This window comes from Xiphophorus maculatus, chromosome 5, assembly GCF_002775205.1.
Source record: "Xiphophorus maculatus strain JP 163 A chromosome 5, X_maculatus-5.0-male, whole genome shotgun sequence".
NCBI lineage: Eukaryota > Metazoa > Chordata > Actinopteri > Cyprinodontiformes > Poeciliidae > Xiphophorus > Xiphophorus maculatus.
Genome location: NC_036447.1, coordinates 23,921,568 through 24,063,137, shown reverse-complemented (window position 1 = coordinate 24,063,137; position 141,570 = coordinate 23,921,568). Strand labels below are relative to the sequence as shown.

The following is a 141,570-nucleotide window of genomic DNA, read 5'->3' as shown; positions in this document are numbered from 1 at the left end:
GGCACAGTAAACAAACACTAAAAATATAAAACCTCAGACTTTTCTCCTGTCACGTTATTACGCTTTTATGCTCTTTTATTTCAGACCCCAGCACTTTACTTCTTTAAGACACTAATTTAGGTTTTTTGCCGTCGGTGCGTTTGTTGTTTTGTCGGTGTCTTTTTTCCCGATTTTACTACATTTCATTGTGTAACCACATTATATCACTGCGATACGACAACATTCGCAAAAAAAAAAAAAAAAAACAATAGCAAAATGCATGTAAATGTATTGCATTTACATGCAAAATGTAAATATTGCATGAAAATTTCAAAACTTCCACGTTTGTTTGTTTGTTTGTTTTCTGGATGCTGCGAAATAAGACAAATTCCTACAGAAAACCGCGGGAGGTTTGAAGCTGCGGGCGTCAATGAAGAACGGAGCAAATGATTTAGCCTGGAAAGTTTATGATTTACACATCGCTTATGAGCAAAACCTGCAGCACGTAACCCCAGCGACTTCCTAGGAGAATGGTCCACGCACAAGCACAACTGGTGCATTTATTTATTTATTTTTTTTTAATATAGGCCATCATTTTTTAAATATTACATGTGCGAGCTTGTTTGTTTATTTATTTTGGTCGTCAAAATCAAAGCGAAAGTGAACCTCATGGTCACATCGGTCATGTTCAGGTGTGCAGAAAAAGACAAAAATGCAACACTTGGTTTTCCCGGTGTAGCGTTGATACAAAACACACGTTTACAACAAAAAGTGACGTTTAACAGCCACTAGGCCTGCGTTTGAGGTGAAACAAGTTAAAGTTAATGAACGGCTTAAAGGATGTAAGACGCCACCTGTGGAAGGCTGATCTTGCAGGATCTGTCCGTCCCTCACTACTTTAGGAGATCTGCTTGAGTTCAAACTTAATAAAATCAGATTTCAGGCTAATAACACACGAGAACACGTTTGAGTCCAACATATAAAAAGGGAATGCAAAAGTCAACAAAACCTCTAAATTATTCATGTGACTGTGGTCAAAACTTCTTAAAGTGCAACATTATTGAAATACAGAGGCAGAGAAGGATAGAACCAGAACATTTTTCGACTTTCTAGATGTGTGATTCAGAGCCTTTTTTGGGCAGCAAACTCTTTATTTCTGAACTGATATATATATAAAAAAAAAAGGCATGAGAAAAGTCTGCCTCTGACATTTCTGCCCTTCTGGTGACAGAAGGGAGCTGCGTCTCCCTTCTGCAGCTTTTCTCCTCCTGTCCCGGCACTTGATGTCCAGATGCCTTGCCCTCATGTGTCAGTAGCGGCTAAATAATCCTCCAGGTTAATTCTTCCCAATCCCATTAGAGCCACTAATAATAGCCAGACGCTCCCTCGGGGAGAAGGAATCATCAGAACCACAGAGAGAAAATGTCGGCCTGCTGCTTCTGTCCACCTCCAGGCAGCAGAGTGTGCGTTTCACCTTTCAGGCCTCGGCTGATGCCCGATGGGAGTTTACGGATGTCAGCTGGGTTTGTTGCTCAAGAAGCAAATGGGAGAGATCTGCGGGTTTGCTCTCTGACGGCGGTAGAGTCAGCAATCCTCTCTGATCCCCTGATCAAGCGCTTACCGGCCGTGACGACAGCAGTCAGTCACCGTCCGCGGACGGCGAGTCGTCCGAGAAAACATCAAATATGAGTTTCAGCTGGAGGTGCCGAGTTGTCTTTGGACGAACCCAGTTTGGGTTTCAATCAGAGTTGTTGCATTTGCTCAAATACATTTACCTGAGTAACAATTTTCTTTTAAATGTACTTTCAGGGGTATTTTTTTTTTTTTTTTTAACTACGCTGGAGTTTGATTACTGCTCTTGGTTGAGTGAAATTTCTGGATTTGCTACCAACTGAGTGAAACACGGACATGTTTCAACCAAACATTCACCACATGCAGACACACACACCTGCAGTTCTTGTTCATGGTTCATAAGCTTTATCATTTTATATTATTTTATTTTATTTTTGTTGAAAAAAACTGATCTGGGAAATTTTTTATCTTTTGCCTGATTTTGTTATTTTTTTTGTTACTTATATGAATTATTGTAATTTTCGTCCCTGAAGCACCAAAACTTCCACTTAACCTTATATTTTAATCCGACGGATTATGTAATTTTTAAACATCAAATGATTGATCCTTCTGATCAGTTACTCAGTACTTCAGCAAACTTGTCTGCAAATACTTTTTTTTACTCTTACATGAGTCATTTCTTGGACGGCTGTTGTTTGCTTGAGTAAAAATATGTCGAAGTAGTGCTGCTCTTATTTATTGGGAACTCTACCAAACCTCTGGGTTTAGTACTTGTAGCTAATGCCACTGACTTAAGGTGGGGGGGGGGGGGGGGATTTTTTTTTTTTTTACTGTAAATACTTAAAAATATATGAATTGGCGGCGGATGAAGGTAAGTTTGTGGTTGGTGGTTACTGATGGAGTTCGCACGCAGGCTCGAAAATCAGCAATCTATAAGTGGTGATCCCCGCGGATTAATCCTGGATAAGTCGCACAGCTCGACAGTCAGGTGGACGGCGAAGAAGAGACACAGAAAGAGAGAGAGAGAGAGAAAGTAGATCTGATGGCGCCTCGGCGGCATGACGGCGATCAGGATGAGGGGGCGTGAATCTGCTGACCCGCGGTCGGCGCTTCTCGCCTCGGTCGGTGGGTTTGCGGAGAGACCGCCAGGCTCCAGAGGCGGTCCGGTGGGGGGGGAGGAAAGGAGACAGGAGTTGGGTGTTTGTTTATTCTTGTTCTACGAAAACGTGGATGCTGTTGTAAATGATTTGACGAATTATGACTACATTGAGATTTCAGTGAATGTAACGTTTGATCAAAGTTCTTTTTTTTTTTTTTTTTGTCTTATTAATTATTAATTATCCGTACCACGAGCATGTGAGGGTTAAATTCAGATTTCTTTTTTGTTGTTTAGAACATTTTTCTCGTATTTATTTCCCTCGAATGCTGGAATCTTAAGGTTGCATTTTAATATATATATATTTTTTTTATACATAATTTAATCTCAGTGCGTGGAGTTTATTGAATTGTTGCAAAGATAAGTTAAAAGACAGAAGGACGTTTAACAAGACATGTCAAACATGTTCTTTGATTACATTCATAAATAAAACATAAACAAAGGCAAACCAAATTTCCAATTGCAGCAAAGATTTGTAATAGAAATCAAACTGTGAATCCAACTGAAGAAGTAAAAGAGGAAACTTCACTGCAACTCATCCTCCGTTGTATGTCCCGGCAAAAATGTCATTTTTATGATGACATTTTAAAAACTCTTATATTTTGTCTTTGCTTCCATCCACCAACCAAACTAATCCATAGATCCGCCCCACAACTGGAAACACACAAACTCTTTTTAGTTAAACAAACAAGCTTGAAAATCTTCTGAATAATTTTTAGATATTGCCTGGAAGTAAATTATTTCTTGCCTTAAACATAATTATAGCCTTCATGAATTTGATCCAGTTGACCGGTATTCATGTTCAATGATGGATTGTTATTTTATGTGAAGGACCAACACAAAGCCCCACATCATGCTGAAGTTGAAAGGAAATGATAAATGGAGTTGAAATTTTTTTTTTTACTTCTTAAATGCTGGATAGTGAACCACGCATTTCTATTAAGCCCCTTTACTCTCGTACCCTAATGAAATTTATCATAATCAATTTTTAAAAAAGAATCCCCTAAATTGGTCCACTGGTGTTAAATCTGAGTATAAATGGAGCTGCTCGGTCTTCAGGTTTAATCTGCTGACAGGGCCGCTGTTGTTTGCTCTGCGCGTTATAGAAAATGTCTTGATGGGAGATAAAAGGATATAAATGTAGATTAACCTGGAAGAAAACCTGTTAAAGGCTGCAAAATACTTGAAACTGATCCAAGGTTCGCCTACCAGCTGGAAAAAAACAAGCTGTCAGAGCCTTTAATAACGCTAAAATAAAAATATTCATGAGTTTACACGGCTCAGATTAAGACCAGTTTCTAAATGACAATATGTGGAAAGACTTTAAAGGTGAGATTCACAGACAGTGGTGACTCTTTTAAACTAGGCATTAAAAACAGCAGATGAAAACACAGAAACAGATGAGTGTCTGATCTCTCAGTTGGGCTCTGAACAGGTTTTCTATTGCTTTGTTGCTTGTCCAGTCGGCGGGGAGCAGCCGTCCCAGTTACGATACGTCATCCCCGCCCAGAATCTGAGATCATTTCCAGCATTTTTATTGCTGGGAGGGGAACCGACGTGATTATCTGAACAGAATCACATCTGTTCAGAGTTGAGCTGATTTGTCAAGAAGGATGTTGGCATTTTACTTTGGTTTGCGAAGACAAATGGGAAAGAATCCGGTGCTTTAATGCAGAGAAATGTGGCCTTTAACAAAAAAAAAAAAAAAAAAAAAACCTACATGTCAAAAAATCCTGCACATTGCTCTTTTAAATTTTAGCTCCTATCTTATTCTTGTGAATTTCTGGCTCCACAGTGTATTTGGAAAAGACAGACATGAATAAACTATTATTATTATTTATCATCCTGTTGTTTGAGCAACTGGACAGACATAACATTAAATTGTTTCACAAGCTCTAAGGCCTGTTAAGGACTTCAGGATGGTTCTCACTAAACTTACCTCCTTTCTGCTAGTGGATTTGGATTTTATTTATTTTTTATTAATTAGAATCACATGTTAGCAGCTATGGTAGATCTTTGGAGAACCAGTCAGCACATTTTTATGACGCTGACTCTTTGTAAATCTGGCTAGACTTATTTTACTTCTGATGGTATCTGATTTTATTTATCATTCTACCTTTAAGTATCCAAACTAAGGTTTCAGCTAACATTCAGGATGACGTCATGCCCAGCTCAACGGGGCTGCAAGCAGAAAAGTTGTGGAATTTGTAAATGTGACCTCCTCAGTTATCAGGATGGCAATACAAGCCAGTTTGTAATTTAGCATTTGCAAGAAGAAACAAAACTTTATCCCCGTTTTTACTGTATGATGTTTGACTGATTTAAAGACACAAAACAGCCAGAAGCAGCTCGGTGGAGCAGCTACACACAGCAATTTACAGCAGTTGTCTCTTTTTTTTTTAATGTGCATGGCAGCCATATTGGATTTTGATGTTTGGTTTCATGGGAGAAAATCTTAAGGGGTTTAACTTGAGGGATCACAGCATGGGGACTTTCTGAGTGAGTCTGGGGTGACAAGCTAACAGCAGCGACTCTGGAGTCTAACATTAAATGTTGAAATCTTCATTGTTAAAAGAGTTTGCTGAATTCATTTTTCCTGAACTGACATTTGTTGCTAGTTTTGTAAATCATGTAAAAGTGAATACCAAGAGACGATTTAATAACGCGATGGGGCAGGATAATTATTCTGTCATATTCAAACAAGAACATCACATATAAATTAAACAAACCATTGACTTATATCGAGTTGTCGAATAAGTACATGTGGAAATAGTCAAAATGTTATTTTCAAAAGAGTTTGAGGTTTTTTTCTCAGGTTAAATAAATAATATTTTTTCAACATTAGTGCAGTTAACGTAAACCTTTCATTAAACGTGTGTATTCTGTCTCGGTGACAGGGCCTGGTTGCAGGCTAATGCATCCTATTTTTTTCACATTATACTTCCATAATTTTAGAAACATGGAATTTTGTATTGTTTTTGTTGCACATATTTCCCAGGAATGGATTCGATGTTAAATGTAGCACATATTTCTTAAAAATGTAAACATTTTGTTCACTTTAAGTTAAAAACACAGGAATCAAATTTCTTGATTACACCTATTACACAGTACCAATTTATGATCATATTTAGAATCAGTGAAGCCCTTCAAAACATTGACCCTCATGCTTTGCAGGGCCAACCCAAACTTGTGCAGGGCCCTGGGCATTGTTTGATCTACGGGCCCCTTCAAGCCTTTTGGCTACAACTCACCACCACAGTGTCTTTGATTTGTTTGTTTTTGTTTAATTTGGTGTTTTTTGATTAGCTGTGACATTTGTGTTACTATTGTTTTGAAATCAAATAGTGAGTCAACAATAAAGAGGTACCTCAAATATTTTTAAAATGTGGTTCTACAAGGAGTTAATATGTTGTCTGCTGTACAAATAACATTTAAAAATTTGCATTTTTTAATTTAAGTTTTCCAGGAGGCTAAAGTTAGTTAGAGTTGAATTTATATTCTACCATCTTAAACTAACTACACTCCCAAAGTTTTATGCGCTTTTAATCTTTAATAACAAACATATTTTCAACCTCTCTTTTAAATTTTATGCCAAGTGGCAATTCTTTAGCTTTACTGGCATGTATCTTCTGACTGGATGTAATATTGATGCCTTGGACTGACCCGGCCAGATTCTTGATTTGAATCTGATAGATAATCTGTGGAGGAAGATAAAGATTAGGGTGATGGTAAGGAGACCTTCCTACCTCAACACCTACAGCCCATTTCCAAAGACAAATATCCAAAATCCAGAAACAGGCAAAAAGATGGCCAGCAATTATAAAAGGAGGTTTGATTGTTGTGATGACTTTGTAAGATTTTTTTTGTGAACTATTGAAAAGATAAAATGTAAAAAAGATGCAATTTTGTTTTCCTTAAACTGACACTTTTTTTTTTTTTACATTGTTTTATCTTTTGAAAGATTTCTGTAAAGCTGGTAATATGATTCAGTTTGTCTTTAACATCCTTCATCTGAAGTTTATTTAGGGTATGAAATTCATAAACAAAGTATCTACAGGGTCTACGATATCTGCAATGAAATAAATGAAATATGATGATGTTACATTGGTATTTTCATTTTGTTTTTATGGTCATCGACAGCTTCCATTTTTATCTAGAGTTGTGAAGAGGGGATGAAGTCTTGGTTTATTTTATTCCAAGCAAACATTGGTGCTTTGTTAAAGTCTTTTCTGCTGCAAATGTTGGACTCCTTGTTGCTTCCTGGTCATTGCTTTCTTTTCACTTTGTGTTTTTAAGGTATAACTTTGTTACAACAAAAGAAAACAAACAAATAAATGGAAAAACTGTGTTGAAAGCCTACAGTTTTATGCAGCTCAATCCATAACCTGCTATTTAACATTTCATCCCTACAATTATCAAATTGATTTTAAATGTTGTACAAATAGTTTCAGGTAATTTTTTTGCCACCTAAGTTCACTTATGGCATAAAAAAGATGATAATCTATAATCTGATATTTTAGCATTCATGTCTCATGTATTACGTAAATTATCTATAGTTTACTTATTTAGTTCCTCAGTGCACAACAAGACGACCTCAGCTTATAAAACATACAGAAGTGAAGTCTTCAAACTGAAGATAGTCTGTGTTTTTTATAATCCTCTGTAAACTTAATGAGTTAGATTTATGAATTATTTAAATGTATTCATCCATTGCTTTCCCCTTTTACTCTGCAGGCAAATTCATCAGGAGACGATGAGAACAAGTTGACGGTGAGTTGGTCTGAAGTGTTTTAAAGAAAAACTATTTATTCACATCAAAGTTACATACTGGTAGGTGTTTTTTTTTTGTTCATATGTACATTAATGATATCCTGCATCTTGTGGATTCATTTTGATCTCACAGGCCAAACCCCGGCTGCAGAGGGAAGGCAGCTGTGCATCTCTGCACAACTCCCTGATGAGGAACAGCATCTTCCAGCTCATGATACACACACTCGACCCCCTCAGTAATGAAGGTGCGACTCGGAGAGAAGATGCAAACTTTTTGCCTAACTCGGAGCATGCTGCTCCTGTCCTGTGTCCAAACGTTCACGGACCTGTGGTTTCTTGCAGGACGGTTTAAAGAGAAGGCTTCCATCCTCCACAAAATGGCCAAACAGAAGTGTAAAGAAGAAGCAGCCACGGCCAACGGTGTTGGTGAGGAACGGCAACAAAACCATACACCAGCTAATTCATTACTTTGTCCAGACTTAAGCTGCTAGCAAAAATGATTCAAGATGACGTAGCGGTCTCTCTTTTCTCTGCATTTTGAACAAACTCTCACTATTTCTCATGTTTTGCTTTGTTCTCGCCCTGAAAGTTGACAAAAAGCTCACAAACAGCTCAAAGGTCGCCGTTGAGGTCACGCCGCCCATGAACGGAGTCGCAGGAGGAGATCAGGTAAAACTTTCTGCCCACAACCTTCAGTTCACGACATTCTTGACTCAAAAATAAACGAAACCCCTGCAAAAAAATCAAATTAAACAAAAAAATCAACATATTCCTGCTAATAAACTACATCTTAAGATAGTTTGCGGTTGCAGGTTCGACGGTAATGAAATGCTGTAGTTCGGCGATATTAATGTGTCGAATATTTAACTTCTCTTCAGGAGGGTGAGGAAGAGGAAGATGAGGACCAGCCTCTGAGCCTGGCCTGGCCTGACACCCCGAGGAAACAGATCACCTACCTGCTCATCCTGCCCATCGTCTTCCCCCTTTGGCTCACACTGCCCGATGTCAGGAGAGAGGTGAGGGAAACAAGGTTTTGGTTGTTGTGTTTTGTTTTTTTTACACGACGTGCAATTATAACATGCTGTACGGAAATGATCCTCAACGCAAATTAAGCTTGCTGGCAAAATTCTTATTTGTTCAGGTATTTGTGATAAATAAATTACAGGAGAACAATTAACAAAAGTAAAATATTATATCCAGACTCCACATTTACGAATCAGGTGTGGCTTCGGTGGCTCCTTCTGCCGGGTGTCAGATGGAGTGTCGTATCTGACTGGACCGGGTCAGGAGAATTGTCCAAAAACACCAGAGAAGAAAAGATCGTTGCACAAAACAAGGAAGAAGAAAAAAAACACAATAAAAACCAAAAATCCTAAATGTATCTAAAGACACAGCTAGAAACTATCGTAATCCATTTTTTTGTGCTTTTGGCTGTAACTGTTGTTTATTTCCACTTTATTTATTGTTTTTGGTTGTTGTGTTTTGTTTGGGATATTTGAAATATCTTCCAGTTCCAGTGCTAGGTATTCCTTGCAAAACTGAGGTTTATTGGTCTTTGAAAAGGTAAACTTGCATTATTAAACGGTTATCAATACATTACTTGAAAATGGTCTCAAAACAACGTCATTGTTTATCTCAACAGTGAATGTTATGGTGACAGGCCTCGTGCTAACTTGTGCTTCTGCAATAAATGACACAGTTTTCTTAAGGATTATGCAAGCGTCTTGTCATTATGCCAATAAAAGTGAACTTTGTTGTAACCGGAAACACGCAACAGTGGAATATTGCAATTTCCAATTTCCAGCGTTGTGTGACCAAGCTCTGATTTTGAACAGTTCAAGTCTTCGAAGTGACAACTGTGACGTTTTGAACAACGTGGCTCCATAATAAAAAAAAAAGATTAGCAATAATGATGTTCAGGTGGTTTGACCAAATGTTTACTGTTGTAGCGATTTAAATTCATCCATTCATCTATTCATAAAATAAGCACATGATAGTTATGGGACATATATGTCAACATTTGCATCATTTGTATTCGGTTATTGGTTAAAGAATGCTTCGTTTTAGCTTTTATTTTTCTTAACTCTATAAATTATCATCAATCATTCAAAGTGTCTCAAGTGAGGCTGTTACCTTGTCTGAAGCTTAAAAATTTGACGAAGAGCTTTAGTTGATGTTTTTTTTTTTTCCAGACGTCTGAAAGGTTCTTTCCAGTCACGTTCATCGGCTCCATCTGTTGGATCGCGTTCTTCTCCTACCTGATGGTGTGGTGGGCTCACCAGGTACCTGACAAACATCCGCATCAGACTTCATTAACCTCACATTAGTTCCCTACTCTGACTTCTTACAATCTGGATAAGTGCAACTATCAGGACTGTGACAACTAATCCTAATCAATAACCCCTCTAGATCAGACAGAACTGAATATTGGGTCTGCTGAAAGTATTTACTATAGAAAATGTTGCAAAGGTTTGGCATTTATGATATTAGAAGTACAGTACTTATGTATTGTATCGGTTTGTTACACTTGCATGAAGCTGAGGAGTCTGAATGAAGGAAAACATTCTGCAAAAATGTCTCGGTTATTGGTTTAAAATGTTAAAACAGCTTCGAAACCAGAAATGAAGATGTTCATAAAATTAATTCTCTCTTTTCAGGAACTGTCAGTCATCTGAGCATCTGTTTGTTTTTATTGAGAGTTTGTTTAAATCATCTGGTGGGAGCCAAAAATATCAATATAGATACCAAGTCGGTATCGGTATCGGACTGATACTGCCATGTTGCGATACTTGATGCTTAAGTTTCAGATTAACTCTTGAAATTGGATTTCATTTCAGGTTTATAGTTTCTCAACTTTACCTCAAAAAGATTTTGTTTTGATTTGCTCTCAAGTTACAAATGTTTGCCATTTGTTTTTGATTTCTCTTGTCAATGTTTGCCATATCAATATGATGTTAAGGTATTTAGCAGACAAATTCTTTCTTCAGCAGTAATTGGTTTTGAACAAATAACTCAAAGGAAAAACAAATAAATTGAAGTTTGACAATATGTCAAACTTAAATAAAAAGTATTGGTATTGATATTGGTGATCTGGACCCTGTATTTACTTATCTGATCAATAGCAAAATATGCTGCACACATCTACTGGTTGAGTCCTCTAAACTTTTTAAAATACTACCAGTATAATTATACCATTACCCAAAAAAAGAAAAGCTGTCTAAGACAGAAACCTTGAGGAACACCTTTGAAGTAATTAAACTCTTAAATCGTTGCTTTATTTAAGGTTGGAGAGACTTTCTGGATCACAGAGGAAATCATGGGTTTGACCATTCTAGCAGCGGGAACATCCATCCCCGACCTGATCACCAGTGTGATTGTGGCGCGAAAAGGCCTGGGCGACATGGCCGTGTCCAGCTCTGTGGGCTCCAACATCTTCGACATCACCGTCGGGTAAAGTCCCCCCTCTTTATGTTAACCAATAACATCTCCAGAAGACACCTGTGAAAACCTGACCACCTCTCCTCTTCTTCTTCTTCTTCTTCTTCTTCTCTCCTCTGCCAGCCTGCCGTTCCCGTGGCTCCTCTACAACATCATCAACGACTTCAAGCCCGTGGAGGTGAGCAGCAACGGCCTGTTCTGTGCCATCGTCCTCCTCTTCCTCATGCTCCTCTTCGTCATCATTTCCATCGCGGCTTGCAAGTGGAAAATGAGCAAGTTTCTGGGCTTCCTCATGTTCCTGCTCTACTTTGTCTTCCTGGTCGTCAGCGTCATGTTGGAGGACAAAGTCATCATGTGCCCAGTCACCATCTAAAGAAATAACGATTGCAAAAAAGAACATAAAGTTGGAATTTGCTCTTTAACAGTGCAATAACAAACTGCCTGTTTTATGTCTCACACTGTACTGTACTGTACACACACACACACACGAATAAATACACACACTTACAAGATGTTGATGCGGATCAAGCAGGAGTTTAAGGCCCGTTGCTTAGGCCGCCCAATCAGGAGACTCTCTTTGCGCCATGTGACTAGACGTCACAGTGAGGACTGTCTGAGAAATGTTGAAGCAAAAAAAAAACTAGAGAGGAAACGGAAACTGGAAGACGGGAGGAACTTTTCTTTTTGAACAAAGGACAAAGACTGAACGTCTCAGTGGGGAGATTCAGAATATAAACTTGACGTGGACACACAAAGAGACATGATGTTGTTGTTGTTGTTGTTGTTGAGAAGCTTTGGCTTCCAGATCAAGGGAGCCGTCGTGGGAAGAACGGAACAAAAGAAAAGCCAAGGTAAACTTTTAATTTTGATAGCAGCTTGTAGGCTTTGAGATGTTAACAATATGCAACGCTTCAGATTTTACTTTGCAATATGATAGAAAGAAGGATATTGTCAATAATTTGACAGGATTTTCAGACAGCTCTACATGTCCATCTCCTTCATAAAATGTAAAACGTTTAATCATAACTGGGTTCTCACGTGTGCTAAAAAGTATGAACGTAATTTTCTATTCTGGCTGCCTTTATGTGCACTGCTTTAGAAAGGGGAACATGTTGATTTGCTGATTTTACTGTTTGGAAAGCACTTGGTGGCAAGGATGTCTGGTTTTTTTTATGTGCTGACTGCCCAGGGCGGCATTATCTTAGGGGGCAACTTGACCACAAAACTGATTGCACACTGCTGGAGGGTAAAGACACTGGAGTTGGTATTGGGAGTCATAGTTCTCTAATTTGAGCTAAATTAAAGGGACCTTTCATTCTTTTTGTTTTTTCTTAAGTAATTTGGACATCTCTTGTTCAACATATAAAACATGTATCAAACCTGAGCTATGAAACATGTCATCTATTTGTAAAGAAAAAAAAAAAACTACCAAAATTATGTTTTGTTTTTTGGCTTCAGACTGAAATAAGCATGAAAACCTCGGAACTTGGACTGGAACGTTTTACTGTGGCTCCAGTCAAATTCTTTAAATTACGGTTTTAATCTCTAAACAAACGGTGCAGAACGAGGGGCAAAAACTGTCACCGAGTGATGGACAAAAAGATTAGCCCCCTCTGTTGTGTCGTTCTTGTTTAACTTTTTAATACCTTTCTTCAGATTAGGGATTAATAAAAAAAAAAAAAAAGATGTTTCTTACCAGCAGGTAACGCTGATTTTCACCGCTGATTTTCTGATGTACAACAGATTGCACGTACTGTAATTTCACTCAATTTTCTGTAAGACCACGACTCTTATTGCCATCTAAAAGAGGAAGTAGTGTTCTCGTGTGCGCTTCGAGTCGGGAACGTCTCCACAGTCGGTCGGCTTAAAGTCTGGAATCTGGGTTCATGTGTGCATGTAGAAAATCTCAGTCTTTTTCATCCTTTTTTTTCTTTTCTTTAACAATGTATGCAGACGTTTAAAAGCTTTTAAAAATATTATTATCAGCAACTACTGCAAATACGTTAACCATGTAATGACGTTCTATAAATGGAAACATTGTTGATGTTCTACAATAAAATAATCCCTTTCTGTACTTGCATTACCTCTCATTTATTGAGATTCGTGGATGTGTTTAGCGGATTCGTGAGGTTTTCTGAAGTGCCAACAAAAGCATGAGAAACTGAACATGGCATCACGATAACGACACAAAACCACTTGATTCAGAGAATTAAGCAGCGTTTCCACGTAAGGCCTTGAAAAGCAAGAGAAGTTGTTTCCTGCTGTTTCTGATAGAAATCATTACCAAATCTCCGCAAGGCCTGTCACAATAACTAATGTTTCTGGATGATTAATCTTCCCAGAAGTTATCGCGATGAACGATAATATTGTTGTTTTGACACAATTTGCTTGTAATATATTGATAATAATCCAAGAACACATTCTCAAATAATTTAATTGACTTGAAATTCTAATGAACATTTCGCACTGGAACTGGAAGACATTTTAAATATCCGCAATAAATCAACAGAACAACAGAAACTACTAATGACGTGAGTTATGCAGTCTCAGGAAACAAAATTATCCTTCAAAACGATAAATCGTGAAATTGGAAATTATTGAGTTTGTTTTAACTTATCATGTGATTAATTGATATATTGATTATTGTGACAGGCCTCCTCTCCACTAACTTTTTTTTTGATAAGTAATAGGCCAAAAAAAACCAAAAAAAAAAAACAAATTGAGTCTAGGAAATTCTGGTCAGTGACCAAATAAGAGTGTTTCTAAAAGCAGATATTTACTTTTTTTTGTTTATTTTTTGCAGCATCTCAAACCGATTTATTTTACCCACGTTAAAATGTTCTTTATGTTTTTAAGAGACCGTGCTCAGAAACTTTTTCAGTAACGTACGTCTTGGGTTTTCATTTCTCCGTGCTGGAACAAGGGAAGGACTTTTGGTATGCGCTTGCATTTGTCTTGCTTTGTCATTATTGAATATTTCACTATTAACACCAGAATTGTATTTTTCTTTTAAGGTATAAACAATAACACATTTTATATTTATATTTTACCCAAACATTATTTATATTTTCTCACACTTTGAAAAAGAAGCATTTTTTGATTTTAGGTCAATATTAGTAAAGTTGTGTTTAATATGTAAACTGAGGTACATGAGTTTAATTTAATAAATGTAGTTGTACCTATGACATCAGGTTCTCATGTAGCTTGCATGTGCAATATAATTTGTTTTTTTCCCTGCTTTTATTATATTTGGTTTAGATTTTGGAAACTACACATTGAACAAGTGCATTAAAAATATCCCCAAAATCTGCATTTTTAGCACATTAATGGACTAAGGGACCATTTGTTTGAAAGTTTAGGATCTTAATTATGTACTACTTGAATCCTGCTGTAAAAATGTATGTATTATTTACATCTGTAAAAGATGTCATAAATAAAAAATAATAAAAACCTGAGACAACAATTATTTATTTTGTTTATTGTGTGAAATTGTCTAAAATTCACAGCTGGAACCAGTGAAACCATTAAGACTGTATTGGTAGCATAATTATTACAACAGATAATGCAGGGGCACAAATTAAGCTTCCTCATGTCTCCAGTCAGATCTGCAGAGTCATCTATCAGTTTTGTGCAGAGCTTTACTTTGACACAAGCTCCTTACAGAGTTATATGTGGCTTGCCGCCATAATCAGCGCGGTGGGACAGATTAACTGGACCTCTGAGGACGGCCAGAGCGCTCACCTGTGCACCTTTTTGTCCACATGCCTGTTCAGTGACATCTAAGGACATGTGCCGTCCTTGTCTTCCCATGGACACAGAGTCTGTGCTACTGTGCGAGTTATTTGGATGTCAGACTTTATATTGGGCTTTTATGGAAAACTAGCAGTGAGATCAGGTCAGAAGAGGTCAGAGGTTTGCCTTCCAAGAAGAAAACGACCCCTAAGAGCAACAATGCAGTGGTTTCAGTTATAATCAACCAGCCGGGTGAAAGTTTGGACCTAAAGCCAAACGAGAAACAAGGCAAGACATTGATGTTCATAGAGACTTTGTCGTGACTGAGACTCAGAATTGGCAAAAATTTTAGTTGTACATAGCTGGTAGAGACGTCCCCTACCTCAACATATTTTACTCAAGTATGAGTAAAAGAGCATTACACAAAAAGGACAGATAAATCAGGGTTTTTTGTATAGCACATTTCAGCAACAAGGCACTTAAAAGTGACATAATATTTGACAAAAATTTTAATTTAAAAATCAAAAATTGTATACAAATAACACAGCTACAATTACAAAAAAAACCTAAACTCAAACTAATACAGTAATTGATAAAAAAAAAAAAAACTGCAGTGCTAAATAGCACATCAGGCTAAGCACGTAGAAAACAGCGACAAACGAACAAGAACTTTCACTTTAATTTAAACTGCACCCATTTCTGCATCTCCTGCAATTTTTTGTGAAATTTTTTTTTCGTCATTCAGGAAAGTTACTCAGTGAGTAGAGTATCCAGAAATTTTACTCAAATAAGAGTAGCAAATAAAAATATTACTCAAGTTCAGTAAAACTACTCGTAAAAAGATATCCCCCCCCCCCCCCCCCCCCCTAAAAAAACTTATTCAAGTCAATGTAGCTGAATAAATGCAGCCATTTACTTACATACATTGGTTTGTGTCGTGAGTAACGCCATTAAAAGAAATGTTTCGTTTCCCCTCCTTTTGGCTCTTCTCACTCCAGTTCGACAGGTGGCAGCATTGCGCCAATTACTAAAACGACGAGGAAAAAACAACGGAAGCCTTCAGCTGTCAGTTTCATAACAACAGTCCGATGCAGCGCTGAAACAAAGCCGAGCCCTCTCTATGAGACCATGATGGACCGGTCCGAGTCAGAGGGAGCTGATGCTGCCGCTCCCCCGCCAGACCAGAGCCCCAAACCGGAGCTTTCTGCCGCCATGCGGGCTAAGATAGAGAGAAACCGTCAGCGGGCGTTGATGCTCCGCCAAGCGCGGCTTGCGAGCCGCCCGCTGTCCGCCGTGGAGGGGGCGACCTCGGCCAAAGTGTCCAAGACGATCGACTCTGGTGCAGGTTTCTTTATCGAGGAGGAGGAGGGCGGCGAGGAAGAGCGGAAAGCTAAGAAGGTGGTGCATCAGCCAGGTGTGTTTTAGTGGAGACTGTGACTGTATAGTGTGTGTTCAAGCGCGTTTCCCTGACATCGCGATCTCTTGCGGGTCTGTCCTCAGCTCCGGTGATTGAACCAGACTATCTGCTGTGTGATGACTGTCAGAAACCCTTCATGGACTCTTTCCTCAGCAACAGCTTCGACTTGTCTGTGTGCGACAAATGCAGGTATTCAACCTAATGATCTCTGCAGCTCCTACAAAGTTACCATGAACTTCTGGGCTGCTTCTTTGATTAATGCTCAGTTCAGCTGAATGACCATGTCTGTGTAGGTTTGCAATTGTGCCTTACTCTACGTTTCCAGGTGATGTATTGGACAAGAAGTAAGCTTAGTTTGGGATACTATTTTATAATCAATCTGCTTTTAAACTTCTCAACATCTTCCTGCTGCGTTCCTCGATCTTCGTGATGCTATATTTTTCATTAATGTTCTCAAACATCTGGATTTATAATTAAATTAAATTGAAATCTGATCTGTAAAGATTTTAGCGTGCATCCTTTAAAAAAATCTGTAGTCTTGTGTCTGAAATGAAAGTCTTAAAATGTCTTAAATTAAATTTTATAAAGTAACTTAGCCTTCAATACATGATAGGTCTTATATTTTGTCTTTGATAGGACTACTTTATTGTATATATTGTATGTATAATTTTTTTCAAGGGAATTTTCTGTCAGGCAAATGTTTGAGTTGCTCTCATACATCTTCATTGCGTTATGACTCGAGACTGAGGCTACTGCTAACTCAATGCTAACATACCCCTGCTAGCTAGCTTTTTGGGTTTTTTTGCGTCTTCCATTGGTAAATACAAATTTATGGCCAGTTGGCTGGACAAAGTTGTGGAAATACAAGTCTTAAATTGAATTCCTAATGGTTTTAAAAAGTCTTACACTTGGTGTTGGGAGAGCATGCAGAAACCGTGTACTGAACTGATAGCCAAGTGCCTCAAAATCTCTCCAACTGCTCTGAAGAGTTGATGGTTTCAAAATGACTGGAAGTCTTTCTTCTCTTCAGAGACAACGAGGAGAAGCACAAGCTGATCTCCAGAACTGAGGCCAAGCAGCGCTACCTGCTGAAGGACGTCGACCTCGACAAGAGAGAGCCCCCTCTTCGGTTCATACTGAAGAAAAACCCTCATAACCCACACTGGGGAGACATGAAGCTTTACCTTCTGCTGCAGGTGAGATGCATGTATTGTATTGTTCTTCCCGTCATTCTGCTTTGCCTACAAGCAGCCAAACTTTCTTGAAATCTTCTGAGGCTGTTTTGATCAGCAATTCCAACTCTAGTCATCACACTGGTATATTTAAGACATTTAGCTAACACCACTCCCAGACATTTTGCAAATTTGAAGCTTTTACCTTCATGCCTAAGAGTCTAAAACTACAGTATATAATTATGAGAAAACTGAAAGCCACACAGCTGTGAAAATGCCCTCCTGTGGATTCAATGTTTAGGAGTCAAAAACAGTCAACTGTGGATGTTTGGACATGAAAGATGTGTTGGAATGTAGAGATAAATGTCTGAAATAATTGTGTACCTCAGGTAGAAAAAAGATGTATGGAGGTTTGGGGCTCAGAGGAGGCGCTGGAAGAGGCCCGAGAAACGAGGGAGGAGAACAAAGAGGTCCAAAAACAAAAGCGCTTTAACAAGAAAGTCAGAGGTTGGTTTCCTGTTTGACGCACAAGTCCTTCGCCGGCAGAGCCGACTCTTGATGTTAAATGTGTTTGTGTGTCAGAGCTGCGCAGGGCAGTGAGGAGCAGCACGTGGACCAAAAACACCAGCGCCCACCAGCACGAGTACGGACCAGAGGAGGTGGTGGACCCAGAGGAGGACCTCTACAAGAAAACCTGCACCACCTGCGGACATGAACTCACCTATGAGAAGATGTAAACGCACAGAGAAAATGTTGCAAACTCAAATGGACCAAGATAAATGGGGCTTCTTTAGGGAACAGTGAAGCTTCTTTCAATGAGATCTTAAGTGGAAATATGACAAGTTTGTATAAGCTGGATATGTACATCAATTGGAAGAAGTTTTTGAAACAAAGCTTGCATGTGCATCAGAAAATTCAGTATTTTTAAGCCTTGAGACATTTAGAAGCTTCCAGCGTGGGTTTGCTGGTAGTTTTAGAAAATGTCACTGACCTCTGAAGTGCCTTGAAAATGCATTCATAACCCTAAAATTTTAACCAAACTGTCAGGCAGAGAACCTTGCATGCAGTAAACTGCTGTGGGTTGGGAATCAAACATGCTTCAGCTCCTTACAGCAGGCTGCAGCCCTCAACCACCGAGCCAAGTGGTGCTTCAGAAACCACATTAAATGTTAAATCATGCATCATTTTACATCCACTTAATGCACTATGAAAAATCTGGTTGTATATTTTAAGATTCATTAGCAAGTCCTTGTGACGTCCACATACATTGGACAATGTCCAAGTTTGTTGGAAAGAAAACCTTGTAATCATTTTTTGCAATAAAATAGTTTATAAAAAGTGAAGTATGTTTTAAAATTGTTCTAATTGTAAGGATTTGTCAAGTGAAGGCATAAAAGGTTTGTTACACAGATCCACTATGACTTATTCCTACAGTTTTGAAATTAGTGGCAGAATGAGTTGATTACAGTTAAAGACAAAGTTTGAACATCCTCTGTAATTTACTCATTCCTAGATTCAGAACAAACATCTGTATAAAGGTTAACCTTTTGAGTGCACTACTTGGACAACTGAACTGGCCCAGCTTGTGATCCAGTGGAACTTTGTGCCCGTATAACTTCTGGTTTGTAGTTTAGACTGTTTTCTTTCCAAGATTTTTTGCAGTAAGGGGAAAAAAAAAAAATCCAATCAGATTGCTTCTACTTTGCAGGGGTGTCGTTTGTGCTCAATTTTAAAAGTGTGCTTTTGAAGTTATGTGTTTTAGCCATTTTTCTAAGTCTCAGCATCCAGTGACTACACAAAACGTGAGCACAGCCAGTCATTAAGTAAAGCAAGTTTTTGGAAGTGGACTACAAATTTCTACATGTAACACGTTATGAAATTCTAAATTTCTCAAGAAAAACATGCAAGTTTCAAGTCAATTTGAATGCACCTCTGCCGATTAGCTTTATGGAAATTTGCATTTAATTTTTAGCAGGTCTTGCACCTGGCCACAATAGCAAAAGTATGAAAGATTCAATGACCATTTGCATCATTACAGAAAATGGTCCAGACTAACAAAACCATGATCAGAAAACTTCTCATTTTGCCAGTTTCTCTATTGAAATGCATTTCAGTTTTAAGCTGCAGCTGTACCCTGGTTTTCCTGAACCACTTTAGTTCACAGTACATTTACTGTAGCCGATACAATTCACACCCATGTTTAAGTAGTCTAGTCGTAGCAGGTCATGCTTGGGGGCATTTACAGAATCAGAACCACCATCCATATTGTACACAAGTTTATTTATGATTAGCAAAAAGTTTAAACTTAAAATTCAAAGGTTTTCTGGACATCAGGAGGCTTAAACTCAAATTCAGTCTGGGTTGTATCAACCTGGACTTCCTCAATGTCGCCCTAAAACACAAAAATATATTTTTTAATCATTAAAGACTAGCAGAATTTCCCAGTTTAATGTGCAGAGACTTACATCATTGAAGTACTTCTCAATGAGGTCATGTGCAGTTTGGTACACCATCTCATTTTCATGGTTCTGCAGCATCTCGATCTGTTCCAGTCCTCCCAGCTCTTCAATTAACAGACTAAGCTTTTCGGTTTCTCCAAGTTTCTCTGCAGCCTGAAGTTACAGTACAATTAGGAAGATAAGATTTGTTTCCAGTAAAAGAAATTTTAAAAATATATAAATAAAAGTTACTTCTGTAATGTAGGCGTTTCTACTTACGATGAACATGTTGTTGACTGCTTCCAGTATAATCAGGATGAATTTGGCATCCTTGACCTGCAGCAGGTTGATTATTGCTTCCAGAGCTCCACTTTGCACCAGACTCACCACCTGCTCTACAGTGCCCCCATTGGTGAAGTTTGTCACTGCCCAAACTGCTTCCTTCTGAGTCTTGAAGTCTCCCTTCAGTTCAATTTTAGAGAAATTACAGAAGCAGTCACTCATTTGTAAGCAGTACTGTTTAGTAAAAGGGTTGGGATAAACAATGTCTTTGAAACGCTAGTCGATTTAAACAATGGTTCAATTCTACACAGCTTTATTATGGAGTTCTGCTTAAAAATATGAGGTACTGTTCACGACCTGCCATTGTTTACCAAGTATCAGTAATTTGCCAGCATTGCTACACAAAAACAAATCTTTAAGATCTGGAAGTATAAAACTAAAGTTTTTTCCAGTTGCTATTTTAAGTGTAAAAAATCTGAAAATTAATATTTATGACCATTACAGCAATAGTTGTGTTGACTTGCATTTCTGAGCACTTCTACGAGAGGCAGAAGCAATCCGCACGTGATGAGCTGCTGGATTTGCTGGCAAGGTCCTGCAGCGATGTTTGACAGAGCCCACGCTGCCTCTTTCTGCACTGTAGGTTTTGGGAGCCTCAACAACTTTGGTAGAACATTGAGAACGCCAGCATCAATTGCCATCTGGGTATGCAGGTCAGAGCCACTCACTATGTTCCCGATGGAGCGCAGAGCTGGAGTCTACAAGTCAATCGAATACCACAGATTGCAGTCGAGCACATTTCCAAAGTTAAGAGTCTGGGGTTAAAGCAGAATTATGTCTTGCAAGTACAAACATTTGTATAAAAAAAAAAAGTTTCAGTTTACCACAATAAAGAGCTCCTTGTTGTTCATGAGCTCCACCAACCGTGGGACAATGCCAGTCTTCACAACTAGATCAATGCGATCATTACTGCCATCTGTGAGGTAAGAGATTGCCCAGCATGCATCAGACAAGATGTTCTTGTCACTGAGATGAAGCAACCGGACCAGAGGAGGAAGCATCTGCAGAAAATGCAGGTTGTTAATTCCCCATGTAGAGAGACTTCACAATTCCAATCCAGACTGGTTTTTAAACACACCTGCTGAACTGCAAACGAAGGGGGACATGGCTTCTTGTTTCGGCACAAGTTGGACAAGGTCCAAGTTAGGTTCCGCAAGTAGCCAACCTGCAGATATGGAGAGTTTAGACCTTTAGGGTTCTCTCACCTAGTATTACAAACCTATGTAATCAATTGTGATTTACGCCACAAGTCCAAGCAGGTTAAACAACAAAAAAGTTCCTGTAACCATCCTGCTTAAGAGTGGCTCACTGGTGTGTCTGGGGAAATGCGAGCCAGCAAGGCAGGGATGACATTGCACCCAATGAGGATGTCACGATAAGCTGGACCATCACCTGTAAAATGTCAAAGTAAAAATAGTTGGACATGTTTTCTGAATTCCTTCAGGAGTCAATGAAGTAAGGCAAAAGATTCTGACCTGCAATGTTTCCTAAAGCCCACACAGCCTGCTCGCTGATGTGCAACATTGGTGAGGCCAGCAAGTTGATGAAAGCTGGTACAGCACCTTGTTGCACCACCTGCAGAACAACATTTTTTGAAACCGTTTCATAGGCCCATCATAACCAGTGGTTAGCATCTTATTAGTCTTGTGTTGCCTCATGTGCTGGCGTAGACACCTGCTGGGTATGCCAAGAATTTCCAGAGGCGATGTTGGTGAGAGCCCACGCTGATTCGAATTGCAGAGTCGGCTCGTCATCCATAGACAAGAAGGACACAAACCGTGACAGCAAACCAGCGTCAACGATCTCCTTGAACGGAGGATCACAGCCCTTAGAGAGCAGCTTCCTGAGGGAAGAGCAAACAAAGTTCTTTTAACTGTATGAAGTTTGACTACTTAGTCCAACGATTTTCAGATTGAAGCCAGGGGTAGTTTGGTGTATATGATCAATACTGCTCAAGCATGGGATACATGCAACAGTCACGTGGCTTTAAGACCCAAAGTTTAACAGCAGAATAGCGCAACACATTGACTTCCCCAGAGTCTATCATGGATCCATGTGTCTGCAAAGGAAAGTGACTCGTACATCATGCCAACCACATGTTGAAAATGTGATTCAGCAGACCACACCACTTTCCATTTCTTCATGGTCTAATCCAGGGGTGGGCACTCCTGGTCTAATCGTTGGCACCATCAATAGCAAGTCATCAGCACAGGCACTCTTTATGATCCGTAGTTATCCAATTCCAGACAAATTTAGATGCAGTGTGCGTCCAACACCTGCCAGAACCACAGTTCTCTTTCAAAGCAAGTTGAAAGCTTTAGCTGCCCGTGTGATCTTTGGTTCACAATTGTTGAGATGTTCGTCTTACAGCTCTGACATGCAACAAATAAACTAGAGCAGGGGTCCTTCAAATTCAGGCCTCAAGGGTCAGTGTCCTGCAACTTTTATGAGTCTATGCTTGAGCACAAAAAAAGCAAATAATGCCAAGAGGATTTTAGAGCACTAGACCACATACTGAAGAGGCAAGTCAGATATTTGACTCCAGTGCATTGGACCAGGAACACATCTATAATCTGCAGCTCTCACGGTCTGAATTTGAAGACCCATCGAGTTCAAATCTTCACAATTACATTATTTAACCACAGACTAGAGAACCATGCATGCAATCTTAAGCACAGAACTGCTTGGACTTTATACTTGGTAGGCCATTATATTTCAAGTGCCATGCATCAAAGATGATTTGGCCATGTGCTACAAACTCAAATCCTGATACTGTAAGGATGGGGAGGTAACAAGGATAACACACGCAGCCTATAGTCACAGGAATAATCGTATCATAACTGCACTTTAAAAAAAATAATCTAGCCGCCTCAATATATTACATCTGCCCAGTCTTTCTGCTTTAACACAACTATAAGAGACAAATGCAAACTTTCAGCTTAAGATGTCCCTTCGACCAGCAGGTGCGGCGATCATTTTACCTGTCACCATGTTTATGTTTGGCCAATGAGTGGGAACCCAATCCACCCACCTGGCTGCCTGACATCCTCTGGTCTGGGCCTCCCGATCCTCGCTGTTGACGTCTCTGATTATATCCTCGATTCTGAAGCTCAGCTATAGAAACAACGCTGTTAGAAACCCTACTACTGGTTCAAGTTGTAGTTCAAGACTCCGTGCAGCCAGCTGACCGTGTCATTGTGTTCAGGTGAGACGGCCTCCTCGTCGGGGAGAGAAGACAGTATAATGTTCCTCCTCTTGAGGATACTCTCGTTCTTCTGAGCTTTGCGCAGCTCCACGCACTCAGACACCCGTTTCTCTCGGAGTTTCTACAACAGGTTACAGGTTTGTTTGTTTATGTAAGTTGCCCCAAAACCCAGCACTTTGAGAAACCACTAATAACTTACTGCCAGATCTTTCCCCATGTTTTTAAACTTGGAGACTCGCTTGTTCACGACGCTCTCGGTGGACATGTCGGCGGCTGCGTCCAGCGGTGTTGGACCTCGGTCGGTCTACGAACTTCAACCTTTGGAGGCCAGAGGTTATAGCTGGCAGCACCGCCGCAGGTGAGTCCAATTAAGACTAGCTAATTATCGCTCACGCGTATCTGTAGGATATGGTGGCCCACATGTACCACAATTCAGCGAATACGTCATTAAAATCGAAGTATTAATATAAATAAAACTTAAGTTATGTGCGCTAAATAAACACATAAATTTAAAGCCATTTAAAATTTATATTAAATACAAATCACAAAAAAATTGATTTTTTCAACATAAGAAAAAGGTATATGTAGGTACCAAGTACTTCAATATGTATTTAACTTAATTGCTTCATAGTAGTGTGTTGAAAATCATCAAATGATTTTATCTGCCAATCATAGTCAGCAGGTGGCGCTAACGCTGCTCTAAAGAAGGTGATTTGATGTGTAGGTTTACTTATCAAACGTTTTCTTTTTGACAAACCATGTGATTTTTTTCAGAGTTTAAACAATTAAAAAAAAAAGAAATAGCTGTGTGTATTTTAACAAACTTCGAATTTGGGTTGAGGACCTAAATGTACTATTTACTTAATGTATTTATTACAGTTGTAATAATATTATTACATGCAGCAACATTTATCCAAATATATATTCAGGCTAATCAGTCTAAACATGATGCAATTATTTATTACATTCAGTTCACAATATGTAAACGAATGAAAAAATGCTTTAGACATTGAAATTACTCCACTATATATATATATATATATATATATATATATATATATATATATATATATATATATATATATATATATATATAAAAGTATTCCTGTGTTATTCCCCGCTTGTATTATCTGTCGAATTGTAGCATTTTAATATCTTAATTTATATCAGTGGTTCAAACTGGATCGTTCAATCATACGAGATTCATGAAGTTAACTGGACAGCCTCAGCCCGGAAATGCGTTGGTCCATCCTGACCAACAGATGGCAGCAGAGCATCAGCTTGTGTCTGAAGCTGCACCTGTCAGCAGATCCACATTTTTGACACCAGAATAAAAGATTTAAATCGATCTTGTCAATAAAACTTATCTTCTGTTCCACTTAAATCAATGGAAATGCGTTCAAATATACAAGTGAGTTTAATTCATTCATATCTATTAAAGAAACAGGTAAGAAAAAAACCCAAACAATTCGCAGTAAGGCAAGCAAAACAGCTAAAATTGTCAAATAAAAAATTTAAAAGTATTTATGCTGTATGAGTTTTTGTTTTAATTTTGTTATGCTTCACCCACAGATGTTTGTAAGATAACATTAGTGAACAAACACCATCATGAAGATCAACGACCATGAAAACTGTACAAAAGTACGCTCTGCAATTTGCTACAAGAGCGTCAAATCAAACATGTAAAGGAAAGCCGGTGCAAAATAAAGTAATACATGGGTTAGAATACTAACACTGCACATGATCCTGAAAACACCGTCCGGTCCTCACATGATGGTGGCAGCATCATGCTGCGGGGATGCTGTTCTCCAGCAGGGAAGCAGGAAAAAGACAGGAATGGCACCTTCCAGCTAGCCTAAACAAGCTGCAAGAGCTTCTGTTTAATAGTTTAGATTCAAGCATGACCATGTATTAAAGCGGCCCAGTCAAAGCCCAGATCTAAATTTAACTGGGAATGTGTGGCAAGACCTGAAAATTTATGTTCAGGTGGCCTCTGTCAAATCTGACTGACTTTCAGCGATATTGGGAAAAGCCCTGGCCAAAGAAATCAGTCTCAAGATCATTTGCTTCCTTCAAGAGATATAAAACCATGACGAATAATTTGATCAAAATGACTGAATCAAAGTCAAGATTTAATGCAAATATGCAAGTTTTACTACATTTCTTGTGATTTGCCTTGAGGAGACTTTTGTCATGTCAGTGGTAATTTATTTATTTAATTTTTTATTGCCAAACTGTGTGAATTTTATGAAACGGAAACGAGCCACTTAAGGCTGCAGGTTGATCACATGTTCAAATTCATTTTCCCGCTCTGTGGGTTTGCTGTGTGCTGACTCTTTAAGCGCTCACGGTTCCTCTGGCACACACCGAAGGGTGTGAACTGCTTCTCCCGATTGGCTAAAGTGAACAATGTGGATCTGACAGATCCACTGTGTAGATTAACGGCTTCTCAAAAGTCCCCCACCGACGTGTAAAAGCAACACACAGGGGTTAAAAAGTCACATGAGATCAGGGTTTCCCCCAGAAAACTTGCTAAGCCCAGTGGTCGGGCGCCGAGGCGGACCACCGCCGGTCCACTGGGTTTTTATATTAAAAGATGTCAAGTAGACAGGAAGTGTAAAAATATTACTGGGTAATTACATGTTACGGGAAAATATCGCCAGTGAAACGCTACTTAAACCCACAACTACAGAATCTTAAAAACAACAAATAAAAAATAAAAAATACAGTTAAAATGAATGTCAGTTATTTGCACTTCTGTTTAATCCAAATTAAGTCAGCAGCTCCATAAGGTCCTCCAGGGCTTCAGGGCCCCATAAATGCTAATATTTTAACACAGACCACAGATATATAAAAGCAACATTTGTTTATTGAGATTATCAATGGTGCTACATTTGATTTAATGGTTTTAGCAAAGAATTTAAATTCTTTGCTGAATTTACTATTTAAATTCAGAGGCTTCCGCTGTGTGATTGGTCCGTTCTGATGGCTTTAAATGCATAAAGTATAAACATATCTTCTATAAACCTACTGTATATTTTATGAATAAATCTGCTCTGCCTGTGAAAAGCGCAGAGCAACAGAGAAGCTTGCAATCCAGCTTGATTTTTTAAAAAAAGAAGTGTTTTTAAAAATTATTATTATTATTTTCCTAAAAACAAGACAAGCAACACTTAGTCTGGCGGGGGAGTGGAGGGGGGTTAGTAAAGCATGGTGGGCCGCCAGACTTATAATACACTGAGGGAAACCCTGATAAAGTGTCTTAATCTGTACATCACTGCCCACTTAATTATGATATCTTTTTAAATAAGCTTTGTAAGAGTATATATATACAGTATATGTACATTTGTTTATTGAGATTATCAATGGTGCTACATTTGATTTAATGGTGTTAAATCAATGCACAAACCAGTTTGTGCTGGTTTGTGGATCAAAAATTGTCGTTTGTGCTGCTTTGGCTTTGAAACTATTAATGAAAGGTTAAAGGTCAAAAGGTCAACCCCCCCCCCTCACTTTTATGAAATCAGACAAAATTGGTGTCCAATGTTTTGCACAAACGTAGTCGAGTTAATTGACACCCATTTCGTCTGATTTGAGGAAGGTGGGGGTGCTGGTTTACCTTTGATGACCTCTAGAAACATTTCTTTACATCTATAAAATGATAGCAGCACAAACGAAAATTTGTGCTGCACAAACGTTTGACACCAATTTTGTCTGATTTGAAGAGGGTGGGGGGGGGCAACTTCACTTAGGTGAGTATGGTGTATGTAGGATTAAATAGTTTGGTGCCCCAGTAGATTATATAGCAGGCTGCCCCAGTCATTGTTGACTCACAGTTGCTAAAACCTTTACAAGACCGACTGATTTTAGTGACATAGTGGGTGTAAAATATTGAATAAAATGTTGTGTTACATGACTGGCTTTATTTATATTTAAACTTTATGACATACAAAATTACAAGTGGATCGTCCATATTGTCTCCAAGTGTATTCTGGGTAAAGCTTGTCACCAGCCGTCTACCAACATCATCGTCAGTCACTTGGCAACAGATGGCAAACTAGATAGAGCATTTCTACGGAGTAAGTTAACATGAGTGGAAAACCATGGAGCGGCAAAGTGGAAAGGATGGAAAAAAGAGAGCAAGGAAAAGCCAAAAACTGGACGCATATTTTTGTTTCTCGTCTTGGAGATGAACCGGACTTTTTTGTTGGCAGCGATTCAGACCCGCCAAAACTGCCAGCAAGGAGCCGGACTAGTTACAGGTAGCAACTCTGACATTATTCACAAAGTGTGAGTTAACTGTAGACTTAGTGTAAACTGTATCAGCCCAGCCGCCGAGCTTACATCCCCTTTTCTCTCTGTCGGTGGTACAGCGGCGATGTCAGGGACTGAAGGCTGAGTTATAGTCGCTTTTGACAGTTTGAGTTGAGCGTTTTTGAGCCGAGACAGCAGTATGGCGTTTATAGTTACGGTTTACATTGGAGCCGCCTGGAAGAGCAACTTCCAGATCGTCCAGTTTGTGTGAACGGGGGCGACATAATTCATCACAGGGAGTTGATGTAAATATCCATGCATGTCAGTCTGTCTCCAGTTTGAGTGAAAGGAGGAGCGACCGATCCCTGCTGAGGTAAACTTCAAAAATAAAGCAGCGGCAGCGCGCGAGGTAACGCGCAGAGGCTGCAGCTGTGTGATTGGTCCGTTCTGTCGGCTTTAAATGCATAAAGTATAAACCTATATTTTAGGAATAAATCTGCTCAGCCAGTGAAAAGCTCAGAGCTGCAGAGAGCCTTGCAATCCGGCTTGATTTAAAAATTAAAAAAAAGGTGTTTTTTTAAGCCTGGCGAGGGGGCTAGTAAGGCATGGTGGGCCGCCAGGATTACAAAACACCGGAGGAAACCCTGGAGACGTTTCAACTTTTTTTTTATTCCACTCAAAAAAATCAGTAAATTAAAATGTTGCCTTAAGAGTAAAAATATTATGTTCCTTTTGTTGTATATACTAGGACTTAATAAGAAATCGTTGAGATACAAAAAAAGCACCACCAAATATCTTGTGATATGATGAAACTAACAGCAAAAATTGAGGTGTGTGGATATTTTTTTTACATCTGGAGAAAAAGGGAGAAGACTGCCAGCCTGAGAGCGTCATGAGAGTGGCAGCATCATGTGGTGGGAGGTGTTTGGCAGCAAGAGGGACTGGTGCACTCGACAAAATAAACGGCATCATGACGAAGGAACGTTACGAAACATTGATCCAAAATTCCAGCTAACAATTGTCAGAAGCCCGCAGGAAGAAAATCCAAAATGTTAAAACCCAAAATCATACACGGAAATGCTGTTAAATGCTAACAATTACGTGTGCATGTAAAGAACGTTCAATACATCTTTTATTATTCTGGCATTTAGCAAATAAGCTAGATCATTTTAACTGAGCTAGGAGAGGAAAGACAGAGCAAGACAACTGAGAAAATTGTTTTGAATCTTTTCGTGCACTCTGCTTCCAGCTGCATGCTCTGAGGAGACACAGAGTTGTGCATTCGTAATTTAAAGTTCCCACTATCTGATTTATTAACAACAAAAAACTAACATTAAACATGGACCAGCTGCAGAATTCCTTTAGTATTTGAAACAAATATTGATAAAAAACACAATAATCCCATAATATGAAATTGTCTTTTTCTTTTCAAAATACGTACCTTTGTACTGAGTTACGTTTATATCTTGAATTTAGAGTCTCTACAATTGATTCACTTAAACATAGATTTTTCATTAAGGTATTAATAAGTGATTTATAGACAATAAATTATGCACACACCTCTCTCTCTTTGATCTTTTCCCTCACCACCACCTCCTCCCCCTTTGTGGTTTTCAGACCAACTTGAGGTGTCCATGGGAAATCATTAGTATAGATTATCCTGCAGCACTGCGTCAATACACCCACACACACACCCATACAGCGATTCCTTGCCAAGAATTTGTCCTCAGTAATGCACTTTAAACAAATGGGATATTTGAAACATCCCTCTGCTTAGATGAGATGCAGAGAAGTACACTCTGTGTGTGTGTGGACTGAGGAACACGGACAGACAAACTCGCTCTGATTTTACAAGAAGAAAAGAAGAAGGACGATGCAGTGTGCGGCAAAGACAAAGGTGGGCCTTGTCTGTCTGCAGGAGTCAGCAGCTCTCAGGTATCAAAGGAGAGAAGCAGAACCACAACAGGATGTGGGCCGGAGTGACAAAAGGAGAACGAGTGAGAGCTTTTAATTTGCGTTTGACTTTTTACGTATCAAAGATGGTGGGAATTTCCACTTGGAATAATAATTTTTGAAGAAAGAAAAATGACATTAATACGAGACATTTTTGGGGATTCTGAGAGCAGACTGTGATTCCTCTCATCCTGACCTCATACATTTCCAACATCTCTCTCTCTGACCTTCTGGCTACTTGTTACAGCACCGTTTAGCTCCAGCTGGTTAATATTTCATGATGCCGCTCCAATACCTGCCCATCGATGAGCGGGACGAGACTCACCGCGGGTCCAATCCATCACGCTCAGCGCCGACGAGGCTTCACAGTTGGGTTACGTCTGTGTGTGCTGACAGATCGTTTGTTTGTGCTGACAAAGCCACAGTGGCTTCAGACAAATGGTCTCAACAGCTGGGAGGTCGAAACGAGCCATTCATCATCTGCTCGCACAGTCGGATGGTCAAGAGCAGAAAATGCACAAAAAGTAATTTACAATTATGTGGGAAAGTGAAAAAAATGTTCAGCTCCTCATGAGGAAATGTTACTTTTTGTTACTAATTGTTGGAAAAGAAGATTATGTAATTACAGCAACCCCCCACCCCAAAAAACAACTTTGCTTTATTAAACGAAAATACATTTTGTTTTATTCATTGGACAAAATCTATGAGCAAAAGATGATGGAAAGATGGAAAAAGTTAGGCGCTAATTGTTTTCATAGGTAACTGAAATAAAGAAAGGCATGATAACGTGAGCTTGTTTGTAATTAATAATTACTGAGATAAATTAACTTTTCAACAATATTCTAATTTCATAAATAGGTCTGCAGCACACACACACACACACGCCCACACCCCTACAAGCAGGTGGGATTTGTTAATGGTTGTTTATCCCAGCTAAAAATAAGAATAAATTGTTGACTCTGTTAATCTGCAACCTCAAATTGGCAGTGAGAGATTGTTACTATTTAGTACTAAAACACAATATTTGGGTTTAGGACTTTTAGACACATGGAAGTTTAGGCAACTGAACCAAAAATCCCCCAACATGCTAAACGTTAGGAGAGCGCATTAGCAGGAAGGAAATATCTGATTGTTAAAGAATCAAGACACGTGCCGGTATTAAACTGTGGGCCAAGAGCAAACAAAATCTCCTATTAAATACGTTTCGCAGACTCTGATAACTCCTGACAGCAACGGCGCCGATGTGCGGTTGTGACCTGGAGCCAAGCTGCAGCTGTGAATGCTATAAAAGGGAACGGGAAGTTTTCCGTGCATTGTCCTTGAGCTTGTCCGGTCGGACGCTCATCAGCATGCAAACGTGAAGCCTCTTTTAATCCACCTGTGTCCCTGCAAAGCGGCGGTGCTACTTCCGCACGTGGGTGACGCGCAGTAAAAAGTGAGAGCAGTTTAAAGACAAACCGTGGCTCTAGAGCAGGGGTCTGAAACTCCGGGCCTCGAGGGCCGCAGTCCTGCAGTTTTTAGATGTGCCACAGGTACAAAACACTGGAATGAAATGACTTATTTACCTCCTTCCTTGTGTAGATCAGTTCTCCAGAGCCTTAATGACCTAATTATTCTATTCAGGTGTGGTGGAGCAGAGGCACATCTAAACGTTGCAGGACTGTGGCCCTCGAGGACTGGAGTTTGAGACCCCTGCTCTAGAGTGAGCAAACTCAAGTTTTTTTACTCTCGCATGTCTGGCTTTGGTAGCATTTTTAACACGTGTTGCAAAAGTATTAATGTTCATTCGACCTTTTTCACATTTTGTCAAATACCAGAGGTTTTGGGGTTTTTACGTTAGAGATTGTCAAGCGTACTTTATTCTAAACAAGGGGTGTGTGAAATGCAGCTTGAGAGCCATTTGTGGCTCTGAATTGTGGTTTTCACAAAAAAAATTCTTAATATACTTCTTTTTTTAAGTCCATAAAGTATTTCCCTTTTATTAACCATGTTTTTGCTTTAATTTAAATCATGCAGTAAGTAAACCCCCAATTCCATATTATTGTTCAAAAGCTTCTTTCAGCCCGAAAATGAAATTAATCAACATTGTTATGTTTTGAGTCAAAAGTGATTTACAGATCGCTTTTTAAACACCATTAGTCTATGTTAGTAATTTTATTAAAATCTTATTTAAGCAGATAAAAATGTAAAAAAAAAAAAAAAAAGTCACACAAAAAAAAATTATATGTTCTGGCTTGACAGAGCCAGCGCAGTATGATACGTCATCTACCCAGAATGCATTGCAGCATAAACTATATGGTGTGTGACAACATCTTATTTCCATTCATGAAAACTAGAAAAACTTACAGTATTTTTACTTGTTTTTACAACAGAAATAAATCTTTTTAACAAACCTCTAAGGACTTCAGGTCAGCTCTATTTACACTGACGTTATATTACAGATCAACTCTATTGTAACAATTAGGAGATTTCTGAATCAAGAAGTCACCTGTGGGTTGCTACATGACACAATGTTAGAAAGTTTAAGGGTTATGAATACTTTTGCAAGACATCAGAATGCACAGAATTCAACTTTAAAAAGCCAAAATGAATTCCTGCTCTGCTTGGTTGACATCTGAACCTTCATCAACATTTAGGCCTCGAAGCGGCTGAGCGTCATTATCTGACCGTGAATCAGCCGAAACAAGAAAGGGAGTCAAAGTGGTGGGAGATCTGAGTGAGGGGCTGCAAAGATGCAAGGCTGGGAATTTCAAAGGTGTTCAGACAAATATGAAGCCAAGACAACAACCAAGAGTCCACATGGACTCTACAAAAGAGACGGAGAGAGGGTCGAGCGGAGGACATAGTCGACAAAAACATCCTTCATTCTTGACCGTGCGCAGCAAAAAAAAAAAAGAAAGCGCCAGCTGGCAGGCAGACAAGCAGAGCGGGGGGTTTTCGGGGGTCCAGACAGAACACTAGAGGGCGAGTGGATGCTGGTGTGGGGGAGCGTGAGGCAGGTATCAGGTGTATCTGAGCAGAGAGGCCCCCGACACGGGCTTCTTCAGTTCAGCCAGCTCCCCGGCCTGGACAAAGGCTGGACCTCTGGAGCTTCGCCGGCCCGCAGACAGACCAGGTAATATTAGAAGGACTTAATGGCTCCAAGACAAAGGGAAGCTGGTTAAAAGAAGTTTGCAACATGGGAAAATGTTGGGTTAAAAACTGTTTTCTAACGTCCTGAGCTGTTGTTGTTGTCAACTGGGACATTTTTCCCACCATGAGTCCTTATTCCCAAAAAAACACACGAGCCGGCAGGAATGTAGATACATTTAGTTTACTAATTCTATCAATAACCAAGTAGCCAGTGTAATAAAACTGATAATTCCCCAATATACTAATATAGAAAAGTGACTATAAGCCCCAAGCATGTCACATTTTTAACACTTTTATTTCTTCCAGTTATTTTTTTATGCAAAATATTGCAATGATTTTTGTACAAAAATGCTTAAGTTGGCAACAAACCATTGCCCCAAAATTAATCTTTGGCTTAATACACCTATGGTGTTGAGAGTTATCCCATTTAATGTGATGTCAGCCCAGCCTTTCCAGGCTTGTACAGGTTTACCCCAAACTTTTATAATTCAAAGAGAGAGCCTTTATCGACAGAGGAAACACAGAGCAGCGATGAACCACACAAAGACGGGAGACTCTGCCAAAGTTACTCTTGGAGAGCATCAACGGCTCATCGAGGAGGAGAACTAAATGTGTTCAGGATTAAAGAATAAGAAACCCACTGGACATATAAACTATGGAGGAGGATCTGTTCTGACAGAACACAAAGTTCAGTCTCAAAAAAGGAAAAAAAAAGCATCTTAATGACCCACAAAAATTTTGTGAAAAATTTCTGAACATTTACGAGACAGAAGTAGGACTTTTTGGTAAATGTGTGATTATTAGTGATATCTGATATAATGTTCTTTTACCAAACAGCATTTGGTAAAAAAAAAAAAACAACAACAATATGTCAAGATTAGATTACATCAAAAATAATAGTGGTAGCATGATGGTTTTTTGGCTGCTTTAATGCTTCAAGACCTGAATAAATTAACTGAATTTAACCATGAATTTTGCTCCGTATAATCCAAATTACACCTGCAAGTCAATCTCTGAATGGCTGAAAGAACAACAACAACATAAATAACAGTAATGTAAAAGTTAAGGTTTTTGTTTTGGCACTAAAAAATAAAATGCTCGTCCACAAACTCCACTTTTTCAAATTTCCTCAGGTTATCTTTGTCTGATATTGTTTGTGAAAGATTTAAATGTGACCAAAAAGCAAAAACAGATTAAATGTGTGTGGAGTCAAATATATTTTCTAAATTTGGTAAAAAAAGAAAAAAAGAAAAAAAAGAAATTGTGCTTATACAAGCTGTGCCAAATTGAAAAAAGTTAATTCTGTAAAAATCTGTTTTTATTATTAATGATTATTATTAGTCAAACAATCAGCCTGCAGTACAATTACACAATTGATAATATCAAAAAGCATCTGCTACATTTTAAAATACATTTCAAACGCGTTAGATGTCCAGAGAAATTTCAAGTGCTACAGTAAAAAAAAAAAAGAAAAGAAAAGAAAGAATATGCGGATGAGGGTTTTAGTCAGCCTAGCTGGCATATTTAACTCCACCTCTGCTTTGTGCAAATACTTTAAATACTCACTGATCTTAAAATGTTGGGAGGGGGGGGAGAGAAAGGTTGGACACAGTTCAGTCAGCTACTTTTCTGAGCGCGTGTTCCTGACAGAGACGGGAGTTTGTTCATGAAACCGATCCGTGCTGCAGAGCCGCCGCGTCTGTGTGCGACAACACAACAACATCATTAACATCTGTGGAAGAAAAGACAATTTGAGGTGATGCAGACACAGAAACATGGAGCCGAATCCAAACAACAATTATCATACTTAAGTGACACGAGGATATGTTTGTGACGGCGTGTGCTTGCAAGCTGCTGCTATTTGCTTTACATTGTACATTTGGTATTTTACCAAAGATGGAACATTCTAAAGATGAACAGCAAAACCTTTTCGAAACCTTTTTATGGAAAACAAATGTCCAGGTTTATTTAAGTTTGGAGTTGGACTGGGCCATTCTTCCACGTGAATGTTTAGAGTTGTCCACAACCATCTCTTGCAGCTTCTAACATGTTTTTTTTTTTCTAGAACTGTTTTGCTTTCAACTTCATCCACCTTTCCATCAGCTTTTTAGTACTTTGTTTATTTAGAAAAAATGAACACAAAGGTGTTTTGCTTTTGTTTGTCATGTTAATAAAGGCCCAAACAAGGACTGAGTTTGCAAATTAGCATGTGGCTAACAAACCTTCGTACAAAACAACTGCTGCTTTTTTATCATGTAACATTCTTCACTGTGCTGTCCTTGATTAAATACACTTAAACTGAAAATGTAAAAATATGTTGTCAAAGTATTTTGGACAGACCTAGAAACTTTGTCCAAATCCTGTCCTAAGTTTTAAGAAGGCCAGAGGATTCATGACATATCAAAAGTATCGGTATCGGTATTGCAGATACTGATACTCTCTATTAATCTTTATACCGGTCTGATGCTGAAATATGAAATGTCTCACACCAAATACAAATGCACACCACACTGTTTATATTTTTGTTAATAAGGAATCTGTAAACCAAATATTTATTATCATCTTCCCATTTTGCAGTGATATACTACTTCATTTTGGTGGGGTCACATGAAATCCCGATATAAACCATGGAAGGCCAACAGTTGCAGAGTCAGTCAACATGTTAGCAATGTGCTGCAGTCTACACCACTGAAGTCTGGTTTTGCATCGCCGCCTTTCCCAGGATTTCAGAATTTCATCTACTTTGGCAGAGAAGAGCTTTAACACTCACATGTGTTACAGTTATGTGATGCATAAAGGCATTTGCAGTAAAATTCTTCCAAGATTTCAGGCTTTAGAAAAATCTTGCAGTGGTGGCTGGTCAGCAAAATGAGCGGCAAATCAGCTGTTATTTCAGATGCAATGTATATATTATATTTGGGAACGGGGATGTAAGGAGCTACAGCAACAGGTGAGGACTCGGAGCGACTCAAAAAGTCGAGACATCAAAGCGCGGTGGAAGAGAGAAACAGCTGGTCAGTGTGTGTGTACATGAACACACCTTCAAAGGGGACCCTGGATGTCCTGGACCGTCTGACTTCAAGCACCAATATGGGACACACACACACACACACTCTGTCTCTCTCCCTCTCTCTCTCTTGCACAAGCCCACCTGTCATTGAGTCTCGACGTGTGCCTGCATGAGTTCCTTCTGAGTGATTAAAACGTACAAAGTCGCTCAGAGATAAATCACGAACGCGCTGTGGATGCTCAGAGGGCCGAGCGTGTGCTGACTCGTCCAGGGCTCGATGCGCCAGATCAGCCGGGATTCCTGTCGTTCTGCAGGAGAAATGGGACCTTAAAAGAGGAAACCAATTAATGCCTTTCAGATACATGTTTACGCCAACTTCTCATCTGTGTACAGACGGGGTCATTTAAAGGCTTGTTGTAACTCCCATAGTTCGTCACATTGTTGCGGAAAAAGTCGTTCAAATTCTTCTCTACAGCTACTGCTATAGCTTGTTGAGGTCTGTTGGCCTTCACCTGAACCAGGTTGAGGGCTGCAGTTTGATTACACCAAGGCACCACCTTTTCTTTTCATCTTCAGCCATTCGGTTGAGGAGTTTCAAATAATGTTTCTATCGATCATCCCATTTACAGCCGTTCCATGGCCTCACATTTGACTCCTGAACACCTCAGTTTACAGAGGAGTGTCCACGTCAAGTGACTGACTACAAAATGAGCCCAGATCATCAGCCCTCCACCACAAACCCTAACAGCTGATATTTGGTATTTGTGTCGATGTGCTTTGTTTGGTCTTAGGCCAAACATCTCTATCGTGGTCTCACTTGCCCAAAGGACTTTGTTCCATAATTCTGGTGGCTAATTTTGACACAATGTTGCAAACTTAAGGCGTGCTGCCACTTTTTTCCAGAGAGAACAGACTTTCTCCTGACAATGCTTCCAAACTATGCTTGATTTGTCTCTACAACCTTTGGTGTCATGAACGTCAAGGGTTAGCATGCCTTCTAAAGAGTGTAAGATTTCTAATTTCTTCTTTTCCTTGCAGGTATTTTGGGCGTGGCACCTTTAGGTACTATTCTCTGGGTAGACTGACAACTGTCTTAAGCGTTTTCAAATAGTGGACGGTCTTTCTCCTTGTACAATGATGGGCTTGTTTGGAAATAGCCTCATGACCGTCTCCAGACTGACTGGCAGCAACAGTTTTCCACCTTGACTCTCACCTTTAGGCTCCAGAAGGATGATCAAACTCCAGCTTTTACAGAGAAACTCTGACTTGCTCATTGGTCAATCAATATGTTTGGTTGCTAAGTTCCCTATTAAACCCCAACATATATACACTGGCAACATTTTTGTTTAATAAATCATATTTGCTTTTTTGGCACTAATATTTTGATTTAAAACTTGTAGAATTCATTCTAGTAACCACATTTATGTCTGAATTTAACTGCATTGATGCCTAATCCAGACATTTTTCCTAATCTTGTGTTGACAAATGTTGCGAAAGTGGTCCCCTATAGTATTTACAAGCAGGGGCGCCGTATAGGGGGGAATAATTATGACAATGCCAAGGGCTCCTTCACAATTTTTATTTATTTTTTGTTAATAGAAAAAAAGGGGCTCTGTCAACTACAAAGTTAATTATATTGCAGTAAAAATTAAATGTTACCCCTCCCTGTCCCAGACCAAGAAGTACACATTTGCCCTGAACCCCCACCGGATCTGCATGAAATGGTTCGTTCCTGCTTGGAGCTTGACGGTGTTCAGCAGCAGTCAGTGGAAAACAAGAACGACTGCAATAACTATGCTGCCTACAAAAATAATAAAGTTAGATTTTCAAAATACTACTGAGCATAAAAACTGATCAACACAGAGAGAACAGAACTAAACATAAAATAATCCAGAAAATGGCTGCCCTGTTTGAATGTTGCCTAGCAACAGGTTTAAGGGATTCATCCTGCTCATAAACACCAGATGGCAAAAATAAAAAAAAAACAACCAAATAAACAAAAAAAAAAAAACAACTAAAACCTGATGTTTTTGTTTAAAATAATATGACAACTCTTGTATGAGAAATTAAGCATTAAGCAATACAAACACATTCCAAAGTTCTCTTCAAACGACTTCTCAGTTTGAAGCTGTATGGACATTTTAGCCCTTTTGAAATGAAAACTTTGATTTCTTTTCAGATGTACAATTTCTAAAACAGGCCATCGCGAATAGATGATCAGACTGGACTTCGTTAGGAAGCTAAAATACTTCCGGGTTTGCAGCAAGATGCTGCAGGTCTTCTATAAGTCTGTTGGTGAGAGCGTCATCTCTTCAGCCGTCATCTGTTGGGGCAGCAGCATCAGAGCCAGGAACCTAAAAAGGCTCAACAACCTGATTCAAAAGTTCTGGTTCTGTTCTGGGGACGACTGTGGAGCCTCTGGAGATGATGATGCCAAGAAGGATTCTCCATTAAGCCAAGAAGATTATGGACAACCCTGACTATCCTGTTCATGAAACTGTCTTTGGAAAATAGAGCTGCAGTCAGAGGCTGATGTCACACCGTCACAGCAGTGTAGTGTGAGCTTGTCATACCGATCAAACTTTATCACAAGCAGCCGTTCGTGATACTTTTCACCTGAAAATTCGCTTCATAGTTCAAAATAAGTTTCTCAACTTTGAAGACCGATTTGTCTCAGAATCTGAAAGAATACAGTCAAACCAGCCAATCACTGAAATGGAAACATCCAATAAACATTTAAAAAAGCCATCAGTCCATCACGTCTGCGCCAGTATAAAGACAGGAGAGAAAACCACCCACAGCAGACTACAACGTGGGTCTCTGATATCTTAGATTTTTTCAGAGAGTTGGGGGCTAGGTGAGGGAAGTCTAGTTAGTTTTGAGTGTTTCAGCATTGTCTAGTTTTATTTAGTTGTGACTTTTTGTTTGTCTAATTTGGGTAGTTTTTAAGAGTGTGTTTGCTAATTTTTATTAGTTATTATTAGTTAAATATTGCTCAGTTTTAATAGTAGTAGTTTTATGCTTCCATCTAAAAAAGCACGGGCTGCATGGTGGCACAGTGTCTCTCTGTATGAATGGGTACTCTGGCTTCCCCCATTCAGTCCAACATCTGTACTTATCCATTGCATTCCATTTATCCTGATTCTAAAAGTTGTCACCAAAAAATGGGGAGTTCAAGGGTCCATTAAATGTTAAATATACAACAAATCATGGATGGACGAGTGATGACTATAAATGGAATTAAGTACGAGACATTTCAGAGAAATTGTGACGATTTTCCACTTACTGCTAATGAAAACACGACTTGCTGAATGAATTCTTGTCAGTGCTGCAGTTTGTTATGCTACACCACCAAACATGACAGGGATATTTCCAATAAATAAACATAATATTAACCAGCAATAATGGGATGAAACATATCTAAAAAAAAATCAAGGGCTGCATGGTAGCAGTTTTCCCCGTGTATGCACGGGTTCTCTCTGGGTTCCCCCATTCAGTCCAACATCCGTATTCATCCATTACAATCTTTATCTCTGATTCTAAACCTGCAACCAATTTTATACACACACACACACACACACACACACACAAACCCACGCCTTCAAGCACACTGACACTTTTACACATACTGTGTGTCATCTCCCCTGTGCCGTAACTCCTCAGGTATGTATACTGTCATCGCTAGAAACACCTCGGGTTCCTCCTTCAAATCTCTCTCTATTTAAACAGAAACACTTGGTGACACAATAATCTAGCTACCTCACAGGAAAAACATAAAATACACACACACACACGTGTCACATGTTTGATGGTGTCTTATTATTATCTACTAATTAATAGGCTAAATATATGGGTTATGTGTTTTGTTGATGCCACTGAGTGAACATGTACATATGTTTACGTTTTCACTGGCATTTTTGATGATTTGTGCTTGCAGATTAACTCCACGGCCTCCTTGGCATCATTGTAATCTGGAGTTTCTTCCACAGACTCCATCAGATTTAAGTTGGAGCTCAAAAATATTAATATTACTTCCAGTCCAAAAAAAAAATATTGTAGAAGAGGTTTGCTTTAAACCATAAATGTGCTGGTTTGAATTATGTAGCACTTAATTAGATACACTGCATTGATTTTACCAACTCAAATGTACACACAGAATCTGCTAAATCCTAAATAGCTCACATTAGTATCAGGGGGGAAGAACAGTTGTGAATAATAGGAATAAATATTAAAAAACATAAAGTGAACAACTGAAACACTGCATTTCTATGTTGTTACCTCTGTTATTGTGGTTGTGCAATCCTGGTTTTTAGTAAATGTACCTCAAATTAGTCAAACCAATTCATGATATAAGCTGCGTTCACAGCATGAAGTGACACTATTACGATTTTGTTTTTTTGACGTAATGCAACCTGTATCTAATCTTTTCATGACAGTTTGAACACAACAGGCCCGATGGTTTTCGAATGCGACCCAGGCCACTTGGGTATCCGATACGTGTCCGATTCAAATGTGACCTAAGGTCAAAGTCGCATTTGAATCAGATACGTATCAGATACATGAGGGACACTTTCAGGTCGTTTGCCCGTTCACACTGGAGAACAAATACAGGTCGTATTTATTCGGAAGTGTGAACGACCACTGCAAACAAACAAAAAAAAAAAAAAAATCAGAATTGGGTCAGTTCGAGCTGCAGTGTGAACGTACCCTTAAGACATAATTTTTGGATTAATCACACAAATGATTACATTGTTTATGTGCAGCATTGTGTTTATGTCCATGTTGTGCCAGCCCCTCGCCTAGAGACCACTGGAGATAGGCACCAGCCTATAAGACAACACACACTGTCTGAACTCCTATTATTGTGTAAAAGCGTGTGAGAAGCATTCGTTTTTCTGTTAGCACAGAGCAGCAGGCTGATGTCCCGAGGACACCCGGGTCGCTGTTGTTGTGAAGTCATGTTTTGCTTTTAGAAACCTGGCAGGTTCTCAGCCTGACCGCTGTCTACACCTCTCTGAAAAGAACAGTCACACACACATCCTCATAAACACCGCCACACACATGCACATGCATTCCCACAGTTGCTTTGAGGTGAGGTTTGGTAAAAAAAAAAAAAAAAAACTTCCCTGCCTGTCTTTCATGTGTGAAGCTTAAGAGCTGTCACACTAACAGCAGGAAACCGCGTTGCTTTGATAGGCCCTCTGCAGAGGGCAGAAGCCTGTCAGCGGCAGGCCTGGGCCTGTGAGTGCGAGCGTTTGTTGATGCATCTGGGTACGGGTCAGGTGCTGCTTTTAAAGACAGATGGATATTTGGAAGATGTAGAACATGGTGATCAAACGACGACTGAAATGTGAGTGTGAAGTTAAAGTAAAGTAAATAGCACTTGTTAGCTAATTATGCTGATAGCCACAGGTGGGTTTTAGCGTGACAGCAGCTACTGAAGTGGTCGAAGTGTTGGTATAACCCAAATAGATACAACACTCCCTCACCTGCCTTCACAAGCTGCGTTTCCATTAACCACAGAGTTACGCAAATTGAAATTATGAAAAAAAGATTCACATAATGGAACCTGATTTTTTTAAAAATAAAATGTTGAGCTTTTTCATCCATATTGAAATAGATGTATTTCACAGAACTGTAACCATTTTTGTTGCCTGGCCATTGCCGTTCTGTGCTATTCCCATCGGAAAAATTCTCAGTCACCACACATCCTGGGCTTTCTCCCCTTCACGAGGACTGTCTCCAGCAGAATTTCTCCTGGCCAAATCAGCAGACAGAAGGAGAAATTGTGAACGTTGACATCGATTTCCTGCGTTGTTTTAGTATTGCACTCTGCCTGCAGCTGTAGCAGTGTCAGTGGAGGAAGTGAACGAAGCCGTTCAGTCCATGTTGGCCACGCTAACAAACAATGAATTAGCATTAACAGCTGCCTCGTTCGGTTCAGCACTTCTCTCTTCGCAGTGGAGGTTGGTTGGCAATTTCCGGTAAGCTTCATAGCGAACTGGAACATTACATACGTCGCAGCCAAGTGTTAGCATTTGGGTAAAATTTTAAACTTCAACAGAGTCCATGAATCCAGAACGCAATCGTTTGTCAACACCCGAGAGTCCAGACAATCTGCACGAAGCGTCTAGCGTAGGACAAGAATATATTAAACATACACACAACGGTGCGTAGGAGTTAATATTTGGCAGGGTTAAAGTTGTGCGTCATTTGAAAACTTTGAAATCCCCTCATAAAGTACTAGAAGGCTGAAATGTGAGCGTGCAAGCAGCTTCACAGCACACTCACACAGTTGCAGGCAAACACGTCGACCCACTTAGTATTGATTACGCGTTTGAGATAATCAATTAATCTTCAACTGAATTCACATCAAGCAGTTGGGACTGAAGACACAGGGGAAATGCATTTCAAAGGAGCGGCAGAGGCATTCTTCTCCTCCGCCATCAATGATGCGTTTGACACACATTTGTCATGTCAAGACCCTGAGGAAAATCCACACCAATTATTCAGTGCGGAAAGAAAAAGAAAATCCATGACTTTCTACTCCCCTTTGCCATTTGGAGAAAATCTTTGCTGTCACTTTTTCCTCCTGTCCCTGTAGGAACACCTGTGTTATTAGGTTTTTATGATGACTGTACACTCTGAACATGTGGAAGCATCTCTCCTTCAGTGAGCACACAAATGCAGTTACATTGATCTGCTAATCTAGTGGGGCGGAGAAGTGCAAGACTTTCATTTGGCAAAAATCATTATCCACCGCGGCAAGAAGGAGAGAAGATAAAGGGATTTGGAAACGACGAGCTGGTAGCAAAACGTGAAAAATCAGGTAACAGAAAGAAGGAAATCATGAAATTAACAAAAAATAAATAAAAATAAGTGATTTAGTAGCTTAAAACATCTTGTGTATCTCTCAAGCCCGTCCTAGCATCTGACAGAGAGCACAGAGGGCTTTGCAGCAGGAGGCAGTCAATAGTGCTTGGCGAGTGATCTATCGACAGAGCGGGAAGCGCGTGAGAGATGAGTTCAATATACTTCAATTTAGCTCCACTTGCTTTAATTACTTCCACCATGTGTGTGTTTATATGTGTGTTTCCCCAGAGACCGGTTGGCTTAACACCGATAAGGAAAGTGCTGCTCTGGCTGTTTTTAAGGGGACTGCAGACTATTTCTGGAAGGACGAGAATTGGTATTTCATAATCACGTGAAGTTTTTTGACATCCTCTGGGGAGTTAAAAATGAAAAAAAAAAAGAGAGTCAATTAATTACAAGTTACAAAGAATAATTAGATCACCCAATTAAAAATTCTGTTGTAGAAATGCTTAAAAATATTGCTGTCTAATGTTGCTTTCTTTAACCTCTGGCTAAATAAGGGATTCATTTGCACTTAACAAAAACATTAAGCTTGTTCTACTCATTTAACAGAGCAAAACAACCAAACTAAGCAAAAAAAGTAAGGACACCCTCAGTGTCTGACATCATTCCGTACAGTTTACCCCTCTTCTCACAGTTGGTCATGTCACAGGGTCCAATTCTTCTTTAACTTTATTTCATTAATGATGTCCAATTCTTCTGAAAAAAGTCCACCTTGACGGTTTTTAAAAAAATAAATTTCTCCTTCTCTGCCAGACATTGTGGACATAAAATTCAAAAAAAATTATTAAGTATTAATCTGCACGAGGACGGGCTTTGCTAGCAACATTTGCAGGTCCTAGCTTGGCTCTGACCATCCAATCAGAGGCCAGAAAACCTATGACGACATTGTGGACGTTCTAACTGGCCCAGTGGGGCAAATTTGAAACCTGATTGGTTTAAAAAAAAGCGCTGCTTTATTGCTGGGTTTCAGATGATGGAGGGCAGGAAGTAAATGCGGCCCATTTATTTCTGTTGATCCAACATCAAAATGCCTAAAGTCTCTGTTCTGTACGGTTGTTCCAACCGTTCTAATAGAAAAGAAAGATAAACGTTATTTTCGTGTTTCGAAGATAGTTGGTCACAAGGGAGTTAATTTTAAAAGACTTACCGAAAAAAGAGGAGGAAGGGGATCAACAATCTACAGCTAAAAACAGGAGGTGCGGAAACTAACAACACCAGACTTTGCAGCGCCACCTTCTAACAGGTTCTGATTGCGTCCTTTAATTATATTTTTTCAGATATTTTATTGGACAGTTACTTAGAAGGACAAACATTCATATGTAAGGTAAGATATATTATTTTTATGCCCTAGCGTGGTTGTCCTCTGAGTGCTAATGTTGTTGCAGTTAGCTCATTGCCGAGTCACGGACAGAAAATACGTATAATATTTATTCAGTGGGACTTTAATCCCAAAAAAAAAAAAAAAAAAAAAAGCAAAATAAATTAAATAAAACCTACCCAACCATACAGTCACAGTAAGCTGTGATTATTCCCCCACATGCTTCGTGTCTGGACACGAACTATATTCTGACACGCACATGGGGTTTCTGTAGATCGCTGTGAATGGTTGACCTACTTTGGACCTGAATCCAGAGTCCTACAACGACTCAACATTAACGTACAACTCCAGCCTGAATTTGGGTTTACAGAAGCTAAATAAATGATTTACCGGCAGATCCAAGCTTATACAAATAACATGGGTTTAGTTTGTTGTTAGCTATAGCATCGTTATCATAGACTAATTACTTAAAATAGCACAACTCACTACTCACCCCACAGAAACAAGTCCACAGCCATTTAATGCTTCTTTTGATCCTGAATTTGACCCAACTTGAAACTAAATGATTGTATTCTCCAGGCTTTTGAAAGTTTTCTTCTGGCTCGTGGTATAATATGAGGTCTGCAGCTCCAGTTATGTGGATCACCTTGACACCGGGTAAATCCTCAAGACTATAAGAGAAGTCTTTTTTACAGAGATAATACGGATCATATCCTAAATATATGCACATTTTTTCGAGATGCCTTGTCTGTTCCAGCCTATTTAGGGCATTAGCTACTGATTGTGATCCATTTTGCTTTGTTTTGTACAGAAGAAATCCACTTCCGGACCTCCATTTGAATGTCATCCGGGTCACGCGTCTGCAACCCAGCAATAGTTTTATTAAAGTATGACCACACTAATGATTTTGACGGATTTAGGCAGATTAGCTTGTCCCTGGTACCACGTGGAGACTGAAACCTGATTGGATGAAACATCCATAGTCCCTGCAGACACGTACGGAAAGCAGCGCAGCCAAGAGAAACGTTATAAAAAGGAAATTAATTATTAAATTACAACAGAAGAAGGAGAGCGAATGAGAACTGTAGAGCGACCGCTAGCACAATTCTGTCATATGAGTTAATTAAAGTGTAAACTGTTTCCGATCGTAAACAAGCTTTGATTTTAAGATTCCGTACACGTTGCAAATTACAGTGCTTCGGATGTGTTCAGAAAGTGATTATTTCTAATGCACCGAGCTCATTTTGCAATTTGGGAGCAAGTAAAGTGTTTCTTAAACTAAGAATAATGTTCATGACGATGAGAGATGGGACTTTTGATGTAAACATTTTAATGTGGCTTGTGTGGATCGTCCTCCTTTATGCCCAAACCGTCTTGTTTTATGTTGTTTGTGGTCTGAGTTGAAGGTGGTGGTTAGAGTATCTGACCTGGGATGTGCCTTCTGCTCAGCCTCATGTCCCCATAGGTGCTGAGCTGTTGGTGATCGCAGGGCTGAAAATATGCGCAGCAGTGGGAATCTTCCATCTGCAGCATGTCAGAAATGTCAAGTAACACTCTTTCATTGAAGCGTAGAGAAAAGAACAGCAGGGCGTGGAGCTACAAGTCACAGACATTTGGTTTATTTATTCGTTTGTGATGTGGTTTGACTCAGTTGTTTGCTCCGAAACAATCTGACAGGTACTTTCGTCACGTTATTTTCCTAGCAATAGCAGAATTAAAGCACACCCTCTTTTAAAAGCTTTAGCAAAAATGTCTGATCTTCGTCAACTCTTTTCTTCCACTTCTGGAGCGATCTCCGGTCCGCTTGGCATTCGCGTCAAGCGTTCACTTCAATCAAACGGAGACCTGTGATTTCAGGCGGGCCAGAGTTCGCCTTTTTGATCCGCATCAGAGTTTGATTGCACATTCAAAAAGCAGATGCATAGTTTGTGTGTTAAATTAGTCTGGTCTAAATCTGGGCCTAAGCTGAAGCGAGAATCTTTGTCAGAATTCGAGAACTGATCTTCACAGACACTTTCCATCCAATCTGACCGACCTCCAGCTATTTTACAAAGAAGAATGTGATTTTTTTTTTTTTTTGTCTTTTGGTGTGTAAAGCTAGTGCTCATGTAACCCTCCAGTCTTGCACCAGTAGTTGCATCAAAAGTTGTCTCTAAAAAGTATTGATTCAGGGGGCAGGATGAATCCAAATGCAGGAAAGCAGACAAAAAGTCACTCCCACAAAAATACAAAATTCAAATCACATCATGCCATTCATGATTCTGTTTCCCTATAATGTCACAGAAATCTGTGGAATAATCACAGCGTTTGAAAGAATTTGCTACAATTTATTTGTAATATTTAGAAAATGTTTGACAATCTGACAGGACCCTAGCAGAGATGTGATTGGTCAGTTGATTAAATCTGTTTTGGAAACCAAATTTATGACCGAATTACTTATGAGTTTGCAAGGAAACAACAAAAGCTTTTCTAAAAGACCATCTTCAAGTGTGATTGATCATTACGGGTGAATGCTTCAATGTGTTGCCCTGAAACTGCTGGACTTTGAATAATGAAAAGCTAATAAGTAAGTCTTCCAAGCCAAAAATAGTTAAAACATGTTGATATTGGGTTCCCTGTTTCTTTTTTTTTTGTCTGACTCACTGAAGCATTTTTTCCTGTTGCACAATGGAGGTTTATAGTGATGTAACTGCAGGTGGGCAGGTCATAGTTAGGGGGATTAGGTCATTCATTCAGGTGCGATGCGTCAGTGCTGGCTCATATGTCTAAGAATTTTAGGAAGAACCCATCATGTATTTCCTTCTCTCTTTCTTTTTTTTTGTGTCTGATATCTGCTGAGTCATTCATTGGTGCATTAATCTCACGCAAAGGGAAGTACTAGTATACAAGAAAATAGCAATAGGTATTTTGTTCCATATAACACAGTAGGAGTGTAACAGGTAAACCTTCTATGGATGCAAACTCGACTAAAAACCCACCTGTTTAGGATTGTATTTGAAAAGTAATCAATTACAAAGTTATTGATGGAACCTGACTTAATATTGTGTTTTTACCTTTGATTCTATGTTGCATTGTGTTTCTGTGTTTGATATGATGTAAAGCACTTTGAAATGCCTTGCTGCTGAAATGTGCTATACAAATAAAATTTGATTGATTTGATTGAACACTTGTGTGGACTGTGCCATACACTCACTGTGTGGGGCATAGATTGAAAAGGGGGAGGTGATTAATATCACCTTCAAACAAAAAGAAAAACAACAAAAAACATGACACCCAAGAGTCTTGGGTGTCAAACTCCAGTCCTCAAGGGCCTCTGTCCTGCAGTTTTTAGATGTGCCACAGGTACAAAACACTGGAATGAAATGGCTTAATTACCTCCTCCTTGTGTAGATCAGTTCTCCAGAGCCTTAATGACCTAATTATTCTATTCAGGTGGTGCAGCAGAGGCACATCTAAAAGTTGCAGGACTGCGGCCCTCGAGGACTGGAGTTTGACACCCCTGCGCCAAGACTCTTCAGAAAATATTCTGTGGATTGAGTTAAATGGTTAAGTAGAAGCTTTACAGTGTGTGAGGAGTGAGTGGGTGGGCCTCACACACAAAGTATTACAGAACCATAACTGCTATGTAGTTGACTTAACATGGTAGTTTGACTGGCAGACATGGTAGTCCAAACTACCAGTCGAACCTGGCTGTGATAGTCAAGTGATGGAGATCCTGCTCCACAACTTCTGCTCCAAAAGTAATCAGAAGGACAACCTTTGACCTCTGGATGAAAAGGTTATGACTTTCATAACAATTAATGCTCAAACACCCTCTAATGTGCTTTAAATAAAATAATTCTGCACAAGAAAGTGGGGTCGAGCTCGTCCACAGTGATGGACTGGTCCCACAGCCAGTGGCAGCAATAGCTCAAGGGGAGGTATTATGTATTTTCCAGGCACATAGTGGCATTTTATAGCTCTATGTTTCCTTCAATTGTTATAAAAGTCCTGAATTTATCAAATAAAAGAAATTTGACTTCGTAATTTGACGCCTTCAAATTGGGCCTCCGTCTCTTTAAGAAGCTCCTGCTTTTTTGGACAATCTGCCTTCAGGAAGTCATCACAGCATTGTTTCTCTACTAAATCATGCTGAGCTCAGCTGATGTACAGTTCCACCATGTGTTTGCTAATTTCTGCAGCTGCTAGTCTGAAGGAGCTGAGAGTGAAAAGCATGTGAGGGGGAAGAGGGCTGCACTGGAGACAGATCTCCAAGGAGGAGCTTTGTGAGAGCAATTTATTTAGGCACCCCCAAATGGTTGCTATGGAGATTAAAGTATTTCTCAAACATGCATGAAAGAATCAAAAATAACACTAATAACACAGGTATGTTTTGATGAGGGAATAACATTATAACATTATATAAAGCTCAAAAAAGTTGATTTTGCATAATACTCCAACATTAATAGACTTGGAGAACAATTATTTTCCTATATAGGGTCTGGTTAGCTTTTATCCCCTAATAAATAGTAACTTTTAAACTGAATTTTGTATTTACTCATATTTTTCTAAAATTTGTGAGGGTGCAAATACTTTTTAACAGCGTTGTCACGCCAACTGGGGGGAAAAGAAGGTTTTTCTTTTTGACGAAGCATTTCCAACGTCTAAGGAATTTTCACAACTTTTGCGTAGTTCTCTTGTTTTTTATGCTGTGGTGTTTCCTCCGCAGAACATTACCTGCAGGATCACACAGTTGAGATCTAACCAGTCGGTGGAAAACCCCACAGATGAGAGAAAGAGTGGAGCGGGGGCCGACGTTCGGCACTACACGCACGCACACACGCAGTCGGGCCTTCACACATCAGTCAGACAGCCCTCTAGTCAGGAGAACCCCTGGCTCACCTTCACACAGATTTATAGATCACACACACACACACGCACACACAAGTTGTGCTGACATGAATTTATGCAGTCACTTTGACTCACATAAACATGCCTCCACCTCCGTGCAAATGCACTTACGTTCATGCACACACACACACACACTCCCTCACTTCAAAAGAAGGTTGTAACCTGATGGGCTGCCAATAGCCCACATGAACTTTTTAAAAAATATTTCTCTTCTTTTTGGAAACCCACCTGTTCCTTGCAAAACTTTCAACTCATATCTTTCTCTTCCCCCCCCTGTAATCCCAGCTTTAAGATCAGTGTCCGACACACGCTCCACATGCTGGTACTCAGGCACTGCTTGTCTGCACATCCCTCTTCTTCTGCGCTGTCCGCCCCTATCAGAGTGGTATACACACACCGACTGAGCCAAGCCCCAACTAGACACAATGTAGCCATCTTCGTCCTCCTCCTGCTGCTGCAGAGCTCTGTAATCTTATCTGCAACACGTTGCCGAGCTGATGAGCCTGTATGCTGGCTCCGACCTGCAAATGACGAAGTCTCCTTGATGTAAAATGCAGCTGTGCAGACGAACCTCACAGGGATGTTGTTTCCGCAGCATCTGGGCAACACGAGCCAGATGTTGGAGGTTGATGAGGCTTTGTTTTCTCCTGTCTGAGAGCACAGGTGTCACAAGAAAGGGCCGCTCCGATAATACGTTTTAACACCGAGCAATCAGTTCGATTGGGTGACGTGGATTGGTAGTCATACACAATCCCACTGCAGAGTTTTTAACAGCTTCCTGACTTGTCTTAGGCAATGACGTTCCACCCTTCCATTTAAGGGTGTTTTCACGCCCGATAGTCTGGTAGACGCGGTTGGATTGGGGACCAAAGTGGGAACATTTGGTCATTTTTAGCTGGTGTGGTTTGCTTTCACACTGCACTGTGTCAAACGATGCAAACCCTTTGAAAAAAAACTGTTCACTTCCTCACCTGTGGGGGCGCTTGACCAAGAATCATTGAAAGAACTGACACGAAAACCTCTGAACGCAACTTCCTGATTGACAAAATGCAAACAAAACTGGAGTAGCGTCAGAGTTACGCCGTCTTGAAGTTAGCGGTGGCTACATGTATTGGTAGCTCTGTTAAATGTGTGCAGAAAGCCTTAAAACTAATTTTTCTTTTACTGCCCAGTCATAATCTCTACCTGCAAATGTCTACGATTAACAAAATCATTGGCACAATTCGTGATATGTCTTGCTTACCTTTAATTTATTACTTTTTAAAGCTGATCAGAGTTTATAGTAACGTCTCATCATTTATCCACGACTGTTTCTCTGAGGTATAAATATGACGTTTTATACTCACAATCTGCTCCTTGTTCTGCTGTTAATTTGTGTCAGAAGGAAATGTGTTTCTCTAAGGTCTGCATGTGGAGGACACACAGACTTCGGTGATTCAAATGTTAAAGTGATGAGGATTCAAACTGGATGTGGCTGAGAGGTTCAATTAAACCGTCTCTGCTGCCCGAATCAAGAACGAACAGAAGCAAGATGATTATTGTTCCAGGTTTCGGATGCAATTATCACAAAATAAGTGACGCTTATTTTATTTGGGTTACTGTGGCTTCTGATGAAGGATGTTGGTCTCGAGAGGCCACCACATCGTGACGTCAGCACACTTTCTCACCTTTGCTGCCTTGATGTTTTACCACACGGTTCAGGTTTGTTATTCTCTTAAAGCCTTCTGTATTGCTCACCGTTATCCAGACTTAACAGGTGAGTCACACAAGAAGTTAACATGAGATGGAGGTGGATGACTAAGAAAGGATGAAAGAGAGCAGCAGATCTCTGGTCCCACTGCTAATTGCGTTGTCTGTCAGAGGGAGCGTGGCTCCTCTCACAAATGATTTAATGTTATTTATTACCCATCTTTCTGTCTAGTGCTTAACCAACATTTCTAACTGTTAAAGACCGTGGTGATCCTTTGTTACTCATAAATGTATTAAAATGGCACTTTGATAAGGTTACGGAACTGAAATAATCAAAATAGCAAGGTGACATAATGTTATTGGGTATATAAAACAAGTGATGCAATAGAAGAAGACTTTAGACAGCATTGAAGAAAATATTGTTTTCCTTCGAAGTTTACTCATCATTGAAACAACTTTTATGTACATTTTCAGCTTCTGATGACAAAATCGAACTCTTCCTTAACTGATGATAAAACGTGCAGCTTCCATAATTTTCAAAATTAAAACCTGGCTGCGCAAATTTGAAGTTGTTGAGGATTTTCGTTTGCTCGTACAAGCTTGGGAGGAAGCATACAAGTTCTGCAAGTTTCACCAACACAGATTTAAGACTCTTTATGATGACAGAAATTTACGGAAGAAAATCACACATGTTGTCAATTGCCGATAAATTTCCACATATCCATAAGATACCTAAAAAAAACTCATCTGTGTAGCTAACAAAATGTATATTAGCAGCTAGGTAGCGGTAGCCTCAACCACCACGAGTCGCAGGACAACATCTGCACGCGACTCAAACCTTTGCCTGACAGGAAAGTCACACAAGAAAGATTGAAAAGTCTTGCTGTGACAAAATTTAAGACGTGATTTGAATATTTAAATGCTAATTTACATTTGTTTATGCTAATTTACATTTTTTTTCTATGAATTTAAGAAATGTAAAGGCTTTAATTGTAGATACACAAATTTAAGACTTTAAGAGTTGTGCGTACACAACGTATAAATCCACCCTATATCAGAACCAGCTTTGATCTGTGCTTAAAAGATCATTGTTCTGTTAGAACAATGATCTTTGCTACCAAAAGCTACTTTACCATGTAGCTTTTGGTTTGAGGTGAAGTTTAAGAATTTGGAAGAAGTCCTTACTTTTCATGGATTTAATTTTTTTTTTTTTGGTTTGGGTAATGCAACAGCACCACTGACAGTAAAACAGCCCCATAGCATGATCATACCACCACTGTGCTTCACTGCATTATTAGGTTTGAAAGCCTCGCCCTGACTTCTCCAAACTTTCTTGTAGTTATTGTGACCAAATACATCTGTCTTTGACCATGAGTCGTTTCTACAGACAGACAAGCTGGGAAGATTTTGGGAAAAGGTGCCTCTGTTTTGATCAGTGCCCTGTCAGTTCTTATTGAACTACACTTGGGTCCCTGGTGGTGTTCCAGTATCTTCCAGTTTATTTGATTGGTTTTGGTGGTTGAAGTGTGCTGCTTCTGAAAATCCTAACCAGTTCTTTTTTTTTCTTCTGAGTGGAATAGCGCAGGCTGGTCTGTTGAAATTTTGATTCATTTGGACCTTCCAGTAACATAACGATCCCAAATGCACATTTTTACACACATATTAGAGTTGTAAATCAGTTTATCAGTATTGCAGCAAAAAGCATAAAAACGTCATGTAAAACAAAAATGTTAATAGGTAAATGTAAAAAATGCAACAAAAAAATTCCGTTTTTCAGGGTATTTTTGTTTTATTTCACCTCATACCTGTAAAAATATATTCTTGAAATAAATAAATATATGAAATAAATATAATGTGTGCCCTAAGGGCAAAAAACAACAACATATAAATAATAAAATCCATCTAAATGTTTGCCTTTTATCAGCCAGACGCTCGCTGTCGTGACTGCGGACAGTCAGGTGTACAACAGCTAAATTCCTTCACTGAACGAGTCCCTCGTGTTTCAACCAAAAAGACCCGTCTCTCGTTTCGTCATCCTCTCAAACTTTGCAGAGCAGTGGTAGTTTCTGAGCAGCAGCTGATTTCCAGAACAAGCATGGCTGCTTTCCAGTGCATGAAACTATTGCTTGTTTGTTTTTTAACACAAACAAGCCATAGCAGCCTCGGTAAAGTTAGACAGAAAAAAACAACTAAAACATCTACTGATAGTAGTGGAGCAGTGAAGTCCCAGCAGACATGGCTGTGAGAGGCTACCAGCAGCTGGTGGTTAATCACACAACTATCAGATCCTGTCCATTTGAGCATGTATTTGGACTTTATCAAATGAAAACTAATAAAAATCCAAAAAATAAAAGAATTTATCCTCTTGGCCACCAGGGTCTTTCCATAGGCCAATGAGGAACATTTGAGGAACCTGCTCTGTGTCCCTTTGTTAGAGTCCACTTGCGTTTTTCTTCTCATATCCCAGACTTTTTTCCTTCCCTCTCCAACCCAACAGCGTGGACCAGACTCAGTGCTTTCTTCGCGACCCTGTTCCATCCAGATCCACAAGATCCTCCGTCTCCAAAAAAAAAAGGAAAGGGATGACTTTTGGCGCACTCAGTTGGCCTATTTCGACCAGTTTTAGCTGCATGAGGGCACAGGCGGCGTTTAACCCTCAGCTCTGGCCCAGTATGTCTCTGTACAGGTCTGGGACTCTCTCTGGATCGACGGGCCTCGGTAGGAAGTGCGTGAACCTCTGATGCCGTCGCGACCTCGTTCCGTCCCGCGACGTGCCATCTTTGTTCAGCCCAACGAAGTAGAAGGCCCCTTTCTCCCCATGCCGGTAGATGTTTGAGGAATAAGTGTTGTACCAGTTTTCCTCAAACTGTTCCCTGAAAACGCACTCTGCTGACAGCTTTTCCTGTGAGAGAAAATAAGGGACGTTAGCTTTGTGATGCAGAAAAAACCCCCCACTTTCACATTCTAATATGCTTGAACTCGTCAAAATCGAACTGAATTACTGTCCACTGCACAGAGATTTGCTAAAAAGACAATTTGAGATTAATACACTTTTATAAAAAAAAATGCACAAGCAAAAAAGCATTTCTACGTTTCTTTTTGTTAATTTTTAGCAATAGAACCACATTAGATTATTGATCTGTGTAGATGAAGAGAATCATTCAGCAAAAATCAGCACTGAGTGTATATTTACTAAATGTGTGATCCTTACCGATCCATACAGCTCCCCCTTGCTGTTCATGGCGAGGTAAAGGCCGCTGTCCACCCCTCTGATGCTGACCAGACCCACCGCAAGACTGATGAACTCCAGAATACCTGCGAAGGCAAAAGAGAATGAGAAAATTTACATCGAGGTTAACAAAAACATGGAAGAGCAGTGTCCATATGTATAAAAAACAACAATAAGACCATAATGACCTCTGACACAGATCTGTCCCAAAATTTAGCAAACTAAGAAGCTGTTTGGCACTCCCATACCAACAGGGGGCCCCAAAGAGCACCTGAACTGTTACTCAAGTCACACATAGACGTATATGATTCTTTGCACAACTGATACATTAGAAGTAGTCAAGCTAAACAAATTTGTGATGATTTTTAAAGCACCATGTGTACATGAGAACAGTCAGTGTGTAAAAACGTTTTTCTGACCAACATGGTAAAACGCTTTCGGACACTGGTGGCTCTAGACCAGATTGAACACGGGGGGCAGGGAGCGGTCCTTGTTTTTTAAGTTGAGGCACAAAACAAAGACAATGAAATAATATATATATATAATTTAAAGTAAAAGTGTGAAGGCAAAACGTGGTCCCAACAACCAATCAGTTGCAGTTTCTGTTCCAATGAAAATCAGAAGAAAGAAAGTGACTCTACAGGGTAACAGGGGCACTGGCCCCTGTTGGTCCCCCGTCTAGAACCGCCCGTGTTTTAGAATGAGGTTGAATGTTTTCTGCTCCATGTTGCTTTAATATCTACACAAGTAAACTGCTGAGTTAGGAGAAAACGTATATATACGTATGTATATAAACATCCCAGTTCTCTCTACAGTTATATATGTGTGTGTGGTTGCATGTATAGATATTACTCATATATTCGCGCGGTAGAATAGCGCCCTGAGCAGTGAGCCATATCGCCCATCTCAAAAGTTGCCACTGAGCCTGAGACGCGCTGTGCTCTTGCATCAAACTGCGTCAAGAGGTGGAAGTGCCTGACTCGAGAACAAGAAGTTCCGCATCCCGGGAAGCACTAAGCGATCCCCCCCCCCCCCCCCCGCCCCCCCGCAGAAGTCCACTGTGATGAAACGCTGACAAACTCCAGCATCTTTCTTGTCACAGGAAGAGGGAAGGTTTCTCTCTGGGAACAAATAACTAGAACATGTACGAGTGAGAGCAGCATCAGTCTTCATCAGAGGGATTAATGACGAACAAATGATCCTGCTTGACTTGAGTGTCGGAGTGTTGCGTGCTGTGATGTAAATGGCGCAGTCCTGCACTATTCCTAAAATGTCCTGACTAGTTTAAATATATATTTATTTATTTTTTAAAGTGAGCCCAGTTTATTAAATATTGTCATGGCACTGCACAGATTTGGTCATTCTTATTTGTGTATTTATTGCGCTCTCCTTTACTATTACTATTACTACTGCTGCTGCTGCTGCTACCACTCTAGTGCCAACCGTACAGTCCCTACCGAATCTGCTGTGGTCTTTCCTGGTACCCGCCACTGTCCCGTCCGGATGGATTTCCAGGTGGAAGCCGGTCCTGCAGTAAAGCTGCCGCCGCCTCAGGATCCCTTTCAGATGGCTCAGGTCCGCCAGGCTCCGGGATAGCCTCTCCGCGGACACCAGGTTCTCCTGCTGCTGCTGCTGGTGGTGGTGCTGGTGCTGCTGCTGCTGGTGCTGCTGGTGCTGCTGCTGGTGGTGATGATGGGGCTGCTGCAGCAGCGCCTGTCCTCCCAGCATCAGTCCCGTTGCAGAGTTGTAGTCCACGGCCCCCGCTGGGGTGAGAACGAAATGCGAACCGACCGAAGCCGAAGCGGCTCCAAAGCTATCCAAAAACCCGTTGGCGAAGCTCCCGACCTCAGCCACTGCCCCCATCACAAGATTCAGACGCCCCCCTCCACCCCCCAAAGACCCCCGATGGTTGCTTGCGAGCGCAGGAGATCCGAGGTCCGAGTGATGAGCGATGATCCACTGGTTTTCTTTTCTTTTTAATATTTACCGGTGAGGATCGACCCGGTAAAGTGACTGGAGGAGGAGAAAAAGTTGTGCGTAATTTTTTTTTTTTTTTTGGCGCACCGCTAATTAGATTGTCATTGTGGACGGTGCGGATGGGAAGGGAGGAATTAAACTCCTGCGTTATGTTGACTCGAATGAGCTGCAGCAATCCGCTTCCCTTCCTCTCCTCTTCTTTTTATCCGCTCCCTCTTCCTTCCTCACCTATGGATACTCCCCCTTTTTTTCAAACCAGGGTTCCTTCTCCCTCTCTCTCTCTCTCTCTCTGTCTCTCTCTCTCTCTCCCTCTTTCTCTCTCTTGCTGAATTCACTTAGCGATTTAAAAAAAAAAATCTTCTCCTGCAGCAGAGCACAGACACAACTGCACCTCGCTCCTCAGCGCATTGGCTCGTATTCACGCACCGAGTTGCCTCTTTATGCAAAGAGCGCCCCGGATCCCCTCCTCCGTGCAGTGTGGCTCATTTGCGCCGCTCTCCTCCATTCCTCTGCTTCTCCCGGCTCTGCTGTCTCATCTTTGATGTCCCGTGTTTAGCGCGCTAGGACTCCTAAACCATGCAGGGCGCGACGACGGCGTGCAGGTGCTGCGACATAAATTTGGATGTTTCAAAATTGTATTTGTTTCCGTTATATGCAAACACTACGATCCAAGGCCGGATTTACAAGTACGTGGGTCCCTGGGCTGGGAAGACGTTTTGGTGCCTTTTTCACTAGAGAAAAGATATTTTGCTAATTCAATTTATAGTACTAGTCTTAAAAATACTGGTGATATCAATATATGATGGTAAGTTTAGTAAGTCCCAATTGCTTCATGTTGTTTCCACACACACACAAAAGAAATACTATAATTTCATGATTTTCTAATACTTAAGTATTGTGTATATTTGCAATATATATATATATATATATATATATATATATATATATATATACACTCACTTGATATGGACCTATGGCTCTTCCATAAAGTACAATGTTTGCAAAACACACGTTCATTAGGAAAAAAGTGGAAATTAATAATAATAGTGATACAAAACATGTCTATAGGTCGCCCCCAAACATTGGAGCCCTGGGCTACTACCCCTGTACGCCCTTTCTAATGTCCGGCCCAGCTTATGTTCATTTACATCACTATTATGGCTGACAGCTGATGGAATCCCACAACTAAACATCTCAGAATATTACGACCGATGAAAAGTTAACATCCGATTTTAATATCAATGTTTCACTAAAGTGAGGACTGCAGGGGTTTTTAACAGTTGTCCAGCAGATGGACATCGACGTCTTCCACATGGAAGGTAAACCACAAAATATACGTTCCCCCCCCCCCCCCCCCCCCCCCCCCCCCCCCCCCCCCCCCCCGAAGAATAAGAGCAGAGCACAAGGTTTAGTGGAAGGAAAAAGTGCAAAGGCAGAAAAGGTGCAGAAGCAAGTAGTTGCTGCCGAATCACTCTGCCAGAACTCCCAATGGGGTCTGTGGTATCGATTTGTTTGATTAGCTGGCAAACTGCCCCGACCTTAAACAAGAAGCAGCGTTTATGAGTTCAAATGGAAGATAAGACCAAATGATCTGTTGGTCAATTCCAAAAGCAACTTGGGCTTTATTTACACACCAGCAGAGCTGCAGCCTTATCACCACTGCACCGATGCAGCAATTTGCGCAAAAAGAGCTCCGATCAACTCGCACCCGAACATTAGCGCACTTTGCATTTTTAGCTGTTTTGTCATAATATTTAATAATAATCATATTTGATGAGTTTCACTCTTTAGCTAAATTACTGGCGAACTTTTCAACGAGACTCTAGTTTACTGAGACGAACCTACAGATTACGTCACCAGCGGAAAGAGATGAATTATGCGCAAATTTCAGGGCCACAATAGGGAGAAGTGCGCCACTCCACAACACCTTGGGAGTAGAATAAACGGATGGTGCGATGAGGTGTGCGTGTATTTCTAAACGTGACATCGCCCCCATCCTAATCGTTTTGCAGCCCCGATTTCCAAATGACTCAGGTGCAGCGGGAGACGGGAGGAAAGCCCCCGTTTGCGTAATTTTCGCACTCGGCTGCTGATTTACTGCTTCTGTTTCATGTAACACAGCCGCACTTTTACAACATACGCACACACAAACACCTGTGCAAACGACTACACATGACTGTCAATCCCTCATTGATCTTTCCATTATGCTTTGAACTGGGGAGAAGCCCATATATACACCTATCTTTAATTGTGGTCTTAAAAAAGAAAAATCAAAGACGCAGCTTCAAAGCTTGTAAGAGGATCAACAACTCGACTATAGCTGCGTGTTTGAACTCCAAACTTGCAAAATACCCAGACACTTGACACTTGAAGGACTTGAGGGTAAAAAAAAGGGGGAGTACCTGTGATTCTGATTCCTTAGTAAATAAATGGATTTTTATAGGCTTATGAATACTGGACTCTGTCATTGAACGCTAAGCAGATGGATTATACCGACCTTAGATTTACCTAATTGTGGAATCAATTACCAGATGCGTGTTTTATGGGCCTACCAGATTGTTTTAAACATGCTTATGAAAAAGTACGATGCTTCTAACAGACACGTGTTGTACACAAATAGAGGAGTTACAGCATTTGTTTATTTTGAAGTATGTTTTTTTTATGCAAGTGCATTAATCTAACAAATCTAAGGTCATCCAATGTAAATATGGACAATAAAACTTTACATTCATCTGATAGATGTAAAGGCAAATATCGTGGCCACTATATTATTTTCTATGTCTGTATAGACAAATTCTACACGTGTCTATACATTTAGAGAAATATAGTGTAGTACATACTGTAGTATTGCAAAAGTATTCATAATCCTTAAGTCTTTTTGCGTATTGTTACATTACAGCAAAGTATTTCATTTAGATTTTATGTGATCGAACAACATCAAGTAGCATGCAACTGTGAAAACGAAAGAAAACACAGCAGCAGAGTTGTAGCAACCTCAGTTATATTTGCGTATTATTTTCTTTTTATTCACATTAATGCATTACTTTGTGTTGGTGTGTCAAATATAACTCCAATAAAATACACCAAGGTGTGTATTAGCAATGCGACATGTGAAAATGTTCCAGGGTCATGAAAACTTCAGGATTAAAGAATATTATTCAATTAATTTTTTTTTTTGGCTAGATCACATAGTTTGTTTTGTAAAACAGAGAATGCAGCTCCCACTAAAAAAAATGTGTAACTTGGACATAAGTAATTAAATTAAGTTTATCAAACGCCATACACTGCATAAATTAACTCAGATACATTTAATTTGATTCCTTGTCACATTTTTAAGTTGAAAACACGTTCTTTTTCTTCAGTGTATATATCGAGGGTGGGCGTTTCTCGTATTGTCCATACTCCCTGCCGTCCCCCCCTCCCACACATATCATAACCTCGCAGTCACACATACATATCCCCCACCCCCACACAGCCATATTGTTCTGCACTTTGCACTGTCACATTATCTGTACTTTCCCATAATTGGACCTGCTGCTACTTCTTTGGTGTGGTTGAGTGCCTTTAGTTAATTTAGTTGTATATATTGTTATTATTATTATTGTGTGTTTGCTTATTTATACTGTATATATTTGACCTTTTGCACGGGAGCTGCAATGGAAATTTCGTTGAATTCTGTTCAATGACAATAAATGCTATCTATTTATCGTGATAAATTTCTTATGATAGGATTTTGATTTATCGTCGTCATGATAACGTCCAATTAATGATGTTTTAAACCCCCTCAAACTGTGTGTATTGTTGGGATTGTTATTTCTACTATTTTTCTCCACTGTTTGTCTAATAAAGACATATCAATAAATTAGACAACATGATTGAAAGCAGTTACTGCGTTCTTCTTAGTCACATAAATCACACTTCCTTATGTTGCTAAGTGTCCTAAAGAAGCATGTTATAAATAGGAATGTTTTTCAAGAGCAGTATCTGTTTGTGGGGCTATAATTGATGTGACACACACATATGTATGAAATCCTTGTTTGTTGTGTTATATTTACAGTTTAACATGAAGTTATTCAACTTTTTGTCCATGCAGGTTACAGAATCCTATATGTGGAATTGATTTTGGCAGCAACACAGACTTGTACTCCCACAGCCTCTGCTGCCGCCCCGCCTTTTCTCCAGCGTCAAATTGATAAATGGGGTTCAGACGCGGAGGTGTGTACAGCGTGGTCACTTCATGTTCCCACACCTCGGGTTATGCAGCTTGACCAAAAGATATAGTAGCTCATGTGTTTAACACAGCCCTACGACTGTGCACACTTTTATGTGTATTTGTGTGATGCACAATCCTCTCCCTCTTTCCCTTAGTTCATTAGTATTTATGACCAACACAAAAGATTTTTTTTTTCTTTTTTTTTCTTAAAAGAGGCTGGATCAATCGGAATCGCCTGAGGCTGATCAGACGTATTGGATATCGACCTTGCCTCAATGAAGACGTCAACTTCACGTCCCCACGCTCACTCACAGCAGAGCAATTCCCAGGGTCACATGATTTGTTTTAAATTATAGCAATGAAGTTGTTTTTTTTCCTCCACTATTGCTGTGGCCACGGAGAGAAATGAAGCATGAAGCGACTGCAGTATGAGGATGAGGAGGAGCAGGAGGAGGATGAAGAGGTGGGTTAAAGACATACCCCCCACCCCCGACTCCCCTGCTCCCTCCCAATACACATAAACACACAAAGAGATCGCTGCTTTTAATGGAAAAGCTGGGTAATGGAATAACTGAAGGAAGTAGCCTGGAGGTTATTAATGCAAGTGATCTCCAAACTGATGTCTGGGGAAATCCTGGGGTTCACAGAGGCACAAATTAAAAGGTCAAATTAGAGGCACTCTGTACTGTTGTTGTTGTTTTATGTAAAAATAAAAAATATAAACACTTTTATTTCATAGCTTTCACATTTGTACATATTTTACATATATGTTACCTTGTTACAACCACAAACATAAAGCTGTTTTTTTTTTTTTTTTTGTAATAGCTGTTGAATCAACGTTAGGTAGCGGCTAACTGTGAGCTGAAATATAACGCTTTTAGTGAAAAGGAAACTCTGAAAAGTGTGCCATCCATCCATCAGAAACACGTTCCACCTGTGAATGATTTAGTCCCAGTATAAATCCAGCTGTTCTGTGAAGGCTTCAGATCTTCGTGAAAGAACATTAGTGAACAAACAGCATGCTAAGACCAATGAACACACCTGGACGGCCTACGTTCAATTTGTGGAGTTTAAAGGTCGCAAAGCAATAACTCAAACTCAGAAATCTGACAGGCGGCCTTTCGATCCATCATTTGAAAATGGGACATGCAAAACCAACCGTCTACCTGAGCTGGCAGAAAAAAGTATTCGTCAGCATCCAAGATATCCATGGTGACGCCAGAGGAGGTGCAGACTTGAAAATCTACATCCAAAGTCAGTTTACATACAGTGACTGGACTTGATTACAGATTACAGAAATTATTGACATGAGGGGCTGAAAATAAATGCACGCCACACTATTCAGATTTTTATTTATACATTTTTTCTAAGAACATTTTAGCATTTTTCTTCCACTTTGCGTTTATGGAACCATTTTCTGTCTATGTATCACATTATCCATCCAGCTGTGCCACTGTGCCGAACCCCTAGGACATATTTCAGTAAAATACATAAGAGTTTGTGCTTAATGTTGCAAAATGTGGCAAAGTTCAAGGGGTAAGAATACTTTTGTAAGACACAGAATCGTTCTTTTCCTAGACGTTTTCACAAACGTCACCCGACCATTTATTTTTTCATTTGTTTATTAGACGTCTTATTTCTGATCTGTAAATAATCCGTGAGCAAACAAATTTGCAAAAGCAATTTTAAACTGACTATTTGGCACAAAATGCAGAATTTGTTCTTATGACTCTAGTTGAAAGTATAAAACTGTGAGCATGTCACCACCAAGTTGATCTCCAAAGGATTAGCAAACAACAGATGCATTGCTCAGGTGTTGTACGAGGTTATCGCTGGATTTTTACTGTTTCTCAGTCAACAATTTGTTGTAAGAAAAGGAGCGGAACAACAACAAAAAAAAGCCAGAGTGAAATTTTTTTGAAAGACCTTCACAAAACTAACTATTGATTAAGACCATACAATGAGCTATGAGTGAAGAAGAATCATGTAACAGATTAAGGACTTTTAACAACCAACCGTCATTTTTATTTCAGCCAAGACATTTTGATATTCGTTGTTTGATCTGTTTTTAGCTAAGTACCGGAGTGATCCACTGAGCTTCATGTGTGAACAGGTGACAGGCCCCTCCATTAGACTTCCACTCTTTATTCTCACAGCATCAAAGCCTGAAGAAAAGCCCCATCAGGTAAACATCAGTCCTGCATGCGGAGACTTAAAATGAAGACTCCATCTTTGATATCTGTTTGATATCTGTTTCCCACAGGCTGCTTTGATTCTCCACTTACCCTTGAAAACTTGACACCGCGCTGACCCTCAGTGAGAGGCGATGACTGACACAAGTTGATGTGATCGGTCATTCCTAATTTTCCCACTATGTAAAGTGAGACGCCTTTTATGCTGGCTCCAGAAAGTGTTCGTACGCCACTGTTTTAAGGGTTGGAGGCGTGGTGAAAGAAGCCTCGTGCTGCGGAGATGGGAAGATTAAAGAAATAATTTATGTATTGAACTGTGTTATGTTAAAGAAAAGACGAACATATGTATTTATTTTAAAACATGGGAGCAATGAGGCAAGGAACAGCAAAGTGTTAAACCCACTCTTTTAAATTTAAAAAGCTTAGATGAAAACATTTTAAAGCATGTTTGTAATTTTTATATTCACAAAGAGATTAGCCATTTTATGTATTTCCTATAGAGCTGCATAGTTCGGCCATTTTACTTATGCGTTACACATTAGTCTTTTATTTCATTTTATGTGTTTTCATTCTTTCACATAGTTCAAACCAGAACTTTACACACCAAGTAAAAAGAAGGATACATCTTTTTTTTCCCTCACTGTCTGAAGTTAAATCAAACCAAACGTTTCCTGTATTAGGTCAGTTAAATTTACCAAAATTATGTCTATTTGTAAAATGCCACAATAATGAGAGATAGAATATATCGGAGAGTAAGTCAGAAGTTCGCAAAAAGTTCCTCAGTATTTGGTAGCATTGCTTTTGAACTGTAAATTGTGTCTATCAGCAGTTTCCGAGTCCCTGACATCATTATTATTCTGTATGTAAACTTCTGATTTTGAAGACATTTATAAATATATTTCTGATGTCCTTATTCTCTCGTTGTTGTGTTATTCATCAAATAAAAAAAAAATAGATTTTTTTAACTGAACTAAAATAACAGAAGGCTGGTCTGATGATTTAATTTCACACAGTGTAAAAAAGGTGTGTCTCTTGTTATTCGGTTTATGTAAACTTGTTCCAGTTGCATTATATTGTACTTTCACTGATTTCAGTTTTAAGGCAGTTTTGTGCTCTTCTTTAAAAGCCCCAGACAAACCAAAAATAGTCACTTGATCTCGCATATGCGTTAACAATTTACAGTGGATTAGATTAATCCCTCTCACTCAGTCAAGCATCAAATCCCTGCTAGGAGATCTTCGCTCTCGGCCTCGCCATCATCTCGCGATGAGACCGGTCGACTCGCGACAGTCTCGAGCTCCACTTAAACTTACAGTCACAGCAGCAACACTGACGGCAACAATGGCCGCTTTCCGCAGAGCGGCAGCGCTGGCCGGCAAACTGAACCCTTGGGCTGCGACTAAAAGCGAGATTCTTGGGGCTCCCAGCCTGAACGGACGACGGACTCGGAGGTGTCTGACAGCCGGGCTGTGTGCCGCAGCGGGAGGTGTCCTGGCTCTGTACTTTTATAATAAAACGTGGAGCGACAGGAAGAGGATGATGAGACGCAGCATCAGTGGTCTCTCACTGCCGTACATCCCGACCGTTGAAGCTAAAGAGAAGGTACGTGGCTACAAAAACAAGGCAGCTAGCGAGCCGGTTAGCTGTTGTGACACGTAGCGACGTAAAAATGGGTTTCTGTTGACACAAGGGCCCCACTAAGGGCGAAAAACAGAGAGAGAGACCCCATTAAGAAAACGAGTCAAGTGTTATGTATTCTAGGCATGCTTCCTTCCGCGCGCAGCTCCCGCTTTGGTTTTCCTAGCAGTTACCATGGTTTTTCCTCTCTCCCTCAGCTTTTTTTTTTTTTTTTTTTTGGGTGGGTAAAGTGTGTCATTTATTTCCAACACGCACGGTGGAAACAGTTCTCTCACTGTTTGGCTGCAGAGGAAGGAGTGGCGCTCTCCCTCTCGCGCTGGTGCTGAAATGACAACACGCGCTCCCTCCAACGGTCGTCACACTGCGCAGACTCTGCGCTCGTGACAGGGTTGACACTTTGACGGATAAAAACAACCCAACACATCCTAGTAAACACAATAATGTTCAAAATGGAAACGCCACACTTTTGAAAAAGTAATAGATAAAATAAAAACATTTATTTAATCAGTGGCACAAACTATATGCCACGCAAAGGGGCGCTGCACCAGATGGGGCGCCAAACCTATGACGTAAAAATGATTTTTAGTCAGCATTTTTTGCATTTAACAGCGGTTTGTGCAAGTGTAAATGATGCAATCTGCTATAATGTGTCCATATTCACCCCAGAAAGTGCAAAGTTGCGTCCCTGCACTACTCACACTATAACCTGACTTAGACTTGTGACCTAAGACTCAACTTTTATGAACAACTCCTTCATATATTCAGGAGTAAAACCAACCTGCTACTTAAGCTACGGATTGCAGCTGATGCACTGCATATCAGATCAGTTCATTTTCACAAAACATTTACTTCAACAAAAATGTCAACTATTTAATTGATTGAGTTAAATAAATCTTTTCATCGTCAGGTAATTCTAATGCTTTATCCTATAAAACTGCAATAGCAAGCTATGGCTGTGTTGGAAAGAGTAACAAAAAAGAAGTATTCAGTGGTATCCTGGGAATGTCATAATTCACAAAATGTCAATAGCAACTGAAATGCTGTTTTTGAGGGATGCAGTGTCGAACCAACAATCAGCTGCAGCTGCAGACCTGTTGACGGTAGTCTGGGCAACTGATCTTTCAAAAGCAGTTTCCCTGTCAGTTGTGAGGGTTGTGGAGCTGGACGACAAGTCGATTTTATTGATTAATTGAATTTGCTGTTTATGAAAATCCTCTACCCGACCCTGGATAAAGCGGAAGAAAATGGATGGATGAAAATTTTATTTTTAGAAAATCTGATTTTTTTTCCTCCAGTTCAGTCATTGGGCTTTTGTAGTTCAGAGTGATGTTGGCGTGGTCAGGGCCGCCTTTTGCCCATCAAGCATGTTGTGGACTTGGACCTCAGGTCAACTCCCAGAAGGAATAACTGAAATAAAAGAAAGTGTATTTAAAATATTTTCTGTCATTTGTAATTTCTTTTTATGAAAACAAGTATAGCACTAAGCATGCAGCCAGAGCTAAAATTAAAGTTTAACTGCTATTTGAACTTGCAGCTGTAATTTCAGTGAAAGTATTGACTATATAAACAACACACCACACGTTTCAGTTTTTATCAACACCCTACGATTATCCACTGTGGTTTGTTGGTCTTACACATAAAACCACAATACAGTAAGACGAAGTTAACTGCTGTAGTGTACAAAACATCAATACTTTTCCATTGCAGTGTAGAAATAAATTTGAGGTGACTCCGTTTTGTAATCGCACTGACACAACTGGGTTTACACGGGGTAGTTTATAGAAAATACTTGGAACACAGGCTGGTTCATAAACAATATTGAGAACGGCATAGGGAGAAAGTAAAATGCTGCAGCTGTGAAAGGGAGACACCCAGATGCCAAAGAGGAAAACACCTGGAGCATATGCTGTGCAGTCATGAGAAGCAGGCAACACATCAGCTGCAGTTTTAGTGGTGGATACATAATAACTAGACAAGAACAAAGCGTACCATGTGAAGTCCAGTCGATGCTGCCTACCAATGAATAATTCTCTCTTTTCAGTGGAGTCTGCATACTTCTATATCATGTTGAGGGGCATGGGATGTAAAGCCTTGTTGCCTTTGGAAAACTTTAAAAGCTCCATTCATTAGTGAAAGTCAAACCCATGGGTGCAGAGTCTCCTAATCTCCATTACAGTTACTTCCCTACAACCAACTATTCGTCTCGTACTCATGCCTTCTAGAGCTCGTTTGGTAAAGGAAGCATCATAGCTTTATGAATGAACTAGCATGCTCATTAGCATGATCGCTGCGCTGAGCATAAACTCAAGCAGGTTTAAATATGGAAACCTCTCTGCTAATTGCACAGCTACAGTCTCTTGGTGAAGCTCTGCAGCTAATCCAGCTGAAGTCACTGGTCTGTACTGAAAGAGAGAGATGGAGAGACCAATCAAGTAGGATGTAGTACCGGCTTGTGTGTGTTTGTGTGGGCCTGTATTCTCTTGTTTAGTTGTAGCAGAAGAGCCGATGCTATTCATGATCTCAGAGAGCTAAATCAAGACTTGGTGCCAAGAATAGATGGATATGCTCATTATTAAAGTGCAGCATTAAGGAAGAGGCTTGGATGCTGAAGTCCATTAGACTTAGGAGGTGGGTTGACAAAACTGAACAGGAGTTTTTAGTTTGTAAAGCTGACCTATTAGTATTCACCTGAGCTTTTCCTGGACTGCTGAAAATGCTATGATCTGTAGAAAAAGCTCTGAACATTTTTATCTGAGGATGTTTTCACACCTGATAGTCTGGGAATCAAAATTGCAACATTTGTTACATTTTCAGCTGGTGTGGTTCACTTTGACACTGCACTGTTTTCAAATAAACTAAACCTTTTGAAAAACCTATTTCCCCCCTCGTCTGTGGAGGCGCTGCACCAAGAGCCACTAAAGTAAACGACACAAAAACCACTGAAGAAGACACTGAGGGCAACCTTCTTCTTCATGTAATGTGAACAAAAACTGAGTGGCATTAGATTTTAGTGTTTATAGAATTTCTCTTTTATCTTTGGTAAAAGAAAACAAAACATTTCTCGCGCTAGCACATTTGTGTTTGTTGGATTTACCCAGAATGCCTTGTGCTATAGTTCACTTCCTGCTTCTGGAGCGGTCTCCAGCCCGCTTAGCATTCACATAAGCATCCGAATTGTGCCAGAGTTCACTTCAACCAAACTGAGATTGAGGATTTTGACTTTGATTACGCATTCAGTGTATTGTAGACTATTTTTATGCTTTTCATATTAGGAGTTCGCAGTATGTTCAGATCCAGATCGGATGATACTCACATTCAAAAACTTATCTCCTTGCATATTGATCAAGCTGCTGATGTAAATCTGCGCGATCTCCGTAAAAATGTTGGTTTTACGTTTTGCAGACTCGTCCATTTGACTTTGAAGATGGAGATGTCTACATGTCGTCCCACGAGCATCGTTTCCGGATGTTCAGCTCTGTAGAGTACGAAGGACAGCTGTACATGACTCCACAGAACTTCATCGAGTCTGTTACCATGAGCGAACCGAGAAGTAAGTATCAGACATTCACGTTTCACATTTTTGTTTCCAAAAAATATGACCGCTGTGCACATGTATAAGATCTTACCAACTTATGTTTTGTGTGGCACATATTTTGGTTTAAGATCAAAAAACAATATTTCTGAGGCAAGTATTGATGAGCTGTTGGTGGCTCAGTGTCTTGGGACGCCTTGCTGACTCATCACCACTGTCACATAATATCCTTTCCCATTACTTCAAATTAACTAGATAAAATTTTTAAAGACTTTTACCTCATTTTTAAATCAAGTGACAATTATAATTGTGTAAAAAAATTAGTTAAATCCACTTAATTTATTCAATTCAAGTCAACTCTGAACAAAGGTACTGTACACTGGACTTACTTAGTGTTAGCAAAACCTTGACCAAAATTCAATCTTCAAAAACCAAAAATACGATGAATTGGTTCAAATTGATTTATTACCCAGCCCTTTCTTCATCCAATAGTGGGGTGTAAATATGTACTATGTACCTGAGATTGTTTGAATCTGAGAAAAAACACAATCAATCCATACTTGTTCACATGCTTCTTTTTCATAAGTCATGGAAGCTGTACTTCCTATCCTTTATTTGAACTTGATTGTAGTTTAGTTTTCAATTAGCTCAAATTCACTGACTTGTCAGAGAATTTTATAGTCCTCGCATTACTAATTTTTGTTTTGTTTCCGTCAGGGTCTGGAATTTATTTAACATGTTTATTTTGCCACGTTCTAAGGCCGTCAAAAATCCTCGGTTTATGAGCACATCTTTGCCGATTCTGTCAGCCTGCTGCTAGTTGTAACAGATTAGGTCTGAGCTGCTGGCCTCAAAGCAGATGGCTTTACAGCTTTTGTTTAGTCTGAGGTTAATGTTAGTCAGACGCACACAGACACACATTCCATTTGCTCTCATGTACTCTCCTTCTCTTAACTTGTAAATATATAAATTGGTGGGCTAAGCTTGAGTGTTCCAGGTTTGGAAATGTGATTGCACACTGATGCAATCAGAAACAATTTTTTTTTTCTTTTTTTGCAGCAGTCGTATGATTGAATAGCGTGCAAACTCGTGCACCTGTATGCGTGTGTTTACATCTTGGCTGTCATGCGATACAGCCGCTCGTAGCCTGTCAGCAGCCGCCATCCTCTGCCCCCTTTGAAGTTGAATTAGATGAACTTTGTTGTATAAAACAGAACAAAAGTAGTATGTGCTTTTACAGGGACATTCCACATACTACAAAGGCAGGCAAGGACCACTTCAGACAGTACAAATGGGATCTGCTATGATGAGTGTATACACAGTGTGTGCGTGTAGATGTGTGTGTTGTGACTGTACCCTGCACATTAGGACCCTTTTCTAGATCATACAGATGCTATCTGACCAAGCCCACCCAAACTCTTCTCGTCTTTCTCCTCCTTTGTGTTGTTCTCTGGCAGACAAGAGGCCATGGAGGTCCCTGACCAAACAGGTGGGAAACACACTTTACATCTCTCCTTTTTCCTGCTTCTCCTCACAGTCAGACATCTTTTGCATGTTATATCTGCTGTTGTTTTCTTCGCACTGCGTAGTTTTTTCAGCTAAACAAGCTTGACTTGCTGCGCCAGTACATGTATTGAACAAACAAGCTCCAAAGATGTGCAGGTCCTTTCTATTTTCCACAAATTATTTTGTTCTTTCCCGTTTTCTGGCTCTATCTTTTATCTTTCTTGCTTTGTTGTCATGGCTCTTTTCAATCTTTAACAACATTTCAAGATACAAATAAAAATCCTTATCTCCTTACAGCTCCACACATTTCTTGAATTAACTTCTGATATTCTACACTAGAATGCACTGAAGTCATCATTTTTGTTGCAGTGGCAGACTAAATTACCTGCCATATGGATATGTTTTCCATTGCATGGGACTTTTAACTTTTCAACTCTTTGCATGATTTCTTCATAAAGTTAAAGTTAGAGCATGGCACCCTGTGTATTTACAAAGCCTAGCCATTTTGATCATGTTTTTTGTGTGTTTATGTCAGGAACTGGAGAAAATCTTGTCAGATACTCCTCCCGTATGGAGAGGGTCCTCCAAACTATTCCGTAACCTGAGAGAAAGAGGTCAGCAGACACATGCATGTGGATACAAACCGTTCATCACTTCTCTGAATTTATAGCTCAAATCTTCATCTCATCTATTTTTTGTTGTACAAAGTGTGCAAATTCCCACCCAGCTGACCATGCCATTAATGCTTTTTACTTTGTAAATCAGACGCAACATTTTACAAATCTCTTCTCCATTTTGAAAAAATATATACATAAGTCTAGGTGTTTTTCTATTTCTCATTCTTAATGTAATTTGTAGTGCTTAATGTAGTGTGTTTAATGACTGAATTGTTTGTATTTCCAATTGGCTACTCACTGATCAAGATGAAAAGTCATCACTTCCCTTCACCAGACATTTATTTTCTTGGTGCCTCTTTAGTTCGTTTGTTCCAAAAAAAACAAACAAAAAAAAGACAATTTTTTAATACGGCTAGTGGAATATTTTACACAGCACACGAGGTTGCATATTTTCATTCATTATTTGTTGAAATCCACGCTGCCGGAACAAAAAAAATGAAATGACCATAGGACAAGATCTTTAAAATAATCTCAGAAACCTTCAGTTTTTTTCCTTCTTTTTTTGCTGCATTTTAACACAGCACAGGGCTTCATTTTCAATCTCTGATTAAGTGATGCGTGTGAGTTTTTGTTGCACTGTAGGTGTCACTAATCCAGGTTGTCGTCATGCTGTTCCTCTCAGCAAAACAGCCTGCCGAGAAAAAGGAAAAAAAAAAAATCAACCCCCTTTTCTTTCCTCTCCTCTGGTGAAAGATGAGAAATAAGCTTGCCCTAATTAAGCATTTGCTAGAGGAGCACATAACAGAGAAAGCACAGTCAGGGACCGACTCCCCATAGTGATAATTACACTGAAACACACACATTCAGGGAGATGCTAAAAATAACATGCCATGTGTGATTCACTTCCTCTCTAATGATACTAAAATTATGCTCAGGTTGTATCTTATACAAGGGTTTGGTTTGGCCTACAGGGACACATGTAGGAGGACTAGTTTCATTTGAAAGTGTAGAAAACAATGAAATGAGGGTAAGAAGTAAAAAAAAAAAAAACATCACAATGATATGGGAATATAGAGAAGCTGAGGAATGTGAAAAGCTAAAAATATAATAATTTTAATAATAATACATATTTTACTTTAATTACTTCGAAACATTTATTTTGGTAATTTACCTTGATGTAATTCCGCTTTATTTCAGAACTTTCTGTTGTGTAAGCTAAATATGTGTGCTTATCTGTGTTTGTAATTGGCAGAAGAAAAAATTACAAACCAATTACAATTGTATTCATCACGCAGAATACAAAGACTGTTATAATTGAATTCTGAAAATACATTAGGATTTCTATGGATCTCACTAATTCAGAAAAGTAGTACTGCACAGTGTTGCCTAGACTCAGCTCCACAGCTCATTATTTCAGTGCCTTTCTGTATTTATACTACACCAGGCTGCACATTTACATACAAGTCTGAGTTAATGCAAATTCCTCTTGTGAGTAGTCTGGGGTCCCATTTCTTCTAACCTCAACCTTACACAAAAGGACATTTTGCAAAAGGGGAAATACTGTATGTTGGGGCTAATGTGAAATTGGGGTATGTTTACTTTTACAGTGAACTTCGGCATAAAGGATGCAGATGGCTAAATGTAAATAGTTGGAGAACTGTTAGTATCTATGGCTGTAGTTCACAATTTTGCAATTTTCTGCAGCCTCGTCTTTTGAGGTCATTCTAAGATGCTACAGAGCACTTACAGAATTTCTTTTATCTAGAACACGCAAAAAAGCTTGAAACTGTCTCCGTTAACCATTATTTTGCTGGAAAATTTGGGGAAAGTTTCATCACATGTAGGTATACTCAATGAGCTTTATTCCAACCATTAAGGTGCTTGAACCTACACTTGATTCTGTTTTTAGATTCCAGGTTTGTTTCTGTCTTTTTAACAATTATTAAGATTTACTGTGCTAAAGGAAGAGTTTGGTATTTGCAGGAGCTGTACTGTCTGCACTAGTTATAGCGATGTACAGTATGGCCTGTGTTCAGTGAGTTGTGGCAGATGGCAGCTCACACTGAGCCAGATTCTGTTGGAGGTTTTTTTTTCCTGTTAAAGGAGCGTTTATGTTTCTGTTGTCGCTGCTAAGGTTGTCATGATATTAACATTTCCAATTCACTATCAGTGCAAAGTAAAATTGTCAGCATGTGGCACCACTACTGTGGCATTTTTTCAAAGAACAGTGTTCTTTCTTGTCAAGAGCCAGAAATACGATTTATGTAAACTTTAAACCAAACTAGGTGAGCAATTGTTTAGTTACGCTTAGGTGTATGTAAGTTTAATTTTTAGTCCTATGCCTTTCATCGTTATTTCATTATGAGTCGCTGAATTCTTTATTCGTGTGTGTCACAGTATATACATTCAGACTGTATGCAGAAACCCGAGCAGCATTCTGGTCTTTCCAGGTCCGGATCTGCACCGGTTTAAGTGAGTCCGGTTCCAAACCAGTTGCTCCGCACAAAGCAGTCTGGATTCAGCTAAACACAAGGCTCACACTCCGACTCCCAACCGGTGTCGTGTTCGCCGTCACACGCACTCGTCACGCACACCGGTGGGAGAGCGAGTCACCCCGATCTGTCTGAGCGATCAGACACAAAAAAGTGAGAGGAAGAGATTGTAAATGTGCCTGAAGCAGAAAAATCTAACTCCTTAAGCTATGTTCCACCTGCTTATCCAAACACACACATTCACAGAGAAACAAGCATGTCTTCCGCTGGATATGTTTGTGAACGCTGTGTGGGGCCAAATGGCTGCTGGTGGCTCGGTTGGGAGAAGACACATTTTGAGATTCTATCTCTCTAGCCGGGAGGATTAAGGTTGCGTCAGTGTGTACGGCTGTGTGTGAGGCCCTGAGATCCAGGAGCTTTAAACTTCTGTAAACATAGTGCAGAAAATGCCTTGTGATGTGACCTTCCTAACTCTCCTGTCTTGATCTCATCACTAGGAATCATCTCGTACACGGAGTATCTGTTTCTGCTCTGCATCCTGACAAGTGAGTCTGTTCAGGCCTTACGCCTTCTTCTTCCACTACATTCTTCATGGGTTCTTTTTTATCAGATATGGCACTTGTTTTTTACCCACAGTTATGATCTTGCAGCGAGATTGACTTTTGGTATTTGAAAGGGAAATTATATACATCCAAAACTTGCAGTTTCTGCATTTTATGTTGTTGAAGTCTTTTATCAGAATGAGGCTTGTAGTTGCAGCAAATATTTTATAATTTCATTTTCAAAATGCCGTCTGACCATGTTTTTTTTAAATGTTTTTTCTTGGTTTTTGCTCAAATCTTGTATTTGTGTTTCTTAAAAAAGGCATGACAGAGTCCGTAAATCACCAATCTCCGAATATCAGATGAAGAAAAACAATCTGTTTTGTTTACTGGCAAATGAAGAATCCAGTTGAATTAAATTTTTTGGTCAGATGTGAATAAGGTGTTTTTTTTGTGAGTGACAGCTGTGAAAATATATTTGCTGCTTTGAGTTAGTATTTTTTATGTCTTTGCTATGAAATAAACCCCACATTGCTAGAGTGCTTACTTGAAAAGATTCACTTTCAGTGGCGCCCTCAAGAAGTGGGTTACGGGGGCCATGGATCCCTCTGGAAAAATGTTGGCCACCACACTGGTCCCCACAAAGAATTATGTTCAAGTCATGCTTGAATGTATTTTTTTGTTTTATGAGTTTATTTTTAATGTCAACAAGTTAAGTAAGAGTGTAACGATACAATCCACCTCATGAGACAAGACCGAACAATCCAAGATGAGATTTTAGCAATTCTTTTGGGAAAGCAAAACTTTTTTTTTCAAATGAATAAAGATTTTGCAAATCACAAACTGTTTCTAAAAATTTTTTTTTTTTTGTAGTTACTCCGTCCAGTTTTGACAAGTCAGTGTACTAAATTTCTTAATTTTAATATATTGAATATAGTATGAATATACAGTGGTTCTAATGTCAGAACATGCATCAAAATATATATTTTTTTCCATGTAGAATTAAGGTTTCAGTCTTATAAAACTGTATTGTAGCACGAAATTTTCCTGCTCAGGTTTTGTTCCCTCCAAACATTTTAGATCTTGAATTAGAGCACATCAAATGCAGCCCCAACCTGATAAAAGCTGTGAATAGCCCTTTAGTTTAGTTTTAAGCCTTTAAGCAGATGAAAGCATGCACCATTAGTTGTCAGAGATTGTCTGCAAGATTAAACAAGCATCCAGAGTTTTCCTAAAAGAACAAGGTATATCTCTGAGAAACTTCATTTACTGAAATTAAACCATTATTTCCTTTTGTGCAGCCTGTCTGCTATGTCTTCCCTCTCTATTTCTGGCTTTAAAATTACCTTCAGTAAACGCATGCATGCACTCACACCGTGTGTGTTTCCCTATCTGTTCTCCAGAACCACATGCTGGCTTTAAGATTGCTTTCAATATGTTTGATGCAGACGGCAACCAGATGGTGGACAAGAGGGAGTTCTTGGTGGTGAGTTTCTAGCACAGAACCGTCAAAGAATACATATCTGTGCTATTTTGGTAATTAAATGTACTGAGCCAATGTTATAAGATTACGTTTGAATGAAATGTGAAAAAAAGGTCAAACTGTGTTTTTTTTATATTGTACAGTTGAACATTTAAAATTTACAATCCCATTTCTTTATTGTGAGAATTTATCCCGAGTGGCAGCAGAATGTGAATGAAATTATGAAAATATTAAGAAAAATATTGTGTACATGATCAAATCTTATGAATGTGAAACGCTCTAATGTTTCTGTATGTTTACTTCTTTCTTGTAATTAATGAATAGTTTGGAGATGTGATGTTTTTATGTTGTAATCCACATTTTTGTAATGTTTAAGGCACCTGAAAAGGCCTGATTATGAGAGCACCTTATTAAACAGCTTAGCAGAGTTATTGTCACTTTTTTGGAGGGCTTCACGCGTGTTACATACACAGCAGGATGCGAGGTTTTTAACTGAAAACGCTGCAGGCGGGAAGGGATTGGAGTGAGTGTGGAGGTGGGTGGGAGTGGGGTGGTAGTACAGCAGCAGGGGGTGGTAATGGTTTAAAATCCTGTGGGAGCAGCCAGGTGCTACTCAGGGTATATTTCCCACATTGGATGTTGTAGAAATAGATGAGGATTTCCGTGCTATTTAAACGTTAATAGCTGCAGAAAGAAAACCTTTAAGTCTTTTTTTTTAATAGGACAGGATGATGTGACAACTGGCAATTGAGCATTCTTTCTGGCTCTATCTCTATCACAGTAAATAGTTTTTAGGGTGTCCAAACTTTGTTAGTTAAGGTTGGTTTTGATGAAGCACAACATTACATAATACAAGACCGCCCATGTTAATAATAATAATAGAAGTGGACGTTTATCATTTAATTGTTATGATAGTAACTGTAAAAGTTTTTGCTAGGATCTGAAACGTTTTCCCTCTTTCCAGCTCCAAGAAATCTTCCGGAAGAAGAACGAGAAGAAGGGGAGGAAAGGAGATGCGGAAAAGTCAGCTCAGTTGGTAAGAGCGCTGTAAGAAGGCGACATTGTTAGTCATGTTTGTGGAGTGACGTTTACAGTTATTTCTTTACAGACATTGACTATAATGATACTCCTCTAAACTACAGGACAAATTAGAGGTGCAAAAATCGACAAATATTTAAATGTTGCTTCAAGCAACTTCTGCCACTTTTCAACACTGTTGAAAGTTAAATTTGTCAAAGTTAATAAACAGATGTGCAGAATTTGACACATCACCATTCAAGATCACGATCATCTGTAGAAAATCAGAAATGAAAACGAATGAAGTCTTTCCTGTGACTAGTGTGGACTGCATGCTGCCTTGTGAAAGCTGACCATGTGGCAACCGTGTTGTTACCGTGACGATTATCCCTAATGTCTACTTGTTATATCTGATATATTTTCAAGCTTTGTCGTCCTCACCTCTGCTATGGTGGAAGCTCAGGAATAACAAGCAGCCTTGCATTACAACACGGCCTGCATCATTCATAAGCATATCCACGTTAAATCCTGATGACATTTAAGCTATTTAATACTTAAGCTACTTCATATCACAAAATAAGCACAGCCTCCTTCAGTTCTCATGTTTACATTCACTTGATGCTTTTTGAATGTCACAAAATTAGCTCAATGCATTGAAAAATAAACTGCTTCCAATGACAAAATGCTTTGCTTTTGTCACTGGAAAACAAAATGAGTCTTAAATTTGTACTGAAAAACCATTTAAACTACACTTATAAATGCAATTACCTTTCAAATACCAAGTTCCTCTTAATAAAATAATTCTGTTTAAGCACATCAGTTGATACAATTGCAACTCGAGTACATTAAAGCTACACTTAGTAACTTTTATAACGCCATGTTTTTTCATATTTGTTAAAGCTGTCACTATGTCCTGACAGTATAAAAGGAGACAGATAACCTATAAATGAATGGAACTCCTCTGCCTCCTCCCAGTGGTCCTACTGCCATCTGCAGAAATGCACCGCTCCCCATCAGAAACAGCCAACCAGAGACAGGAGGAGGGTCTTAACGCTGTCAATCATTCCCATGTACGAGCTCCTCAATGTGCTAATGGGGGAGAAATCACCTAATGTCACAGGAAAACTGTTTACCCGCCGTCATGGGTGTATCCACAGCAGAAAGGGGGAGGTATTTTCAGCGTATACACAAACTTGATTGACAGCGCTAAGACCCACTTCTTAGCTCTGATTGGTTGTTTCAGAGTGGGAGCGGTGCATTTCTGCAGATGAAAGTGTGACCACAGGGAGAAGACAGAGGAGCTTGATTTTTTCACAAATGATCCGTGTCATACCATACGGTGAGGACATAGTGACATTTTTAACAAATATGTAAAAAAAATAATAATTTTGAAACGTTTTTTTAAAGGAAGCATCTGCGCTTCCTGTAGGATGGACTACAGTTGATATTGAAATAATTAATTAAGCTGCATCTTCATTCCTATTAATTTAGCCTTAGCCTGTTGTAGATAATTTAAGTAGTGTTATGTAATATATTGTACCTGACAATGTGTCTAGCTCGTCTTTTAGAACTCATCTTTACAACAATGTTTGTTTCTCAAATCCTGTTAGACATTAAATTATTTATGCTTATTTCTCTCAATGGTTATATTTGTATGTACCATATTTACCATAGCATATATGGATTTGTACAGTTCGGCATTATGTTAAACACAACATATATTTCTTTATATGAAAAGCAAAATGAGTGCTTAATACTGAAGCTTTATGCATTTCATGGCATTAATAAAAAGCACTGAACCCTGCATTTAGATTTTAACCATCGTTACATGTACAGTTCAATCCTGCTGAAGCATATAACTCACGAAAAACACTTTTAATAATTATTGTTCAGCCTTAAAACCATCAAAAGAAAAACATTCACTTTGCCTCACATGCATCAAGCTGCTCTGAGTCATGCAGTGCTTGCTGTTGTAATATCAGGTATGAATTCAAAAATTGTAATCTCAGATGTGTAGTAAATGACACATCCTCCTTCCTTGCATGTACTAACATGTATTTTACCTTTTCTCCTCCTCCTCTCTTCTGACTGCATGCTCTGTCCTCTTCTGTCTCTCCCTCATGTCTCTCTCTGTGCGTTAGAGTATGCAGCTGTATGGATATCAGGTTGCCCCCCTGAGCAGCGTATGTATCCCCAGTCATAATTTATTAGTCTCCTTTCGTTCTCTTTTGACACAGAAAAAAACAGATATGATTATGATGAGGAAGGAGAGAACCATCGGTGTTTGTGTTCACGATTTCAACATGATAATCAGAACACAAACAGAAACTTAAGTATTCCTAAAAAGTCTTAAATTCTTCTCTTTTTTGTTTTGTTTTTTTGGTTTGTCAGGTCAACAGGTAAGTTAGGGCTTTGGTTAACTTGCTTGGACAGGTTATCGTCTGAGTAAAGACGGTCATATCACAATTTAATAGATGAATGATTCCATGTTTTTCATCTAAGTCTACAGTCGGGGAGAAGGTTTTTGTTAGTCTCTGATTCCAACGACATTACTAGCTTAAAGTCTGTGGCTGAAAACAAATCGAGATCTAGTTTATCTGCACGTGTTTGTAGAAAAATAATGATGCTCTGGCTCAATTCCAAAAACTGAACAACTCCTTCTCTCCTCAAGATTTCCTCTTTTAATTTCTAGCCATTCTTCTACTCTAATTTAGAAGACAGGGAAAAGTCTTGGTTCTACTGTCTCCCAGTTTGGTTCTTTAATTCTCATAAGTGACATTTTCCTCTCATAAAAATAGGTCCAAATGGTCAGGCCATACATCAAACAAGATGATTACGCACCTTTCTTTTAAAGAAAATTGTAGAAATCAAGAAAATATGTTGTAATTAATTTGGGGTGAACTTCACTCTAGAACATTTTGATTATATGACGACTGGGCTTGCCGTTACTTCACTGCTTGCTCTCCAATTTCCTCTATAAACCCAATCTGGAAATCATTCTGTGCTCTGCTGATTAAAAAATAGTGTTGCATTTCTTCGGTGTGGAGTGCTTTAGTAGCATTTTCATTCACCTATTTACAGGCAACAAAATTACCTGTGAGATTTTTCAAATCACTGGGTGAAGCAGGTGCTTTGATAGTGATTGTAATAATTTGGCACAGAAATTGTTTCACATCTTTGCAAAACAAGTATTTATAAGGTTTATAGTCTAGTATCGGTCAGTTCAATTAAAGAAATTGGCCTTATTTCTATAAGTGACGGGTATTTTTGAATCACTCTTTTAACATCTCTGTAGATGTAAACTTGTGGCCTAAAGAAGTCTTCAATCACTCCAGTCCACATGATCCTATGTCTCCAGTAAAATCATCTGTGTTTGAATTCTTTGATGCCTCGGTGAAAGATGCAAATTGAAGCTGTGTGTCCATCTGTCATGCCAGCTGACCGATTTGCCCTCTAATCGGGGAGGCAGTGGGGTGAATGGACATAAGAATAGCAGCAATAGAGTAATACGTTTAAGAGGTCAGCTGAAATGAACTCTTAATACAAGTGGGATGTGACTTTGATGGTCTGAAGCTCCAAAACACAATCAGTGTTTTTCCATTTGAGCCCATGTTTAGGTACGATCTGTTCTGTGTGTGTTAGTGTTTGGGGGAAGTTCTCCTTATTACAAAGAGAATGGGTGATTTCATTATTGGCGCAGGCCTCTCAGACTGCTGTTAGTGTTGTCTGAGCACATAAACAACATTTCAAACAGAAACGACAAAACACTGACAAGACACATTTTTCTATTTTCATCTTAAAGTAATTTTTTAAATGATTTTTGCCAGTAAATCTATATATATTGTTTTAATAGTGGACTAAAAATAACTGTTAAATCTGACATTTAGACAATTTAGTGCAAAATAGCTTTATTATTAACTAATATCGCTCATGAAAACATGACTGCTGGTAATTTTCAGTTTCTTTATGAACCGTTTTCTTCAGTCTTGTTCCACCCTCTATTCTATACGTAGCTCTCTGTTTTCCACAAACACACACTGCTTGTTCTGTCAGTCCTGTGATGGATAGCTCCATTGTCACTATGAAGTTGAGAGTGGCGCAGGGTCATGTTAAAATGGCCGCAGTGGCTTTCTCCCCAGAGAGAAAAGCCAAGGTGGGTGGCCAGAAGCTTCACACGGCGGCTCTTTCTGTTTAACTACAAATATACTCAGCTGTTACAAGTAAACAATGCTGCAATATTGTAGTTTTACTGGAGTGGGTTTATTGTACTATCTTAAAAAGAAAAGCAGTAAACGTATAGGGTACAACTTTAAAAAACAATCCTTTTATAAGTGACCGTTTTAGAGAGAAATAGATGAAAAGTATATTTGTAACCACTAAACATATGTGTATTTAAAGATGGACATAGAAGTATTATGATGTGTTTATTAATGGCATTAGTAAATTCAGCTGTAATGTTTAATGATTTTTTTCAAAAATGTTAATCTCTTAAATGATAGTCTTTGCAATAGTGTTTTTTTTCCCAGTATTTCAAAAGGTTTATATTTTTAAACCCAACATATAAAAAAAAATGGTGCCAACACTGATTGTGATGGATGTTTTTATGTGATTTTGTTTTTAATAACTCATCCAAAAGCTAATGTTTTCCCACATTCAGTATGTGCAAATTGATTCACAGCACATGAAAACTCACTTTCAGTGATCAATAATACAAATACGTCACTTTCTGAAGAGTGTTCAGTGTCAAACAAATAGAAATAAAATTGCAATGGTTTTGTATTAATAAGAGTAGTATGTATATATTTTTATTTATTTATGTTTTAGTCATAAATTTTTAGTGTTTTACTTCATATTTTGTGTAGTATCATTTTGGTATGTTTTTACAAAGAATATATGAAAACTTATATATTTTTCATATATATAAGGCAATTCACATCATAGATATTTTTGTTTTAACTGAATTCGAAGTGAACTGATCCTGGACCTGCTTGACCACTCCTACAGGTGTTAAAAAAAGACAGCCAAGAGTTTGTGGCGCGGAGTTACTGGGACGTTTTGAGGCGAAGCGCCAGTCAAGTCCTCTTTTCTGACCTGGCGGAGGTACACAGACCCCGTTGTCCCTTTATCCCTCCATTTGTCATTCCTTCATTTTATGTCTTTATGCCGTAGTCTTAATATACACCCTCTTTTAATATCTCTGTTGATTGAAAGAAATTTTGCCATGCCTGATTTGACGAGAATAACCTCTGAAACATTCACCTTCAGAATAAAAGCCTCCTATTGTTTCCTTATCAATTCCTTTTTATTGAGTCGTAACGTTTCCCTCCTGTCCCTCCATATTGCTTTTCATGTGTTTCTGTGCCGTGTTTGGTGTCAAATCAGTTTAAAGCAATAACAGAATTATGATCAAGTAGACTGCAGAACACATTTATTTGCATTCATATGTACAGTACAGACAGACAGTACAGTACAGTTTGGACACACAACTTTTGGTCTGTACTGTATGTCCATTTTTAATTACGTGCTGGATTCACATAGGTAATATGTGTCATTTTAAATTACAAATGTATTCATTTTCAGAAATATTAAGCAATATTTACAGCATTTCAGTTTTTTAAACTGAATTATGATCCAAATAACACAAGCGGTTGCCTATAAGTGCCTATTAGGGATCCATAAAAGTTAATAGTAGAATTAAGAAGTATAAATATTCAGTAAATAAAGTATATAACTTCATGCAGTGAACAGGTATAGTGCTATATTCTGAGGTGAATCCTAATATTAGCAGGTTAGCATGTTAGCAACATCCTTAAAGATGCTCACTCAAATTTTGCTACAAAAAAACTGCTAGGCTGCAGATACTCTACTGCACAGTACAAATGAAAATGCTTAATTTATTATTTATATGAATTGTAATGAGGTGTCGCAAACTTTTATAAAACATAAAGATAAATTCTAATTTATTTTTGAAAGGTTTTGACCAAAGATGGAGGGCATTTTTTGTATAATTACAGTATGCATACGCTTAATTAACTACATCAGATATCAATGTTGTGAAGATCTCCTTGAAGTGTTCACTATCTAGTTCACAAGACAGATGAAAATAATTGTTTATATACCACAGAAACAAACTATAGTTTTTGCTAGTGGAAAGTAATTGTAGAGCTGCAACTTTTAGACAAAAAAGAAAAAAAAGTAGTTATATTTGACCTTAATCTTTTAGTTTCAACTTTGACTTTGGTTTCCGAGAACAACAGGATAAGACAAGGATGTGTAATGATTAATAAGAGCTAGCACAGTGCTAACAGGTTAGCTGACTAATGACAGACCGGTGGCTGTGGTTAGCAGCAGAAGCTGCTGTTGAGGTAATAACAGTGCTGCTCCTCGGGGCCGACCTTGTATTTATACCGAGCAGTCTTTCATCTGTCGGGATGTAAAGTGGCCAGGACAGACGAATCAGACGGAGGCCGAGGAGCTGTAGGCAAAACAAAGACATGTCAAGTTTCTGAATTATTAAAATCAACTTTTAATGCTCATTGTCAGACCAATGGCTCAACTGTTTTCAAGGAGGGATTTCTTTTTTATTTGCTTGCTATGCCACTTAACTCTAACATTGTCAAATATTTTGTAAGCAGTCATGTATGGTTTTTAGGTCTGACTTACATGGTTTTCTATTTGTGCAGTTTGAACTGCTATATATTGGTTAATATTTTAAAGGATACAGCAGCTTGCGTACAATAAAGAAGGAATTAAAGGCCAGTTTACAACTTTTGCACAACACGGTATAGAGTCACGGTAAAACATAAGTACAGTCTATCAATTCTGTGTTTTTATAGATCCTTATTTTAATCTAACCAAAACCTTATACGGAAAACCGTACAAACCTTTATGTGCACAAAATAAAAATGCTGTATTTATTGTTTGTTTTTTTTCCGCCAACAAATTTGAAATGCATAACAAAAAAAGGGCCAGAGTCACAACAAAAAGCGTAAAATGAAAGGGCTGCTTCAAATCCAGAGGAATCTGATCTGATAAGTGGAAAACCTGAGGGTAAGGAAAGACAGAAAGAGATCTAATCAGAGAGTCAACAAAACGGCCGAAAGCAGATGACACAGGTCAGCAGACTGAACAAATGTCAAGGAACAAAGCTGAGGTGAGAAGAAAAGCATTTCGGGAAGTACATTTAAGGGAAAAGAAAGAAACTAGGTTGTATTTTGAGAAAGATGTGTTTACTCAACGCTTTAGTCCCTATTGTAACCTTGAGGAGAGTGTGGGGGGGTTGGCACTGAGTGACAGGCAGAGAAGGAGGGAGGTTAAGAAAAGTGCCTTAGTGTTTGTTAGATGAAGAAGACACTGAGAGGTAGGATGGAGAGAAAGGAGTTCAGAGTTATCAGAGCAGCAGCGGAAACAGGAAAATACGACACCTAAAAGAAGGAAAGACACAGTAACAGCATGGGGTAATAAAAAAAAGAAGTAATTGAGCATTAGAAGAGAGGAGGCGGTGCCTATAAAAATATTAAACGTTTTTTATTTTTACATTTTGTCATGCCAAAAAATGTAAACTTTTTCCACAAGTCAAACTTTAACGTATTTTTTTTATGTGATAAAAAGGTTTTCAACTTTTATTTTCTACCAATGAAAGCGTGGAAACTGTGCATTCACCTTCTGTTAAGTTCAGTCAGCTTATTAGAAAATATATTTTCACCGTTGGAGATACAGCGGCTCTATGTAAATGTTCAGAAGTTAGCGAAAGAACATTAGTCAACTAAAAATGCAACTTTTTTCTCTTCATGCAAGCACGACATACCCAACACGACAAGGCGTCACTATTTCCAGGTTTTTATTTGTAAAATAATAACAGATATTATTGCATATTCTTTTTCACTTTGCAATTATGACGTAAAATCCCTTGAAAATACATCATAGCTTGTGGTTGTAGCATGACAAAATGCAAAAATTGAATACGTCCGTAGCCCAAAGGTGTGGGCTGACTGATGTGAATAAAGACCGACAACGAGCCTTTCCTCACGAGCGTTACTCACAGGTCGGGAGGGTGAGAAAGAACGTTTAGCGTTTACATCTGTAATTACTGTTTTTAGTCCCGGCGCCCCCGATCAAAGACAGGCGAGCTCGCAAACACACACACAGGTGGACAAAACAGGCACATGCATTCGCCAGGTGTTGGCTCGTGCCTTATAGGCGTGGTAACCATTACGATGTCAGGAGGATGATGAGCTCATGCTGCTCCCGACACTCTTCCAGGAAAGATAAGCTTGTTGTGATCAGAAAACTCTTCTAAATCTGTGCAGTAAAAATAAATGTTTTTGTGATAAATTATCACTTAATTCCATCTGGAAATCTTTTCCTGCATAATTTATTGAACTGGTGGCCCCATTTGCTGTCACTTTTCTGTCTTTGAATTTGAGCAAAAAAAAAAAAAAAATACAAACAAAACAAACACTAATAAAAAAAAAGAAAAAGCGCAGCCATTGTGGGCAGAAATCCATTTATCAAGCTAAATTCCTTGTTTGGATTTTACTTCTGACAACGGCTTAGTCGTTTTAAGAGAAAAACAACACGACTGTGAGGAAGAGGGGATTACAATTAACGGGGAAGAGAGGCAGAGACACACACCATCTGGATGCTGTCTAGTTGTCTGCACAGCTTGTGTGTCATAAAGACTTTGGTAATGTGTCAGTTTAAAGATAAAAGAGCAAAAGTATTGTTATGCTGTTTGTCAGTAATAAAAGGCTTAGTGACAAGAACATCCAGTAAAGTGACACAAGAAAGGCAAGACAATGAAATCATCTTAAGCTTAGCTCATGTTTACATGAAGGCGGTCCTCCCAAAGAGACAAAAGTGAAAGAGGACGTTCAGTAAAGTCATCCAGTTCTCTCTTCTCAGCGGCGATCGGCATGTCACAGGAGGTTGGTTAGTGTGGCAGCGTCTCTGGAGTTTGAATTATTTAGTGATAACCTGTAAAATTTAACTGAAAAACAAACTGAAATATTTTCCTTGGAGAGGCGGGAGGCATCTTTAAGCAGCACCATATGGCATCAGTCTGTAGAAGGGCACGAAATAATTTCCAAGCTATCATATTTACCATGAATCATGGTGAAGATAGTCATTGTTAAGAAAAGAAAAGATGGTGCGACGGTGACATTACCAAGAACTGGACGTCCGTTCAAAACTGATGAACAAACAAGAAGAAAATTGGTCTTTGCTGTGAAATGTCAAGATGGAAGCCTTTTCTAATGAAGGAGAACGTACAAGTCCTGCTAAATTTAGCAAAAGCACATTTGAAGTTTCTTCAGAGCATGTAGGAAAATGTGTTACGGTAGGGTGAAACGTAGGATGGACTGAAAGCATACTTCCAAATCAATAAGGAATAGCTTCACCACAGGAAGATTTCAATTTCCGAATAGCGAGAAGCTGAATCTGGTTTCAAATCTAAAGAGAGATGTGCTCAGGAGATGCTCTAACAATCTGACAAAAGCTGATTTGAAGAGTTTTGGCTGAAACACATTCACAGACAAAGGTGTTTTTTTTTATCTTAAATGTAAAATGTATATACTTTTGTTCAGTTTTAGCTTAATTACGGCTCTGAATATGTTGGGGGTTTTTCCGCAAACTGACATGTTTTTTTAAAATATGCGTGCTCCAGTTAACGATTAATCGATTACTAAATTAGTTGATGATTATTTCATCTAATTAATGATATCAGCCCAACATAATTCAACTTCCTAAAGAGGCAAGTAAATCTATGTGAATAATTCTGACCACATCTTAACTTAGTCACTGATATTTTCTTGCTCCAGAGCAAAAAAGCAAACAGCAACAACATTTAAAAGTTAAACACAACTAAAACTGTTTACTTCCTGTCTCATGTAAACCTTGTCGTCTTGTTTGACTTGTCCTTCTTGTCCCATGTTGGACTTTAGGATTTTACCCTTGAGGTAGAACCACGAATGGCATCGTGGTGATGATATTTATGATGATGATGATGATGATGATGGAAATGGCATAAGCGCTCCTCTTAATTCGAATGAAACGAGATTTTCATTCAATCTGACGTGTGCGTTCTTCTCAGCATGGCTGTGGGTTTGACACACGGGTTGGCTGGGTGTGGGCATGGTGGGCAGTGAGATAGAAGATGGGCTCTCTTTTTTCCCCTGATGCTTAAAATCGTCACCTTTTACTAAGAGCTATTCATTACATTCTTCGCTTTCAAAAGGATTAGGAATTGTGCCTCGTTAAAGTTAAAGTTAAAGTTAAAAGGGATTAAAGCTTCAAGGGTTCATCAACAGATAACAGTGAAAACACACAGAAGTTACGCCTTAAAATCCCATTGAATGGGTTTCAAATGACCAGGATCACTTAGGGAACATTCACTTCAAACACTCTAGGGAGGAAGGAAGGCCAAACACAAAAAACAAGGTAGTAACACCATCTGAGTTTGAAAGGTGACAGACCGGACGTCCATCAGTTAAGGGAAAAAGGTGGAATCTGCTGAAATGTTTTATGCATCTGTGCTTCCGTTGGGTTTGTGTGGCGCTTCTGTTTGGGATGTGATGTCCTGTTCACATGTTCCTGTGTGACATTCGTTGAGAAATGCATGAAATGTGGTGTCCTCCATGTGTTCTGTGTGTGCTCCATGATGTGTTTTTGGGTTATTTTGGAGTTGTTTGTTCAGAGGTGTGTTCAACATGATCTACCTGTTCAATGTGGTGACGGCCAGTCCATCCCTACTCTTCTTCTGACCCTTGGCATGACTCATTTTGTCATTGTGTTTTGTGCTAGCTGTGTGGGCTTGTTTTATGTTCATCGTTATTAGTTTGTATTTGAAGCTACCACAGCAAACCTTCTGACCAGCCTGGACTGCACAAATCTGGATATGATGACCCTGTTTTCTTTAAAAAAAAAAAAAAGAAATTATACACACAATGAGGATTATTTTAACTTATAAGAAAAACAGATGGAACATTTTCCTGGCTTTACAACCGGGATTGGAGTACCCTATCTGCTTTTTTTATAAATATAAAGTTCAAAATTATTCACACTTTTACTTAAGACAGACTTCAATACATTTCATTTGGATTTCATGTGATAGACCAACACAAGGTAATGGCACAACCGCAAAACCTAACTTGACATAACCGTCAACCTAAACTCACACAGATTGAGAGCCTTTATCAGAAAAGCAGCCAAGAGGTCCTTTGTAGGAATGAACTGATAAATCGGTCATGAGTTCCTTAATAATTTTGGGTCACTGGTGGTCAGCCGACATGTACACATGTATTATCTGGCTCCATAAATGTATGAAAATCAGCCACTGTCCCCTTTTGCTTGGTTATGTGAGAGGGTTTATTGCCCTTCAGATGACATTGCTAGCATAGTGACATGAGACTAGGACGGAGGTTCACCTACCAGCAGGACAACAGTCTGAAGCAGCCAGTGCTACGGTGGTAGCTGTAGGTTAAAGTATATTCATGTGTTACAATGGTCCAGTCAAATTCCAAACCTAAATCCATCTGAGATTCTGAGAAAAGACTTGACATTGACGTTCACAGTCTCCTTGCTGCGAACTGGAGACTGTGTATTTGCAAAGAAGAGCGGGCAAAGGTTTTAATCTGAAACATGTGTACCACACTTTTCATTTCTTTTTTTTTTTTTTGTAAAATACATGAATACCTTTTTTTTTTAAAAATCATTTTCTTTCCAATTTAACAACTCCACACATCCGTCTACTGATCTATCACACAAAATCTCAATGAAGTATTTTGACATTTTTGCTTGTATCACACCAAAATGTGGAAAAAAACTCAATGCAAAGCAGCCTGTTTTGCAGCCTAGACTGGTTTGTTTGATATATTTGATGGCTGTTAATGATTTTAGCCGATATCTGAGGTGAAGCTGTGTTTATGTTCATCCGGTGCATGTCATGCATTCATGCAGCAACATTCTGGCTCCTGCTCGTCTGCCTAAGCCGTACCCAGCCTGGATCCTTGAAGGACTCGTCCCCTTTCCTCTGCTTTTTTTCTCTCCTCCAAACCAGCATCCTTTATGATCCGGTTTCTCTTCCTCTGTCTCTGATAGCGCTCGGATGAGAGCATCACCATTGACACCACCATACTGGTCCACTTCTTTGGAAAGAAGGGAAAAGCAGAGCTCACCTTTGATGACTTCTACAGGTACCTGGTCATGCTGACTACATGGTAAATGTCTCTTTTCTCCCCCCACCTCCCTCTTCCTCACCATCTATTCCTTTCTGCTTGGCAGGTTTATGGATAACCTCCAGACTGAGGTGTTGGAAATTGAGTTTCTGACCTATTCCAAAGGAATGACCACAATTAGCGAGGAAGACTTCGCCAAAATCCTGCTGCGCTTTACCAACGTTGAAAACATCAGCGCGTACATGGAGAACGTCCGCCAGTGTATTCCGGACGAAAAGGTGCAACGCACACGTAAACGAAGAATACCTTGAGAGCATTCAGCGTTTATTCTTTTCCGCATATCATTAGATACGTTTCTTTTTTCCCTCTGTACTGGTGCTGCTGCCTTCCAGGCAATTCACACAGCCCGTATTTTCCCAGTGTGGTGTCCGCCTAGGGCTGTTGATGCTCTCAACACTTCAGCGCTTCTTCCCTTCACTTGACCTCACACAAAGACCCACACAAACACACTTTTAATAGGGCTTTCAGCCACACGCGATTGTTTGTCTGTCTGTGCATCTGTCCGTCAAGCGAAGGCTAGCTATGCTTTGGCTCATCTTCCTTGTGTCTATCTGCAACCCAACTCTATTTCTGTCCCTCCTCTCTTTCATGCTGTGGAAGAAGCAGGAGGTTTGTTTCTGCCTCATAAAAAAACGCAACCTGCAGCCACAATCTGTCACTTGTTTCCTTGCTACATTTTAGTTATTTTACCGCTGTCTTGTGTTTGTCTTCATTTGATTGCTATTTGGTCGTGTTTAGGTTTTTTATTTCAAATTTATTTTATTAGGTTAAATGAATATTCCTGTTCACAATTTTGCTTTTAATTAGCAGCACAAGGTATGTTATGCAACCCTTATGAACTTTCTTTTTTTTTCTTTTTACAAGTTTGAGACATTTATTTGATGAAATTCCTTGTCCTTGTTTGGAAATAAATGTCCTTTTTTTGTGTGTGTTCAAAATAAGAGCAGCGTGTAAATTTCCAAACTGTCATCAGCAGCTTTTATTTCCAAACATGATTACACCTTGGGAACACTGCAAGTTCTTTTCCAAATATCAAAACATGAAATTAAGAAAAACATATCGGTTTTGTTACTTTTCTACTGGAAGTGAAAATAATTGATTTTTAACCTAGTTTTCTTCTTGAGACGCACTTCAACAGCATTTCCTCCTCCAGATTCAGCAGCATGGTCCTCTCAAGTAAAACGGTGTTCAGACAGGTCGAAGATCCCTGTTATCCGATAATTAGACACCATATGATACCCGAGCCACGATGTGTCAGAGAGTACTTTGAGTTTGAGTTGAGGATTCAAAATGCTGCTCTGTTAGCATTTTGAACATACACAGTCGGTGTGTTCTTTTGGTAAGTTGTAACCGCTGTTATTTTTTCAACAATGGTACGTTCTAGGTGTTTCCTACTGACAGTTTGGCTTTACATATGAATCTTCTCATTTGTTCAATACTCACAGGAAATTGTATTTTTTCTTTGGTCACCATGGGAGACGCTCAGTGGCCACACGGTCAAAATCGGCTCTTATTGTCGCAGTTAATGCAGTGGGCAATCGTCCCAACTACACCTTCTCTTCTTTTACGATAACATGGCAAATAAAATGAGATGTTGCAGTTCGTCAATCATCGTTTCCTCCTCCTCCGTACTTGTGAACTGGTAATAATCGAGCCTCTCTCCCATTATTGCTGTGTTTGCTAAGCTATTGTAAACCACGTGTGTCACAAACGTGAAGCGTGTGTGCAAAAATTAACGTCCTGAAACCGAGTGACTGCGTGTCAACCGCTCGGTTTTGGCCCAACCATCTTTGGCATCTGAATATTCTTCTATCAATTTAAATTGTAGTTTCTCTGTTTCCATTTTTAAGCGTTTTGAGATCAGTTTAGCTGAGCAGCTTTCTTTCCCCCTTTCCACTCAACCTTTTAATAAAATGACAGTTCTTCTCAAACTCATCTGGAGTGACACATCTTAGAGTCTAGAGAAAAATGCATCATAATCAGCATTTACAGCATTTGCTGTCACCAGTATGGCACATGTTTTGTACTAATTGGATGCCACACTGCTATTATTTTAAACATATTAATTAAAGATTCAGTTACGTCCAATCAATACCATGCATGTCTCGACTGTTGGGTCTGAGTGGTGATGTTGAGTTGCTATTATTTTGAATGCGACTTTATCTCTAACATTCATAGTGCATCTCAGTTTCTCTCATTTATGGAATAATATAAAAATGCAGCAATATATGTTTTTGATTTCATTTCAATATGAGACAAGTGGATGCATGATAAGGAATGCTATGTTCACACACGACCCATTTAGCATGGTGAACATCAATCGAAACTGCTCATTACTCCCCCAATTTGAAGTACTTTGCTCAGGACAATGATAAGTCTTCATTACTTCCCCACTTTATCTGGTAGATTCTCACCTAGTTTCTCTTTTTCAGGGCATCACCTTCGATGAGTTCAGGTCATTCTTCCAGTTCCTCAACAACCTTGAAGACTTCGCCATTGCCATGCAGATGTACAACTTCGCGTCACGTTCCATCGGACAAGGTAGTGAGAACCCGACCAGGCTTGAAGCTGCAGGCGCTAATTGTTGCTGTTCTGTCTCCTGGTTTTTGTGTGAATGCCAGACGTCTTTGTATTTTCCCGCTAGATGAGTTTGCAAGGGCAGTGTACGTAGCCACGGGACTCAAGCTGACACGTCACCTGGTGAACACCATCTTTAAGATCTTTGATGTTGACCACGATGACCAGCTGTCCTACAAGGAGTTCATCGGCATCATGAAGGACAGGCTTCACCGGGGAGCCAGGGTGAGGAGCGTGCAACTTCCTGAGAAAATGCACTTAATTACTGAAAGTACAAATATCCCTGTTAAAAGTGTTAGCATCAACAAAAATTATGAAAAAATGGCAGATGTCTTCCTCTTAGAAATATATACCTTTATTTACAGTTCGGGATTAGCATTCATTGTCTTCACTAGAGCATTCTACACTGATCTGAGATAATATAATCAGTGAAAACTGTCCTGGGATACCTGAAAGGGATTTATGATATCTCTGGTGCTATACTGCCACCAAGTGGCAATTTTTAAAAACTACAATAGTTCAAAGTCATGCTAAGGGGTTATTCAGATCTTAGCTGTTAATAATCAGAACTGCTTTTTGTGCTTTCTTTCTTTCTTTCTTTCTTTCTTTCTTTCTTTCTTTCTTTCTTTCTTTCTTTCTGTCTTTCTGTCTTGGGTCTTTATTTTTTTAAACATGGACTTCCTGCGTATTTTATTCTCCTTATTTCCGACTGCTGTCTTTGAATACCAGATTTTCTTGACTCAGATGTAATTTCCTTGGTCTTGTCCCTACTTTTTAACAAAAGTTATTTCTTTCCTTTTCCCTGCCTTCCTCGTTTCTCATGATGGCCTCTACTGGCATCTCAGGGCTATAAGTCGGTGGAGAGAGCCTCCTCTTTTAGGTCATGTCTGAAGAAGGAGCTGGCAATCAGATAAGTACCACTAACAACTACAACGATAATTAAGACATTTATTGAATATGGATTGTTTGTTGGTTTGATTCTCCGTGTTTCCTTTGAGTAGTGGAGAAATATACAAAAAAACAAATCCTAACGTGTTGAATTGAACGTCTTCTCATTGCTTTGTGTGCACCAGGTGAAGGGCCAGCACTACACCTCCTTCTCCAGCTGTGTTCGCTCTGAGGCCCGGAGACAAGAACACCAGCTATGGAGGACGTATAAGGAGAGGCCTTAAAGGAAGGAATAACTCTAAATGTACTCAGACTTTTGATTTATTAGGAACCTGATTGAGCAGCTTTCTCGTTTCAAATACGGATCTCTAATCCAGCTTCTAATAATCACAAGCATGACTGCATTGACTGGAAAATGAACAATGAAGATTCTATTGTTTTTTGTTTTTTTTTTACCTATGCCAATTCTGTCACACAGAATGTAACAACAAATATGATATGCATTAGGGTTGACTATTTTCACTGTTTTTAAATTAAAATTATTGTTTCTAATTTCAATGCTTAACTGTAACAAAATTTCAACTTGTTTATATGCTAAATCAATGTCACAGTTTATTTTTTATAATTTTTGACCGATTTCGGTTAATTCCTGTAAACTGGTTATTAACTTAAAGAGCACAAGAATGAATAAATACAAGATATAATGTATGTAAAATGTCATAAGCATGTCGAATTTAACGTTTGAAATTAAAATTTCAAACACGCACAGGACTAACAATGAAGAATTAAATAGCTGTATTTAAAATGTTTTAATTATTTTCATTATAACAATCATGTCTTATAATCATTCAATCTTTTCACTGCCTTATGAAGTTTTAGTTGGACTAGTATGCTGGAAAGTTCCCAATTGTCAATTTGCTACAACTGAATTTGTTGTATATTTGGTCTGGATTTGACAATATTTGAGTTTTGACAGATGCCTTCTGAACATTCATCATTGCATCTGAAAAATATCCTTTAAAAACAGAAGAAAAAGGCAAACTTATGGAGAGGTTTCACCATTGTAATGTTTTTTTTTTTCCATTTTGTTTTGTATATTTCTTGTAAAGCTATAAGAAAATGTAATTAAGAGAATGATGATAATTCTCACACCGCAATAGTCGTGTATTTCTCGGATTCATGTATTTTAGTGAATTAATTTTCACTCATGAATAAATTTTTTAAGAGAACGCGGTGTTTACTGGGCATGCGCAGAGAAAAGGGCTTCATTGGGTACTCTGCAACAGCCGGAGTTTTAATATTTTTTATAAATAAATAACTTTACATGTTCAAAAAAGAAAACTACAGAGGAGGACCACGTTGGTAAGTTTACGGCTCTAAATAAAATGAAAGACCTGAGGCAGAGGAATTCTTGCAGTATTTGGAAATGACGATGTTAATTAAGCTAGCAATAGCTTTAGCTTGTCTTATCTAGTGCTAGCAAGTTTTAACTGGATATATAGTGAAAATGCATTGCTTTATATGATTTGTCATGTGTTTGTGTGACAGGGTCAGTTTTTGTGTCCTCACAAAAAATTAAATGTTCTCAAATCACTTTTAATTGTTTCATAAAACTGGTTATATTTGTAACATAATCATTCTATTGAGCAGTAAAACGTGTAGAGCTTGGCTCTAAAGTGTGAAATGCTGCCCCCGTGTGCAATAATAGTCTCCCTGCGGGTAAATATACAAGACTTGCGACAGATTAAATATTGAGTCAAAACAAAGTTTTTTAATTGGAATTTGATTATTTTCTTTTTTTGTACATCTCTTATCAGTAAGAGTCAGTAAACTATGCAGTATGGCCAAGTGTTCTTAGATATTTGATTATTGTAGTGAGCGGAACGCTTTTTGTTGTACCGTGTTGTGCCCGGAATATTAAAGGTCGTACCTCGTCGTGTTTATTCCACTTGCGGAATTTTGTCGACACTCAATAATACAATTGTTTATTTTGTCGTACTGAGCACCCCACGAGTCAATGTCACTGCAGTGATTCGTCAATATGTTAAAGTGCTGTTTAGGAAATAAGCCGGCTCGTGTACACGAGGGTCACTCTGATGGACACGTCAGAGCACCCTCAATGCATTCTGGGTATTTAGGAATCAGAATATAAGTTAAAAACCTTGTTTGGAAACATTTTAAACGTCGGCGCTCTGCCGTTTCATCAGAGTAAACTCATTACTATTTACTCGCCGTGTTGAGTGTTTGTCTCAGTGTCATTGCACCGTGAATGAGAGCGAGGGCCCCGGAACTGAAATACTGAGTCGTTCCTGTTGTTCGTTAAGACTATACTTTCAGGGATCATTTCTATAGTTTTTGACTTGAGAAATGTGATTCAAATCTGTATGGTCTCGCTAACCACGATGAAGAGTCGTGATATTCCCTTCTGAGCGTGAAGCGGATAGAGAATAATGATTAATTTCATACGTTTTCTATCATTGATGATCGTTCTTCACTTCCTTGGGGAGTGATGAGGAAGGGAATATGGTCAGAGTGGTTTTCATTTTTGTTAAAATGAACATAAATAAATCTTTGCATCTAGTCCCAATATAACAAGTTCTTATTGTTTTAAATTTAAACACAGCGTTCTCAAAATCCTCATTATGTATAGCAAAGAGGTAATGCTGAAAGTAATTACCTGGATCAGGGGTGTCAAACTCATTTTTGTTTTGGGCCAAATCAAGATCATGAATGCTCTTAAAGGGCCGGTTGTGCCAGAATGTATTGACTGTTAAAATTCAATATTATTGAACATATTTTCAGTCCCTCCAGGATTTCCTAATTCTTTTTGTGAATTTTTGCGATAAAAACCAAATCGAGATGTAAAAATCAAAGTGTTTGTGGTATTAATTTGGAAATATTTCCACTTATTTATGGCAGTAAATGAGAATTTTATTATTTTTCCAGGATGAAATACTGTGTGCAATATCAATGCGTTTACAAAGATAATTGAAGAAAATCTAATAAGTTCTCCAATTTCTAATAGAATTAAAACACCTGTGATGACGGTAGTAATAATCTGAAGCATTAAACAGATCCAATTTCTTTAAAAAAGGACTAATTATAGATTTTAATTAGTCCTTTGCAAAATTACAATGACAATTAACCCTAAACAATTGACAATTAAAGCAAGGATTACAAATACACAATATTGCCTAAAACACAATAGTTCGTAGAAGAAAGTCACACAAATTCTGTTTACACTGACACTTCTGTGATTTACAAATATTCTGAAATTTTTAGGGTATTTTCCACATTAACATTTTGCCTTTTTTTTCTATAAAGGGTTTTCCAAATATAAAAATGAACTTGTGTTGCCACACTTTTTGTTACTGTTGTTTCTGGGCACTTCATGTTTTTCATGCAAAAAAACCCCCCAACTATCCACCACTGATAGAATCGTTTCTCTCGCCAAACTTTCTTCAATAAACTGTTATTTCAAATGATTAAGGGCCGCTGTCCTGCAACTTTTAGATGTGCCTCTGCTGCACCACCTGAATATAATAATTAGATCATTAGCATGGTTCTGGAGAACTGATCTACACAAGGAGGAGGCAATTAAGCCATTTCATTCCAGTGTTTTGTAGCTGTGGCACATCTAAAAACCTTATGACTCCAGCCCTTGAGGACTGGAGTTTGACACCCCTGCTATAGCGTGTTCCTCGACTTCAGCCATCTTGGAAAAATCAGTTTGATTAGATGCAGTGACGTGACTGGGACTAGTGGATACCAGAATACCCTTACTGAGGATGGGTGTCCAGGAAAACACATGCTGTGGTTTTGCAATAACTCGTTAAGACTATACTTTCAGGGATCATTTTTATAGTTTTTGACTTGAGAAATGTGATTCTAATTTGTATGGTCTCGCTAACCACGATGAAGAGTCGTGATATTCCCTTCTGAGCGTGAAGCGGATAGAGAATAATGATTAATTTCATACGTTTTCTATCATTGATGATCGTTCTTCACTTCCTTTGTGGAGTGAGGAGGAAGGGAATATGGTCAGAGTGGTTAACAATGTTGTTAAAAGCTAATTCATCTTTAATCTGACAATATCTTCTGGAACATCTGGTGGGGTTTTCACAAACACACTTCTCTTTCTCTAGCTTAGAGTGCTGCCATGTTGTTTGACAAGCTTCCTTTTATTTGGACTTGTCAGCGACAGCAGAATATCTGTTATGTTATGTTGAAAGTTATGTTTCCTATCACTGATGATCGTACGTAACTTTCGTTTGGAGTAAAGATTAAGGGAGTATGATCTGAGTGGTCCTCGTGTTTTTTAAAAAAAGCAGATTTTGTTTTCATGTGGTTGCTTGTTTTCTGTAAGCAGTGTGAGTGACAAATCAAAATTAGTCCATAGAAGTCAGTCAATGCATTAAAATCTGCTTTGCCTGTAAAATAGTAACATCATAAAAACAGTTGGTGCTCATTAGTATAAATTAACTTTCTTTTAGAGTCCTTGGTTTCTCTTAAAAACCATAATTTGTTGTAATCTTTCTATAAACATATACCATTATGCAATAAAATGTGTGGGGGGGGTGAAAGTTCAATTTAGTTAAAAAAGGAAAACGCTAGCCTAACTAGTGACTGCTAAGATGACAGAAGAAATGTGAAGCAGTGTGTTGACATCTTCTCACTCTAGTCATGTAGCCCCCCCAAAAAAATCACAAAATTCTCCTAGAGTTTGGATTTTCTTTTCCAGATTAGCAACTCGTTCTTGTTTAGGGTTAAGGAGTAGTGTAGAGGCTAAGCCAAAGCTTTAAGCCCCTGAGGTGGTACACCGGGGTAAAGTTGACACGCCGATCACTTGTGCGCTGATTGAAATGAGAGCCGTCCTTGATGTTAGTCCAGATAATCCATTTATTTCCATGACTCGGCAATCATTATCTTATTTCCTTTGTACAACAAGTCATTCCTCTAACATGTTGTCAATAACACCTCTAACATAGTTCCAGCGATTCACACAGCGTTAATTCAATAGCATTGCGTCACGTTAATATTGCGTTGCGTTGTGTTGCGTTGTGTTGTGTTGCGGTCAAAAATTGTTTCCCCCTTTCGGGTGGAACACACCTGTCTTCATCAACACCGCATGCTACCTAAATAGACAGCTGACAGATCATGTGACCCAAACCATTTAGAATACAGAAATGCATAATCTGCTCCTACACACCGGCCCCTAATTGTTATGGCAGGCATACATAACAATTATACAATAACAATAGGAGCAAGTGAATACATATCTGTTGATTTACACCCCTTGTATCAAACAAAGTTTGGTAACAGGTCTTTCAATAATATTGTTCTTTGTCTGCAGTTTTACAGATCGCACCATGCCTTTTTTTTTTTTTTTTAAACTGTTGGCATTTATCCATAAAGTGAGCACATGAACAACAATGACAGTATGGCCTTTGTGTCTTTGATCCATCTTCAGAGTAATCCACTGATGTTGCTGTGGTAGCAAAACTACTCCCTTTACTTCTGATTCTTGACTGTAGCTTGAAGCTGCTGGAAGACCTCAGGCCAGCTGTATGTTGTGGTGCATACACTTCAATGTCACCAAAAATTGGATCAGACAAGATCCTCACATGTTTCTCCAGAAATACAACCAAATCAATAAAATGAGCTCTGTGGTCGTATGACTCCAAAATATCATGAGCAACAGCCCTCCATCTCTCTCTGAGTTTGTATGGCAGCTTAGAAATGACCATTTTCATGTTACTTGGCATATCCAACTCCTGCATATAATGAAGTTCTTCCATCACATTGCAACATCCTCGTAGAAACAAAGCATAAGCTTGTAGAGCTTTAACGTCCTCTGGTTTTATTGATGGCCAGTTCAGAGCTTTGTTTATATAAGCAGTTACTATTTTGTATTCATTTCCAAAATGTTCCTGCAGAAGACCCTTTGCTACAATGTAGCCACGTTCAGGATCCATATGCTGGCAGCTGCGGACCAGTTCCTTAGGCTGTCCTGCAGTGAACTGCTCCAAATAATACAGACAGTCAGCTTTACTGGCTTTGTTTTCCACTCCTTGTTCAAACGCTTTAATGAAAGCTTTATATTGAAATGGATCTCCTTCAAACACAGGAATGTCTCGTGGTGGTAAAGACAGTAGACGCTGTTGATGCACAAGTGCAGCAGTTATTTCATTTTGCTTATGCATAATAGTGACAACATCTCCATTTTGAACTTGATCAGTTTGATGATTTATCCTTTGTCTGGTTTGATTTCCACAAACAGTTGTTACATCATGTTGCAAAACATGTGATTTTTGTAAGTCCATTTGATCATGTGCATCAAAATACTGCTTGCTCATAGAACTTTTCATTTCAGTCTGTTTTGGTCGCACATCCATTGTTTGCAGTTTGGTTTGTGTTGGTACTGCATTTCTTTGCTGCGTTACTTTACATGCTGCAGGATAGTAATCCTTTGCCATGACATTAAGAGTTTTATCTGATGTCAGTTTCCTCTTTTCCCCTTCAAAATAAGAGTTCATTCCGTCAGTTGGTGCACGGGAAAGACACTGTTCATCAGAAGCCTGCAGAACTGCCAACTTTGCAGTAGACGCAGCTAGCTCAGTTTCTAGCTCAAGCTGTTCCTTTTTCCTTTTTATCAGTTGCTCCTGTTCCTCCAGTGCATGACGTTCCTTCAAAACAGCCATTCTTGCAACCAGTGCAGCTCGCTCTGCTGCAGCTTTTATTTGTGCAGAGGAAGTTGTACTTGACCGATTGCTGGTAACACTTTTGTTGTAATGTTTACTCACATTGGAAACACTATCATTAGGCCTAATATCATCGTTATCCAACCCATGATTAATATCAGCCCCACTAATTAAATGACCAGCACTTTCATTTTTAGGTTCATCGTTTTCTTTTGATTTAACCCACCTTTTCACATTTTCAGCAAATTCATCAGTGAACAACATTTTTGCTTTAAACCATATTTCATGTTTTTCTTTCTCCTCAACCGGCAATAAATTCATTAATGAATCATGCATACATCTTATTTCAACACACAAGTCAATGTACCCATCAAGAGACGTTTGAACTTCTGAAACCAAACCATTTTGCATCCACTCTTGTATCTTTTTCTTTAAACTGCTAGCTTTAATTAGCTTAGCCTTTCTACCAGCTTGCAATCGATCTAACCGATCAGCAAATGCTTTAGCAGAAAGTTTAACCACTCGTTTGCCCGTTTGTGTGTCACAACTGCTGGTCAGAAAGTCCTGGTTGTCAGCAGTAGATGGCGCACTAGCACCCGCTGGTAAATCCACGTCCGCTATGCAATCTTCCATAATAAAAGTCCGTCAGTCAATAGATTGCAACCAGTTAATTGATACAAAGTTAATTGTTCCTCCACTTCAGCAACCAATGCATTGGATTTATGCCATTATGTGTGCACACGTTTAGATTTAGATTCAGATGGCCATCTTACTAAGTGTAGCGCTACACATACCTATTCGATGCATGCATTTCAAATCCAGCAACAAGGAAATCCAGGTGTCCTCCTGAACGCCGATCCTGTCCGACGTCACCCCAGGCTGCAGATGAGCTGATGCCAATCAGCTGACGCTCCGTTCCCAACAAACAGGCTCCGTCTGCGTCCCTCGTCGTAGACAAACGCCATCCAAAGTTCCTTTCCCACGATCAGTTCTTGTCATAAACAATTTTTGACTTTTATGTAGAGGCTAAGCCAAAGCTTTAAGCCCCTGAGGTGGTACACCGGGGTAAAGTTGACACGCCGATCACTTGTGCGCTGATTGAAATGAGAGCCGTCCTTGATGTTAGTCCAGATAATCCATTTATTTCCATGACTCGGCAATCATTATCTTATTTCCTTTGTACAACAAGTCATTCCTCTAACATGTTGTCAATAACACCTCTAACATAGTTCCAGCGATCCACACAGCATTAATTCAATAGCATTGCGTCACGTTAATATTGCGTTGCGTTGTGTTGCGTTGTGTTGCGTTGTGTTGCGGTCAAAAATTGTTTCCCCCTTTCGGGTGGAACACACCTGTCTTCATCAACACCGCATGCTACCTAAATAGACAGCTGACAGATCATGTGACCCAAACCATTTAGAATACAGAAATGCATAATCTGCTCCTACAAGTAGAATTAATCCTTCTAGCTTGATCAAAGATGTGGACATTAGGATATTCTAAACTAAACTTATATGAATCTAATCACCCTTGATTTAAAACCATTGGGCCTTCTTGTTGATTCATGGCTCTCCCTCACTGTGCCACAGGCTGCTCAGGTGACGCTAAGCTGCTTCTGTATGCATGGAATAAACCCGAGATGTTTATAGACGGATCTAACATGAAGGTGAAAATACACTGCAAGACATTTGAAGGTGGTTTAACATGAAAATTGGAGTTCACCTGATTCCTTGAAAATGCAAGTAAAGTCAACTAGAAAGTAACTCAGAAATGAAAGTTCACAAAGTTGATTTAACACGAGGCAAGTTGTCTAAACATTAAGCTGTGATTGCTTATTAATCTTGAATATGAGTTGTTTTAATCTAATACTTTCATTTAAAATAATTATCTCGCAAGAAAATTGTCCACCTGGTGAAAAAAGCCCACTGTTCTGTGTTATTTTCAACCACAAGTACTCACACTCAAGCAAAATTACTTCTGAGCTAATGAAATATAAAGTATTTATTCAACTTGCGTTTTATTAAACACCTCTTAATTCTGCTCGGACATCTACTTTGAACAGAGCTTTTAACAATGTGGGAAGACATCAAGCATGTTGAGAAATTAATAAGCAAAGAAAGACTCTTAATTTATGAGACTGATGCACAGCCACTCAGATCATGCTCTCTCCTTCCTTGCTCTATAGGAAAACAAAGAACAATCATCAGTGACGGTAAGCATGCTCATTAATGCACATACTGACTGCTTCATGCTCAAGGGAGAACATCATAATTCATCGTAGTGATTAGCGTGACCATACAGCTTTGAAAGACATTTCTGAAGTCAATGACTATGGATACGATCCAAGAAAGTACAGCCTTAAAGAGCAAGAAAGTCTAATCTGAATCTGACCCGCAACACTGTCCACCTGACTCAGGGTTTTCACTTTTCTTAGACCTTTAAAAAAGATGAACCAAAATTTAACCTCAACACCTGGTTTTAGTCATTCGTTTTTAATCACCTTGCTATCACTCAACCGCAATCCCTTCGTCATTGAACATCATGTTCAGCTTTCTTCGTGCTCAAGAGGGATCATCACTTCGCGTCGTTATGGTTTAACGAGACCATTTAAATGCTCATTTCTCAAATCCACAAGTTAATTAATATCTAGATGAGGTAACTGGAGAGACTGACTGCCCTTGAGCAAGGCATCAACCCCAGGCTGGTAGAACATCTGGGTGAGTTTTGCTCCTGTATAGAAATTCTTTGAGTGTTTGTATAGCGAAATAATTATTAGCAACGAAGAAAGAGTTCCATAAATGACCATTGTAAATGATAACACAGTTTAAGCTCTCTCTGAATGCGTTGGTGATTGTAAAAAAAAAAAAAAATACACGAATAACAATGGAAAGCCAGTAAATATACATAAAATGGCCTCTTAAACATAAGCATAGAAATTTGCCAGGTTTCTAACAGCTGGTCCCAATCATAGCCATACTGGAGATGTCTCCGCGGTCCTGAAGGAGGATGGACAACCAAACCATGTATGAGGCATGGATGGCTCTGTGAACCACCTTAATCTGTATCTTTAAAAACTCGGGCTGTCCTAAAAGAGATTTTTTTTGTTTGTTTTAAATCTCTTACTAATTACAAATAGTAGGAGAGGGTACATTTTGTACACAACTTCCCAAATGATGCCATTTTGTTCTGTATAAAAAGACTTTAAAAGTTGGTAGTAGCTGTTCCATGTCCACTATCCCAGAAAGACACATGGTTAGATAAAATGGTGCTTTAAAGAAAGTAACTGTGGAGATGGAAATGTTTCCTGACCTAAGCTGGAAAGAGGACAGGATTAACCACAGGTTTATCACTAGATAGAAGAAGAATAAAACCCTAGGAAAGCTTGAGGAATGTCCTGTACCGAATTAAGTTCCCTTGCCAGCCAATGACCTTTGAGACTCTAAATAGTCTTTAGAGGTCTCACCTCTTCTGGCTTTTCTTTATTTTTATTGGGAGGTTTTTTCCACAATTGCTATTTTATGGTTGTTGGTAAAATGGTGAGGAAATTCTGTCATCTTGTATTGTTTTTAAATGGGCTATGTAAGCAAATCTGATAATGCGATTTATAGTTAGATGAACGTAAAGTGACAATGAATAAATTAGAATATCATTGATAAGGTAATTTATTAGTATCTCTATTCACTCAGTGTAGCACATTAGACAGATTAATTCCACACAGACTGATGTCTTCAAGCCTTTATTTGTTTAAATATGATGATTTTCAACTTAGAAAGATTTGAATATTACATTAAACTAATAAAAAAACAATTTTAAAACAGAAATGTGGGCTTAATGAAAAGGATGTCAAACACCTGCCTAAAGGTTATTTTCAAAATATACTTTTAATCTTAACAAATGACCTTCATAATACATACAGTAATAAAAGCAGTTATGTGCTATCCCACTGTTTTATACAGATATGTGCTTTACAGTAATCTGCAGGGGTATACCTTTTGAGCTTTCTCATAATTTGTCATGTTCCCATCAAACTTTAATGTATTTTATTGTGATTGTATTTAACACACCAACAAAAATTAATGTGAGGTGGGCAAAAGTTCATATGTCGTTTCCAAAAATCAAATCAATGAGTAGAACAAGGTTGAATAAACAACAGGTGCGTTATTTACATTGAAGTGTGTCGTTTTAATGTGACAAAATGTGAAAAAGCTTAAACGTTAATGCAAGACACTTCACATTGATGATTGGCTTAAAATATTTCACTGTAAATTTATTTGAAGTATTTTTTTTTTTTAAATCTTGGCTTTCAGAATATTTTGTGAGTTTTTTGTTTTAAATCCACACTATTATTTTGGAATGTCATCGAAACAGGAAGTTGCGTTTTACGCACACCACGTATCGTCATAGGTAAATAAGTTGGCCAAGCTGTTGTCTCCATATTTTATTTCAGTTACATTAATGACGGGTCGGAAACGGCGCACGAGCCTTCGAAAACAGAAAGGAATCGACATTTTTATTATTCCGTAACGCACGATCTGACTTTGTAACGTCAATGCAAATTGTTATTTTGCGAAGAGAGGAAACGGGAGTGTTTTGGTTAGCCAGCTAACAGGGGTTAGCAACACAAATCTCCACTCCGTGTGCTCCTAATGCCCACTCTCTCTTTCATTTATTAATTCCTCGGCCTTTCACCGTCTGTCGCGAAGTTCAGTCGGTCGTTTCTCCCGGGGAGAATGAGCTGGTTTTTCACGTCGTCTAAAGGCTCCGGACCTGTCCCTCCTCTCAGCAGCCTACAACAACAGAGACAGCGGCAGATCGAGTCGCTGAAAGCCGCTCACCCAAGGTAACATCATCGATGTTCGGTCACCCGGAACCCAGCTGTCGCGCTGGACAAGAGCTTCTTACTGACAATGTTTAAATAGAAAGTATTTCTCACTGTAATAAGAACCCCGTTGCCAAAGTGGGTAATTTTATACGACACTCTTAACTGTTTGTGTTAGCCTAGCTAGCCTCCTGACTATGTTATGTCAGAAGTACATACTATAAACAGAACCCCTCCTGCTTAAAATACTTCATATTTAAAGCTACTGCTTGGACAGTTTGTTGAACTCTGTCACACTAATTTACTATTCCCAATTATTAAGGAACTTCACCACCAGCGTAGTTACAGAGCAGCTAGTCCTAAAGTAGGAAGCTGTCATTCACTGTGTTAGCTGTGAAGCTAATTTAATCTCTCCGTGACCGTTCCTGCGTCTTATTTCGGTCAGATTGCACAAGTTGTGACCGACTGGCCATGTCCTGTGATCACTCCTGAGCTCGTCACGCATATAGTTTCAGGATCAGCTTGTTACTGCTGGAGATTAAAGTATTAGCTTTTGTTTACTAGGCGTTGTAGCGCGGCTGTGACAGATATTTTTTTTTTTTCTTCAGGTAGTAAGAATATACTTGCAAATGACAGTTTACCATCGTGATCTGATCGATTCTAGTTTCCCAAATGTGTGTCATGAATGAGATTACACACTTTTTTTTTAAACCAAGTATTTAAAGTATAGTTTAAATAGTTACATCACACCTATACTGTGACTGAACTCTCTCATTTGGCTTTTATTTGCAAACTAATGAAATGGGATTTTTTTTTAGGGCAGCCACTAACTACTGTTTTTTTTCCCCAGTTTTTGTTCCACATCATGTTTTTAATTAATCAGTTACTGCCATGACAGAGAGTAAAATTATATTTTTTTATTGAAATGTTCAAGGCACTATAAATATGTTCTGAAACATTCTCTGTACATATTAAGATGCTTAAAAAGTGGTGTAGCTCATATACAAAGTCTATATATATATAGTCTTTGACGTGATCCTGGGTTAGATAGTAAACATTTCCAAAATGAAGACCTTACACCACTGTCTGTCTAAATATACACTAAACCAATGGCATGTATTGTGATGCTCTCAAGAGAAGTTTTATAATTTTTTTATTTTCTATGGAATCCAAAACTACCATCCATCCAAGCACATTTTCTCTTCTATGTAACCATTCAAACATATTTTAATCAATTAAATTTGGCAGGTGAGATGATGTTTTTAGTAAATTAGTCATTCGCAATGATTCTTTGCTCTGATTTTAGTGCATTTTTAGTACAACTGTTCCCCCTGCCCCTTTACAGCCTTGCAGAAATCCAGAAAGATGTCGAGTACAGAATACCATTTACAGTCAACAACTCCACCATTACTGTTAACATGTGAGTATATCTTTAGACTTGTATTTGTGGCTTAGGATATTTACCCACTTATTTATTAGTCTTTTCTGTAACTGGCAACTTTCCACTTTGTATATCAACAATGATTTCTTAACAAGGTAGTAGAAAAGATATCGATGATATAAATGGTTTTCTGATTTTTTGCCTCTTCCAAAAAAAAAAAAACAGTTCCAGTATGAAACTTACTGAACCAGCTTCATGTAAACATAATTGGGTTACTCTTCCTGGTTATTCCTTTTTTTCTGTTTGAAATGCATGATAAACAATATTTCCAATATTGCTTTTACTTGTTTGGATCCCACTAATTCAGTGCCTGTAATACCAACTCTGCTTGCTGTTTCTCCCTCAGTTTGCTGCCTCCTCAGTTCCCTCAGGAGAAGCCGGTGGTTAGCGTCTTCCCCCCTGTTGGTCATCATTTAATAGATAGCAATAATGGCACTATGATCACCAGCCCCCTCATCACTAATGTAAGTAGCTGCCTCTCATAAAACAGTGTGTTTCATCACATCAGCAAAATAAACCAGCTAAGAACATCTTTTCAGTATGGGTTTCAGTATTCCTGATGCTGTATTCAAAAAAGGATTGTGAGTCTTTGCTAAAAGCCAGACTACAATACAAGTTAGTCTGACCAATCCTAACAATGACTATTATTCTGAAAATATGGATTTAAAGCATTATTATGGACCAAAGTTGTTATAGTGGACTAAAATGAACAAAATAACAAAAACTGAAATTGAGAAAACATTTTTAACTCAAACTGAAAGTATGCAATTACGAAATTAACCAAAGTATGAAAAAACTAAAAAATACTACTATAATCAATGCAAACTAAGCTGAAAGCAAACAATGTTTAACTAATAACTAATAAAAACTTGCAAACCCACTTGAAAAGCTAAAGAAAACTTATCACACTGTGATGCAGCTAGTCAGGGTGCTTTCTACAGAGGCACCATAGAAAGCACCCTGACTAGCTGCATCATAGTGTGGGGCGGAAGCTGCACAGAACAGAACAGAAAAGCCCTGCAGCGCATTGTGAAAACAGCCTCCAAGATCATTGGTGCCCCACTCCCCGCCCTGCAAGACCTGTACACCACCCGACTCACCCAGAAAGCGGTCACGATTGTGGGAGATGTAAATCATCCTGCCCACAAACTGTTCAGTGTCCTGCCCTCTGGGAAAAGATATAGAAGCCTCTGCTCCCGCACCACCAGACTCTCCAACAGTTTCATCCATCAGGCTGTGAGGATGCTGAATTCCCTCCCCTCAGCATCAAAGCAGCCAAGAAGATGAAGAAGAAGAAACCCAGAACCTTGCACAACTGCAACCACTTTTTTATCTGTACATCTCTATATACTTATATATATACATATACATTCTCAGTTGTAAAACTTTTTACGCTATATGTCTAGTTATTGTACATCTGTTTATTAATTGTTTAGGATAATTTTAGTTAGACTGTGTCTTTTATTGTTACTCAATGTTAGTAATGCCCTGTCTTGTATCACTGTGGGATAGTGAGAAACGTCATTTCAATTCCCTTGTATGTCTGGACATATAAGAGGAATTGACAATAAAGCTGATTGATAAAAACTGAATTAGGAAAAACCACAAAGTCATAACAAAATTAAAGTAAACTGTATTGAAAAACCCCAAACTATTATAATCCTGTCATGAACTCGGTAAGTACATAGTGGAAGCTTTGCTGTAGGAACGCTATGACGCTACTCACTGTAGCCACCGTAATAAAGTCTCTCATCTGACTAAAACTGAAACTGAAATGAGAGTTTAAAGGAAGGTGGTTTCAACCAGTTACCACTCAGTGTAACAGAGAGGATGACTGTTTTCTTTACCCTCATTCAACCTCTTCACCACCCCAGTCACATCCGAACGGCATTTTGGAATACGGATTAAACCATTTTCTATCTTAATTTATATGAACACTTTTATCTGTTAGTTGGATTAGAGGCACCAATGAGAGTTTTTTCCTTTCTTTTTTTTTTGTTGTAAAAGTCTGACTTCATTTTTGTCTTGTTATGTGTGTTACAGTTCGGTATGCACTCAGATCTGGGTAAAGTCATCCAGAGTCTACTCGACGAGTTCTGGAAAAGTCCACCCGTCTTAATGTCTGCAGGTCCTGCAGGCTTCCAATAGTGAGTGTCATGTTGTCTTGGATTTCTTTACATTTCCACAAAGTATTTTCCATACCGATTTTATCCAAGAAACGAGTGAAGCAGCTCTGATATTAGTTTGGTATTGGCATAGAGCGTCAGTAAACATCTAACGCATGTCTCGGGGTGTATTTACTTATGTTCTCCCTCATGTCTTGCTGCAGTTTGTACAAGCCATCGGGCATCGCTCCTTACCCCGCCCAGGCTTTCCATTACGGCCCCCGTCATGTGGGTCCCAGCCAGACACCGCCGCCCGGTTCTGGTGCGGCTCCATCTCAGGCCCCCGTGCCTCATTCGACGGCTGACATCGCTCACGGCCTTCCTCGAGCTCCAGCCCCGTACGGACTGATAACTGAGCTGCCGCTCCCCGTGCCCACTGGAGACTCGCAGGTACACTGATTATGAAGCTTGGAGTGTTTATAGTGGAAGTAAGTTATTTTAGTCAAATGATTATTATTACAAAAATGTCCTGTGAATCCTTTGAACGGGTGATCATCCCTCATCCCTCTGCAGCTGATGCTTTAGCGGCACATCCATGTAGAAGCTACGCAATTTTTACTGTTTCCTCGCAGATTAGGCAAATTAGACTGTGCTCTGACTCTGGATTTTCTGGTCGGTCTCCATGGCACCAGCCAAACACATGAGCAGTGTTAGGAAAATGTTTTTGCTGTTGTAGCACAAGTTGTCGTCTCTCAGAGACAGACCATAGGTGATTATCACAGAGAAAACGGATTCTAATTTAGGTTATGGCTCTTCGTGGCGAAACACTTTTCAGGGTTTTATTTGTAGATTAAGATTATTTTCTGCCATTTCACAATGATTACAGTTACTTTGTGTTTGTCTATTGCTTACATTCGCGGCACAACTCTTAAAAGTTTGTGTTTTTTTACGCAAAACACTTGTCAAAAAGCACAGTATTCATGCAAAAATGATGTTAAAGCAAAAGACAAATAGGAATAAAATAAGAAAGTGAAAAGCAGCTAAACTGCTTCTTTCTCTTCCAGGCGGGACTGAATGGACACATTTACAAGATGCCTGAGATTCCTGAGTCTTTTCCTGAACTCTGCGACAAAACGTAAAGTATCCTAGAATATCAAATTTACTATTTACATTTTCTTGTGTATACAATTCAAACCATTGTGAACATAAATTTTCTTCCCCCCTCCCCAAAAGTCTGACTCAGTTGTCAGACATGTCTGAAAACGAGGACGTCCTGCTGGAGTTCTTTGTGAGTTTGCCGCAACTCAAACAAGTCACGGGTGATAAAGAGGATCTGGTCAACAGCATAGTGGAGATGGCCAGTGAGTTCCTCTTCTGTCAGTCTTTGCGAATAGATTGTTGCAGAGTTGAGTTTTACAGCAAAAACAAAACCTGTGAATCTTGTTTTTTTCGCAGAAAAGAATCTCCACATGGAGCCACAGCTGGAGGCAAAAAGACAAGAGATGCTTTACAAGGTCGGCCTCCGGGTGCCGCTGCCTTTCACGCTTGTCATTGTCCAGCTGCTCACGTTGTGCTTTCTGTCCGTTGTTTTTTGCACAGTATGAACAGCTGACTCAGATGAAGTTAGCCTTTGAGACAAAGATGCAGAGACAGCATGAGCTCAGTGAGGTAAATCGCTTCACTCATCACGCCAGGCTTTTATGTCAAAGAAATGCCAGGCATTTGTGTTGAGTCCTGCTATAATTAATCGTTTTTCTTTGCACGTCCAATTCTATACAACAAAAAGGTTTTAGAAAATGCTCAAAGTGTGACATCTCAGGAATATTATTTTTGCCGCGATAAATGATGAGCTGACAAAAACATTTAGAGAGTATCCTGTTTAATTTCCACTGTTTTACCCTCACCAGAGTTGCAGTTTGAACACTCTACAGGCTCGACTAAAAGTCTCAGCGCACCAGGCAGAGGAGGAGTCGGAGGAGACGGCTGAAAACTTTCTAGAGGGACGCATTGATATCGATGAATTCTTAACTAGTTTCATGGAGAAGAGAACGGTGAGAGAATAAACATGGTGCTTTATCATGGTTGGCATTAAATGTTTTTCACTCAGGTTTTCCTATAGTGTGTTAGCTGTTTCTTCAATAGTTTTTCAGTTCTACATATTAATAATGGAAAACAGAACATGACTGGATAAATGAAGCGGTGGGCACTGCTAGCTAAAAAGTTACCTGCACTAACACTAAAGCACAAATCCTACATATTACTTCTGCTAATGTGCAATCCCAGCAAGCCATTTACTTTAAGCTAATGCTAACATAGCATACCATGTTCAACAAGGTCAAATTTGTTACTGCTCACCTGTCTGAACAGTTGTGTTCCAGGACGTGTGTCTTTGTAACAGGCCTTCCACTCATTGTTTCGGTTTTACAGTTGTTCATCGTTGCTAACTCGGTTGCTAATTTTGCCTAGTTGACCACTGTTCTTGAAATTTTAACAGTCGATAACCAAAACTTCAGCACAGACATTTAACTGTGTTGAACTCAAAGTTTACAAAATACCCTCCAAAAAATCAGTTGGCGCTTAAGAATTTATCTGGAAAAATGAATTCATATTAAAAGCAAAACTTTGAAAAATGTGGTAAACATTTCAAAGTTGGCATTAAAGAGCTAAATGAAAAATTAGCTTCGCTATTAGCGCATTAGCAGATGAACGCAAGAGTGCCAATCACTGGATAAATGTCTGTTTATTTATAAATTTATTATAATTTATCATTTATTTATAAGTTCTCTTTATTACATAAATACTATAATATATTATAGGTTCTAATAGAGAAAAATATTCAGTTTATTAGCAGTTGGTACACTAGAGAGCATTTCGGTTGAAATTCTTGCTTTTAAATAAAAAGGTTTTGTACCATGGTGATTTAAAAAAAACAAACAGACATTACAGTAAAGAATTTTGGAAAGTCAAGTGTGACATTTTGAAATACAAAAGTAATATTTCCCATTGAAAAAACAAAATAATGTTTGATGTTTTTCTGTCTTTAGCTTTGCCACAGCAGAAGGGCCAAGGAGGAGAAGTTGCAACAGTCTATAAACACACATGGCCATTTCACTCCCAGTCACTAAAACACAAGGTACAACATCACTCATCTGTTTTCTGGTAAAGTGAAGCTTTTAGTTCTCAGCTGACAGTTTTGCAACAAGCAGAACACCATTGATTTTCTCTGGGTTTTATTTTTTTATTTTTTTATTTTTTTTTTACAATGTTCTCATTCAGCTCCTGACATTGTATTTTTTTGGTCTTCCAGGACTGGTGTTTTTGTTTGTTTTTGTTTTTTTTCCCAGCCGACTGCTGCCAACAGAAAACGAACGCATCAAAAACCTTACAGGGGCTGAAAGCACACCGAGTCAGTGACGGACAACTAGCAAGACGTTGGTGACGATGAAACTTTGGAGGATGAGCGTCACTATACGTGGGAAATGGGCTGATGCCACGGAAACGCCCGAACACGTTGTGGATAGTTTTGTTTGAGCTTTCCAGTTGTTTGACAGTGATGAAATATAGTTTTGTTCTGGGATTTGTTTCACTTTTATTTTTCAGCAGGGGACACGCGCATAGTATCAGATTGTTTGGCGTGAACACTTTTTGAAGAAAGTACAAAGGCTTGGCACATTTATCAACAAAAGTAACATTTTTAAGGTAACATCACTAGGAACATATTGAGCAAATCAAATATCAGTATTTATGCTCTGGTTATATGGTTATGTTTCACTTCCTCTTTCACAGAGATACTGTGCTAACCGCTGCACAGTAGTTATCCAAAAACGTTTACAACTCCTGCTGAGTTAACTAGGCTACATTCAGTTTTTTTTGTTTGTTTGTTTGTTTGTTTTTTAAAGGCAGGGTTGACAATTGACTCCTGCTTTTTATATGAAAACTGTAAAACTAGAATTTCATTGTGAAAGGACTTGATTTTATTCTGAAAGTGAACCCTAAGTTCGTCGGTGTGTTTGCATTGATATTGATTATTCAATATTGAGTCAGAATAACCCAGAAATCATCCAGTTAGAGTAGAAAATATACTGTACACCATCTGTGTGTATTAAATACCTGTAAAGATTTCTCATTTTTGAGCATTAGTATACTTTACTTCAGAGTACTTGTCATGTGAATAATTTAGCCACAATATTACTTCAGCGCTACCTTGGCTGAGTCATCTCTTTCACTGCAAACACACTGATGTTCTTTTTTTCTCTCTCTCTTACTTGCACAGTAATGACACCGAAGCTGTTTCCTGGCATCTTTTGAACTTGAATTCTACATGGAAAAAAACTGAAAAAGAAATGGGACAATGTTGGGGGAATATTAGGGAAAAAAAATGTGTTGCGGAAAAAAAGCTTAACGGCATCGAATACTGTATTTAAATGTTAATAATAGGCTATATTATAATCAGAGACTTGGACACCTTGTATCATATGTTCTTATTTAATTTGTTAGATTAATAAAGCCTTTAGAATAAGTCTGGTTGGTGCTCTGTTTTGTTGTAATATTGGGAAATGCTTTGAATGGAGAAATTCCCAGTTATTTGTCAATGACGTTCAGCGATCTTGACACAAAAACGTGCTGCAGCGACGTGCCGCCCCCGACCAGCAGGCGGCGCCAATTCTTCACAACGCCTCCAAATCTTCCGGAAGACAACACGGAAGGCGCGCTGAACTGGAAGAGAAGCAGGTGAAGTTTTTATTTCCAACTAAAGTTAGTGGGGGGGAAAGGAAATATAATACAGTTTGAACAGGCGGCGCAGCAAAGCTAGCGACCTAGCTTCACTATGGCGCTGAGGGTGAAAGTAAACGTTTCTAACTGTCGTTGTTATTGACGTAGTCGGTGAAAAATTGATCACATGTAACGTTTTTTTTCTTAGTATTGTTCACTGCTAATAAGTTGTGGGTCAACAACTTCGTCAGTCTTCTGTGATTCAGTAATACTTCCGAAAGAACATTTAAAAAGATTGCCCACACCTCGTAATTTACAATAGTTCAGTGATCCTTTCGTCAAAAACCTCTAAACAGAATTGATGAGGTGGTCGAGGTTTTAAACCTTTTCCGTATTTTTTTAATGCCAGAGGGACACTCATCAGTGGATATCGTAGCTAATTTATTCCTTAAACTGATATAAAGTACGTGTCTAAATGCGATTCACTACAATTACACATACAAGTCTGTTGGGGTATGTCACTTCCAGATTTACACACCCAAATGAAGATTTCTCCTTTTTTTTATCACTTAGCTCTGTAAAACAGTTAAAGCTCTGGCAGCTTGACTGGAGAGTGTCTTTGAGCATCAAGTCCTTTCACAGGTTAACAATTAAAATTTGTCTTGCTTTGTACTTGGTCGTATTAACACATGAATTTGGTTCAAACTAGGGGTGTCCAAAGTGCAGCACGGGGGCCATTTCCGGCCCTTTCATTGACTTTGTGCTGCCCGCTTGAGTGGCATTTCCACTGACTAATTTAAAATGGAAATTGTTGGTACAGTGTATTAAATCCAAATGACTGTATCAGTGTTAATTGTTTAGATGCAATGTTTGGTAGGCTACAATATTGAGGGCCATGCTTTAAAATTCAGCTTGCGACAATAAATTTGGACACTTGGATGCAAAAACGGATCATGTGCAGTTTCTATAATCACGGCGTCTCTGTTTGTCAGGAAACATGTCGAGAGAGCTGGGAGACGGCCACCGGAGGTTTCTACAGACCCTGATGGCCGTTGGCGTCACTGACGAGCAAGAAGCAAGGGCTCTTTATCAGCACTGCTGTGACACACACACGAGTGAGTAAGTTTTCTACTTCTGTAAAAAAAAAAAAAAAATGTATATATATATATACGTATATATATAGACAAGTGCTGGTCCATAAGTAACAAGAAGCATCGTTTCTCCAACCATAGGTGCAAAATGTTCATATCCGGAGGATTCTGTGTTGTTGTAATTTTAACCCCTATTTGGAAAATATTAAATGAGATCCAAAAGAAAAATTTATGCTGTGTATGTTTTTTAGATGACGCGATGACAAAAAGTAGAAATGTAACGTCTAACATTAGTTGATCTGTTTTGCTTGACTTTTTGCATCTGATATCCAACATGAAACAAAAAAACGTTAAACAGTTAAGTCTCAGAAAAAATAGTTTTCATTTCTTTTTTTTTTTAAACTTTTTTTTTTTTGCAGTGCAGTGTATTCCTGACAAACTGGATGAGTTTATTGAAGCCATCAACTCCAGACTGCAGCCCATGTTCATGCAGATCAGAAAAGGCATGTCTGAGGAAAATGGCCGCCAGTACTATGCCTTGGTCAGTACTTTTTTGCTTCAGAAACACATGTGCTGTTAAATGGCCACTGTTTTGATTTGTTTTATCAGATTGAAAATGTCATAACCTCTATGATCTGCGGCAGGTCAACATGGCGGAAACCGATATCACCAGGATGACGTCAGATTACGCAGACAACGAACTGGAGCTGTTCAGGAAAACGGTGAGAGAAGTCTACTCACTTTTAGCTCCCAAGTTTCAAATAAAGAAACTAAATGTAATTGGAATATAATTTGTATTGAAAGTATTTTTAAACAGTGTCCGCTTAACTGGGTGGGTGATAATTGAACTTATTCAGGGGTTTTGTTTAAACCCAGAAATGTATTGTGATTCTCATCTAACCCAGCTGGACCTAATTGTTAGCTCTGAGAACGGGAAGGCCTCCTCCACAGACATCCTGAACAGCACCGACACCATGACCTCTAAAAAACTGAAGAAGAGTGAAACGGAGCATCTTCTGACTCGACTGGTGCAGGACAACTGGCTTTGCGAGGTAAAACACTCTGTCTTTCCGCTTTGGTTGGTTTGTTAAACAATTTAGCAACACCCGGTTTTTGTGAATTATTCCGGAATGTCTTAAATTCATTGGAACAAATGTAAGTTGGCCTTAAATAAACTAATAACGGGTCATACATTTTGTCATACAGTAGCAAGATTATTCAGTCTTGTATGTAGTGTTTTTTTTTCTTATGGGATTTTTATTTCATTCTGATGTAGGATGCATGGTTTTTAATTTGGTTTGTTTTATTCTTACCATTCTTCTTTGCGAAATAACTTGAAATCTGTCAGATTGGATGAAGAGCTTATGTAAGCAGCGACCTAACCGTCATTTTAGGCTGATGGGGTGATGTCTTGGTACGCCTTCCAGTTCAAGATGTTGACTTTGAGATCATCTTCTAATCTAAGCTGTTTTTCCACAATATGTATGGTTTCTTCATGATGCTGTTTGTTCATTAATGTTCCATAAAGTACAATGACATTTCGGACCGTTCAGTCCTGTGTGTCTGGTTTCACCTGTGGCTGATTTCTGAACCCAGAGACGTGGGGAGTACACGCTGTCCACTCGATGTATCATAGAGATGGAGCCATATATTCGCACAATGTATCAAGAGCAGGTCAAAGTGTGTCACATCTGTCACAACATCGCCTTTCAGGTAATTGCATTTATTTTTTGATATTGTACAACTACACTGCTTGCCCAAAAAGAGTCACATCCTGATATTTTGTTTATATTTCAAAATAGAAATGCATTGTACTCTGTTTGGACAGTTTCTCTTTCCCGTTCTGGTATGGCTCCGCCATCTTTATTCCAGCATCAACTGCTCCTTAAGTGCCGCACTTAAAGTAAATAAAGCGCTGATCGACAATTAATCTAAGTTAAAGCCTTTTTTTCCCTGTTAACTCCACTGATTAGTGGTTTTCTGAAAGCTACACAGCGTTTTAGTCTCAATATCTTCAATTCCTTTCACATTATACTTATGGAAATACGTTGACTTTCACTATTAAAGATTGTGGGGGATTTTATTTTTATTTTTTGGACAAACCGTGTATAATTAATGAGCTCTCTATAATTGCCTAATTCAGCCCAGTTCTTAGTTTTATTCAATTCATTCCATTAAGTAAAAACACATACCAAATAAATCACAAGCCTCCGTTTTAAAACAAAAGCTTTAAAACTAATTCAAACAGATACAGTGTGTAATGCTTTGCTGTTCTTTTCTCTTTAACCAAAGTGCCAGATTTGTGAGAATCCCTCCTGTGGAATAAAAATCCACAACCCGTGTGTTGCCAGATACTTCAAAGGAAGAGTGGAGCCACGCTGTCCAGCTTGTGACGACTTTTGGCCGCATGAAATCCCTGGTACAAATGAAACATCACGATATCAAAATAATGTATTATATTTATTGAGGTGTTTTGCTTTATATTTAGGGAATATAAACTGCATCCTATACATTTTATTTTTCAGAAAACCTTTTTATTATAACTTAATAGTACAGATAATGTAAGCACTCAGTATTATCAGTGTTTTCCCTAAGCTTCATATCCTTTACTCTCTTCTTTTGCAGAAGTAAGAGGGCTCCGTTCTCAGTCCAAGAGGTGATTTCAACGTTGTTGTCTTTGTTTTTAACAAAATGATGTTAGAACCTCTGTATTCAAACATACTGTATATTACCTTTTGTTTATGCAAGTAAATTAGATTTTGTTATATTATTGTCTTGTTGTTTACACACATTGAAAATAAAATCATGGTTTCTAACTTTTTGCGAACTTTTTAAATGTCTTATACTATCTTTATTAGCTTGGTTCGGGTCATTTGAACTATTGTCAGTTCCCATTTTTCATAAGCCTGCTTAAATTCCTTAAAAAGGCATTTTTTAAAATAATATATGTAAAGGTGATGCAGAGTGAACTGACAAATACGCAATATTTAAAATTTTGTTAAAGAAGTGAGTAATAAATCATACAAGCAAAAATTCAAGATACAATAATATTAATACATGATAAGAAGTGATAATGTGCTTTTTTTGGACGGAGGGGTTGACTTTCTCTACTTTGCTATTTTATCCTTTTAAGAATCTTTTAAGAAGAAAAAAGTCACACCGATCCTGTAAACCTTTTCTTGTTCCTTTAAAATTGACTTTTAGTTTTGCCATGGCAACCGGCTCTAACAATTTTAGGTTGTTTTGTGAATTATACTGGGATGTAGATGTTTTCTTCTGAATTTCCAGCTGTATTGAGAGAGAGCAGATCACCAAGCAAAGACAAAAAGCAGCAGAAAACAACTGGCTCCTCACCTGGAGCGGGAAATGAGACCGGTTTCTGAAAAGAGAATATTTCAGTTTGCTAAAGAAACCCAATTAAATTCTTACATTCAACCAATTTTCTTTATTAGTAAGCTTTCATTAGTTATGAATGTTTATCTAAATTTGTTCTTTTACGTTTTTATTGAAACAAATGCTTTCTTAGAAATGGGTCTTCTTAAAGCATGTTTGTCTGAGAGCAGTCATGTTTTAGGATCTTCAAAGTCACAATTAAAGAAATACTTTTTCTGAACCAGGGATAGAAAAAGGCGTATACAAGCGGATTCAAGAAGGAATTAAAATACACCATCCAGGACACAATGGCCCAAGACGAGGCACTGTTGGAGATGTCTTGACCTGCGAGAGACGGGTAGTAATACGGACAGAAAGTCACCAGAAACATGAATATAATAATGCCAAGAGTCCTGGCTGCTTTCTGCTCGGATTTCTTCGCCGTCACCCTGACCGTGACAGCTGTAACATGAGAGCGCGTGGCCCGGGCCTGCGACACCGCCTCCACAAACACCCTCATGTACAGCAAGACAATAACCGAGCAGGGCGCGATAAAGGTGAAGACTAGGTCTATGGTTCCGGAGATGTAGCTGACGACCACCAGGCACTCCCCGTAGCAGGAGTTGTACCTGTCCGGCTGCCTGAGGTGGTCTTTTAAGATGAGGCCGTTGTAGAGGAGAGAGCAGGCCCAGCACAGGCTCACAGACGCCTCCGCTCTGCTGCGAGTGATCTTACTGGGGTACTGCAGGGGGAAACATATGGCCACGTAGCGGTCTATCGATATGAGCACCATGTTGCCCACGGAGGCCGAGGTGAGCGTGAAGCCGACAATGTAAGACAGGGCGCACATGACGTCGCCCAGCAGCCAGCAGGGCTCGATGAACCGCACCGCCTCCACCGGCATCACCAGCAGCCCCACCAGGAGGTCTGAGGTGGCCAGGGAGAGCACGAGCGTGTTGGTCGGGCTCTGCAGCTGCCGGAAGTAGGAGATGGAGACGATGACCAGCAGGTTCAGAGCGACGGTGACCACGGTGACGGAGGAGAGCAGCGTGTACAGCAGGACGGCCTCGGAGGGAGGTCGCTTCAGACCGCTGCAGGAGCTGTTTGGGTGCTGGGGGTAGCAGAGTTCAACTCTGTCCGGGCCGTCCATCTGTCAGGATGGAGTTCACAAAACTCTCTAAACCTTAAAGACTTGCTCAATCTGCTTCTTTTTGCCTTCTAAGCTCTGTATTCTCAGCTGCATCTCTCTGCTACACTCCCTCCTTTACATTTCGCTGCTCTCTCATTGTTGCCTCCCTTCTCTACCTCCTATTACCTTTTTCCCCCTTCACTTTTCCTCCTCCCTTTCCCCTCCTCTTCCATCATCATCATCACTGTATGATGCAAGATTCTGTGTTTCTTGTAATCACTAAACATCTTAGTTGTGATGTCCAGCACTTATGTCTAAACCACATTATACATAAAGAAGCTTATATGCCCCTGTTAATATGGCAGGTTTTTATGAGTGTTTTCTTTTGTGTGGCAGCTGGTATATGTAACTTGTTCACTAGTTTTTTTTCTGTCTGCTTGTTTTTGTGTTAAAAATGCAAAAATGAAGGAAATACTAATAAAATTCATGTGTCTTTATAGGGGTTTGTTACCTCCTTTTGATGAAGTCATAATTTGAAAAGATTGTAAAAAAAAATATCAAAATAAGCTAATTTTTCAAAATTATCACTCAAGAGATGAGTGCCAAAAATGCTACAGGTGAGTAAAGTTACGTGAAGAAAATAAGGACATATGTATTTGATGTCAGGCTGTCTGTGCATCCTTAAAAAAATTATGGCTTTAAAAGTTCAAATTAATTTTTAAAAGTAAGTTGGCCTTTAATATGTTAAAAAAGGTCACAGGTCTCATTTTGTCTTGGCAGAACTGTTTAATCTCGTGTATACTATGTATTATCTTTTTCTCACTAGACTTTTCTATCAGGCAAAAATTTGAGTCGTACTCGAGTCATCTTCCCGTTCTGTGATCCTAGACAGTTGCGGCTACAGTTTACTCCCAAAATAGCTAGCTAGGTATTTTGTGTCAACTGAAGGCGGTAAAACTAGCTATCATAAGCCAGTGTGTACTAACTTACTCTAATCTTACAAAGTGTATTTTTGTTTAAATATTTTTGTTCAATGTATAAAAACGAATTCAATTTTAGCTAAAGTGCAAATGAACCATTTTTTTTCTTTTAAAGGGTGTCCATATTTTTCCTGCCCTTGTCTTGTTAGCGGTTTGCTCAGACGTAGTTCAGTTGTGCTTTCAACCCATCATGTAGACGTGTGTGAATCCATTCTGCAGTACTGCAAAAGAAGATTCATGCACATAAAATACAAAGTGAATTCCCCTTATATGAGTGTCAGGGTTGTGTTGCTTTCCCTGCAGTGGATCACCACACCCTTCTCCATCGCTGAGAGCACCTTGCATGGCTTGTTCACACTGTTTTGATGTGATTCGGATCACGTTTGACAAACAGATCTGAGTTTGTCTCCATTAGCCGTGTCAGCTCATTGACCCACTTTGTTTCCTGTGGTGTGCCCCAACGATCAATTGTGGGACCCCTTCGTTTTAATTTATACTTGGTGCCATTTGGGTGCCTTATCAGCAGCAATGGAGCATCATTTCATTGCTGTGCTGATTACACTCATCTGTACCTTATGTTGGGTTGTAATTTGTCTGAGACTCCCATCGTTCTCTGCTCTTTCCACACTTTGGCTATCTGAAGAAGATAAAAGCATGGATGCAGCAAACCCTCCGTCACATTAGCTCTGTTAAGTCATCCATTCCCTCAGTTCTCAGCTATAATAACTTTATAAATAAAATTGATTCTATTAAAAATACAATTACTGCCATCTCTCAGGATGTGATTAGTTCCCCCTCAGCAATTGAGACGGCATTGTTTGCTCGCGTGAACGGCTGATTGTGCTGTGTGGGCCTCTGCTGCTGCCCGGAGACGGGCCTGTGGTCCCGGAGGAGTTACGGAGGAGACGACGGGGCTGCGGGTCTGGAGTTAAATGGAGGTAGAAGAAGAGACGGCGCAGGCCAGCGGTAACAGCGAATATCATGGGGAACGTTAGGTCTTTGGGAAATAGGACAGACGAACTCACGGCGCTGGTTAGGACCCAGGAGGAGTACTGGGAGTGCAGTATCTTCTGCTTCACGGAAACCTGGCTGCACTCGCTTATTCCGGACTACAGCATGGAGGTTCCTGGATTTTCCTTGGTGAGCGGGGACAGGGACTTTTCCAAGAGTCGGAAGAAGAGGGGCGGCGTGATTGCACTTTATGTGAGTGAGAGGTGGTGTAATCCCGGCCATGTTAACGTGAAGGAACAGATTTGTAGCCCGGACATTGAACTTCTGGCTGTGGGAATGCGGCCGTGTTATTTACCGAGGGAGTTTACGTCCGCCATTTTGATCGCTGTTTACATTCCCCCATCAGCTGATGCAGCGGTGGCCTGTGACGTCATCAGCTCTGCCACAGCCAAACTCCAGACTAAACACCCGGACGTTGTTATTGTGTCTTGTCTCTGTGCTGTAACTGCGAAGTAATTTCCCTGCTGGGATGAATAAAGTACTTCTATTCTATTCTATTCTATTCTATTCTATTCTATTCTATTCTATTCTATAATTCTGTCTTGCAGGGTGAAAACGTGGTGGAAAGCCAACTAAAGAAAGAGACTAAAATGTGGTTAAAGCTTGTTAGGTTTGATCAAACTTATCTAAAATTCATTTGTTGGTTTTGCTATATTTGGACAGTCTGGGATGAAATAGTCCAGTTTTCAGTCTGCATTTCTGGTTGAATAACAGTACCTCGCGAAAGTATTCAACTTTCCTCTAGTTATCACATTTTTCCCAAAAACTGAATTGTATTTTGTTGGAATTGTATTTGGCAGAAAGACCAAAATTGCAATTTCATGTGTTGAAAGACTAACACTGCATCATCCTTCAAACAACACCTATATGGTAAAACATAGTGGTGGCAGCGTTATGCTGATTGGGTACAATTATTTAGCAAAACACTGTAAAGATAATAACTGGTTGACATGAATAATCCGTAAGAGGAACAGTGGTTGTTAATGTTACAGAACAGTAGCTAGCATGCACAGTTTGCCGTCTCCGGTTTCATTTAAAAGTTTACAACAATCTTACTAAATGAATCATTTTAGGAGTAAAGTTTCACTTTAATAAGCAGCATGCAACATAATCAGGGTTTAAACTGACCAAAAGTTTCAGGCTGAAATGCCCATGGTTCAAGTTAGGACTTTTGTCAAATTTCTCAATGTTTAAATAGAACAATAACACAAAACACACCAGTTAATGCATTATTTCATTTTAAATCTTTAACCCTTGGCTGACTTTCATCAGATATTTTCCAATAACCGTGTGGAGACAGGTTGCATCACTTGTTGTTGTGAAAGTGTATTCATTAACACCTCAGACAGCAGATCACCAGTGGACTGATGTGTTAGCAGGCATAATTACAAACCCGCATCCCTCTGGTACGTCGAGTGACAACTTCATGCTTTGTTTTCCTGTATCATTTAAGAAACTGTCAGGTTTGTGTGCTTGTTAATTAGCAGGTTAGTGTTAAACATTTAAAATTAAATACATCTCTGAAGTCATAATGCTGAGGTTTTTTATGAATGTAAACTGTGTCATAAATAGTCAGTTATTGGAAGAAGAGGACTTTCAATTGTTTTTTTGTTTTTTTCCTTCATGATTTAACATTTTTATTTACCAACTTCTCTGGTACTCTAAGAGATTTGCTGGCATTTACAGTGGAAACTATTGTCATGCTTTTATTACATGGATTTAACTTATGCGACCTGTTGCTTGGACCAGAGGCGGCGGAAAAATCTGTTGATATTCGATCATTGAGCAAACTGACTCATCTAAACAGAGGAAATAAAAATCCTTGGTAGATGTTGGTGACTCTTGTACTTTTGTAAAAAAAAAAAAAAAAAAAAAGAAACAACAAAACAAAACAAAAAAACTCAGAAACCACTTCACATTTATTTTTTGATTGTGACTTTAAGCCTCACTTTTACACAGTGCTGAAATTGTATACTCATTAAAACTATAGGACATTATTTGCTATTACAGTAACTCAGTAGTGAACATTACCACATCGTGGATTTTATTGTATGCACATTTTTGTTACAAATAAAAATCGGGATATTAAAAATATCACAAAACCCTCTGATTTGAGCTGTTTTTTAATGTTAAACTTCCAATCTCTACTTGTTTTATATTATTGTATTCCCTGTCCTAAAATATGTATTTCCCTTTAATTCTCTTCAATGTATCCTCTGATTTTCTCGCAACACATGCTTTGTATTTTATATTGTGTTTTGCTTTTGAGATGCATTGAGCTCCATTTTGTTCGCCTTATTTACTTGTTTTTTATTGGTTCAATAAAGTTTTTTTTCTTTTCTTCATTTTAAAGTTACATACTTTGGACTTGAAAGTCCACATCATGATGCCCTTCAGAGATTGACGATGTGCAGGGCCAACAAGTTTCACTGTTTTCAGAACATGTTTGTTCAGCGTATATGCTTCACTTATTTCAGCTCTTATCCAGAAACAACAGTAATCACAAATACTGTTAAACGTGATTAATGATCATTTTCAGCTCATGGTTAGAAAACATCCAGAGTACTTAGTGTGTTCTTAGAGTAATTTCCGATGATCCAAAAATCCCTATTGAAACATTTCGGTTCAGCAAAAATAAAAAGCACATAAAAAATCCCCCAAGATATCTGTAAGTGGGCAATAATGTTTAACGGCACTATACGCCACTCTCTCGTGTGCTCTTTCTATAAAACTAAGAAGACCTTAAATGTTCGGGAGTTATTTTTAATAACCTTGCTTTTAATAGCTTCAATCTAGCTTTAGAGTCCTACAAGATACAGAAACCACACTTGTTAAATGGACCAGTGAGCAACCCTTAATTGCCAACAGAAACATAGTTCAAGTTAGTTGTTTTAGACTCAGATGCAACATTGAGAACTTTTAGTCACAACATCCTCATCATCCAGAGCCCTGGATCACAATTAAAGACTTTGCTCTCAAAATTACATCCATATGCCTCACTTAGGCTGATCCACTGGACTATTTTTTTCACCGAAGTGGTCCTGATGTAAATGCTAGCACCTAGCTAGCATTGAGATTTAGCTAGCTTAAAGTCGCATCATTAGGTCTCTACAAACGTTTCACTCAGTAAATGGTATATTCTTATGTTTCATTGAGGATCGAAAAAGACGAAGACTTCAGGATTCATGTCAGTATCCCAACAGACATGTCCTAATGTCACTGGTTTAACTTAGTAACTTTGTTTCAAACAGAACACGGTTTTCATAAGTAACTCACAATCAGAGCTAGCGGACCTCTGTCTGACATGCTGCAAAAACAGATTTAGCTTGTGGAGTGAGATTCATGAACTCATCCCTGAGTCTGCTGCATCATACCTGATCATATCCTCACAGAAATAAACAGTCCAATTACTTCATGTCAGGTGATATAGAATAATAGCTGGAAGATTAGAGAAGGTTGAATCATGTTTTTTAATGTTTGTCTGAGTTTTTATTCTCAATGCTTAGGACGTTTAAGGATCGGACTTACAACAATTTGACTGCTTGTTGGTCTCCATGAACCCCAAATCATTATATCAGTACCGGAGTTGATATTTCCAGTAGTGAAAACACAAAGAACTCACAGCTAAGAACTCGAGCTAAGAAAGCGCTAGCACCCGTTTAGCGCTGGAACTGACTTGGTGGAGTAATTATTCATCCTCCATAACTCATCTATGTGGACATGTACCTCAGGAATCATTCTCTCGCCACTTTCTGCTCTTGATTTATATATTTCCTTATAAATACATTATTTAGATACATTATGTTAGCCCTAGTTCTATACATAGGACAGCATATTCTACTTGCCAAAAAGTCTCATACTATCTCATGAGATGAGTGATGGCTGTTTCACAAAAGTCAACCACTGAAAAATTCCTGAAATTCAGTGAGGATAAGTCAGATGCCATTCTGTCTGTTCCCTACAAACTTTCTTTAGTTTTTATCTTCACATTAAGCGCTTTTTTTTTTTGTCCTGGATGATTTTTAGAAATAGGAACTATTCATTTGATCATACTATCAGTGTTTTTGTCAAATTTCACCATGTTTACTACCTCTATGTACTCTTTTTCGATCCTATTCATGTCTAGTTATAGTTTAAAGTTTCAGCTAAAAGACCTACCATTAACATACTGCTTTTCTTTGACATAGAAAGTACTCCTGGATCAGCGTCTCTGTTTTTTTTTTTTGTGTGACTGTCCTCTGCCCTTAAAAGCTCCAGTTGATCGTGGCAGACTTAGCCAGGTCCTGCCAGAGGTTTGTTCCTGTTAATGAGGAGTTTTTCCTCTCCACTGTCGCTACATGCATGCCTAGTATTCAGGATCGCTGCAGGGTCAACAACACAATGTAAGCGATTATCTACTGTTGCTATGAGCTCAACCAGAACGAGTGAATGCTGCTGTCAGCATCTAAACGCAATCTGCTTGGTGTCCTTACATAGAAAACATTTTAACCGATGAGAATTATAAACTCAACTTGACTGCATTGATAAGTAAATAGCATCAAATTAGAGGTAGGTGTTTGACGTCAGATCTGTCTGAATGAGTGGATCGATTTGACATCAAAAGAAAATAAGGCTGTTACCACTGAAGTTGGAATTTTCTCTGATTCCTTTTTCTTTCATTTCTTTTTTAAGACAAGTCCATAGTGATAATACTATTACTATTAACTGTGCTTGTGTGCTTTGGTGAAAAACAGTGCTGTCAAATTAAATCCCTCTTCTGCTTAAGTTGTTGTGTTAGTAATCGGACGCTAGACGGCGCTGTTGCTAAAGATCTGAGTTCTGACTTGACGAGCCACCTAACGAAAAGAAGACTTTACTTCTCGAAACCTTATTTTAACATTTATGTAAATTCTTTTTTTGCAATAAGAGGACTACATTTGCAACTAAATTAACTTACTCAAGCAACTTTGTTTTTTAGAAGAATCCTACTGATTTATCCACGTTAGTTTACAGCATATCACAAACATTCTAAACATTGTGTTACAAAAACAATTTCAATGTATTTTTACAACTGAAATATTGAAATTTAACAACAAAATGTGTCATCATGTCTATTTTACAGCTAAGTAGATCAAAATGGGTTTTAATAAATGTGTTTATTGCTACTAACAGAGGCCATGTGCATTACATATTAAAGTATTTAACCGATCTTAATATGTTTGCTGCTTACATCAACAGTCGGGCAAGCTAAAGAAAGAGATCTTCCATCTAACTTGGGAAATATTGTACTGTCAGAGGATACAGAGGCACGGACGAGAGCTAATCCAACAACTGCTTCACACGGACTTTATTGCTGGTTAAACTAATAGACCAGATGTCAACCAGCTCAGAGGTCAAAGGTCTGAAAGCTTCAGTTTAATGCACTGGTTTACGTCTCTTGAGTCTTTCCTTTATGCCTTTCAGTTCCGTTAAAAAAAGGGAAATTAATTGCTGTCGTAGAGCATATCATCCAAGTATCTTCAAAGAGTCGTTGTGGATGGCTCTCCAGTAGCAGTCAGTCTCACAATGTATCTGAAGAAGCCTCTGGTTGAAATCTGCTGCTTTATGATTATTTCAGGAAGAGATGGTTTGAACTTCTCTCTCTGCTGTTTGGTTCTGCTCTGCATCCATGAAGCCCAGTTTATTTATTTATTTATTTTTACTCCGCTGGGATTTGGGGGTCATAGTTCAGGAATTATTTGAGCTATTGAGATGCTAATTGGCTGCTCCCAGTTGTAAAAACAATACCCTGTTGCCACGGTTACACATCATAACTACTGTCCAAAAGGGGGGGGGAAAAGAAAGAGCAAAAATCCTTCCAGCTGGACAGCATCCAAAACTAGAGGGATAAATTATTCAAACATGCAACCAGCTTTTAAGTGTCCAATTAGTTTAATATGTTTAAGTGTGAAGAGGAAATTTGGATTTTGGTAAAAACAAAAGCCTCTTCAAGACAAAGCTTATAAATCTCTCATGTCATTAGACACACACACAGAGAAGTTTGTTTTTCTACCCATATTAGGACTTTGCATGTATTGACTTCCATTCATTTTAGTAACTGTATTTATGCCTAACCCAGACATTTGCCCTAACCATAACCATTACTAGTCTATTTCTAACACTAACTTTAACCACAACCTATTTAATACCATATCTTTAAACCTAACCCCTGATCCTAAACAATGGATCCCTGTAATGGTAAATATGCTATAAATGGTCCTAAATACGGTAGCTACACAAGTTCACACACACACACTAAGCGTGTCTTTCTGTTTGCACAAGGACTTTGCATTGACTTCCATTCATTTTTATTCATTTCTGTAGCCTAACCAAAACCCTAAACCTAACCATTACTAGTTTATAACCATAAACGTAACCTAAACTCAATTAACAGCTTGGTCCTAAATCGAACCCCTAACCTAAAAACAACACTTCTTCTTCTGGGGCCCCATAAGGAGCAGGTGGTCCCCACAATGCTGTATGTGTTGTATGGTCCTTATAATGTATCAACCACAAGGCTAAACACACATGCACACACACACCCCTACACACACACGCACACACACACACACACACACGGTATTTTCCCTCCAACAAACAGAGGTCTAATTGATTGTTACTTTAATGACATTCAGTCAGACACGACTTTCTTCTTCATCGGAGGCTGGCAGGCTTCCTCTCACACTGTGAGCGTGACACCGCCATCTTATTACAGAAGAGCAAGTCGAAAATCCACTTTGATGTCAAACCAAAGGTCAAGATAATAAATGTTGGCTCAATTGATAGGTTGGCAGCGGTGGGTGGGATGGGCTGGGGTGGTTCCAGCGTTGGTATTTGGACGAGTGATCCCCAAAAGACTTGATGAACTCTTACAGTCGGTCACGGCCCAACAGGAAATCAGCAGGAGTTCTCTTTGCATGAAAAGCTTGATCCAAATCTTCTGACCAGACTGGTTCGCGCCTTTTCTTTTTCTCTCTTACATGTGCAGAGTCCTCCGTTATCATTGGCACCGCTTGTGAAGACATGTTCAGGAATGCTTTAAGTGACCCCATGAAGCCAATAGTGATTTTACTTTGAATCCCCTTACCGTCCTGCTCACTGAACACTTTGAAAACATAAACTTGGGTCCTCTTTCCAACGTTGTTTGCCACATTTTCAGCTGTTTCAGACTTTTTAATACTATGACTATAGATGTCTTTGCTGCATTTCTTCCCCCTTCTTCCTGTGCCCACGTCTTCGGTAAGTGGAGGCCACTAAAGCCAGGAAAACCAAGACAATCAAAGTTCTAAAACGAACAGCAACATACAAAATAAAACAATATGTAAAATGCAATAGAAGGAAGAAAATGACCATAAAAATGTATAAAATGAGAGTCATAAAAACTATGTAGGGACTCAAAACAAAAGTCACAGAAAATATTAATTGTAACAGACATTTAGATGAATTTATAGTCTGAGCAGTGTTGATATTTAGTGGTGGATAAATATTCTGAAGATAAACACACATCTGCTGTAGTCAGTTTGTTTTCCTCTCTTTCCCATTTTGAACAGTAGCCCCCCCTGGCCCCCAAGTGCCATGTCACATTCTCAACCCAGGGAAACAAGAAAGCACTGGATTAATAGTTAGAATTTCCTAGATGATTTTTCATTTTTTTTAATAAAGTGGAAAGTAGCCAGTTACATTTTTCTTTACAGATATTCTCATCCATGTGATTTTCCTAAATCACGGTCATCACAATATTTAGATTTATGTCTTCCTGTGGCATTTTTTCCCGCCACATTGAATAAATGCACTCAAATTAAGGGTTGGATTTTTCCACATTTCTCAGGATTTATGCTACTGTAATAAAACTCGGGGATGTCCTGGCAACGACTGGCAGCAATAAACGATATTTGTAAAGTAACACCAACAATAAAGTTAAAAGTGAAATATGTCTGTGTCTTATCAACAGTATGCCAGTCATGTAAAAACACCTGCTTGCACTTTTTTCTGTTTTTTTCCTCACCTCTATGTTTAGATGAAGTTCAACAGAAAATTGAAGGAAAATTACATTGAAAAAATAAACAGGAAACAGTCCAAGCATGAGCATAAAACACACTCTTTGGTAAAACAATGGGAGGAATGGTACCATTAAAAAAATAATTAGGAGTCATGACATTATTATGGACAATTTCACATTTAAAGGGGCTTTGGTCGACTTACGCCAGAGAAAAGAAAACCAGGAGCAAACTCGTCACTTTAATGCTAATTTTTACAATTAAGCAAACACAAACACTGCTCAGTTTTACTTTTGACAATTTTGACAATCATGACTAAATTTTGTTGTCAGTTGAATTAATTATTGTTATTCTGCGCTGTCTGTCTCTCTCCCTGCAGTGTAATAATTCACGTTTACTCTAAATATACCAAACAAACCAAACTGAAAATTGTTGAGAACTTTAACCTTATTAAAGCAACTCCACCGGTATAGGACTCTGTGATCTGACCTCAACTCCTGACCCCCTGCGGTGGGATTTTGCTTCAGCTGCAGCTGTAATGTACCTGCTATAAAAAGCCGCGATGAAACGCAGCAACGTGTAGAAAACGTCCAAATTTCTCATTCAAACATTTGCGGTTTTAGGTGTTTCCTGATGCCGCGGAGATACATCGAACATTTTACTGGGAGGAGAACATTTGTATATCGGATTAGGAATGCCTGAAAATTATAAATTGTAAAAATAAAAACCCATCATGGAGAGAAAATACCTTAGTGATTCAATAAAATCTTAAGTTTGTTAAGTTTTTTAAAGTCAGAGAAGCTTTTCTTTAGTTGCTCCAAAAAAAGTAATTTTGTTTGAACTTCAAGGACTCCTGGAAAAGTCGCAATGTTGCAAGTTTATGTAAAAAAAAAAAAGAAAAAGTAATTTATTTCTGCTTTTAACAGCATCAGTCATCGTTGCATTGAATGTGTGTTCAATTTAACTTTCTGATCAGAGGAACGTTTAACTTGATTGTTATTTCCATGATTTTAAAACACATTTTAAGGGATATTTTAACATAACTCAGAGTATTTCAAGGTTTCTGTTTTTAAAATAAATACATATTTTATTGCAGAGACTCATAAGAATAAATAAAGTTGTAGATATACAATTTTCAGTCTTTTCCTAACAGCAATAAGATTTCTACATTGTAATTTAGGTGACAGGACAGAGTAATTAACAACACAGGAAAAATATAAGACAATAGTATAGTACCTGAATATTTAATTTAAAGATGACTGATTATTACTTTTAAAAAAATTAAGTACAATGTCGTATTGATCCAACCTAAAAATCTGCATAAGTTATAAAATCAACTGAACCAAATAAATAAATAAATTGATCTTTTCAGCTCCACAAGAAGCTGGTTTTTTTTTTTCTTTTGTGGGGAGTTTTGTACTTGACCGTTATACAGGTTCGTCTCAGTGAATACACACTCTTATTGAAATGTTAATTTATTTCATTCATTTTGTTTTTATAAGTTAAACTCATATCTACTATGTAGTGGCTTACAGGGCAGAAAAAAAAATCCATTCAGTGGAAAGAAAAAAAAAAACTTTAATAGCAAATAATACCAGTTTTTTTTGTTGTTGTTGTTTTTTCGCCACAGGGAGAGTAAAACACTAAAGAAGCTGCTGAACCCAAGCGTATGCTCAGAAAGTTGAGTGGGAGGATAACGTGTGGTAGAAAAGCAATGAAAAGCTGCTTTAGTGCCCATGTTGTCACTGTGACTAATTGGCCAGAAAACAAACATAAACCTCACCGAGAAGCTAAGGAGTACGTTGAGACACACCAGAACCAACATGGACGCCATCACAGCGACCTGAAGGTTCCTTGAGACCTCAGCAGAACCGCAGGCTGATTGTCTCCGTGTCACGCTGCACCGATGCAAGAATTCACGTAAAAAAAGGAGCCGCCTGCTTTCCAACAGGTGGGATTTTCTGATTTCAGAGTCTCAGCCTGATGGATGGATGAGCTGTAGCTGTGTGTGGAGGCTGCTGACTCCCGCTGCAGTCCACACATCTGAAGCTTCCTCCAAACTCACGAAGGGGCTGCAGTGATCCCTGTTGTTTGAACGCCTTTTTTTTTTCTACCACATGTTTTCTTTCCACTTAATTTCCCACTGATTCGTTTTTATACAAGACGCGTGTGAACAGCCAGATTCTTTATCAAGGACTTTTGTGGCTCAGTCTCCTAGTGGAGGTTGTCCATCACTGACTGCTGGACGACTGCAGTGTGTAGGCCATGGGATCAGTAGTGTTTATATAGTATTATCTACTTTTATTATTCTTTTTTTAAACCTAATTTTTAATAAGTTTTTCAAAAGAAAAAAAAATGCCTCCTTGATTCTTCAAATATGATTAAGTTTTGTGCATAAATTGCAAAATATTACATTTTTAGTTAAAGAGCAACAATTTTATCTACATTAGAATAAAGAATACACATAATGTTTATAAAGAGAATGACTAAATTGTGTTTACTGGAACAGTTTGTGTTTTAAAAAATGAGGAAAAATATATTTAGTTTGTGAAAGAAAAATTACAAAAACTATCATAAACCTGAAAAAAAAAACTGTCTTTGTGAACCTGATCGTGAAAACAAGTAAAAATCTGTTAAGATGAACCTTTTTGAAGCTTATATAATTAAAGTAACTGTATTAGTTCTGATCAAAATCATTAGATGGACCATGTGGCTCCAGAGCTGCGTGTTTCAGAACCCTGCTGTACTTGACATGACCACAAAATTACATTTATTCATTAGACATCATTTTCTGAACTGTGCTGAATTATGAAATTAGTCCATATGAATTACACTGTCTTTAACCGACTCATTGAAGCCGACTTTAATGACAAAATTACGATGAAGTGCATTTGTAACTGATTCAGAGCTTATGCAGTTATAATGCACTTTAAATTTGTACAGATGGCAGTAATTGTTCCAAATATTTTTCATAAATTGTTATTGATTGTAAAGTTGTCTTTGAGTTGTTTTTATTCTTGAACCTCTGACGTGCCAGATTTACTCCTCACTAAGTCCAATAAATAAAAACTAAATAAAAGCTAACTTATTAACGAAATGTTCAGTTACATTTTGTGGTCCGATCAGCTGAGACCACCTCGGACCTTTCATCGGGGGCTCGTTCGATCGCGGCAGCAAACACTAATTAATAAACCCACGAGCCGATCGCGTCCTGACGGAGCCACGGTCTCGTCCACGGAGAGAGTCGCGCGCACATTCGCAGTTCGTTTCTCCACGGGAGGACGGAGCCGCTCGGTTTGTTTTTTTTTTTTTTATTACATGCGCAGTCCCGTTCCCGAATCACTCGTCACCACGGCAACCTGCGTTCACGTCCAGCATCCGACACCGACACCGAGACCCATCCGCTCCCGGGCGACGAGGCAGGAAGATCCCCGCAAAGACACGGTAAGTTTTTCTCCCCCCATTTTTTTATTTTTCCCCTTCTTTCTTCCCCCAAACATGCGGCACTGCGGCTGCTTGTTTGCGCAACCAGACGGGCTCGACCCGGGAGCTGAAGCGAGCCGGGCGGGAGCTGCCGCCGTGCAATAAGTTGCTGAAATGGGGCATTTTTATTTCGACTGACGGAGTCGCGTAGGTAAATGTCCTCTATTCGCGTCTCAGAAAAGCATCAAATCTCCGCGCTTCTGCGAGGAATCAAGTGTTGCTCTTGTAGCTCCACAGGCTAAAAACTGATTTATTTCAACTCGTAGACGTTTACTACTGCGACTCGGTGTAATTATACAGATTATATATAGAAAGCCGGCTGTAAAAAGTCACGCCGAGACCAATAACTGTGTTTTATCAGCTCCCCCTTTTTTTCCTGCCTCTGCCGTGTGTCTTGTTGCAGCACCCTTCAATGCACCAAGTTCAGATATGCAGGAGCGGCGAACCGTGAAGAACTTGACAGAAGGTGCCAAAAACACTCACCTATTCATAGCACCGAATGTATTCTCCCTCAGACAGCTTTCATACCGTCTTTTCTCGGCACCCGTAACCTTTATTGAACAGTAAATTGACAAGAAGCAGAGAGGAGGAGACGGTGAGGCAGAGTCAGCTCAAGGTATATGAGAGTTAAGCGATTCCTTAGGCCCTCCACGCCACCAGGGGGCCCCCAAGAGCACCAAGCTAGAATGATAAAATGTATAATTTTTTAAATAACATTGAATAATGCAAACTGAATGCCACTATACATGCAAAAAAGGAATTCTATATTAATCTAATAGATCGATCTATCGGTTGCTGCCACTGTTGGGCGAATATAATTACACGTCCTAACATGTTTACTGTAAATTTAGTGTTTGTCAGCTGATGTTACTTAAATCAAAATACAAGTTTTTTTTATTTAGTTTGCTCTAAGGTCAAAACCGTCAACAATAATAACAGTTGACGGTTAATTAAAAATAACACATTACGGTACAGTAGCTTATGAATGATAAAGTGTCTGATGTTGACATGTTGGTATGAAAATGATTAGTGTCCCAAAAACGTTTGTGCTGTCCCTGAGGGGAAGACCCAGGACAGCGCTGTAGCCCCTTCCATGCCCTTTAAAGCCGCCCCTGTGAGACTTACGTACTGATCCGACTTAAAATGTTTGGGTTTTTTTTACTCTTAAGAAAGATGACAAGTGAGAAGAAGATGTGATTCACAGCTCTCACAGAACTTGTTTGCAGCAGCAGAGTGTGGGAACACCGAGTGTTTGACAGCGGCACAGCTCATTTGTTAATCACAGATCCAGGATGATTCACCGTTCCCACATTTCACTCCAACTGTGGGGAGAAGAAAAATGGCAGTCAGCACCAGATGACCACGCTAACCGCCCACTCGTCCACAACTATCTGCTCGTAACCTAATATCTCGAAATTATCGTTTCATTGGACAGAAATGTCTCCTTAAGGCTTCGATGATTTGAAAGCATTCGAAATAACATTCAGTACTTTCAACGTGCAAAGTTTGCTAGACAACATATTCCTGCATTTGAGCTTTTTCACGTTTTGTCACTTTAAAGCTGCAGCCTTTGTTGTGTTTTACTGGGATTAAAATGATTGATAGTTTTCAAACTGTTTGGAGAAGGAAAGCCTTGAGGTGTGCAGTTTGTATTCATCATGAAGACCCATGAACACAGCAGAGAAAGTTGGGGAGAAGGTCAAAATAAAGTTAGTTTCTGAAACAGTGGAGCTCTGTCCAGTCCATCATCCAAATGTTTAGAGTTTGGCACAAATGTTTATCTTTACCACCATGCAGTTGGAGTTTAAGACGCCGTCATACACCTGCTTCAGCAAACCCACTGTCATCTGGTCAAAGCAGGCAGCACTGTGAGGATCAGGTTCTGTGATTTCTCCAGTGCATTTAAAACAATTCAGCCTGATCTGCTCTGTGAGAAACTCCAGAAGACACAGGTGGAGGCCTCAACAATCACCTGGATCCATGACTACCTCACAACTGGACCGCAGGTTGTGAGACTGAAGGACCGTGTGTCCAACCAGGTGGTCAGCAACACAGGTTCACCACTGGGGACTGTACTCTCACCATTCCTTTTCACTCTCTACACTTCAGGCTTCCAGCATAAGCCTGAGTTTTGCATATACTTAGATGACTCTGTAGTTGTCAGGTGTATCAGAGATGGACAAGAGGCTGAGTACCGAGAGCTGGTGAACCGATTTGTGTCATCTGAAATGTGAACAAAACAAAGGAGAAGATTGTTGATTTCAGGTGAAACAGGGTTCGAGCAAACCATCATGGGAGAAGAAGTGGAGGTGGTTGAGGAATATAAATGCCTCCAGATGTGTTCATCTGAGCAACAGACTGGAGAAGATCCTTCTTCCTCAAGAAAGAAGATCCTTCTTTCTTGAGGAAGATCCTTCTAAATTTTGATCTTCTATAAGTCTGTTGTTGAGAGAGTCATCTCTTCTGCCGTCATCTGTTGGGGCAGCAGAACCAAGAACCTAAGAAGGCTCAACAAGCTGATAAAGTAGTCTGGTTCTGTTCTGGTGACGACTCTGGAACCTCTGGAGATGACGATGCAAAGAGGGATTCTTCATAAGATCAAAAAAATTACAGACAATCCTGATCATGCAGTTCATGAGACTGTCGTTGATAAGCTATTTCTGCGCTGCCTGCCCTCTGCCATCACCATCTTCAATAACTCTTTGAAGAACCTTGGATAATAGGATCTCATTTCCCTTTGGGATCAATATTGTATTTTTGAATTTGAATTAAATTGAATTACTTAAAGATTTTTATCTAACCTGATTCATTTCACTCCATATGACGATTAATGGGGTTGCATGAATAATGGATGCATGCTACAGTTTTTTCAGATGTGTATTGGTAAAAAGCTGTGAAAACCACAAGCAGTTTTCTTCCCGCTTCACAACAGTGCAGTACATTGTGTTGGTCTGTCACCGCCATTAAACACTCTGATGCTTGCGATTGTAACGTGACAAAGAGGAACGAAAGTTCACGTGGTATCATAATCCCGCTGTAAGGCACTGTATGTCTCCCACATGGTGACAACAAGCACTATGTTTACTGTCATGGCGACTGGAAGCTCCAGTATCTGGTCCCGCGTCATTAAAAGCACATTTCCTGCCCGTGGTGGACGGTGGCTCTCTTCCTCCTGCTTTGTGTATCATGGCTGTGAGTCACTGGCGTCATCCGGCCGGTGGGGTCCTTGGCTGGGGGAAGGTGTTGTGTTGCACTGTGTGAACGAGATAAGTGGCTCATCTCCTCTCTCCATTATTAGATGATAATTTGATGAAAAAACAGAAATCACTATCAGAGAGAGAGAGAGAGAGATCTTAAATACATTGAGGATAAGAGATTCTAGGAAAAGATGCGGCATAAGAGCATGAATCACTCGCTAGTTATGAAACATGTTTACTACAGGTTGTTTGAGAAGACAGGAAGAGCAGGCTGTGCTGTCTGATAGTGTTTGTCTCCAGGCTGTATGATTTTGATAATCATCACCTCACTGAGTTGTTAAACATGCAGTTGTTGGAACGATGGCTTCATATTCCAGAGAGTTCTGCTGTATGGACGATTTCGCCAAAATCCCAAGTCCAACGGTTCATCAAGCTCTTCATTACATCATTATATAATGGTGCTCACTTACAGAATTCTTACCCAGTCTGTCCACATTTTATCAGGTTACATCCATGAATAGATTCTAAATTGTATTTAGGTCTGGACTTTGACTGGGCCATTCTAACACAGGAATTCGCTTTGATATGGCTGATATGGTCTCAAGACTTGTGCAGCTTGTAACAGGTTTTCCTCCAGTATTTAGCTCCATCCTTCTTTCCACCAGCTCTAATTATATTCCTTGTCTCTGGTCTAGAAAAGCCTCTTCACACTCTGCAAAAACAAATTCTTACCAAGTCTTTTTGGTCTAGTTTATACTGTAAATATCTTTGTATTTACACTAAATACTGAGATTTAGTGTAAATCTAAGACAAATAAGTTGTCTCTTATTTTTCTTTTGAAATAAGACAGAACTGACATGGAAGTCACTTTTCAGCACTACAGTATATAAGAGCTTGTTTTAAGTCAGTCATTTCTTAATATTGATGAAAAAGTGGTAGCCAAACAATCTGCAAGTGGAACAAGACATTTCTCCCACATCGCCACTTTCCTAAAATAATGGCCATAAATAATTTTTTGCCAAAACTGATATATACTGTATATTATATATTTGTTTGTTTTACCTGAATTATCTTTTGGGGAAACCAGTTAGGCCATTATTCAAGGAGAAGACAATGTTATAAGTTACATGAAAAAAATGTCTTGTTCCACTGAAAGATTGTTTCACGTATTACTAGTACGTTTTTTCACTGTTATGATGTCGTACCCCTTCTTGTTTGGACTTGTTGGTTTCTGTTATTTCCTTGCATTGATGTCTTATTTGTACTTTCCCTTATCCTAGTTTTAACTAACTCTGTTAGTTAAATTATTATTCTGGTTCTTGGATTTGCTCTCTTGTATTTAGTATTATCTTCCAGATCTAGTTTATTCGTTTTTGGTTTGCTCAGTCTGTTTCAATTCAGTTTGCTCTTAGTTCATTTAGATGTTGTATTATTTAGATCCTGTGTTTAGTTCCTTTTTTCACTTTCATTTTGCTGCTTCCCCTGTTTGTTCTCCCTCACCCCGCTGTGCCGTTCTCTCTTCCTCCTCATCTCTCAGCTGCAGCCTGTTGCTAATCAGCCACCGGTTCTCCATCCAATAATCAGGCTCGCCAGTATTTAAGCTCCATTTTGTCAATTTCATTCTATTGTTGTCTCTCTCGTGGTTTGGTCTTTGTAACTCTCGCCTTTATTAAACCTCCCTTCATCTGACTGCGTGTCTGTATTTAGGTCTTCATCTTGCACCAACTATGACAGATTAACTAATTATTGACATGCTCCTATATCTTGCTGAGAAGTTACTTTTATGTGTTCAAATATGTGCCACATTTTCTACCCCAACGTAGCATTGTACATGAAACAGTTCAACCTCATCTGACCAGAGAAAGAGAGAGCCTTTCTCCACGCGTTTGCTGTGTCTGCTGCATGGTTTTTGGCTAACAAGTTTGTATTTTATATGACTTATTTTCATCAATGACTTTCCTCTGAGATCTGCAGCTCCTCCAGAGTTACTATAGACCTACAGTATTTGTTAATCTGATTAATTCTCCCCTAAAAGTGTTTTTTTTTCTTTCTTCTCATTTCACATTGTCTTGGTCTGTCACATAAAATCCCCTTAAAATAAATTGGATTTATTGCTTTTTACCGTGACAGAATGTGGCAACGTTTAGGGAGTATGAACGCTTTTGCAAGGCTTTAACACGTGTCGACGTCCGCAAAGGACAGACAGATGGCAGCTGAGGAAATATTCAAAACTTCACATCTGTGAGCTGAGACTGGGGATTCTGCTTTTAGTCATAAATTATTTCGGTTGTCGATTAAGTTTAATGGCAAAACTGGCAGGAACGGAGCCATAATGTCCACAGCTACGTGTGGACGTAATGCAGCTTTTTAAGAGAAGTATTTCAGGAGATTGCTTGACATTCACTGAACAGTCTGAGAACTCTTGAGAGAGCAAGACTCAGCCCTGATTGCTACGTGAAAATAACCTATAAATCAACATGTTTCCAAATATTCCCACCAGCAACAGACCTTTCATGAAGCTTTCGCCTGAGAAAGACAGAAAAGTCCTGGTTCCGTCCATTTCCTCCGGAAGATGTAACAACTCTGTCTGTGTGCCTGGAATTTACATCAGGATTAAAGCTTTGGCACAAAACTGCTGCATTTCTTCTCAACTGTGATGAACAAAAATGGCTGCTCTCCCTTTGTTCATGACGCATAGGAAGTTGCCTCCGCCTGCTGGCGTGAGGAAACCGTGATGGTTAGTCAACATGCCATCGACATTGGAATTACTTAGAAACGCTAAATTAATTTAGGCTCAATTCGGTTCATTTATATGGTGTCAGTTTATAATAAAAGTAATTTCCGTTTAACCCAATAAATTACAACATGGCGTTTTTGAAATTCTCTCCACCACAGTTGGATTTGTTTTGCTCAGTTTTAACTGAATCATCCATCAACCACACTTTTATTTTATTTTATTTTATTCTACCAATAATACATGGTTTATATTATCTGCTTAAATGCTGTGGTTTTTGTGACAGACCAAGCCTTTATATTTTGCTTCCAAGGCTGTTTCTTAAATGACAGGCTTCCTCGAGGTCTTTGACTGCTTTTCCCTTAAAAAAAAACAACTTTGGAGATCCCATAAATCTGAGTAGAATATGAAAAGAAATGATTTGTTTTTTTAAATGTAAAACCTCCGAGTTTTTCAAAATTTATACCTGTGTGTGGTTTGTGAAATCGAACCAAAGAATGTAGTCAGAGTTAAGTTGAGATTTAACAATATATTTTGAGTTTATTCAATATCTTTCCTGATATTAAAATGTGTTTGATGTTTAAAAATGTTTAAGTATGATAAAAAGCAAGAGAAATACAAGTAATATGTAAGTGGACAGTATTGTGACACACTTACCATTATTGTTTAAGACTTCTGCCTGTTTTTTCCTGACAGTAGCTTGTGGTTAGCCTTAGCATGCTGCTGAAACACAAAGTTCACTAACTCGTTTTAATTCATCATGCGATTAATTGATTTATTGCTAATTGCTAAGGGGGGGCTCAACAACTACATTCAATTATTTGTTGACGTACGTCTGTGTGAAAATATCTGCAGAGCAGCTGACAAAATCACAGAAAGCAGCAACTGGTGTTGAACTTCATCTGTGAATCTAATCTGATTCTGTTTTCTGACTTGCATAATATTACCATATTACGCTACTTTCTTGTGGGTTTTTTTTTTTGTGTGTTTGTTCTGCATTTGGATAAAAAGCTTACAAACCGAATCAGGCTGACCTGAGCTGTCCATTCCTGTCGGTTAGATCTGTTCAGGCCATTCCAGGCAGCCGAGCAGCCATGGTGAAGCTGGGTACTAATCTCTCCGATAAGCTGGAGAAGCAGCCATCTGCAGATGACGGCTTTGATAACATCCCCCTCATCACGCCGCTGGAGGTCAGCCAGCTCCAGCAGCCACTGGCTGACAAGGTAGGTCTGATCCGCTTAGCGACGGGTTCCTGTCCATCTCCGTGTTTCTGTTTTCCCACAACCGTCGTGATTACAATTTGGCTTCTATTAAAAATTTTTTTAAAAATCTCATTTTGCTACAAAAGAAAATAAACAGATTAGCACTCGATACAGAAATTCTGGAACAAATATGAATACATTTCCTACTAGTACACTCACCGTCCCTTCAGAAGGCCGCTATACGCTGAGCTTGCTGTGTTTACCGCTCCTTTCCCTTCGTCCCAGCTGAAAACCTTGGCATCAGCCCACGCAACATAAACACTGCTGTGAATGCATAATGAAAGCAGAAAGCCTTCAGTTTGATGCATTTAGTTCTGCAAAACGTTCCACTGATGTGGAAGCTGGTCGGGAAACATCATGAAAACACTCTACAGTCCCCAAACGTCCTCTTAAGGGGCTGCAGTAAAACTGATTGGTTTTGCAAATGTGCACTGTTTGTTTTACAAGTTGGAAAACAGAGATTCAGATTGCTGGTGGATACATCATAGTAACTCTAGAGCTGAAAGAAGGAGGAAAACTCACCCTTGGAGATGAGCGGAGGTTGTGGTCGTTTTCCGCACCGCTCAGTTTGCTCCCTCGTCTCGTCTCCAGGTCATTGTGAAGACAAAGACACAGTTTCAGCTCAAGCAGCAGCAGAGGAATAGGCTGTACATTCCCAACATCAAGAAGCTGAACATCAACTTCTACAACGATGTCTCGGATAAAGTTAAGGTACAACATCGCGTGTCAGGAAGCAGAAATCTGATTATACGAGTGTCTGGATGTTTACTATTTAAGTTTAAACCCCTGAATAAAATGACGGATTGAGGTTTTCTAAATCGACATGTGTAGCTTATATATGCACTCTGTCTCTGCGTTGCCCAGATCACAGGTCTGATCCTCATCACACTGGCGTTTTTGACCAGCCTGCTCCTCCTTCTCATGTACAAAGCCATGTGGTACGACCAGCTCACCTGCCCAGAGGGGTTTGTCCTGAAGGTGGGCTCAACAACTACATTCAATTATTTACTGACAAAACATACAATCAAAACCAGTTACACTTAAAAAAAAAACAACCTTACAACCTTTGTTCAAAGTAGTTGTCCCTCTGAACCAGGCAAAATGTAATATATGCTTTATGTTTTCTAGCTGCAGCAGAGTTATTTCATAAACATCCAACACAACTATCAGTCTACTGACTGACTGGGGACAGAGAGGATACAGAAACACTGGGTCAAGGGTACTTTCTACAGGAAAAACACAGAGTAGTTAATAACCTCCATCAATGCTTTCATCCAGGAAAGAGATAGATGGATGAAGTGACTCAGTTGTTCTGCATCTAATCCTTGACTTTAAAAAGCAGAGAGTTGTGGAATTACTCATCTGGAAGAAAAAAGAAGACATCCGCTACATTTCCATTACAAATGTGCGTAAAATTTTCTCTTCATCTTTCTAATGAAAAAAAAACACAATTTTGCAGTTGCGGTGTTTCCATTAAATAAGAAATGGAATTAACACTCGCGTGAATAAGCTTGTTCACACAATATGTCACTACAATTCAATCACAGTGACGGCTGTAAACAGTTACTTGAGATTATAGTCATAATTCATCATCTATCAGCCAATCAGAGGAGATGTTGGCGTCTTATTCAGGTGTTGGCGCAACAGGAACAGGCTCTTTATATGTATGCAGCGTTTTGAGGAAATTGTAGCTGGTGATTTTACAGAAGACCTGTGGATCCAACACATTTGCTGTCCTCCTCTTACCACTTCCTGTCGTCTTCTTTGTCGATTTCGCCAGTAGTAATATCAGTTTGTTGATCATCTGACTCGCATAACGTGAAAAACATCTTTCCACTACAGTTCTGCAAAGTCCATCTATTTCATTACGGCCGAAAAACCACCTCATCTTAGTGAAAAAACATTTTAGAATAATGTGATTTTTTGAAATTGCTTTGTTTCCATGAAGTAAATTTATCTCCATGATGTTTTTGGTTTTTTTTATCGCCCCGCAAGGGGTCGTTTTGTGGGCTCTAGTGTCCCTTTTTCAAAGTAGGCTGACAGGAAAGGGGGAGGTAGAGGGGGGAAGACATGTGGTAAACGTCGTCGGGTCCGGGAGTCGAACCCGCGACAGCCGCGTCGAGGCCACGTTGCCTCTGAATGTGGGTCGCGCTAACCCCTCCGCCACCACGGCACGCCCCATGATGTTTATGTTTAATGGGAACTCAGCTACTAATAAAACTGTCACTTGAAGAGGCAGTCACACCACATTATTTTTTTTCCAGAAAAGTTTGATGCTACTTGATATTTGTCAAAGGTCTATATTTGTGAGCCTAAGATTTTTACAGGTTTACCAATCAGTGCCTTAAGTAGAAATACCTTCCTATGTCACATTCTTGTAATCTAACAAAAATGGTGTCAGATGTTTGTGCTTAGTTAGTGCTGGTTTGTGAAGCAAAACATTTGTTGGCCCCCTTAGTTTTTAAAGTCTGAATGGATGTCCAAAGGTTACCGTCTCCATGGTGATAATAAACGTCATTATTGCTAGCAATCGCCAATGCTGATTTCTGTGGGAAAATAATGATAATTATAAAAGCTTAAGTGTAGGTCAACCAGGCGACATCTCAGCGCCCACTTCAGTGGTTTGTACTGAAAATAATTTTGTTTTGCCACCGTAATTTTAAACATGATAAAGCATAAAGTTCTTCCAAATGTCACAAAGGCAAGGCACATCACTGTTTTTTTCCTTTCTTCTTTTATACTTTCCTTAAACATAATTTTATACTGAAATTATGTTGGCACAAGCAAAATTTTCTCCCAAACACTTCCCAGGTAATGTTAAAGGTTTGATTATACTTTGACACACCGTTAAACGTAAATTAATATCTTCAGGATAGCAGGACAGACCTAATGTTTTTCTACAAAAAGCAACACTAACAAATGTTTAAGCTTTGTTATGTCAGATTGGAAGAATATTGTATGAGTGGGGGCCATTTTGGTTATAGTGGCTCGTTTCTCACCAAACCTTCAGAACCGTCACTTCAGAGAGATTCCTTGAAAACTGGGGTTGAGAATCTAAACTCATTATCTCCCAGTGACACCTTGGAGGCATCATGCACCGCGCCAGCACTGCCATGCATGTTAAGTTAAAGAGCCTGTCACGCAGAGGCAAACCACAGGGTGGGATAGACGGAGACAGAGGGGGGAAGGGAGCGATGGATCCTGCTTTCTGGTCAGACACAGATTGGGATGCCTCCTGTGAATCAGAGGGGTCTTTAATTAGGACTCAGCATGACTAAACTGTGATTAAAGGCTTAACAGTGGGTGGGGGGTGAAGGGGAGGGTATGAGGAAGAGGAGATGAGGGGGGAAGGAGGAGAGGACCTTTGGCAATGCTTTTGAAGTTTTTGCAGGTTACAAGTTTGGCTTTTTTCCTGTTAATGCATTGTCTGAGACATTAAAAGGAAACAAAGAGGCATATGGTTTAGTGTGCTTTGGAGATCAATAAATCCACCATTTCACACACTTTTCCTAGCAAGTCTTGCATTTAGCTTGATAGGTTGTTGTTGGGCTTATGAGACAGTCACTGTGTGGCTCACACAAGTTTTATTTATTGTTTTGGACATCGAATAACTTGACTGGAAAACAATGTAGAGCATGCAGGCCTGTGAATTCTTTGCCTTGCTTTTTTGGAGTGTTACATTCTATTTAATAAGGGCTTCCAAACATACTAGTTGCTTGATTAGATTACCTGTAATGGTGATCTTCATGGAAAAGCAGGAGACGTAAATAGTAAAAGCATTGTGAATAAATACCCTACCCCCACAGAATTTCTTTATTTTTGCTTTTCATCAGATGTAAATGTTCACCAAAGCAATCACTAAGATGACCTGGGTAAAAAAATTATTTAATTTATTATAGGAAAGAGAGAGGTAGCTACAGGTGTCATAATGTGATCATTTAATATCATGATTGCTGTGTGCAAATATACTACAGGCTGTTTTAATTGGTTTCAAAATATGTTTTGCCACTTTGGTCTCTTCTGTCCACGCAATATTCTCCAAAACGTCTTGATGTCAAAATGTTTATTTATCAAAAGTCAGATGGATCTTTGCATTTTTGCCTGGTCAGCAGTACTTTAGTCCTTGGATCTCTCCCATTGATTTTATTTTGAAAAGCTTACAAAATGAGTTTTGTAGAGTTATTCCCTCCTGACAAATGTCATCAGCTTTGTCATCTTCATCTGTTCTTGAACTTTCTCAGATTGGGAGTCTTGCTGTTTGAGCTCTTTTAGCCTACTTCGTGTTGTCAGTCGGGTCCTTTTGAAATGATTTCTCATTTTTTCAGTCCTGATAGAACAGCTTTGAAAAAGGTGATTAATCACAAACATTTAGGATTTACTAAAGAGGGACAATAACTTTTCACACCTTCCTACTGACTATCTTTGTTTATTAACACAAAAGCAAAAGCAGAGCTAGTAATTTTCATGGCATTGTAAGTGTTTTGTTGTTACTGAAGTTTTTGAGATTTAAAGAACTTTACAGATGTGTATTTACTCACAATGTTTTTTATTGGTATTATTTACTGGGTATGACAGAGTATTAGGGCCATGCTAAGAAAATAATAATGAAAAAATACAACAATGAGAATAATGTAATAAAAATACTAGAATATTGTCAGAATAAATCATACCGGCATATGGTCATAAAATTACTAGAATAAAGTCGAAATAACAAGAGTATTTCGACTTTATTCTCGTAATATTATGACTTTATTCTAGTAACGTTATTTAAAATGTTTTCTTTGTATGACCAGTTAGGACTCTGTCATAACTGGGTCCTAAAGCAAACAGAAGTGTTTCTTTCTTTCCGCCACAACAGCAGAAGCATTGCACCCCCGCAGCTCTGGAGATGTACTACACCGAGCAGCAGCAGCAGGACGGGGAGGAACCAGGCACCCGCGGCGGTGCCGGTACCGGGCTCTACGCAGCTCTCAGCCACCTCAACCAGGTCAAGAGGACTGGGCCTGGGTTGATGTCGCAGTGGTTACCAGTAATC

General features: G+C 39.0%; 9 protein-coding genes and 3 non-coding genes across 25 annotated transcripts in view; 8 read left to right on the top strand and 4 right to left on the bottom strand.

Annotated features, from left to right (window-relative positions):
* Window positions 1–12,987, top strand: part of LOC102235235 (sodium/potassium/calcium exchanger 2-like) — an 18,949-nt gene extending 5,962 nt beyond the window's left edge. The window contains exons 3-10 of the mRNA XM_005806496.2: window positions 7,442–7,477; window positions 7,611–7,722; window positions 7,820–7,903; window positions 8,067–8,146; window positions 8,356–8,493; window positions 9,670–9,759; window positions 10,761–10,927; window positions 11,039–12,987. Coding sequence (XP_005806553.1) covers window positions 7,442–7,477; window positions 7,611–7,722; window positions 7,820–7,903; window positions 8,067–8,146; window positions 8,356–8,493; window positions 9,670–9,759; window positions 10,761–10,927; window positions 11,039–11,288 — 957 coding nt within the window. The 3' untranslated portion in view covers window positions 11,289–12,987. The remainder of the gene's footprint in view (window positions 1–7,441; window positions 7,478–7,610; window positions 7,723–7,819; window positions 7,904–8,066; window positions 8,147–8,355; window positions 8,494–9,669; window positions 9,760–10,760; window positions 10,928–11,038) is intronic.
* Window positions 12,988–15,751: 2,764 nt separating this feature from the next.
* On the top strand, window positions 15,752–18,576 carry xpa (XPA, DNA damage recognition and repair factor). The gene is made up of 5 exons (XM_005806514.3): window positions 15,752–16,061; window positions 16,148–16,253; window positions 17,095–17,260; window positions 17,626–17,743; window positions 17,819–18,576. The coding sequence occupies exons 1-5, from the start codon at window positions 15,776–15,778 to the stop codon at window positions 17,971–17,973; spliced, it is 831 nt and encodes a 276-aa protein (XP_005806571.3). The 5' UTR covers window positions 15,752–15,775; the 3' UTR covers window positions 17,974–18,576.
* A 929-nt stretch (window positions 18,577–19,505) lies between these two features.
* On the bottom strand, window positions 19,506–23,528 carry LOC102234970 (importin subunit alpha-5-like). Its single transcript, XM_014471560.2, has 12 exons — window positions 23,421–23,528; window positions 23,205–23,342; window positions 23,048–23,130; window positions 21,691–21,859; window positions 21,492–21,591; window positions 21,326–21,408; window positions 21,095–21,181; window positions 20,841–21,017; window positions 20,481–20,714; window positions 19,954–20,136; window positions 19,702–19,848; window positions 19,506–19,628 (listed from the first exon to the last, which is right to left on the bottom strand). Exons 1-12 carry the CDS (start codon window positions 23,484–23,486, stop codon window positions 19,542–19,544), a joined length of 1,554 nt encoding a protein of 517 aa, XP_014327046.1. The 5' UTR covers window positions 23,487–23,528; the 3' UTR covers window positions 19,506–19,541.
* Window positions 23,529–52,209: 28,681 nt separating this feature from the next.
* On the bottom strand, window positions 52,210–55,473 carry LOC102235496 (fibroblast growth factor 9). Its single transcript, XM_023333454.1, has 3 exons — window positions 55,030–55,473; window positions 53,555–53,658; window positions 52,210–53,245 (listed from the first exon to the last, which is right to left on the bottom strand). Exons 1-3 carry the CDS (start codon window positions 55,433–55,435, stop codon window positions 53,000–53,002), a joined length of 756 nt encoding a protein of 251 aa, XP_023189222.1. The 5' UTR covers window positions 55,436–55,473; the 3' UTR covers window positions 52,210–52,999.
* A 7,753-nt stretch (window positions 55,474–63,226) lies between these two features.
* Window positions 63,227–91,708, top strand: micu3 (mitochondrial calcium uptake family member 3). Of its 6 annotated transcripts, none has more exons than XM_023334240.1 (16): window positions 63,227–63,556; window positions 66,995–67,142; window positions 68,582–68,613; window positions 69,166–69,244; window positions 72,237–72,284; window positions 73,685–73,767; window positions 74,729–74,800; window positions 76,923–76,964; window positions 79,786–79,881; window positions 86,878–86,972; window positions 87,061–87,232; window positions 87,618–87,623; window positions 89,447–89,555; window positions 89,659–89,816; window positions 90,437–90,501; window positions 90,662–91,708. In XM_023334240.1, exons 1-16 carry the CDS (start codon window positions 63,296–63,298, stop codon window positions 90,666–90,668), a joined length of 1,473 nt encoding a protein of 490 aa, XP_023190008.1. In that variant the 5' UTR covers window positions 63,227–63,295; the 3' UTR covers window positions 90,669–91,708. The 6 variants fall into 6 exon arrangements, with proteins under 6 accessions (XP_023190008.1, XP_023190007.1, XP_023190009.1 ...); XM_023334239.1 differs by having other exon boundaries at window positions 87,615–87,623; XM_023334241.1 differs by lacking the exon at window positions 76,923–76,964 and having other exon boundaries at window positions 87,615–87,623.
* Window positions 91,709–92,800: 1,092 nt separating this feature from the next.
* Window positions 92,801–93,016, top strand: LOC111608741. The gene has a single exon (XR_002752829.1). It is a non-coding gene; the product is annotated as a small nucleolar RNA U3 (small nucleolar RNA).
* A 1,297-nt stretch (window positions 93,017–94,313) lies between these two features.
* On the top strand, window positions 94,314–94,530 carry LOC111608742. Its single transcript, XR_002752830.1, has one exon. It is a non-coding gene; the product is annotated as a small nucleolar RNA U3 (small nucleolar RNA).
* Window positions 94,531–99,330: 4,800 nt separating this feature from the next.
* Window positions 99,331–99,543, bottom strand: LOC111608743. Its single transcript, XR_002752831.1, has one exon. It is a non-coding gene; the product is annotated as a small nucleolar RNA U3 (small nucleolar RNA).
* A 2,014-nt stretch (window positions 99,544–101,557) lies between these two features.
* Window positions 101,558–110,067, top strand: vps37a (VPS37A, ESCRT-I subunit). 3 transcript variants are annotated; one of them, XR_002752802.1, is made up of 13 exons: window positions 101,559–102,023; window positions 103,348–103,422; window positions 103,790–103,907; window positions 105,487–105,590; window positions 105,773–105,998; window positions 106,613–106,683; window positions 106,782–106,909; window positions 107,004–107,062; window positions 107,148–107,216; window positions 107,456–107,599; window positions 108,593–108,681; window positions 108,856–109,247; window positions 109,822–110,067. XR_002752802.1 is itself a non-coding variant. In XM_023334331.1 (12 exons), the coding sequence occupies exons 1-11, from the start codon at window positions 101,914–101,916 to the stop codon at window positions 108,671–108,673; spliced, it is 1,185 nt and encodes a 394-aa protein (XP_023190099.1). In that variant the 5' UTR covers window positions 101,558–101,913; the 3' UTR covers window positions 108,674–108,681; window positions 108,893–110,067. The 3 variants fall into 3 exon arrangements, 2 of the variants coding, with proteins under 2 accessions (XP_023190099.1, XP_005806555.1); XM_023334331.1 differs by having other exon boundaries at window positions 101,558–102,023; window positions 108,893–110,067; XM_005806498.3 differs by having other exon boundaries at window positions 108,856–110,067.
* A 116-nt stretch (window positions 110,068–110,183) lies between these two features.
* Window positions 110,184–114,187, top strand: nsmce1 (NSE1 homolog, SMC5-SMC6 complex component). 7 transcript variants are annotated; one of them, XM_023334334.1, is made up of 9 exons: window positions 110,310–110,724; window positions 110,835–110,903; window positions 111,254–111,376; window positions 111,772–111,893; window positions 111,997–112,074; window positions 112,258–112,404; window positions 112,949–113,065; window positions 113,645–113,771; window positions 113,978–114,187. In XM_023334334.1, exons 3-9 carry the CDS (start codon window positions 111,259–111,261, stop codon window positions 114,010–114,012), a joined length of 744 nt encoding a protein of 247 aa, XP_023190102.1. In that variant the 5' UTR covers window positions 110,310–110,724; window positions 110,835–110,903; window positions 111,254–111,258; the 3' UTR covers window positions 114,013–114,187. The 7 variants fall into 7 exon arrangements, with proteins under 7 accessions (XP_023190100.1, XP_023190105.1, XP_023190102.1 ...); XM_023334332.1 differs by lacking the exons at window positions 110,310–110,724; window positions 110,835–110,903 and adding an exon at window positions 110,184–110,279; XM_023334337.1 differs by lacking the exons at window positions 110,310–110,724; window positions 110,835–110,903 and adding an exon at window positions 110,280–110,303.
* A 703-nt stretch (window positions 114,188–114,890) lies between these two features.
* On the bottom strand, window positions 114,891–115,954 carry LOC102218552 (trace amine-associated receptor 13c-like). Its single transcript, XM_005806516.2, has one exon. The coding sequence runs from the start codon at window positions 115,872–115,874 to the stop codon at window positions 114,891–114,893; it is 984 nt and encodes a 327-aa protein (XP_005806573.1). The 5' UTR covers window positions 115,875–115,954.
* Window positions 115,955–129,130: 13,176 nt separating this feature from the next.
* The window catches only part of LOC102236256 (neuron-specific protein family member 1-like), a 13,862-nt gene continuing 1,422 nt past the window's right edge, over window positions 129,131–141,570 (top strand). The window contains exons 1-5 of the mRNA XM_005806500.2: window positions 129,131–129,303; window positions 136,334–136,496; window positions 137,127–137,246; window positions 137,400–137,513; window positions 141,394–141,570. The exon at window positions 141,394–141,570 is cut by the window's right edge and continues 1,422 nt beyond it. Coding sequence (XP_005806557.1) covers window positions 136,368–136,496; window positions 137,127–137,246; window positions 137,400–137,513; window positions 141,394–141,570 — 540 coding nt within the window. The 5' untranslated portion in view covers window positions 129,131–129,303; window positions 136,334–136,367. The remainder of the gene's footprint in view (window positions 129,304–136,333; window positions 136,497–137,126; window positions 137,247–137,399; window positions 137,514–141,393) is intronic.

What these genes read in the sequence shown, in the direction of transcription:
- xpa (XM_005806514.3), top strand. Translation starts at nt 15,776, where the DNA reads ATGATGGACCGGTCCGAGTCAGAGGGAGCTGATGCTGCCGCTCCCCCG. An exon ending in AGCTTTACCTTCTGCTGCAG is followed by an intron (nt 17,261 to 17,625) that starts GTGAGATGCATG and finishes TGTGTACCTCAG; the next exon opens with GTAGAAAAAAGATGTATGGA. An exon ending in CTTTAACAAGAAAGTCAGAG is followed by an intron (nt 17,744 to 17,818) that starts GTTGGTTTCCTG and finishes TTTGTGTGTCAG; the next exon opens with AGCTGCGCAGGGCAGTGAGG.
- LOC102234970 (XM_014471560.2), bottom strand. Translation starts at nt 23,486, where the DNA reads ATGTCCACCGAGAGCGTCGTGAACAAGCGAGTCTCCAAGTTTAAAAAC. An exon ending in GGCTTTAGGAAACATTGCAG is followed by an intron (nt 21,409 to 21,491) that starts GTCAGAATCTTT and finishes GACATTTTACAG; the next exon opens with GTGATGGTCCAGCTTATCGT. An exon ending in CTTCGTTTGCAGTTCAGCAG is followed by an intron (nt 21,018 to 21,094) that starts GTGTGTTTAAAA and finishes CATTTTCTGCAG; the next exon opens with ATGCTTCCTCCTCTGGTCCG.
- LOC102235496 (XM_023333454.1), bottom strand. Translation starts at nt 55,435, where the DNA reads ATGGGGGCAGTGGCTGAGGTCGGGAGCTTCGCCAACGGGTTTTTGGAT. An exon ending in GAAAGACCACAGCAGATTCG is followed by an intron (nt 53,659 to 55,029) that starts GTAGGGACTGTA and finishes TTGCCTTCGCAG; the next exon opens with GTATTCTGGAGTTCATCAGT. An exon ending in AGGGGGAGCTGTATGGATCG is followed by an intron (nt 53,246 to 53,554) that starts GTAAGGATCACA and finishes TTTCTCTCACAG; the next exon opens with GAAAAGCTGTCAGCAGAGTG.
- micu3 (XM_023334239.1), top strand. Translation starts at nt 63,296, where the DNA reads ATGGCCGCTTTCCGCAGAGCGGCAGCGCTGGCCGGCAAACTGAACCCT. An exon ending in ACAAGAGGGAGTTCTTGGTG is followed by an intron (nt 73,768 to 74,728) that starts GTGAGTTTCTAG and finishes CCCTCTTTCCAG; the next exon opens with CTCCAAGAAATCTTCCGGAA. An exon ending in TCTTTTCTGACCTGGCGGAG is followed by an intron (nt 79,882 to 86,877) that starts GTACACAGACCC and finishes TGTCTCTGATAG; the next exon opens with CGCTCGGATGAGAGCATCAC.
- vps37a (XM_023334331.1), top strand. Translation starts at nt 101,914, where the DNA reads ATGAGCTGGTTTTTCACGTCGTCTAAAGGCTCCGGACCTGTCCCTCCT. An exon ending in TCCACCATTACTGTTAACAT is followed by an intron (nt 103,423 to 103,789) that starts GTGAGTATATCT and finishes TTTCTCCCTCAG; the next exon opens with TTTGCTGCCTCCTCAGTTCC. An exon ending in CAGCATAGTGGAGATGGCCA is followed by an intron (nt 106,910 to 107,003) that starts GTGAGTTCCTCT and finishes TTTTTTTCGCAG; the next exon opens with AAAAGAATCTCCACATGGAG.
- nsmce1 (XM_023334332.1), top strand. Translation starts at nt 111,259, where the DNA reads ATGTCGAGAGAGCTGGGAGACGGCCACCGGAGGTTTCTACAGACCCTG. An exon ending in AGGACAACTGGCTTTGCGAG is followed by an intron (nt 112,405 to 112,948) that starts GTAAAACACTCT and finishes TTCTGAACCCAG; the next exon opens with AGACGTGGGGAGTACACGCT. An exon ending in TTGGCCGCATGAAATCCCTG is followed by an intron (nt 113,772 to 113,977) that starts GTACAAATGAAA and finishes CTTCTTTTGCAG; the next exon opens with AAGTAAGAGGGCTCCGTTCT.
- LOC102218552 (XM_005806516.2), bottom strand. Translation starts at nt 115,874, where the DNA reads ATGGACGGCCCGGACAGAGTTGAACTCTGCTACCCCCAGCACCCAAAC.